Source organism: Solanum lycopersicum, chromosome 6 (assembly GCF_036512215.1).
Source record: "Solanum lycopersicum chromosome 6, SLM_r2.1".
Classification (NCBI taxonomy): domain Eukaryota; kingdom Viridiplantae; phylum Streptophyta; class Magnoliopsida; order Solanales; family Solanaceae; genus Solanum; species Solanum lycopersicum.
This window is the reverse complement of record NC_090805.1, coordinates 42,171,987-42,275,851: the sequence shown is the minus strand read 5'-3', so window position 1 is coordinate 42,275,851 and position 103,865 is coordinate 42,171,987. Positions and strand designations below refer to the sequence as shown.

Below are 103,865 nucleotides of genomic sequence, written 5' to 3'. Positions count from 1 at the left end.
TCGGGCTTCCCACTATCCATGTGAGGTGTTCACTTTATTTTTTCTTCGTACAATAATATAATTCAAAATATTATAATTTTTAAAAAACAAAAAATTCAAATAAACTTATCTTATATTCTAAATTTGTTGCGAGTTTAACTAAAATATGAGATCCAAATAAATTAAAGAATGCACCACTCATAGAATCACTGAAAGAGAGCCATATTAGGTGGATATCCCCAGCCATCAAAATCATCTATAAAAAGCCTAGTAACACCATAATATAAGATTAATTAAATTAATTTCATCTACTAATTTTTAATTTGTCTAATAAATTACCTCTCTCTTTGTAAACTTGTAACAGTCGCATTCTGGTGGTGTCCACCCCGCCTAACAATATATTCAGACGTTTAGCATCACCTCAATTACGGTTGTTACAAATTAAATAAAAAAAATTACGAAAAGAAAAAAGAAAAAAAAATTTAAGTTACTAATTAAGAGTTTTTGTTTTTTTTAATTCAAATCATTTGTGTTTTTTCATTAATTGATTGATAATGGGTTTTCTTCACAAGCTATGGGACGATACACTTGCCGGCCCGGCACCGGAATCGGGGTTAGGAAAACTCCGCAAGTATAATTCGTTCGCCGGACGTTCTACCTGCAGTGCTCCGCCGTCTCCCACCAAGCTCGGCCTTCACCATCACGGCGGCGGCGCTAGTGACGATCTGATGCCGGTCTCCCGGAGCATTACGATACTCCGTAGCAACTCAACCTGTGGCCGTTCTGGCAATTCTACGCCGGATTCTGGATCTGCTCCATCTTCTCCGGCGTTTTCTAGCGCTCCAAATTCACCATTTGCACGTTAGTCCTCTTTCGACAATTAATTCTACTTTTTTTTTCTTTAAGAAATATCATAAACATGTCTTTAAAATCTCAAATTATAGATGTGCATAAGTTGAATACAATATAAGCTAAAATTAAATTCTTGAAACTTTCATGTTGGTAAGTAAAGAGTTTATCTTCTGAGTCGAGTTCGTCACAATAGCTTGCCTACTGCGGATTATCTCTTCTGTGTGACTTGTGAGCAATTACATAAAAGTATAGATTTTACGTGTATACAAAAATAGTAATTTGTGAATTTTCTTTGTTATTAAATAAAAAATAAAACTAAATTAACGTATATATGTTCTTAAATTTGTTCCTTGACCCTAATTTCTTTGAATATTCTCTGACATAAAATTTATTCAATTTATACTTAAAATCTGTAATTCGAGATAATTTATTAACGATAAAGGATAAGAATGACTATATTATAATTGAGGTTAACATTTAAATATTTTGTATACTAATTATAGAAGCAAATATAATTTTTTTTTTAATAAAATAAATTTAAAACATAAGATGTTTGATGTCTGATATATATTTTTTTTATTGGATTTTCATATAGCAAGCACGCCACGGAGGAAATACAAGAAGCAATTAAAGGGAAAAGCGAATATTGAACCTTGTTCTGCCAACTATGATTGGTGAATTTTATTAATCGTTGACTCGCACGGATCAATAATTTATTTATCAACTCGGTCATTTTGTTTCATTCAAAGTCAATTAAATCGGCGCATTTTTTCATATAACTTAGTAATTGACTTTTTGTATTTGCAGGATTGTGCTGAGTGCTTGGGATCGTTGACGAGAGAAACAGAAAAACAAACTATTATTTTTGTGTGAAGAAATGACTGCTGCAATGTTGTGCATATATAAATATATTATATAAATATAATTAAGAGTAATATGTACATATTAATTAGTGTATATAACCAAATAATAAAAATAAGAAGGTTCCAGAGTAGTGTAGGAATCTTCACATCAAATAGATGATGATAATTATGTTAATATCAGGGAGAGAGAAACTACAAGTAGGAGATTTTAAAGTAATTTTTTTTTACTATAAGCTGCTTCCTCCATCTGTTTGGAGTGATGCTTTTTTAATTTTTTTTGTTTGTTTTTATAATATGGTCGTGAGTTTGATGTACTCCAACTTAATAATGTTCTTTCAAAAAATACTTGAATGAAGCTCTAGTTTAGTTAATATATTGTTGTAGTTATCTCTTCTTTTTTTCCCTTTTGTTGTGTATATAAAATGGGGTATGGCTCTTATAAATGATTGATTTAACTCTTGATAAACTGATATGAGTTGTGGTGGAATGATTGAGATTCTCTTTGATCTAATTAAAGTTGTCAATTTTAAACCCTTGAGAATGAAATGCGTAGATTCAAATTGAGACGTTGAGATATTAAACATCGAATAGGAAGCTAAACAGATGGAGGAAGCAGCTTATAAGAATGAAACGCGCGCACACACAAAAAAAAATGTTACGAATTTGAAACTTTGATTACTTTATTTTCATTGATTAATTGATTAACCAAAGGAGATGTTTGTACTTTATTTTGACTTATATATTTCTATATGTGTAATGTGTTAGTACGTAAATTGACACCTTTTTGAATTATCGAAATCATAATACTCTATTATACAAGTACATATTAATTGAACTTGAACAAACTATGGTTACCAATTTACCGTTCCATAGAATACCAAAACCGAAGCTCAAAATGCCAAACAATACTAATCAAATTGTTATGGTAATGGAATAATATTTTAAAAATCGAACACCAAAATTATGTTATTCAAAATTTAAATACCGTACCATATCATACCATGTTCATTCATCTAAATTTGTCATTTTCGAAAAGAGATTATATGGATATAGATATATAATTTAGATACGATAAAAGGTAATCAAATGGGGATGTAGCTCAAATGGTAGAGCGCTCGCTTTGCATGCGAGAGGCACGGGGTTCGATCCCCCGCATCTCCACTTTTCAGTGCTACTTCTTTTTCAGATTTAACCCAAATTTGTTTCTGTTTACATTTTATGTATCTAATATGTCATTACATGTTAGAATTTACCTAATTTTCTTTTACATTATCAAAATATATACATGTATATCTTAAATTCGAGAAATATACGACTCAGTTTCTTTGTGTCTATAAGTTTGAAATTCAAGTATTGGAAATTATCCACAATCACTTGTGTATTTTATAAGTTTGAAATTCAAGTTTTGAGAATTATCCACAATCACTTGTGTATTTTTGTAACGACATTATATTTGATCAGGTATAAGACATGAGTTTGACTAAAAGAAATCAATAAATTAAATAAATTCACTATTTATATATAAAAAAAAAATGAGATTTCAATAACATGTCAATCAAGAGAGAAGGTTTTTGAGAAAAATAATGATAATTCAGTAATTATATTTTTCATTAGAAAACAAAAATGATTTTTATAGACAATATTTGGATGACCATCCACGAAATTAACTTCACTTTTAACCTGTACTGAGGATTGATTTAGCTTGTAACATATACTTTCTTTACAATTATATATCTATAAGTGAGATGACAATTTTTTTTAAAAATTCTACTCAACTTACGTAAGCAATCAATATTTAAAGATAAGTGCTAAGTAAATCTTTTCACTAAACTTACATTTTAGATAATCATACCTAGGTATTTCCAAAAAATGTGTTTAATATGTATCTTTTCTAGTACATGTACCATGGTTTAATTCTACATATTTGTTATCTTTCCTAATTCATGAACAAACTAAATAAGACATATGAGTAATCAATTTCCTATACATATATCAAATACAATTCATGTATCACAACATATATTTTTATTCTAACATAGGGTTATTTCTTAACGTTGTAAAATTTGATGAAGTATGATCACATAAATTTTCTTCTGACTTGAGGTGGTTATGAATAATATAGTATGCAAGGATATTTTATCTTTATGTATTTGCATTTCTTTTAATTTAATAAGCTTCTCTAATACTTCTATAAAGCATAAGCTTAGTGGCAAAAGTTATGACATATAATATAAGTTAAAAAAAGTTTTAAAAAAGTCTTGCTCTTAGTGGCCATAAACCATGCCCAACTCTCTCGTCTCATGAATACATCACTTTACGCTAAGTATCAGAACACAAGCAATATATAAAGACGCTAAATTATTATTTAAAATTGAATCACGATATATTAGAATGTTAAACGATATATTCGAAATCAGAACATTTTGGAATGTATCTGAATTCTACTAAATTTAAGAGAATTTTGTGATTTGAAAAAGGATAAGGATAAAATTTAATTGAGAAAAGGTAGTAGTATCCTCCAAAACTATGATCGAAATCACAGAGACACACCTTAACTAAACTAAGACCCTATTACCCCTTGACCCCATTTTTGTGTAATTTTGTTCATTTTTTTTATTTACGTTACATCCAAATATCTCTCACACGCCTCAATTGTGTGGAGAAGTCACAGAGTGTGTCACATAAGATAAAAGGTGTACAAAATAAGAAAAAAATAAGTTCAGAAGAATAATATAAAAATCTTAGTTTAATTAAAATGCTTTTCTAGAATTTCGACCATAGTCTATAGTCTAGAGGTACATTAACGCCGTGAAATTTCTGAAAAATCCGTTTGTTATTATATTTAGATGGGACATGTACATCAAAGAGGTCCAAGCCCATTTATCTTGTATCAACGAACCAACTGGATCGACCCGGCCCCATTCTACCTTACCGAGAATCTCTCTCAACACAACAAAAGCAACACCCCCTCTTACGTAGACTAATCACAACCCTCCACGTGTCATCATCCCAATACCCTCTCCCTTCCCCTCCCCCCACCACCTTCCCCATTGCTACGTACCTGAGAATTGAACGTTTAACTTGATCACCACACAAAAGTCACCATTGTTGACAATTACAAGGTGAACGAGGAGGAGTAGATTCCTCCTCATTCATCCATCAAACCATCGTCACAACACTATTCGTTTCATAAAAGGGAAGAATTATGTCGTATCCATTATCGTCTCATATGTCAAATGATGGAGTTGATTCGTTAATATTACCGTCTGCGGAGCAATTTCAAAGGGTGCGGCAATCAAAAGGAAACCTGGAGCTGAATAATGAGTTGAAAATAAAAGCAAATGAACTTGAAAAGCTTTTCGCTGAGCATCAATTGCGTACTCCTCCTGCAGCTGGAAATTATCAATCTAATTATTTTACCAGCAGCAAAATTAGTAGGCACGGTCACATGCAAAGCTGTCCATCTGACAATGCCGGCGGCGACTTTCTCGATGATCAAGTATTTGATAATGATAGTATGAATATAGATAAAAACTCTTATGATCATGAGTTGATTGGTTTTGCGGGTTCTCCGGGGAAATTCTATGATATGTATATGAAGAAAAGGGATGCGAAACTTAGAGATGAATGGAATACTAAAGGAGCGGAGAAGGAAGCGAAGCTGAGGGCTATGGAGGATTGTCTTGAGAGGAGTACAGCTCAAATGAAGAGTATTGAGAGACGCAGATCGTTTAGCTCCAGCTCAAGTTTTAGCAGAGAACAGGTATAGTTCTATTTCTATAATTTTCTACACGATAAGGTTTACGTATACTATATCCTCTTCAGACCTCATTTATGGATTACACTAGGTTTGTTGTTTTTGTTGTTGGTGTATACATATGCAGCTATTAGCTGAGGGTATATCGAAAACAACCTCTTTACCTCTTAAAGATAGGGGTTACCAATACAACTCAAAACCCTATTGGTAGAATATTACACTATTGTTGTTGTGTTGTGTAGATGCAACCATTGCCGGTTCTGTCGAAAGCAACCTCTTTACTAAGTTTTGTGTACACTCTATCCTTTTACAGACCTCATCTGTGGGATTACATTGGATATGTAGTTGTTTGTTATATAGATGCAGTAATTAGTTGAGGGTCCATCGGAAATAACCTCTTTACTAAGGACTGCGTATACTGTACACTCTACCCTTTTCAGACCCCATTTGTGTGATTACACTGGGTATGTTGTTTTTTGTTGTATAGATGCAGCAATTAGCTGAAGGTCTATCGAAAATAACCTCTTCAATAAGGTCTGCATATACTATACTCTCTACCCTTTCCAGACCCCATTTATGTGATTACACCGGGTGGGTATGTTGTTGTTTGTTGTATAGATGCAGCAATTAGTAAGGGTCTATCGAAAATAACCTCGTTACTAAGGTTTGCGTATACTCTACCCTTAGCTTCCTAGATCCCTCCCCTTACTTTATTTGTGGGATTGCACTGGCTATGTTGTTGTATAGATGCAGCAATTTCACACACAGTATGTAGGCAGTTACTAATATTGAGGAAAAGTTAATTCTCTTTGACAGCAACAATTTCAGCAAAGTGATGATAGAGAAGATATGTCTGAATTCATGAATCAGAAGAGGAATGATGTACTCAGGTCTTCTAGTGAAACATCTTTGGAAGAAGTTTCTAAGCATACTACTACTCCGAGGAAGAAACAAAATTTACCTATCAAACCTTCATCCAAACCTCGGAACATAGTAGCATCCGTTCCAAGGTCTCCTATGAAGGTTTCCAGTAGTCCTTCCAGTCGGCGAAAATCTCAAGCTGAAAGTCCACTTGCACGATCCGTTCCAAACTTGTCTTACATGAGAAAGGAGAATGCTGAGCCTTATTCTCCAGCTGGTAAAACCACTCCCCGTGCACCTTATCCGCGTAGCAAATTACTGCACTCACAGTCCTTAAGAAAAAGCTCTGCTATGAATTCCGAGGGTGTTATCTTGGCAACTCTCAAATTTGATAAAGACAAAACGGAACAAAGTCCTAAGTGTGTAATGTCAGCACCTCGTAAATCTGTGAAGGACAAGATGAGACAGAGTCTAAATGATAAATTTTCCAACATTTTGGATACAAAGACTTCACTAAAGAAGGAAAAAGATGCTGATTTCAGCTCAAGAGGCGGTTTGACAGAGGCAAAGGGTTCTAACATTGCATCTACGTTTACACACAACGATGATGAGGATGTTGATGACATGGAATTGGATTCTGAGGACTCAACAGGTAGAGATGTGGACGAGTTTGAGAGCATGATATCTGCAGTTGAGGAAAATTTTGATATTGGAGCACCAAGCCCGAGTCATGAGACGGAGAAGAATTATTCTGGACCAGAAAATAGACGTTTACTGAGATCACTTTCTCAAGTTTGCTATGCTTCAGAAGCCGGATATTCGCCTTCTTCTGTGCCTTCCAACTTCTTAAATAGTCCTGTCTCACAGACTCATGAGGTGTCTGATGTTGATGCTTTTGACTCTCCTATGGGAAGTCCTACATCCTGGGATTCACATTTTCTGAGTTCAACACAGGCGGATGGTGCTACTAGAACGAGGAAGAAATGGGGAACGACCAATCAGAATCCAATCAATATCATAAAATCTTCTCAAAGTCTTTCACGCAAGGATAAGGCCAGAGGATTTAAGCGATTACTAAAGTTTGGGAGGAAAAACCCTGACGCAGATAGTCTGGTTAAAGACTGGATTGCTGCAACTACCTCTAAAGAAGATAATTGCGCAATAAATGGACATGATGGTCGCCATCGCTCTAATGATAGCTTCTACGAGGATGTGCTTTTAAATGAACGAGGTAAGATATGATGTTTTCTTTTGATTGATATTCAGTGGCTCCCCAAAAACTGATTAAACTTCATTTGTTAATTGTTTCAAATCGGATTTATCTGAATAATAACAAACAACAGTTGCAATAGTTTGTTGGTATACTTGAAGCATGTTTGGGAAGATTAAGTTAATGTTCTTTTTCTATTTTATTTTGCTTATGAGTACACCTTTTCATGTGATCTTATTATTCAGTAATTCTTTACAACTTTTGGTCTGAAGCTCATTGATTTTAATTAGCTGACTCAATGTACTTTATTTCTGGCAGTTCAATCCTTGCACAGGTCTATTGCGTCCCCTCCAGCTAACTTCAAACCGAGGGAGAATCATTTATCAGGAAGCTCAATAAAGGGTGAATATTTTGAATAAATCGGTGTTTTTCAACTTATTCCTCTATGTTTTCTGTTTTCCTATTATTCCGCCATTAGAAGAAACAATAGAGTAAGAGCCTCCATCGGCGTTGTTGACACTTAGCTTCATAACCTTTTAAAAAAAACCCAATTGTGCACAGCTCCCTCATTTATTTATGCAACTATCTGTATACTTCCTGTGTCAAAGTGTACTTCCCTATCTATTATTTCGTCCGTTTCAATTTGTTTGACTTACTTTCTTTTTAGTCCGTTTCGAAAAAGAAGCATCTTTCCTATTTTGACAACTCCTTAATTTTGACTTCTCACATGACACGTTTAAGATGACAAGATTAAAGGACATTTAGTAATATTTATCTTTAGTTTAAGACCACCAAGATTAGACGTTTCTTTACTTTCTTAAACTCCATGTTAAGACAAAACCAACCAAACAAATTGAAATGAAGGGAGAAGCATAAGAAGTACAGTTGCTTCATCATCATATTATGTCTTTCTTAATAGCCAATTCCTTAAAGATGTATTGCATTGATCAACAATGAAACAGTATATCATCAGATATTTAACAAATCTTGAACTTTTCAATATTTTGTATTGCACAAATCAATTTGAAGCCTGTATAAGTTTTTATGCTTCAGTAAATTCAATTATTTACATGTTAACTTCAATCTATTTACTCTTTCACAGCTCCAAGATCATTCTTTTCTTTGTCGTCATTCAGAAGCAAGGGAAAGGACTTGAAGCCAAGATAAGTCCCTCGAAGGACAAAGGTTCCAGCGATATATAAAACACATTGAATTGTCTTGATGACACACATTTTCAAATCATAATATTTTTTTTTTCCAGCCAGAGCTTGAGGTATGTGTGTGCTATGTACAGCCTATAATCATCAAAATACACTTTATTTTAGTACATATATAGTACGTATCATTGGGCTCGTTAGGCCTTGCTTATGCTTTATTTCTTATTGTTTCGGTATATAAGATTGTTTATTGCCTTGAGAGAACAGTTCCCTCTGGCTTAATGTTAATGTAATATTGTTCTTCAACTTCAATGTAATACATGTATAGTACGTATCAAAGCTTGATTCTTTGTATATAATCACAAGTTGGGTTTATGTTCAGGATTGAGCCACCTTTTTCACGAGTAATCGTAGATCTAATATTTCATGTTACATGAAAAGAATGGTGGCTAAAGACTATATTGAATTAACGAGGACTTACCTGAACTCAACGTAACATGAGATTTGAATGCAGGAATTGGCGGGAGAATTAAGCTGGAGAGCTAGAGCACATGCAAAATTCTTGAAAGGTCAAAGTTTCAAGTAATTCAGCATGTGCCCTGCTTCTCCAGCTTAAATAATCGTCCACCTAACTATGACGAATCATCTGAATAGCACGAAACAAGGGCAGCTGACTCCAACTAAGTAGGGATCAACGCGTATACTATTTGCTTTAGAGAAGCATATTATCCTGGAAATGACACATCTCTATGAAAGTACTTATATATTTATAGGATTATACTTCACGAAAACAAATACTTTGTAATAGTACTTTTATGATTAGATGGTAGTTGATTTTGTGCTGATTTTGCTTGGGAAATATACTAGGCCAATGTAGCATATTTTAATCAAATATGCAGAAAAGGCCAAAGGAGAAATGAATATTTTGCTATGGTGATTGTTGAAGTTGGCAGCCAAAAAAGAAATCCATATATAATGAGATTTCTCGACCAAATGTAACCTAATTAAGAGTAGAAAGGCAAGGCAGGCCACCCACCCTATGGGTCTTAAAAGAGTTGTAGTAGTCCTCTTCGACTTTAGTTATTGTTCACTTGTGATTTATATTAAATTTGATTAACCATCTATACTATTTTCTCTACGTTCTTGATAGTTTGTCTTTGTTTCGATAAAGATTTTTAGAAGAACGATTAGATCCAAAAGTGTTGAAGGGAAAAGATACTAGAAGAAAGACTTGGGATAAACTCATGTGAGTTTAGAAATTCTAAGCAAGATATTATGAACATATTAGATGAATATGTGCCCTTCTTAAGATAATTCTAATTTTATGATCAAGTTCTTGACAAGTAATTTATAATTATTCAATTTGATTAAAAATTATGTTGAGGTACTAATGCATTGTGTAATCCCTTCAAAATAAATAAATAATCGAATTGAAGTCGTAAATCAAGTCCAGTAAAAAGTGTGTTTTTGCGCATTATTTAACATCATTTAGGTTTCGAACTCTAACCATTCTGTCAACTGTTGTCACATCTATCATCTCCATTATTATAATTATATCCATTGCTATCATCACTGACGCCCCACCGCCACTATCAATTACTATTACTATTGTGATCGATCCCTACTACTAATCACCTCCACAATCACAACCAACAACATCACTTACATATCATTAATCACCACATATTCATTTGACTAACACAACCGTCAATATTTTTTTAATCAAGTAATATTTATTTTATTAAATCTATATATTTTTAATATTCAATTACTTTTTATTTGAATGGAATATATTTAAGGAAAAATAAGTTACCCGATTTTGTTTGATTGGACATAATAATTACTTGGTCAGCACGTAACTGGTGTAATTGATAGGAGATAATTATTCACAGACAGAGGCTGTGAATTACTGATAATTACATGGTGTAATTACCAACTAATTACTTTTAATTTATTCTTTTTTTAAAAAAAATTCTATTTTGATTTTTTTTTTGTTTTTAATTTTTTTCACTTCTATTATTTCAAGTTCTATTTTTATTTTTTATTATTGTAAAAATTTCTACAAATTCATTTTTTTATTTTATATTATTATATTTATTTTCTTCTCGTTCTCAGCCTTAATTCACATTATTCAATGCGATTCTTTCGTATTATATATTTCTTTATTATGCTTATTTTCTCATTAACATAATTGTATTAGTATTCTAATTTTTAAATTAAAATAGAATTTATTGTTAAGTAAGGTTATAGACTTATGTTTGTTTTTTTAAAAAATAAAAAATAAAAATAAATCATGTTTATGTATGCTATGTTGAAATTTGCTATAAGAGTATTATGTTAATTTTTTTGTTTTGAATTTAGAACTTATGTTATATTTTTAGTTTAATTTGTTTTAGTAATATTGAATTGACATTGCAGTCATTTTTTAATTAAACCTGATAGAATATTTCTTTTGTCGAATATTTAATATTTTATGACATTATTTATATATTAATCTTTTTATCAAACATGCATTTCATGATATTCGTAAAAACTTCATATTTTTAGTTTTAATAATCAATTCAATTGAAATATATTAATTTAAAAAAAATATAAATCAATAATTTTTTATAATATTAATTAAGAACATATGTTTATCAAGTAATAAATTTTCTAAAACGAATTTATCTTTAAAGAGTTAAATATTTAATTTAATATTATTTATAAAGTTTCTTAATTTTATAATATAATTTTAAATTTAATATAATTTTATGATTGTAATTGTACATCCATACAAAATATGCGTAATTACTAACATAATTACTAAATTATGTAATTATTAGACTAGTAATTACACCACTTCTAATTACTAGGTGGCTTTCCGGACCATCCTTAAATCATAATATTAATAATATTTAGACAACTCACTTGTTACTGAAAACATATAAAGCCAAAGTATTACTACGCAATTCCAATTCATTACAAGTTTCATTTTACTGAAACTGAGCGGAGTTCACGAGAAAGGCTATACAAAATCAAAATTCGAAGATCCAAAGTACAGTAGTTCACCAAACAAAGGGTAACTTGATAATTCTTTCAATTTATTTATGTAAAATGTGTTTGTTTGCCTATTTTATTCTCATAAAATTTCTGCTGTCACTTCAATTTTGTGGTGATTATTCCCAGGAAGCTTTTTTATAACACTCGGATTTGATTTTTTTTCACTTAGATTGCATAAATGTGTTGGTTGTAGATATGACTAGTATGCATAAATCCTGTGTTTAGTACTAGAATGAATTTCACCTTTAGCGTGCGTGCACCTTAGTTAATTTCACGGGATACCTGTCACCTCCACCAAGGAATCAACAATTATTTTTGTTTGGAGTTTGAATCTGGGACGATTCATGGTTCTTAGCACACTTCATTGATCATTAGGTCACGACCTTTGGATGTTAGAATGAAATTCACCTTAATAGAGCTGAATGGTATATTCAATAAATTAATAGTTCGGGACATGGGCGGAGCTGCAAAAAATTATGTTGTATATTTAAGGTTTTTTTATGTCGATTTTGAACCTCCTAAATGTAAGATTAGAGGTTGGCTTAGTGGTTGAGGGGTTCAGAACTCACCTTGAGGTTCCAAGTGCAAATCTTAGGCACTAATTTTGTTCCCGAAGAGAAATCCTGGATCTGCCACTAGTGGGGGATAGTTGATCGATTGGACAGCTCTTAGAGAAAAGTTTAACGGGGAAGGCATTGTGGGAAGAATCTATATTATGAAAACCTCTAATAGCTTCAACATTGCATGGATTGTTTATTGAAATTGGCTAGTTCAAACTTGTTAATATTGCATTGCAAGGGTCAAAGATATCCTTACCATTTTGAAAATTGCTCAAAAATGTCCTCGTTCTACCTATTGAGTTAATTTTCCTTTTGATATCATTTTTAGGCTTAAAATTCTCCCCCCATTAACGACACAATTATATGACTTCAAGCTCCCGCCCACGCCACTAGGTATCAATAGAACTTGTAAACACAGGCAAGATCATTTGATCCCAATTTGTGAAATACTTCATTTGATCATTTCCTAGCGTTCTTGGGAGTAGTACAAGAATCATACAATGGAATACTCACTTCACCCCGATTTGTTATGTCACTTTTTTCTTTAGATGATGGTATGCGTATTAATTGAAAAACGGGAATGATTTTATTGCTTAGCAGTTAGCTGTATTTATTTAAAATGAGTTTTGTGTAGAGCACAAATTCTGAATACTACACTTGGATTATTTTCTGAAACTTCATGCTTAAAGTGGACATTGGATTTCAGGACAATTATCACTTCTACGAACACGGAAGAAGCGAGAAATGGCAGAAGAAGTGAGCAACAAACAGGTCATTCTGAAACACTTTGTCACCAGTGACCTTAAGGAATCAGACATGGAATTCAAAAATACCACCATCAAATTGAATGTTCCAGAAGGTTGTAATGCTATGGTTTTGAGGAATCTTTTCTTGTCATGTGACCCTTACATGCGGTTACGCATGAAGAAATTTGAGGGTAGCTATATTGAGTCCTTCACTCCTGGCTCTCCTATCACAGGATATGGAGTGGCTAAAGTTTTGGAGTCTGGTGATTCGAACTTCCAGAAAGGTGACTTAGTTTTGGGAAGGACTGGATGGGAGGAGTATAGTATTGTAACAGCTACTCCGACTCTGTTTAAAATTCATGACAAGGATGTGCCTCTTTCCTACTATACAGGAATCCTCGGTATGCCTGGTCTCACAGCTTATGCTGGTTTTTACGAGGTTTGCTCCCCTAAGAAGGGAGAAACCGTCTTTGTTTCAGCTGCTTCTGGAGCAGTTGGTCAGCTTGTTGGGCAATTTGCAAAGATGTTGGGTTGCTATGTTGTCGGTAGTGCTGGAAGTAAAGAAAAGGTTGATCGGTTGAAGAGCACGTTTGGTTTTGATGAAGCTTTTAACTACAAAGAGGAGCAGGATTTAGACGCGGCTCTGAAGAAGTACCTCCCTGATGGAATCGACATCTACTTTGAGAACGTTGGAGGGAAGATGCTTGATGCAGTTCTTCTGAATATGAAAATCCATGGTCGTATTGCTGTGTGTGGGATGATCTCACAATACAACCTTGAGCAGACTGAAGGAGTGCACAACTTGTTCTGTCTCATCTCGAAACGAATCCGCATGGAAGGATTTCTTGTTCATGATTACTATCATCTTTACCCTAAGTATTTGGACATGATCATTCCGCAAATCAAGGCTGGTAAGGTTGTGTATGTGGAAGACATAGCTGAAGGCCTCGAAAGTGCTCCCAGTGCTCTTGTTGGTCTCTTCTCTGGTCGCAATATTGGAAAGCAAGTTGTGATGGTTTCGCGTGAATGATTGTTTAGATGGTGGTTAATGTGCCAGTTCTTGTAAATGAAACTCTGATGCAGATTTAGTAGAGTTATTTGTGTTTGTGGGTGGGGTATTTCGGGAACAACTTCTCTCTAACTTCATGAGGTAGTGGTAACTGGTAACGTCTTTCTGATCTCACTTGTGGGATTTCAATGGCTATGTTGTTGTATTTGTGTTTGCAATTAGGGAACTTTTAGATTTCATGATTTTGCTTAATGCATATATATGTTGTCTGCTTCGAGCAAAAATAGAATAGTCTGCCCCCTCTTTCATATAGAGACTAAATTTCAATCTTCCAAGTTCCAAGAACCTCAATTTTTAACTTCAAAAACTGTTTTTTTTCTTCAACTTCAAATTGATTATTAGTTCAAATGGAGCCTAAACATTCCACACGAGTCATTAATAAACGAACAGCAATATATCAGTAAAATTCATAAGTGAAATCTGGCGAGGATAGAAACAGAAAAATTATTTTTGAATAAACAATAAAATATATTTGTTTTTTTTACTTTTTGTTGGTACAAATATATCTTTTTTCTTGACATTGTGAAATATGTTGAGTGAAGTTACGTTAATATCTTACCTCGTCTTTGTTTACCGAGATTTTACACAAAAGTTTTGTAAAATTGATGATAATATCACTATCCAAAATTAAAATATCAATGAGAGGGTATTTTAAACCAAATCATAAACACCCTAAGTAGGATTATCAAAATTTAAAAATATAAGTGAGATAAGCATAATAATTTCAAAAATAAAATTTTTAAATAATTCATATCGCATGTATAATTTAAGATATTAACAAATTTTTATTATTTTATTCATCATCTATACTAAATTAAATATTTCATATAAAAAATATACGTACTTTTGAAGACGGGTATTTACCCAATTCCCTGAATCCGATCCCAATTCCCATTCATTACAACCTTCCTTTCGCTGTAACCGATCGGAGTTCACGAGAGGTTGATACAAAATCGGAAACCGGCGATCGGGAGTTCAACAGATCAACCAACAAAGGCTGCACCGACGTGAATGATAGGTGCGTAATTTGATAGACCGACATAACTCTCTCAATTTGTTTATGTAAAATATGCTTGTTTTCCTTTTGTGTTCTCATGCAATTCCCTCTGTATGTTTAGGTTACTTTTATTTTGTGATGAATATCCGCGACATTTGATAGAAAATTAATTTTAATCGGCTTTTAGCTCAGATTTGATATGTTCGGTTAGATTGCATAACGGTGTTAGCTATGGATGACTAGTAGGAAAAATTCTGTGTTTCCACATTCCACTACTGGAATGAAAATAATAATCCTAAATTTGCCCAAATGAGCAAATTATTTAGTATCAGAATGAAATGCACCTGAATAGAGCTGAATTGTGTATTCGACAAATTCACAGTCGGTTCCAGCTGATGTGGAATTGAAGTATAGTTGATGATTAAGCATCTCTTTAGAGTAAGAAGTTCTAGGGGAAGGCGTTGCGGGAAAAATCTTTTCTATAAAGATCTGTGCTTCAACATTGGATGGACCCATGAGACCCTCTATATTATCTGTTGAAATTGATTACTTGAGCAATGCCTAGTTGTTGATGTTATCGTTATAATCCGTAAGGTAGCATACTTTTGCATTGATCAGGGCATAATACATAAGTTGATATCATTTGTGGGCCTGTGTTATATATAGAGCAGGAATGAGATGAATACCACTAGAATATGGTTGGACTGTAGAGGCTGACGACTAAACCTAAAGATATGTAGTGCTAAATTGATTGAAAAGCATTTGCTTCTTTTTGCATTCTTCACGTTTGAATGGCTCTAATTGATGCACTATTTTGTCTTCGTTGCCTTCCCAGGATCAAGTTTTCTATTCATCATCTGAAGCTCTATAACTTGAGCACTTGGGTACATCTATCTTGGAGTTGGTACTTTTCATGGCGATTCTTTGTTGCCTTGAAGAACTTGTACATTGAATAGTGATTAAGGAAGTCACATGCTTTACAATTTTTGAGTGACGCACTTGGTGCAAACGTAAATTTTCTGAAACATATGCTTAAAGTCTAAATCAGATCTCAGGCTGATTATCAAACAAGATTAAAATAGGAGAAACTTCCGAATGCGAGTTAAAAAACTTTAGTGTAGAGGACAAACTTTCTGAGAAACAACTTAATTAATAAAGATACTCTCTGTCTCTCTCACCTTCTCACTCATATACACCCTTAAGTAGGCATTGAGCTGAGAACTCTTTGAGTATACATGTAAACTAGGAACTTTATGTCCAATAAGTCATTGATCCAAGGTTTTGGAATTAGCAGCCTAAAAGCATGGAAAATTGGTAGTTTCTATGTATTCAAACTATATGTTTGTTAACTTCTACCTTTTTTTGGTTGCTTGTAGTTGTTTGCTTGTTTAAGGAAGATGGTGAAGTTGACTATGATTGCTCGTGTGACGGATGGCCTTCCATTAGCTGAGGGGCTGGATGATAGCCGTGATGTTCCAGATGCAGATTACTACAAACAGCAAGTGAAGTCCTTATTCAAGAATCTTTCTATGGGCCATAATGAGGCATCAAGGATGTCCATTGAAAGTGGACCTTACATTTTCCAGTATCCTCTTATTGTTTCCATATTGTTTTTATTTTTACATTCACAGTACTATTTACATCTCTTCGGATGCTAAATGGAATTTTTTCTAAATAATTAGTAATAACTTCTTTGTTCAACAAGATGACTGCAAGGTAAGTAAGTTCATGCACTTACTGGTCTTTTCCTAGTAGCCTCACTGAGTTACCTATTCTCTAACTATGATTCCTCAATTTTTCCTCTCAAGGAAAGAAAAAGCTTTCTTTACAAACTTGGTGAATCTTTCTTCTTTTAGTTTTGGGGGCGGGGGCGGAGTTGTTAGGAACTTCTTGAACATTCAGTTGGCCCTCTTTCTGCTCTTCTGCCAACTTGTAATGAGTCATCATCGCAATTATATGTTGAAACAGTCTACAGAGTTTTTCAATTTGAAGATTCCATTTAGGATGCCTATCAAAAGAAGCAAATCTGTGTTGTAGTTTTATTTTTGTAATTTAAAGAAAACTCTATGATGGACTCTGTTGTTCTTATAGTTGTGAGTTTCGGGGAACTAGGATCAGGTACTAAACAATTAATGAGGTTTCCTCCAGCTTAATTCTTTTGATAAGTTAAATTCCTATATTGGATGTATAGATGGTGATAAATATGGAAGATGCAGTAGAAAATAAAACCAACAAAAGGAACAAAAAAGAAGTTTGTCGGTATCGCTTATGCAGATCTATTTCTTTTGTCTGCTTAGTTGCTTCTCCACTTGATATGCATTTAATATGTTTTATAAGCACTTGTTACTAATTCTTTTCTGGATTTATGGATAGCACCAAAAGACAAGGGATGCATAGTCTAGTGGAAAGGGCCTCCAACTTTAATCATGAGCTTGGAGGTTCGGGTCACCAAGGGAGCACTGTGGGAACCACTGTTTATCTCCTGGGATGGAGGATCAGGAGTCATAATACCCAAAAGAAAATAACCAAGAGAATAATAAATATCACTAAGCTTTTATTAAAATTCAGGACCACCGGAATGTGAAATCTTTGGGATGATGTGGGTTGTGACTTTCCAAGTTTTCTTTATTGCTGCTGCTATTTCATTTGCTTACTTTCTAAATCACCACTAGCTCTACTTTGTGTCCTCCCAACCCAATTGTAAATGTGCCTTATGGGAAACCGGAAATGTGAATGTACTGTTCTCTTAACCCAAGTTCTCAGCTATATAATTGAAGGGCGCGTTTGCTATCTGACAATGTGTGATCGCTCTTATCCAAAGAAACTTGCCTTTCAGTACCTAGAAGACCTTAAGAATGAGTTTGAGCATGTCAATGGGAGTCAAATTGAAACTGCTGCTAGACCTTATGCCTTTATCAAATTTGGTAAGCATTTTCCATCACACTGTCCTTTTCTGATTTTCCAATTTCCTTTTGTTAAAAACTAATTTTCTGTTCTTCCAATATATTATTTTCCCTATTTTAAAAGATACATTCATACAGAAGACGAAGAAACTGTACCAGGATACCAGAACTCAACGCAATGTTGCAAAGTTGAATGATGAACTTTATGAAGTTCATCAGATAATGACTCGAAATGTACAAGAAGTTCTTGGTGTTGGTGAAAAATTGGACCGTAAGTTTCTCATTCCAACATTTTTCTGAGCTCTTTATCAGTAAATCTTTTGCAAATTCATTTAAAATGATTGGTATGTTTCATGTCAGCCTGTTGAATTAAAGTTAGGATTGCTTAGGTCAGAATTGAGCCCCTTATACCTGGAGAAACTTAGTATCATCTAGTGCATGTAAGTTATCAAGATGATCTGTCTACTAGAAGCTGGTGGCAACTATGCACTTGTATGCCTCTTTTTGTTGTATGATTCGAAGGTGTAACATGTGGTAGTTGTGAGATGAGATTTTCTCTTGAAAGTCTTTATACAAAGAACAAGTTGATTTTGGATCAAATGCTGAGACAAGCTATGCTGCAGCATTCACCTGTGCACAGATAAAATTAAGCTGAGTCAGTTGTGATATGAATTTCCAACCACTGGTGACTCATAGCTTTGATATAGATCGGCAGTTATACTCTAATTATATGGTTACCCTTCTGTTTTCACCCTTCTTGTGCATTGATTTAGTATCATGTAATTTTTTTCACGGTTAGTGACCTGATTGTTTAAACATCTAATTCTGCAGAGGTCAGTCAGATGTCCAGCCGCTTGACATCAGAATCCCGCATATATGCTGATAAGGCAAGAGATTTGAATCGTCAGGTTAGTGTCATTTGTTTTTCAAGATGATGCACTTAAATTCTTGTGTGGTATTGTTGCTTCTACCTTCTGAGTGTCGGGAATGTGAAGTGGTGCCATACACAGATCTGAAGGAACATGAAATTTGCTGTTCATTCTCTTAAGTTCTCTTGCGCTTGCATGTTCTTTTTTTGGGCGGTGGGGGCATCGATATTGTTTAGAAAATTATATAAGCTGCTCAAACAATGTTCATTGGCATTTTTAGAACCCTACCATGTGTGAAGATTATAGAGCTTGACTGGTTCTACTGAGTGAGTGATGACAGTGTGAGAATGTTTTCTATTCTTGAAGAGATACTTGAATGAACACCCAAGGGTGTAGTTTAGTGGTCAATGAGGTAGGTTGAGAACGGTGAGGTCTCAGGTTCAAATCCTTGGTGGACTATTTGTGCTGAAGGCTATGATAAATCAACATGTGAATGCAAGACTCATGCCTTATTCTAAGCTTGGGTGTCTTAGACCCAGACACTGAGAAAGACGAGTAACCATGATATATCAGATGGCTGAGCTTTCTGTCACTCTTTTTCGCGTTATGTACATGCATTTAGTCTGATGTTTGAACTTAAAATCTGTTTGGTGACTGATCCATTTCTTCATGACTCAAGGCTCTGATACGGAAGTGGGCTCCTGTTGCTATTGTCATTGGAGTTGTTAGTCTTCTCTTCTGGGCTAAAAGCAAGATTTGGTGATGCTGCCATCAAATGTACAGCTTAGAAATGATGTTACTCTAGCATCGGTCAGTGGGCAACTGACAAGACCACAGTGGCCTTAGTTTTCTGAGGATGGGGAGATTGAAGAAATGTCAGTTTGATAATGTAGAACAGGGGATGTGAACCATGACGACCGAATGTTGCTAATACTTGAGAAATGATATTTAATATGAATCCCAGCATGTACTTTTCTTGATAATCAACCACAAAACTTGCCTTCCGATAGGTATTTGTAATTCTGAAATGCTGTTTTAGCTACTTTAGTATATGTTTGTAAATTACAGTGGTAGCCTCATTCGTTGTCTACTATTTTGATTCATTCCGTAGAAGTGCATGAACATAAATTCTGAATATGTTACCAAATTAGACCTGTCATTCCAAACTTGGGCAAAACCTATTTGAAATTTGTAGCTCTGGCTTTTGTTACATCAAACTAGGATTTTTTTTTTGGAAAATTTTTCAAAATGTCAATATTTTAGCATTTAAGAGGACTCATTAGCAACAACTTCAATATTTAGTAAAAATGTCATTTTAGTTTGTTATGTATGTTTTTATTATTTATTTTTATTTAAAGAATATAATTATTTAATAACAAAAAGGAGAAAATTAAGGGGGGAAATATTTCAAAAAAAGACAAGCATCCTTAAGTTTTCTGAACTTAGGCCCGTTTGGATGGGCTTAATAAAAGCAACTTTAAAAAAGTACTTTTGAAAGTGCTGAAACTTATTTTTAAAATAAACAGTTATGCGTTTGGATAAAAGTATTGAAGTTAAAAAAAAAAGTTGTTGATGTGTTTGGCAAATAAGTGCTGATAAACAGCCTTTTAAATCAAATGTCTGAAATAGCCTTAAAAATTGTTAACATAATAAAAGTTAATTAATTTATATTTTACAGCCATAAATAATTATATTTTGCTATCATTCACATATTTCTTTCTCATCACAAGTTATTTATAAGAGGAATATAAACTTATTATAGATTTTAAAGATATATAATTTGAATAGATCAAAGAACGATTTAAGATTTTATTTTAGTTTCATCCTTAGGTAATAATAATTGTCTATCGTTCACATATTTCTTTATTATCACAAATTATTTATAACAGAAATATAAATTTTTATTTAAGTTATATGTGCAACTTATTTTACATTTTAATAATATATAATTTGAATAGATCGCTTGAAAGATTTAAGATTTATTTTATTTTCATTCATTAGTAATAGTAATTGTCTATCATCCACACGTGAAAAGGGAAAAATAGAAGAAAGAGATGTTAGAGTTATGTGGGTAATTTGGAGATTGTATAAAAATATTAAGGGTAAAAAGGTAAAAATGTGGTCAGCTGAAAACATCTTATAAGCTGGAAAAAAAATACCCCTACCCCAGCTTTTAACTTTTGGCTTAAAATAAGTTTTTTTTTAAACTTAAAATAAGTTATTTTGAGGATTGCCAAACAGCTAAATAAGTCAAAAATAAGTTTTTAAGTCAGTTTGACCAGCTTTTAAGCTGAGCCAAACATGCTCTTATCTTAAAGTAGTCAAATTTACAATATTTATAAATAATTGGGGTCATTTAGAGCGAATTAGAAAAAACAATAGATGTATTATCTTTGTGGATTATTATTTACTAGTATCTTATTTGGTATTCTTTTTCAATCCATATATAACTAATGCGAGCATATTATAGGCTGTTTGGTAATGCAAAGATTTTAAATGCATGCATTATCATAATTAAAGATACAATTATTTCTTAAAATTTATTACACGTCCATTTCATCATATTTGGTGGAAGGTATTTTTGTAAATAAATATTTTTCTTAAAATTATGTAATGCATGTTATTTTTAATACGTCAAATCAAATACGATATAGTCTAAGCATAACTAATACTCCCTCCGTTAACAATAATTATTCGTTATACTAAAAATAATTTATCCAACAATACTTGTCCAATTTAGAAAATCAAGGAATAATTTACCTTTTATATGTATTTTACCATTAGTATTTAATTTATCTTCTAACATATTAAATTTAATAAAGTCAAAATATAATATATTTTTTCTATTATTTATTATTTCTCAAGGGAGTATATTCAACGGTATACTGTTTTAATATAGGTCCTAAAATTGGGTATCTGTGCACTTTGAGCCTCAAGTCTCTGATTCAGCCATTCAGGACTTTATTATTGCCAATAAACAGTCCAATAAAGAGTACAAATTTTGAGAACACAATTCACTCAACAACGGTAATATTTCAATTTAAAACCCTATTTGAAATCAACAATCAACAGAGAGCTCTTCAATCATCATCCTCCAGAAATCAAAATAATGGATTCAGCAGAGCAGCCGTACGATGTATCGGAAAGTGATAGCGACTACGATTCCGATGATTCGCAAGATGATCCAACTTTTGATCTTCTTGAGGAGACACAATCCTCACTTTCAAAACTCTCAATCAAAAAACAGAAATCTATGGATATTATGTCTGTCAGGTACAATCTTTGATTCGATTCGATTCTCCAAAAAGAGACATACTAGTTTTTTCAATTTCGCCCAAAGAAATGGAAGTGAGATGTTGATTTTTCGCGTTGTTGTGAAATGTAGGCGGAATGTTTCTAAGGCTTTGGAAGATTGCGTTGAGGAAGAGAAGGATCTGGAGGAGGTAGTGATAGTTCCAGAGCTTGATGAGAAGGATAAAAAAAGCTATGAAACTGTTCAGAAGATAATCAAAGGTTTCAATAACATTGTTTTTTTTTTTTTTAATTTACATGTTGATATGGTAGTTTTCAATCTTGGTGATTGTTATTGGTTCTTTTTTTCTGACATCCGAAACTCACTAGTCCAACTAATTCAGATTTGCATGGCGTATGAGTCAATTAAGGAGGAAGAGCTCCCCATTTGCGGAGTGTGATTTTCACTAAGGGGGTTCGAAATATAAAACATCTAACACACGAAAAGACCAAAGGAGTTCAACCTATATTATATATTCGTGAAAGATAATTTTATATAGACGGAGTAAATTTTTGTCCTTGGCCCTTACTAATTCCACCCCTGGAACTCCCTATGTAAACTTCCAATCTTTAGAATAAGAGAAAAATTTTCAGTATTTTTCTTGCTGTATGACATACAAGGCTTTGTAGTGATTGTTACTGCCTATATTTATCTTCTCATTTTCCGAAAGGTTACAATGATTGAATCCTTATTTTTGTCTCTGCTTCTACTTGGTGGCAGCTGGTCAGATTGAGAAATTGAAAGTGGAGCAATGCAAGGTTTACCTAAGGAAACATGGGCTGAGATTGACGGGTACCAAAGATACACTTATTCAGCGCATCAAAGAGCACACAGAGTAATTTCCCAGTTTCAGTTTATTCAGCTTTTAATTTTGTAATGATCAGAACTTCTGAACTTAATGCAAATTCTATTGTATTTCAGCATCCTCAATGGTCGTGGAGAGGAAAAGTATCCCCCATCTAGTTTTGTATTGAACTGCAAAGGTATAGTTTTTTTCCCTATGTATAGAGTATTTAAGTGGATATAGTTTTATTGTAGCAAACATTTATGATCGTTAGCCCCTTAAGAATAACCAAGTCAAGTTTATCTAACTGCTGAAAAGTGTCATAGCTTTCACCTTGCGTCTGTGTTTCTGGTGGAACCTAGCATTATAATTTCAGCAATGAATTAGAACTTTCTGGACATGTCATTTTCATCTTCACTTTTTGTATTATGCAGGGGATGCGTGCACTGGGGATGTTGTTATGTTTGAACAAAATGTATATGAAATGTAAGCTTGTAACTTTAACAAGTGGTAGTAGCTTGTAACTTTAACAAGTGGTAGTAAGCATCTTTAGGTCTTCTTTTATGCACTTCTAAAGGCTGTGAATAACTAGTGGCAGATGTGCCATGTATTATTCACTTCAGTTCCCTATTGGACATATTGGGGAAGCAGCAGTATGCGTGCGTTTACTTAGCAGGTGTATGATTGTGGTTCATCAGGTTCAGCATTGCATCCAGGAGTGCTACTGGCCCTCCCTGTGGGACAAGAATAGTAGCAGGGCGGATTGTGAAAGAGAGCTATGGTGCTAAAAAGCAGCAACATACCTTTACGGTGAGCTTTTAAAAGCAATCAATTTAGATTGAACTCTTGGGAACAAGAAGAGGAATGAGAAGTTATTTTCAACTTAATTTTTTTGTAGATAACAGCAATTATTTGACTTAACCTTTTCTGTTTCCGTTTCTTCTTTTTATTTGGCTTCGATGTGCGTACACTTCTTGCATTGTTTCATATTATTTTGTTTCATATAAGATTCTTTTTACTGTTGGTCAGGTTGAGGTATTGTGGAGTAAAGGGGAAAAACCGCTGCCTCCACTGCATCCTCTCCTCATTAAGGGTAGAAACCTCTATAGATTAAAAACATTGCGACAGGTCTGCTGAATAGTAATAAGAATTTTCTAGTACTTGTACTTATTATTCCTGCAACATATGCTAATTAATCATATATTACATTTGAAGAAATGGGACGATGAAGCAGAACGGCAGAAAATTTTATCAGAAAAGCATGCCAGAGGTTCTGTTGCTCGGTCTAGCAGGGAAACACGTGTCCAAGAGAAGGAAATGCGAAAGATGCGAAGGGAAAATAGGTTTACCATTATAATTTTGGTCATTATAGGAAGCAGATTGATAGAATGAACTTATGAAATAAACCAACTTCACTTGATTATGAACATTTGAATCAATGTTTGTCTAAATATCTCAGGGTAAGCACAGATTACAAGGAGAAGAAAACAGTAGCTGAGGGTAAAGGGAAACAACTGCATTCTCGCTCGATGAACTCCTTAAACGAGAATGATCAGCGTCAGGTAGAAGTGGTGTACAACAGCCAAAAAGATGAACAAAAGCAATTCAGAAATTATACAAATGTCGTAATACAGGAAAATGTCTACCCTAGAGAAAATAGGCCAGAAGAAAGGCCTAATCAGAGGCAGCCTTTGACTAATGTGAACCTGAATGATCCTAGTTCTAACAGAGAGAAGCATAACTCACATATGCATAGGCATATGCCAATGTGGAGGGGCTCTAGCTATGGAGGTAACACATACTATTATGACATTCCAACATGGAGGGGCTATAGCGATGGAAGTTACAACAACTGCAATACTAGTAGAAGTCCATTAGAAGGACATAGTCATATGTATACAGGAGGTCATGGTCATTCACAAAATATGAACAATAAATCTCCACAAAGAACTGGTAATTGGCAAGCAAGGAATGGAAAGCGTCCAATTCAAGGACAGCGCGAGGAACAAAAGAAGCTTTGCCACTTTTATGCTCAAGGAAGATGCTACTATGGGCTAAGTTGCAAGTACTTGCATGATTCTGTAGGTATTTAAACATTCAGGTGAATGAGAGATCTTCATAGATCAACTATTTTGGTCCCTTTTTTTTTTTTTGGGTGACAAATCTTTTGTCTAAGGGATACTGTCATTGTTCTCAAAATGCTGGAAGAACAGACTGATTTTTTATTTTGTTGAACTGAACTCTATTTCCTAATGATGAATAGTCTGAATTCTAATTTGTCACAACATAATAGATAGATTTTAAAAATTATCTTAACTTTTTCTGTCTGGTCTCAACTAATTTCGAAACAAAGGTAAATTGAAATCAACCAACAAATCGAAGTTATTGTGGTTCTAAGGTCTTAGTAGTTAGTACCAACTTGGGAGAAATTCTGATTTATAGGCTTTCGGTGGAATAATTGATGGAATTTTAGGTGCAAAACAAGTGAGTTTATACGTAATGTTTCCTAATTCATTAGTAAGTTTGGTTGGGTATGTCAGATTAATGGGCTATTTTATTAGCAGAGGAAAAATTAAAAAAAAAAAGTTGCCTAATTTTTAAAAGTTGGGTTGTAAATGCAAAAATATATCTAAAAATGGTGTAATTATATGTAATGATTTCTCAACTAATTATGGAGGTCCTCGTTAAGTTTTTTCAGAATATTCTTTTGGGTGCTCTTAGTACACACAAAAAATGAAGAAAATCGCGTAATTTCTAAAAGTTGGCTCGTCAATGCGAAAATATGCCTTAAAAAATTGAGCGACTATATGTAATGTTTTCCCAATTCATTACGAAGTCCACATAAAAAAAATTAGAATTTCTTTTGAATGCTTCAAGGCACCAGATCCATGAGCTAATACACACAAAAAAATTAAAAAAGTTGCATAATTATTAAAAGTTGGCTCATAAATGCAAAAATGTGCATTAAAATGGTGTGACTAAAAGTAATGCTTCCTCAACTAATTATGGAAGTCTCATAAAGTTTTCCATAGATCCAAAGGCTAATATACACGAAAAAACCAAGAAAGTGACGGTATTCCTAAAGTTAGCTCGCAAATGCGAAAATATGTATTAAAATGGTGTGACTATACGTAATCTTTTTCCAATTAACTATGGAGGTCCTCATAATGTTTTTTCAGAAGAAAAAAAATTGGGTGTTCCAAGACGCCAAATTCATTGATTAATACACACAAAAAACTAAGAAAGCCTCATAATTATTAAAAATTGGCTCTGAAATATGCGAAAATATGCTTTAAAAATGTTATGACTATACGTAATGTTTCCCTAACTCATTATGGAAGTACTCTTAAAGTGTTTTAGCCAAAAAAAAAAAAAAATTGGCTTCTTCAAATTGTCATATTCATGTGTTCATAAAAATGAAAAACAAAAAAAATCGCTTAATTTCAAAAATTGGCTCGTAAACGTGAAAATATGCCTTAAAATGGTGCAATTATACATAATGTTTCACTAACTCACTGCGGAAGTCGTCATAAAGTTTTTTCAGAAATTTTTTGGATGCTCCAAGTCTTCATATTCATGGGCTAATACATGCGAAAAAACTAAAAAAGTCTCGTGACTCCTAAAAGTTAGCTCGTAAACGTGAAAATATGTCATAAAAACTGGTGAGACTATGCGTAATGATTCCCCAACTCATTACAGAGGTCCTCGTAAAGTTTTTTCAAGACATATTTTTGGGTACTCAAAGGCGTCAAATTTATGGGCTAATACACACGAGAAAATCAAGAAAATCGCGTAATTTCTAAAAATTGGTTCGTAAATGCGATAATATGCTTTGAAATTAGTGCAACAATATGTAATGTTTTCAATTCATTGCGGAGGTCCTCATAAAGTTTTTTTATAAAATATTTTTGGGTTCTCCAAAACGTCAGATTCATGGGCTATTACACATGAAAAACCAAGAAAGTCGTATGATTTCTAAAGGTTGCTCGTAAATGCGAAACTATGTCTGAAAAATGGTATGACTATATGCAATTCTTCCCCAACTCATTACGGAGGTCATCATAAAGTTTTTTCAGGATTTTTTTGGGGTGATCTTAGACGCTAGATTCATAGGCTAATACACTCCTAAAACAAAGAAAGTCACATAATTCCTAAAAGTTGGCTCTTAAATGCAAAAATATGTTTTAAAATGGTGCGACTACACGTACTAGTCCCCAACTCATACAAAAAATAGTATAGTTTTTGTGATCCAAGTCGTCATATACATGTGCCAATACAAAAGAAAATCAAGAAAGTCCCGTAATTTCTAAAATGTGGTTCGTGAATGCAAAACTATGCTTGAAAATAGTGTGACTATACGTAATGCTTCCTAAACTTATTATATAGGTTCTTATAAACTTTTGGGTGCTCCAAGACGCTAAATTCATGGGCTAATACCCACTTAAATCAAGAAAGTTGCATAATTCCTTACAGTTTGCTCGCCAATGCGAAAATATGCCTTAAATGGTGTGACTATACGTACTATTTCTCTAACTCATTACGGAGGTCCTCATAATGTTCTTTTTTTTTAAAAAAAAAAAGATGGATGCTCCAAGGAGCCAGATGTATGGGTTAAATCACCCGAAAAAATAAGAAAGTTGCATAATTTTTAAAAGTTGACTCGTAAATACAAAAATATATCTTAAAATAGTGCGACTATACGTAATGTTTCCCAACTCAATACAGAGATCCTCATAAAAAAATTTCAGAAAAAAAATATTGGGTGTTCCAAGGCAACAGATTCATGGGCTAATACACACGAAAAAATAAGAAAGTTGCGTAATTCCTAAAATTTGGCTCGTAAATGCAAAAATTATGTCATATAAATGGCACGACTATACATAATGCTTCCTAAACTCATTACAGAGGTGCTAATCAAGTTTTTTTAGTATAAATTTTTGAGTGCTCCAAGGCGCCAGATCCATGGGCTAATACACACAAAAATCAAGAATGTAGCGTAATTCTTAATTTTTAGCTCGTAAATGCAAGAATATGCCTTCAAAAAAGGGTTCTACTATACGTAATTATTGTCCAACTCATTACGAAGGTCCTCATAAATTTTTTTAAAGAAAATATGCCTAAAGTGACTGCCTTTTGGGCAGAGCCGCCCCTTACAATTCTAAATTCATCTCTGCCTGCAGGGGCATCGTTGAGCTGTTGGAAGGGATCAATTCCAGCCTTCATCCGCTACTCAGCCACGAGCTCGTTGCATGATGCCTGCCTAGTATGATTTACATTTCCTACATGATTCGCAATCTATCACAGTGAGCATATTACCACAAAGTACGCCCTCGGGCTCCAAATAAAGAATGGCACGATTCGAATTTCGACATAATGCCCTGCACAAGCACTACCGATCCGAGTACTCAGTTACACCATACTTTGCAGTTGACATATTCGATACAACCAGAGACATAAGAGTTTCTTTAATCTGGAAGTATGTCAAAACGATTAGACTCTGGTCCAACTATAATCCTTTTACCAGGAAAATAAGAAACTGTATACACATAAACATTGTAATCATTTACACGTTTATCAACCAACAGATTACAACTATGACATTGCCTTCATACAAGACTGGAGTTATATCCTTATAGATCACTGGTTATGATATGAACTACAATCTGCTACCAAGGATCATATTGAACAACAGTATGATTAATCACGACAGATTCAGACAATTTCAATTATCCGTCTCATATAGAATAACCCAAAACATATGAATAAACCTAGAATAATAGTGGCTCTACCAGAAATCACAGATCAATATTAGAGCATGTGTATAATTTGCACGTCTCAAAGCCCTCTCTGGTTTCCTTTTTGGGATTCCATCAAACCAGACAATCCATGTTCCACAACCTACAAAGACATCCGTTCAACCAGCACTGGCCAGAGGCACCATTTTGTTTCATCTTCACAGTAACCTGACCAGATGTATTCATAGACATGGCAGGGATGATATAGCAATTGCCCCTACAGTTTCAAAGGAGCTGAAGCTTACATCTCAATTAGGCATTATTAATGGAATTACTCTTGTTCACACCTTGTAGTTCCATTGGAGAATTGGTTATACTACCTACTGACCCCAAGGTTTGTGAACTCAACTGAGGGCTTGCTGGGCATGCTTCTGGATTACCAGTACTCATAGGATGGATAGCCCCTGAACTCAGCTGTGGGCTGAGTGGAGTTCGTTGGCTCATCTGCTGTGGGCTGGCCTGTTGATGTTGCTGTTGTTGTTGCTGTGGCTGCTGGGAATTTTGGTTCATTTGTTGTGGGATTGCCAGATTTGAAGGTGAGCCCACTGGAGGAGGTGAAACTACAGCCTGTAAAGGCGAAGCTGTCTCTTGCTGCTGTTGCTGCAATTGCTGCTGCTGCTGCATTTGTTGCTGTTGCATTTGTTGCTGCTGTAACTGTATCTGTTGTTGTTGCTGCTGCTGCTGCTGCTGTTGTTGTTGCTGTTGTTGCTGCTGATTCATGTAAAGATTCATACCAGCCATTAGCTTTGGCGGACCCATTGGACCCATTCCTGGTCGCTGCATTGGATTGATATTACCTCGGTTGAGGGAACCCAAGATTGAAAGACCGGTAGAGCCTGGATGCATTTGTCTATTTCCTGTAATACCACCTAAGCTTGACTGTTGGCTCCCCAAAATATTTGTTCGGTTCTGTGCTGCCATTCTCAGTTTGGTTTGCATGAAAACAGCTTGTTGTGGAGTGAGTGCACCACTACGAAGTTGCTGGCTGATTGCGTTACTAATATTAGAAGCCTGGCTTATATTTATTGTGTTTTGAGATATATTGCCCATGCCAGCGATGGCTCCCATTGGAGCTGAAATTCCAGGTCCACCAACTCCTCTTACACCTCCCATGCCCATAACATTACTAAGGCCACCAAGCGCCGCGATGTTATTGCTAATGTTCCCCATACCTACATTATTAAGGCTCATCATCATTTTTCTCTGCATCTGTGGATGCTGCGACTGGGATTGTTGCGACTGCAACTGTTGTGGTTGTTGTTGTTGCTGCTGCTGCTGCTGCTGCTGTAATAGCTGAAGTTGCACTGCCGATGGTTTATTAGCCATTTGATTACCCAACTGCATTGAATTCTGGCCAACTGTATTTAGGTGAGCAAGTGGATTTGAAGCAAGCATTAGTTGGGATCTTTGTAACTGTGGATGTTGCTGTTGTATCAGAGGATGTTGATTCTGCTGCTGCTGTTGTTGCTGCTGCTGCTGCAGAGGGGACAAAGGATCAGATTGTTGAGCTCTAGAAGGCATTGAAACCCCAGTCAGGAGTCCTTGAGAGATCTGTAATGCTTGAGCATTCCCGGAAGGCAGTACTCTCTGGCCTTGCATGTTCTGGGGTGAATTTATTGATGAATTAATACCGTTAGAGGGCCTTGCAAGCTCATTAGACAACTGACCAGAGACCCCTTCGGAGTATTGCTGCAGATCAGCTACTGACCCATTTGGTGGCATTCCTGGCATGTTAGTTTGACTACTTGAAGCACGATTCATGCTAATTGGTCTAGGTTGGACATGATCTTCCACAAGGAATCCTTCACGTGCCATCTGCAAACACATTGGTGCACGGAAAAATAAGGACAAGTTGCTAAAGCAATATTGGTCCTTTGTGCTTTAGATTTTACGCAATCAACTTACCAGTGAACAAAACTGTGCAGCAAGCAAGTCTGCAAAGTGCTGTCACAAGAAAAATTCAGACATAAGAAACAGAAATCCGTAAGATCATTGTAAGTTTCTTTCACTGACATCCCAATTTAGAATGGTTGACACAAATGAAAATAAAATGCCTCTTATAACAGCTACCACGAGGTCTCCTCCGATATTCCATGTTTCAGATACAGCTTATCATATAACAAATTAATGTCGCTTAAGTAACTCGAAAATTTTATCTAGTTATTTCTGTTACTCACTTTACTAAGACTTAGATTTGAGAGATTTGATTAAATGTTTGAAATCTAGAATTTATCTGAGGCAAGCATCACCAAAGACATTAATAGATTAATATCAAAGGCGATTATCATCGCATATTTGATCGACTGATCCTAAGACTTGTTACGTAAATGTCAGGATAACTCACCTTATGAGAAGGTTATACACCATAGATAAACTCAAAATTGAACAGGATTTTCTACTCGATGTAACTGCTATAGAAAGATAGCTTGAACAACAATAAGATCTATCTCAATATGACTTCTTTTAATTTAATTAAGCTAAAAGGATTACCATATCCAACTGACTGTATATTTCACTTTCTTTTTGGTGTAAATTTAAATATGCCAATGATGCTGAAACAATGATAGATTTTATTAGTTCCTGCAAAACTAAACGAGTATAGATTCTATAAGTTCCTGCACAACTAAACAGGACTGCACTCTTGCTTTTTGGATGTAAATGCTAGTTTACCATCTCAGTGCTGGTTTGATGAAAATATTCAACTGCTAGCCTTAAATAGGTTCAAGCCATTTTAATGAGTTCGAATGAGTATTGTACACATTTGCACCATTAAGATTGGCACATGCTAGCAGAAATGGATTTCAAAGCTCCACCATATCGAAACCTAGATCCAGGAGTTATGGAATGCTTATCATTCTTCCACTTTACTTTTAAGGGTGTTCCCATATAGCTTTTAAATTAAAAATTCAGCTCAGAATATCTGGCTTCAGAATCTCATCCTACTTGATTAAGATGAGTGGACACCAAAAGAAGGAAGTTGGTCGAGTCTGGTTCATACAAACAAAAATTATGCACAACACTCACAGTATTCGGCAGCGTTGGGAGGTGCTCCTCAACATTTGTGTATTCGACCTCTTCTATTTCTCCAATAAGCATTGATACAGTACCGTCATTTGGCTTTTCTGACAAGACCATTCTAGTCCGCGCCTTAGGAACACATGAATAACCATTTCCTAGTAGATAACATCAAGCAGTCAAAGGATCGGTTAGAAAATAACATATGATACAGACTGAGAGTGCCTTAATAATGGACAGACCTTGAAGAACTCGCTCTGTCTGCAGAAAATCCAAGACTCTTCTTTTGCAAACATTTGTACTGCCACCTACTAATGATTTTGACAATGACATTTTGCAGGATTCATCTTTGACATTCTCATTGTTTGAATCATTAGTAGAAAGATGAACATGCAGCTGCTGAGTAGGAAAGACATTTGGCTTCCTGCTAGAAAATTCCTCAACCTTGCTCTTTTTGGGATAAAGTTGAAACCTGAAACTCAGATGGTTGACGTGAGCTTTTGAGGATTTTTATATAAGAGTATTGTCAGGCTTTAAGAACAGTGCTTGAGAAAAAATCCCCAGTTAAAATAGCAAGATGATATAAATTACATCTGAAGTAAAGATCACATGATATCACTTGAACAAGCATGGGGGAGTAAAAGAACCATTATTTATATATAGTGGATGACGGATGAAATGTGAAATTGTAACTCATCACTCCAACCAGAACCCTATTATGCACAATAGTAGATGATTTACAAGAATGGGCTTGGAGGTGGGTGGTCGTGAACTCTTAACCTTGTTTGCCTCATGGTCAAGACTTCATGTTTAACAAGTTTTGACTTTTAACCATGAAGGTTTGCCCATGGGGCAAGTGGGGGTCAAAAGTTCAGGACCGCCCATTTCCAAGGTCATTTGGGTGTAATTTCCTGCACAATAATGGACCGTTTTCTTATTCATACCCATTAAGTAATAAGATATCAACTCAGACGTCAGCATTGGATGCATTTTGAGATACATTTCAGACATGATTTCTGGGCTACAGGAGAAAAGAGCAGATACTGGGTTTAGCTAAAATTTAAGGGTGCAAGATAAAAGAAATGAAGAAACCAAACCCACGACTTAAGCTGTAAAAATGAAATAGCTTAAGAGTGTGATCAATTTTATCACCAAAAAGAGAAAAATATGATCATTACTATAGGAATGACAGAGAAGACAAAACAGAGACCAGGAACAAAGATACACTTATCCCTCCATTTTTTGATGAAGAAGATACACTTATCCCCCTATTTTTTGATGAAGAAGATACACTTATCCTTCCATTCCATGTCAACATTGTCTAGTCCCTATTTTTCATAGAACTAGAAAAGGACTCTCTCTCTCTCTCTTTTTGAGCTCTTGTCATCTTTGTGCATTTATATAATGGGATTTTGCATAATTTGCAACAAACCTGGCAACGAGCTTAAGCATTCACTTAATTTGGTCTCAATTATCTTCCTCAAAACATTGGTTGTCCCACATAAGACAGCTTCTATTGTTATAGTCTGGCCCATTGTTACAGTCTGGCACTTCTAGACCACAGATACTGAACCCGTAAGCTCCTTTATAACGACGCAATACAACCACAAAAGACTATTTTAAATGAACCAGTTATCAAAAGGTAACATATGCATGTGGGGTACATCCTTTGACCAAGATGACATAATTTAAGTGCTCTATTTGACAGAATAAACTTGTGCTCATTCAAAATAATAGCTTATTTGAAGATGGTCAAAATAATGTGCAATAAACATACCTAGTTGTCAGCATTTCAATTTTGGAGAACCTTTCAAGTATGATTTGGTCAGCTGAGTGTGTAGATCCTACGGGAGGACTGCTTGCATTTATTGGAAGACTCATGGTACTGACACTGGCAGGAGAACCAACTCCGCTCATCATGGGGGTCTTAGGAACAGAATTGGATCTCCGCCTTGCAGCAATTTGAGCCTGGTGTTGCCGCTGCATGGAATCATTGGCGCTAGAAGTCATAGAAGTTGTTCCACCAGCTGGAGCAACAGATGTGGATCCTTGCTTCTCCTTCATTGATTGTATAAGTCCACTAGTCACAGCTGCACCGTATTGAGCTCCTACAGAACCATTAGAAAACTCTCCAGACTTAGAGGATAAAGGAGATTGAGGCAAGCCTCCTGCAGATACACGAGGACTTTGCACTATTTTCCTGTTCTGGAATGGGTCTTCTTTCCGAAGATTGTTTTCAAGAGGCTGACCAAGGCCATTCCAGGGTGTCTGAGGAAAACCAGACCGCGTAAACTGCTGCGTCATTCTCTGCTTTAGTCGGGCCTGCTGGGATTCCATAAGGTTCATATCCGATTCCACCATCTGCATCTCATTTTTAGTCCTTCCTGGCTCTAATTTGTCCAATCTCTCTATCTCAGCAGGCTCTTCCTTTAAGTTATACTTTATTCCTTGCTGTCCTGTGAATGGCATTGTTCCAGCTTCCTGGTTCAGACCCCCTTCAAAAATTTGTTGAGGATACTTTTGCATGTTTGTATTAGCATATGGAATTCCCCTGGGAACTGAATGTTGCTGTAATAAGGAATTTTTCCAGTGCAAATCTGGAGCATGAGAGCCATCTATTTGTCCTCCTATAAGTTGCTGTTGATTGGAATCAGCACTCATATGTGTAAACCTTGCCCTCTTGTTTAAATTGGACAGGGAAGATGCTTGGCCATCATGATTCTCTCTCTTACCATGTAAAGAAGCAGCACCAGAGCTCATCGCATCCGCATATGAAAGCATCATTTCTGGCGCAGCAGGAGAAGCTACTGATGCATTTAAAACTCCTGACCTATGGTCCTGCATGATTCTTGGACTCACAACCCCCATTGGATACTTTGGTTGCTGAGATACCGAAGGCGATGCTGGAATAGAGGTCTCAGACCCAAAACTGTTACTTCTTAGTGCCAACATATTGGTTGGTCCATTATTTTGTCGGTTCAGATTCTCATGAGCAGGCTGCGGCAGAAGCTGTCCAGTATCTCCTGACCTTGAACTTTCTGGCACTCTATCTATGCAAATATTTTTTCCATGGATCTTATCATTAGACATGACAATCACATCTGGAAGCTGCCTCAGTCTTTTCCTCCTTAGATTGCCTATACCCAATGTCAACTGTAAACAAAATATAGAACAGTTTAAATACATGAGCTCCTTCTACCACATGAAGATGAATAAAGCACACTACCTTTGAGGAAGCTTTGTTGTTGCAGAGGCTTTCTAACTTTGGGGCGGGGTCTAAGCAGAGTTGTGGTTGTAGGGCTCTTAATATCCGGGATTCGACTTCCTACAGTATAAAAGAATAATTCATTAAAATACAAAACCATTTGAATGCCACTAAGAGGGGTTGATCTTACTAACCATCATATCACCGTATGTCCAAGCACTATCTGAAATCAATGGAATGTCCTTCACCACATTTTCAAGAGACATTTTTAGACATACTCTGTTAATAATGGGACAACCAGTGGTTGAAGGCGCATTTTGTCCAACTTCAGGGAAGCACTTCCGATAATCTCGCACCTGCAATAGTAATTTTAAGTAATAAAACACTATCATAATTCTATGTTTATGTAATAGGGGAAGGAATGGTGACAGTAATTTCAGAAAGAGAACAAAGAAATGTAGAAGGTAGAAAATTTCGCAAGAAGAAGAATAAAGTCAATGACAGCTGAGTGACAGACATCCTGTTAAAAGTCCATTTGTTGTTTTGATCTCTTCCATTAAGTAGAGGCGCAAAATTGGATGTTCCGAACTCATAATCTTATTCCCTCTCTCCTGTCTACATGACACTACAAGTATTGGGGAATTTAACATTTTTTTTCCTTTTACAGTGATCCATTCTAACGAACCTAAATTATTATTTTTATTTTTATTTTTATAGGTTAACGTACCTCAATATTTTAATTATAAAACACGGATTTATGATATATTTTACTTGCATGTTTACCAAATCTGTAACTTTACTACATGAACATAATGCCCAGTATGACCCCATAAATGGGATATGATGAGGGTGGGGTGTACGCAGACCTTGTTGTTTCCGATAACACCACTGGCTTGACAAAAGCGTATCCAAAACAGATTAGAAAAATACAAGAGTAAAAAGCTAAATTGAAAGACAATTGGAAGATCGATTTTCTAATCCAAAGTCCAAAGCGAATATTAGATGCTTTAACTATTGCACTCCAACTCCGCATTTTGTGACAGAGGGAGCTCGTGTTTCTCAAGAAGAAGCGGGGTCTATTAGCATCTCTTAGCACACGACAAACAAACAACAATTCTCTATTCATAAGATGGTGAATACAAATTGAAGAAAGTACAACCCATGATATTATAAATCTTAAGGAGTTATAATTGCTCTTCTGGACAAGAAACCTTACCTCGCAGACTAGAGTTCCGTCAACATATTTGCAAGGTATATCCTCCAAAATATCGCCTGGCAGATGTCCAGACTCAATTGCCTCCAGTTGCATAAATATACAAAGAAATTTATTTTGAGAAAGGTAACAGGACAAATATACAAAGAAAAGATAAGATAGTAGAACAATATAATCAAACAAACTTTGCATAAGCTGGTTATCATCTACATAACCATTAACTTAAATTCCTTCAGGAATACTGAAGCCAAGTCCATCCTGGAAAAGGAAACAGTAAAGAGTGGAATGGCTTCGGCATCGGAAACTGTAAGCATTCCCACAATCAAGTGGGGCTTTCACTCCTCCAGTCCAATTAATATTAACAGGACTTGTTATTATAAAAGCTAATTACTATCAAATGAAAAAAACCACACCGTAAGAGTATATAGACAGATAAATCCTTCTTTTAATTTTTTCTTTTGTTTTAAAAAAAGACAGATAAATCCTTATAAAAAGCACGGACAGATGAGTTCAACTTAAAACTGAGCATCATGTTTCTGTTTCTCAATCACACTAGACGTTCACGAAAATATACTACTATTTGCTAGCAGCTCAAGACCTATGACTAAGAACAACCTGAAAAATAAATGTATTTTACAAGCTGTTAATGTTAGGAAGACAAGAGGATATGGCGAGCCAGGCACTAAATACAAGGAATTAACAGAAGGCAAGGAGAAGAGCGAGGTGATGAGTACATTTGGGTACCACCACTGCACCTCAGAGCAGCTTTTTTCACTTGGTAGGTGCAATGCAGGTTGTGACCTTGATGGCGGATAATCTAAGGAAGACTAAGCAAATTATCGTGCGTTGAAATTGCTTGTAATGACAATGGTGAGGGCACAACCTACTGGGACACAGTAGCCTTACATCACAGATGTTAACCTCGGGCTTTTCTCTAGGTGCTACCAAGGACTGAGATGTCGAGCTGAAGGTAACCAATGTATGCAGTTTGGACATATTTGGATTGAATAGGAAATTGCATTGTGACTTGTGAGTGTAAATTAGGAAATATCGAAGTGTCATTCATATATTTGTTGTAACGAGAGAATTCTTTTGGAATAGATAGTTGTAAAAACTTGATGGATAATGTGGCTGATTCCCATTGGTACAGATATTTTACACTGCCTTCTTTTGCTATAAATTTGTTACAAAAAGAGTTCAGGAACAAAGCAACAGGTGATCCACACACCCAGAGATAGAGAGAGATAAGGAAAAGATGAAAAATAAAGCTCAGTACACTTACTGAAAAGAGAGTTTCAGATGCTCTATCATATGGATGCAATAATTTCGGAACATTTTCAGAGGCTTGATGCCCATATTCATTCTGCATCTGAAGAGGAAAACATAAAATTATCACCCCAAAACCTGCAACTATTATATAGTGCATATGAGATGATTAACAACAAACCTCAGAGGGCTTCCCAATAGAATATCCATCCAGGAAAAGGCACAATGTGAAGGAAACTTCATTATCTGCTCAATTAGCAAAATAAGAATACTGAAAAATGCACAACTCTTGACATTTAAGAAAAGGGTAAAATAAGTGGGAGAGAGAACGAGTCATTTGTCCTCCTCATATAAATGGAAGTCCTTTACAATATCTTCACTTACCAGGTACTGTGGTAACATCCTTGCTTCCATGAACAACCGCACCCTATGGGAGACAGGAGGATGTTATAAGTGAAGTTAAAATTTTGAGTAATTCTTCAAAAGAAACACAATTTATAAGGCATACTTTTTCATGATATGCTAGTAAGATTAATAGCACATGAGTCAAGTAACTATGCATGATGGATTAACTATTTGAGGCAGTGAACATTAGCTGACAACTTGGATCGCTCACGTCACCACATTTTAGATGTCCAACTTGATCTTGCTAAAAGTTTGGCTTCATTTATGTCCTTTCTTTATTGAATTTTATGAGCTAGAAGTTCTATTTACCTTTACTGCACGTTCATTCATACTGTTCAGGATTCTTTCAGTCTCGCGTACAAATCAAATGTGTGTAGGCAGGGAAGTTTCCAGCAAATTCAACCTCATTTACAAAAGATGAAGTTTAGGATATTCTAAGTGTACTCTTTGAGATCATCTGATTGCTTATAAGAATCCAGACACAAAATTGTGCATTATTAATACAACATTGGTTTCGGCTGCACCATTGATGCAATTCTGTAGTATCAATTCAGTGTGGAGTTCCAAGATAAAAATTAAAACGTGTAAAAATCAATACTTGCATAACTTCTCTGATAGTCTGTATTATTTCCATCACATATTAGCAATATCAGAACATAACTAATCATGACTTTGGTATTACAATATGTGCATTACAATTTTTGTATTAGTGTTCATTGTATAACAATCAACATACTATTATTATTATTTGACAATCCTGGTGTCAGGACATGCTTGTGCGCAGTCCGACATGTTCCACGAATTATCAATCCACTTCATTGACCACTAATCAACACCCTTGATTCACCTTATAATTATCCACTTATTGCAATCCAAAGAACCAATTATCCCTTCAATATTTTACTCCTCAAAGTTAGTCAGCCAGAAAAACTTCACATAATTATAAATTCATTCATGGTTTTACAAGGAAATAAATAGTTTAGGGTTAGATCATAAGGAAAAGGATAGAAATCGAAAATGGCCGCTCAAGTGCAACTCAGAAACTTGTCCTTTTGCACTTAGGGCGTGCTAGAGCAACAGTAAAAGCAGCAAACATTGGGAGTGAAATGTGCAAAGAAGTCGAATCAAATTAAACTCATCTTACAAAAGCGAAAATTTACGAATTTAGCATAATGACCACCAAAAAAATGAAGAAATTGAAAATCAAATCTAATTACAGAACATGTGAACAATCAAATTACCGTGAGCCTTCCAGTCGATGCGGAATTGGATTTATTTTGTGGAAGAACTGAATTCCTTTCTTTGTTAGCTCGAAGAGCGACGTCGTCATGTTCTTCGATGTCGGGATGTACTGGTTTGGGCCGAAACCTTGCACCGGTTTTGGAAACCTTAAACGAAACCCCCATTGCCGGAAAATTCTACAGCAGCGTTGATCCGGTGCCGGAGACTTAGTGAAGTAGTATCTGTGTATGGGGCATAATTAAGCAGAGCACAGAGAGGAGAAATTTTGACTCTGGACGTTTATGTTTTGTTTCAGTAAATAAATACATAAAAAGTGGAAGCCCAACTGGACCCGTTCGTGATCCAATTCTCTATCGACATGGTATTGACCCGAAAACCTGCTTATGTTCCACGAAATATAAATAGTAAAAACTACACAAGTCTCTTAAAATTATAATTACTTTATCTTTATTCTTTTTTAAATTATAAAAATATATATGATAGATACATCAGAAAATCTACGGATATATAGCTCAAGAATTGCAAATACTTAATGGAAGAAATGTATCCGAATGGGCAAAGGAAACGAATTTTATCCGAGAGGAAATAGGGAGGTATCCAAAAGGAAAATTTTGTGTTTTTTTAAATAATAGAAAATTTTAGAAATTATGATAAAATAAGATTATATTTATATAATTTTTCCATATAAATTAACTAAAGATAAAAATAAATATCATACCATTGAAAAGCAAATCATGCAATTAAAAGGTAGAATTTGAGAAAAATTTTCATGGTAAGTTATTTACGCTAAATTACTAAATATAATAATTTTATCTAAGGGAACGAAAATGAGCTATTAATTATATTGTAATTAGTAATAAATGTTTTACCTAATTATCTAATATAGCACCCAAAAAAAAGAAACAGTAAATAGAAAAATAGAGATTTGCAGTGGGAACCTGATCGGAACTAAAAAAAGAAAGGGATACTGGGAATTCTCATCGACCGATTTGTTTTTCGTATTGCCTAATATAAATCAGTTTTTAATCTTTTTACACTCTAATAACCAAATATAATATTTCTTGTTGATTTTCAGTTGAATAGATATATGTTCCTCCATTTTATTTTATTTTTGCTCTCTTATTATTATACATGGCCTTAATACATAAAATTCCACACAAACTACAAGCAGAAGCAAATTCAAATACGGTACTGCAGAAACCTTGATGGTTAAGAAGCAAACAAGCAAATGCAAATTCAAATACGTCGTTACTAAAACAAACTCAATCGTTGAGAAGCAAACTTGTATGGATGCAGTAGCAACCTCTCAAGTTTATACTGTACCCGAACACGTTGCCTGCTAGAGAAGAAGAAAATGTTATAGATCTGTCACAACATCAAAGCATGTATGAACAACAATAATGGAGCAAACCTCGTAGTATTCCCTCATTCCTACTAATAAACTGGGACACAAAGCATACATTATACGTATTGATACACGTGGCACTCACATCTAACTAGGCATGATGCCTAAATATTAAGAACAAAAAAAAAAGAGAACATGAAAAGAAAAAAACAAGCGTTATTAAAGGTAAACTAGGTAGAAAGGCAACGACAACCCCAGAGCCACATCACTGATAATACATGAGCTGTTGTGCAGCAACATTCTGGAAACCGCCATCATATATAGCTTGGCTTGCTCCAGAGGCCATCCCCATCGATCCTTGCTTCAAAGGATATTGACCCATGAGGCCCGGGACACCACCCATCTTGCTCATAGCTAGCTGTCTCTCATAAGCCAAAAGGTCAGTGGCCGAAATACCTAATGGTGTGGGAGCTGGTGGAGGAAGTGGGTTCGAGGTTGTTCCAGGTGGAGTTGGCTTGTTGCCCCACGAACACTGTAAGTACACAAATTAGAGCAGTTAGCTATCAAACACAACTAGAGGTAAAAAGACTATCAAGCACAAAAATGAACCTTAATCTGCCTTCCACCGAGAACTGAGTGGGTATTTCCCATTTGAATCGCTAAAGCTGCCTCAGCATGAGTATTGTATCTTACAAAACCAAATCCTTTATCACGCTGAATTCGAATTTCCTCTATCACTCCTGCACCAAGGGCATGAAAGTAGCGATGGAGATCAATCTGTGTTACCTGAAATAATAAAGGCTTGTAAGGGAAAAGTCCTTGCCAAAGGCCAAGAAGGAGACTAAAAGAGAATATGCCAAGGTAGCATGGTTATTTTCAACCTAAAAAAGTTACAACGTTGACATCTTAATGGAGGAAAGATGGAAACTAAACAATGGTAAGAGATATCCTCACCTCAGGAGCAATATTGCCCACATAAACAGTGGTGTACTGTGGGTTATTTTCAGGAGCATCACTATTCGCTGCCTCTTTACCATCTTCTACAATACCAAAAAGGCAAATAAACAGGGAATTTAGTTTATGATATTGACCATGTACAAAGGAGGCAAGAACAACATTGATTGAGTACACAACGAACTGAAGTACATGTACTGAATCCAGCTAGTTTTGATACACAGTGCTTAAAGTTGTCTTGCATAAACTTCTTTACCAATTAAAGCACTGGCCAAGGATTCATTAAAGAATTACATACCTGATGAACCATTTGTTAATTCCACAACACTTTTGGCATCAGAACTCTGTTTGTCATCATTCGAGTTAGCACCTTTGGTAGCCCAGTTGCAACGTATCTGCCTACTACCAAGCCATTTGCCTTCAAAAACAAAGGAGAAATAAAATGTGCACATTCAGCCATTCAGATTAGAAGCAATTTAATATTTGAACTTAAGGTTTAATGATTAAATCAAATCTTATAGCTTCCTACTGTATAAGAACGGTCTACAACATACACATTGAACAAAGTGAAATGTGTACAAAAACTGCTCAAATGCTCTCTACCTGTTAAATCATTGATGGCACTTTGAGCATCCTGCAAAAAGAAAAAAAGAATTTATTACAATATCAAAGAGGGGATGAAAAAAGAAAACGTGAAGCTACATACCAAAAAATTACCTGTTGGTTACGGAAAGAAACAAAACCAAAACCTCTAGAACGCCCAGTCTTTTGATCCCACATTACCCTTGCATCACTGTCATTAAAAAGGGATAATTAGCCATTGTATTTAAGCATCACCAACCCTATCACTTTTCCCTCGTGGATGCATTTTAAACATTCTGAAGTAAATGCATTGAAGGCATGATACAATCATTAGGTGATATTCAACTGACATTTCTTAGGGTGGATTCAAAATAGGAGGATGACACTTACGAGCAACCAGGGTAAACAGAGAAGCAAGCAAATAGCATTGCATCAGTAACTTCAGGGCTCAGATCACCAACAAATATATTAAAGTGACCTGCAAAGAGCAGAAAAACACTCTTCACACAGATTCACAAACTAGCACCAAGAAAAAATAAAGGGCGAAGTGCAAAGTTAATTGAGGATTAAACATTGATAGATAGACACTGAAACTTACTTGAAGTGTCCTCCCTCTGTCCACTGGCAAATGCCCAATTAACTTTAATAGGCTGCCCAAACCTGTAAACGGAGAAAGAGTCACAGTTAAACCAAGGCCAAGTTTGAAATAGAGAGCTCTTAAATTTACTTACAGATGCCTTCCATTAAGAGTGACTATAGCAAGTGCAGCTGATCTACGATCATAGTAGTGGATGAAACCATAAGATGACTGCATGACAGAAAGACTTGTAAATGACAGCGTCAAAGAGAGAATACAATACTTAAAGAGAAGAAAGGAGGAAGTCCTAGTCGCCGAGAATTCATACAAATTAAGCAAGGAGAGAAGAAAATTAACCTTTTCCTTCCTTATCAGCTTACATCCTTCCACCAGACCAGTACTAGAGAAAACTTCCTGAAGAAGAGGTTCAGTCACTTGCGGGTGAATATTCCCAACAAACCTGCATTTTCTCAGAAATAAAGAAACTAAAAGATTTAAAAAAAGAAAACAAAGGAAAAAAAAATACATGAAGCTATAAGAACCTTCTCCAATAATCAAATCATAACAAATTAAAGCTAAGTTAAATGCATAAAATTCAAAAATGTCAACACAAACAAGCAGGAAGAGAAAGAAAATAGACTGGCCCCAAAAGGACACTCACACACTGCGGCAGGTGGTTGGATCAAACCCAGGAGGCAGATTCCCACTAGGTATTGGCTCAATCTGCATCGAACCAAATGTATATGAGTGTCTAAGGTGATAAGAATACACATAAGTGGTAAGGTGATAAGAACAAACAAAAGTAAAAAATCCAAGCATACTCACAGATTATATATGCAGAACAGGAAGAATTTCATGAATCACAAAGAAAAAGATAAAGCTCCCTCCCCACCCAACACACAAAAGCTAGAAAATAACAAGGATGTAGAAGTGAAAAGAACAGACCATAGAAGAAGCACTGTCAGAGCTTAAATACAGTTTTATAGATGATAGCAGCAACATGGTATCCCACTACAGTTCGAATAAGTATCTAGAAATCTTTTTCCTACTTCTTTCTTTCCCTCTCCCTCCTATTTTTTGTTGCTTCATTTTGCAACGGGGATAAGATATACAGCAGATAAAGTTCCACTTCAAAGGACCAATTTACAACAAACTCATGACAAAATTGAAGATAATTGATTCCCACAAGGAGGAACCCATTGAATAATCAGGTTTTCTCTCAAAAGAGCTGTTTACTTAGTACCATACACATCACTAGCAAGCCAAAAGAGAGAAAGTAAACCTAAGCAATATATAAGGTCTGCAGCTATTTTGATACCGAGGGAATAACCATCATTCAAATCTCTAAATGAAACATTGTTACTCTATCACTTTGAGACATTATGGACAATGGGTAGACTCCAACAATATGGGACTCCATAAAAACTTCAAATCCAACACCTCGATAAGGTACCACTTCATGAATAGACCACGTCTCCAAGATTTGAAGTTCCTAATGGTTTTAATAAATGGTCTTTTTCTGTGCCACAACCATGAATATACAAACTATATAGAGTTTCCACAGCTCTCCCAGTTTCAAGTATAATTCTTTTTCACTTCCTCACACCGCCCTCATCACCCCCTAAGAATAGGTCTAGTTCTCCCTCAGTCACTTATCTTATCTCAGTAGGTTTTAAGATTGAGCTGAGACGGTCCTTTTTCTTTGAGTCAAAGCCAAATCTTTCTTCGCATTTCATCTAGGCTTGCCGTGTTTGAGACTTTCTAAATTGACCCAGTCATAGATCACTTGGTCAAGCATAATCAGCAAGATTACAAAAGAACAAGCCTTTAACTATCTGGCTCCCTTGAAGGAGAGTCTCCTCTTCAAAGAACGAGTCTCTTAAAATTAAGAATATTGCATTTCGGACCATATATCACATGAAACTCATCAAATCTAGTTATAGTGAAAACTAAAGATGGATTTGTAGATTGTTATTTGGTTACATTTAGTCTTTTCCACATAACTTGGCTCGTACTCCATGTCACTTCAACCAACAATCAAAATATTATTTTATCAATCTTTAATACTTAAGAACATAACCAAAGTCTACCTTCAACAGCGATCCTCCACCTTGTATGATTACTATATATCTCCTATTTTTATACTCAATGAAACATAGAAAAATGATTCAGAAAATAATCTTTCAGAAAGTAATCTCTCAATGTGAAGTATCATCGTGAGAACATTTTCATTCATTCTATACACACTGTAAAGAGAAATTTAAGTAGGTCACAGAAATTGAGGTGCTGCAGTGAAGGACGCACAAATAGATGCTTCCAAAAAGCCAAGTTCGAACTTATAGCATAACATGTTCCACACTTGGAAAGAATATAAGCAATTAAGCATCCAACCAAAATCTTAGAGATACAGATAAGAGTAACCAGAACCAACATAAATGCCTTAAGGAACTCTTAAAAATCAATAAAGACCAGATTTATACTCTGCCAGCCCCCTTATTTATTATTATCATTAAATTTTTCTCTTGAGATAATCAAAGTGGGTCAATAAGCTTAAGCCCGTATCAGAAAGAGTATGATTCACATCATGAGAAGCCTCATATCCAACCAAGAAATGAACTAAATAAACACAACACTTATCAGCCAAACCCACCAATACACATCCAAACACAACATTTCTACCAAACAGCACAGCAAGTCCAAGAGGTAAAAAAAAAAAAAAGATCAACTTCGAGTCGAAACAATTCTGAGAAAAACACACTCTCTCTGTTCCAATTTTGTTTGCCCTATTAAAACTCAGCACAGAGTTAAAAAAAACAAAAAAAAAAGATAAACTTTTAAATCATATATTCAGAAATGTCAAAAGTTCCAAAATATCATGTCAGGTGTAAAATTGGAATTAAAATGTTGCCAAACAAATGCATTCATCTCGAAACCGACTAGTAGTACAAACAAATTAACACTAGAAAAGCAGTATCTTCATGCCCAATATTTCCAGATAAATCAAACACAATATAAACCAAAACCTAAAAATCGCGAATATCCACCGCGATTCCCAAATAAATATAAATCACTCAACAAAATACACTCATACCACCACAAAATTGAATAAACTACCCAAAAAAAAAAAAGCAGGAGACGAACCTGAGGAGGAGCTAAGAGGCCAGGATGATAGAGAGACTGTTGTTGAAGAAGCGCTTGTTGCATCAAAGCTTGCTGTTGTTGCTGCTTCAGCCTCTGATTCTGCATTTTCTTCAAAGATCGATTCAATCGATTGATAAACGAAGAAGGAGATACTCACCAGCCCTTCGAACGCGGTGGTAGGGTTCTCTAAGCAAATAGAAAAAGAAGGTCCTCGAACAAAGGGAAAAACCAAAAAAAAAATAAAGAAAAAAAGAAGAGGATTTTACCGGGTGATGATGGTGACATTTATAGAAGAAGGTAAACGGGTTAGAACCGACCCGTTTAGAACCAATATATAAAATGAAATGAATGTATATAATCAAAAGAGAGGGACTTATTCAAAGATTAATCAAAATCTTATATTAAAATTATATGCTTATAATTGAATAGACTATCAAAATGCAATTTCTATCATATTTTATCAACCAACTTCTACTTTTTTTTCATTTTGTTGGAATAATTTTTATTTTTTTTGTATAATTAATTTTTAAAAAAATTATTGAAATAATTAGTATAAGAGAATTTACGAATAGATGACTCAATACTCAAAGTAGTTAATCAAGACGTCGATATGTGCATAGTTATTGATCATTTTATTTATATGGGACTACGCCTTAATTCAATCAATCAATATATTTTCATAAAAAATTAAAGAAATTTTTAAAAAAGTATCAATTCGCCTATAAAAAATTAAATTATAAAATTATCTTTTCGTAATGCCTTTAATAGTTAAGAAAGACTACATTTTAGTTTACTAAAACTAATGTAATATTTAAGGACAGCTCCAGAGTCATACTATTGAAGTTGTTGCTTTCGACCCCAAAAATATCAAATACCTAATTTATGTTATTCTTACGTATAAATGATAACATATAATTACTATAAATATCTATAATTTAAAAAGTTTATTGAATTTTTTTTAAATGAATGATCAAATAATGATAAGTTGTTAATACGTTATTCTTATTTATTTTTGAGTTATTTTTTCTCCGCATATTTCAGCTTTTTCTATTTAAAATAATTTTATTTTACAATTTTAACGCAATGTGTCAGAATAAGTAAAAAGAATTAACTATAAGTAAGTATTTATATAAACTTATAATTCATATGTTTTTCATGATTTCATATTGGGAAAAAATTTAAGAATGAGCTACAAATAAATATATATATATATATATATATTTCATCAGAAGTTTCTTTATAAGAAATTTAATTTTAAGTCATCAATTATTTTAAGCCACTCTTATTACATTTTATGATTTTTTGTCAAATGTTTTAGAAGTATATATGTATTTTGATAGTGGAATCTGGAGGAATATAATGAATACCATTAAAATATTGATTTTTATGTTTATCAGTTGTTATTCGATCTATAATAATTATATTTTTTTAGTTGGGTTTAGTATTTGTGAATTTTTTTTTTTTATTTTTAATCTAGTGTATCTATTGAAACTCTTATTAAATTCGCATAACATGCGGTAGAGTGTTCTTAACAATATTTTTCTATGTTATAGCTTGAATCTAAGACCTCTGTTCAATTGATAGTAAAGCAGTTCTACCATTGCATCACAACTCATATTAATCGCCAACATTATTCTTACAAATTATAATTTCTTACATCTATTGAAAATACTATCTTCTTTTTGTCTTATTCAAATTTCATTTTAAGATTAAAGTATTGAATGTTATTATAAAGTTGTATTCATCCTTTATTTATAATATATATATATATATATATATATATATTTTTATATTTACGAGGTAATGATAAAATTTGCGTATATTTTAATTATAAGATTTTACTAGATATGTTATTGTTATTAATTCTCCCTTGCATCTCTTTTTTTATTTCTCATTTTCTTTAGTCATTTAGTAAAAATATTACTAGAAATTCAGGATTTGTAAACATCTTGTTGCACTACGAATTAACATGTATGCACAAGTCCTACATAATTTTTAATCAAAAATGTATTTAGCAAAAATAGATGTGTTGTAAATCTTTTATCTAGCTCATAAAATTATATTGTTTCTCCTAAATTACGTACATCAAAATATCATTTTCGTTACCCTAAATAGTGTTATATTAGGCATACTTAATATTATTAGTAACATAATAATAAGGACTAGAATTCAACGTCAGATAATCTTTTTATATGTGATAGTAATACTTTGTATGATACGCGTTAAAAATAATTTGATGTATTTTGATATACATAAATCAATACTTGTTTATTTAGATTACTAAATTATCGAGTATTAAAGGAATTTATTATCGTATATCTTTTCTAAAATAGGTATATGTATCAAAAATTGGCTTACACAATCTATATGTTAAACACTATGTATTTTTTAAAATCATTTGTATGCATATCTAAAATTGGCATCGATTCTTCACAAAATATTTATCCAAAAAATAAGTTTGTTTAGTCTTTAAAATTTACAATATGTATATTCGAATGTGTATCTCTTACTATATATATAACGTGGTATTTTAAAATATATTTTAGAATGTATACATGACACTCTTCTCTTCATTAAATAATTTTATAAAAAATTAAAAAAAAAAAACGCTCAATATTCATTTGAACATGTTGAAAAGGCTGATGTAATCTAAACATCGTGATGAGTTACAATCATTATCTTATAACAATATATCAAATACTAAATATTTGCATGTAATAAATAACAATTTTAAATCCTAAAATATATTGTTAGCTCATTTTTTAAAATTTAAATTAGCCCGCAAAAAAAATTATATAGAAATAACATTTAAACTAGTTTATAAAATATGTACATAATGTATATTATTACCTTCTTTATTTTGTCATACATTTTTAATACTGTGTATTGTCTTGACAAATTAAAGTAAAGAAAGAAATTGAATTATCATTAAATATCACCAAAAACAAAAAAAAAATAAAAATTTGATGACATACCTATTAAAGTAAATTGAAATTTATTTTTCATAAACTAGTCGAACTTGCTTGAATCGATAGACTTATCGGACTTCTGTGTCTATTCAATTGATTTTGTTGCAGACTCTTCCCCACGCCTATTTCTTCCCCCGACCCTGTAGTGGAGCTTGCCCCCCGCCCTAGGCCTATTGAGATCTTTTCCTGTGCGAGTAAATTCATATTGAGGAAAAAATAAAATATTTTAAATTCAAAATAGGATCTGTCATGAGGATAAAATAACAAATGTATGTCAAGATTTTTTATTTATTTTATAAGATGCATCTTTTTTTTAGATGCTAAATCCATTTTCATATAAAATAAGCAAAAACATAATGAAAGTAAACTGACATATTAAGAAAGTTATTAAAATCACCTCGCAATTTGAAAAACTATTATAAACTTATCATCAGTTATTTATTTTATATTAAAAGAAAAAACTTTTTCAAATAAAAGAATTATAATTTTTAATTTCTTGATGGGTCGTATCTTTTTTGATAAGACACAATAAATTATTATTCATAGTATCATTTATTGAACATAAATCGAGGAGTTCATTGAGCACAATGTTTTATCTTTTTATCGTGATTTTTCTTTTTCTTTTTCTAATTACTATTATTATTATTATTGAATATTTTTTCTTCTTGATTTTTTTTATTTGTGTTTTCATTATATTAGAAATTTTTAATTGAAATCTAATTTTCTATTTATAAATTTATTCAGTAAAAATATTTAGTTTAAATTCATGAACTTTTAAAATATTTATATTATATAACATGGAATAAATGTGCAATGCAGGTATTTGAAAACTAATCTGCATAAAATGTTAAATAAAATTTGGAATTAAAAAAAATAACAAATGTATGTTAAAATTTTTATTTCTTTTTGAAATATGCTTTTTTTTTTTGAGTTACAAAGGGAAAAAATAACTCCTTGATATTAAGAGGGAAAAATTTAATTCAAACAAATATGAAGATTTTTTTTAGGCAAATAATAGTCAGGCCTACTCAGTTTTTTAAGTCTACTTCAAATGAAAAGTTATCTCAAGGTCAATAATAATAATAGCTAAATTTGTTTTTATTTTGTTTTTTTAATCTTTTTCTGTTATCCTAATTTGGATAGCCTCCATCAGCCACATTTTTAAAAAAATTATGAATTTATAAAATTCAAATATCTAAATCTTCAAAAATTACTTTTGATGAATTGAAATATAATTTATTCCTGTTTTATGTTATTCACCAATTAAAAAAAAATGTTTTCTTCTTATAGAAAAAAATTAAGCGTAAAATATATATACATATATAAGTTGATTAAATAATTAAAATTAACTTAAACTGTTGTCAATTCAGGAACATATGATAAAATTCAAATGACGCAAATATTAACTTAAAATTATCGATTCTCTTTTGAATTTTCCGATTCCCCTTTTGGCATATCTCCTTACTTATATATATTTCATTAAAATAAATTATTTTTTTCGAATGGAAGGATTGTAACTTTTTAAGGATAGTGACTTTTTAAAGTAAAGTGACTTTTATAATAAGGTACAATAAGCAATTGTTTTAACTACTTTTATTGTATATAAATTGAGAGGTTCAACAGGCTCAAATTTTTATTCTTTTATCTTGATTAATTATTATTATTACTATTTTTGCTGCTTCTTTTTTTCTTGCTCTCTATTAGACTTTTTAAATTTAATTTTATATTTATATTATTATTTAGACTAAAATATTTAGTTCAATTCTTAAACTTGTAAAGTGTTTATACTATATTTAACGTGCGATACACGTGCAATGCACGTGTTTTAAAGCTAATCTACCTACAATGTTAAATTGAATTTGAAATATTAATATGATATACCTAAAAGTAATAATGACGGTATAAGTTAAATAATATGTGAATTATAATGTAATATCATGTAATTATTATATAATACGAGTAATTTGTGAAGTATCAGAATGTAATGATTACATACCATAAGTAACTTGTAAATAGTTACGTCTCAGAGAAATTATTACATGCCATGAATAATTTATGCATTTTGATAAATCATGATGTAATCATTATATGTTCCGAGCAATTTATCTGATACAAATTTCTCAAACAACCATAAAAAATACATGTAACTGCATCAATGCACTTTAAACGTCAGTGAAGAAAAATCATACACAAAATTATCACTAGAATTTGTTTATTTCACATGTATAAATTTTATTATAAGTTTTCAAATTATATTGTTACTATTTAGTTTATGTAGTTAAATAAATTAATCAATTTATATTGTAATTGATCTATCAAAACTCAGAAAAGCTCACCTAAAAAGCCATTTTTTTTGTATTATTAAGGAAAAATAATTAAACCTGCCTATGTGGAGTAGAAGAAGCAAGATAATACCATGATGCCCAGTGTTATCATCAAATACATTTCAAGATTGAAAATTATTTTTTAATTTTTGCTTTATTTTTTTCATATATTCTGAAAATTTATCTATTTATTTATAAAAATTAGAGCAGAGAAAAAAATTTAATGACCATTAAATATCACCAAAACAAAAAATAGTAGTTGACAACTATTAGATTGAAATTTGTTACTTTTTCAAATTAAGAAAAGAATAATTAAAATATTTTAAATTCTAAGAAAGGAGCAATCAAAAGGATAAAATAACAAATGCAAGTTAAGATTTTTGTTTATTTTTTGAATATGCTCTTATTTTTCGAGTAACAAAAGAAAATAAAATTCGTAAATTTTAATTCAAAAAAATGTGAAGATATATCTTTTTTTAAAAATTATTGGGTCTACTCATTTTTTTCTCCTTCCAATGAAAAGTTATCTTAAGGTAAAAAATAATTACTGTTAGATTTATTTTTATTTTTTATTTTGCTTTTTTTTTATTCTCTTTTCGTTATTCTAATTTGTATCGCAATCATCGATTTAAATTTTTTTTATTATTGATAGATTTATAAAGTTCAAAGATCCACATCTTTAATAGTTAGTTGAATGGATTGATTATTTTTTCCTCTAACTTTACGCTAAGTTACTCAACCAATCAAAAGAAAACTTTTCCCCTTATTCTACAAAATAATTTATCGTAGAACACTTATGTAAGTTAACTAAATAATAAAAATTAACATAAAACATTGTTGCTTCAGGAATGTTTGATAAAATTCAAACCATATATATAGTAACTTTAAAGTATTGATCCCCTTTTTAATGATCATATATATATATATATATTTAAAATAAACTTTTTTTTCGCATTAAGTGATTGATATATTTTTGAATGATTGTGACTTTTTTAATTGTCACATGATCGAGAGATGCAAGTTTAATGTGAGAAAATTATTCGTACTATGTGAAAGGATTATATTAAAGAGTAGTACATTATAATTTATGTTCAATTTTTTTTATTATATTAAAGTTAGATCAAATAATTACTTAAGTGGAGAACAAATACCTTTATAATAATTTATTATACGATTTTATAAATTTTTATTTATTTGATAAGATTGAATAAACAATTGATACTATTTTAATAATTTTACAATTTGTGGAATTTTCGTGTTTATGAAAAGATATATAATATCAAAATTTCATATCACATATCTAAATAAAATTTTAATTTCATCTTATAATAACATATCATGATATCATGTCGAATGAAAAATGGAATCCTAATTTGTCTTTTGGACGGCTCAGTAGTGTACCTTTAAATTCTTAGAAATTTATGTCAGGTTACAAAACATATACGTGTGATATTTTTTAAAATAAATTAATCGTAACTCTTTTAATTATTGTTTCTTAAAACCAAAAAAACAAAAAAAAAATGAGAAGACATGATATTATATCTAGAAACTTCCATTTAAACTAGTGACGAGGACGTGAATATAATATTTTTCAACGAATAAATCGAAGTTATTATAAGCTGGAGTTTTATTCTTCAAAACATGCATTTCTTAAAATCATTTTGTTGGTAAATTTTCATAAATTTACTATAATTATTAATCATTCCACTATGTAGTTAAAACACATATTGTGTTAAACTTTATTTCATATTTGCTAATAAATAATTTAAATATATAATATATCTTTTACATAAAACAATCAAAAAGATATCTTTCAATTAATTGTGAAAATTAAATGTGTTAAGTCACATTAACAATGTTCTCAAAACCATTTTTGATCGTGTTTGAGGAGGATCTCGAGGTCGGGTGTATCAAAATGTTTTGGTGCTCAAATAAAAGATATACAATCTTGAATTGGAACAGCTAGTTTGAGATAGAAAAAAGTTATTGATATTATCGATGACGAGTTATTAATTTAAAAATTTCAATAGCGGTTTTGATCATTTTATTATATTGGGTTATCAGCTTTTTACGGTTTGAAGTTTTTTCATTAATAAGTTAACCGATAATGCGATAATAAATAAATTACATTTATGTTATTTGGTATATAAAGTTATTGGCTAAGTGTTTTAGTTTCATACTTCATTTCTAACTGAGTCACAACGTCAAACTTTTATCGATATTTGCTTTTGAGCAAGATGCAATCTACCAATTAATGTCATTTAGTTTGTCAACTTATTTTTAAAACAATTCAATAACCAATAAATTTTAAAATCAAAACAACCGATATACAACCGCCCCTACGAAACTCACTGGCTCAATACTATGTAAGGCTAGCTGGAACGACACAATTAGAGGGACAAAAGATTAATCTAAACAGTGTTTAATTAATGATGGGACACGTCTTTGAGATGATGAATTAATTAAGTATTTACTAATACTTGTTAATTAAAGCTAATTATATAGCTAGCACTCGTGCAATCCCAGATTTGCCTCTTTAAATATTTATTTGGTGTCAGTTAATTGTTGCCCGCCGGCTTCGAGGGTAGAAGCGATTTATCCGTTTCAATTTATGTGATACTATTTGATATAAAATGATAATATTGACACTTTTACTGTTTACGTTTAAAATATATATATGAATCGAAAATGTATGTAGTTATGTCTTATATTTGCATTATAATTGTAAGGACAAAATAAGTTATTCGAATTCTATGAATTGAAATGTCATTTCAAATATAGAGAACCATTATAAATGATTTGATTTTCTGGAAATAATTTGTTATGTCCATTTATAAATTAAATAGAAGAAAATAATGTTTTAAACTTTTTATTCGTTTATAGAAAGAGAGAATATGATAAAAGGTTAATTTTTTTTTTTATTATTTTTAACTTAATTTCCATTGCATTTATTTTTTTGGAATTTGGAAAGTAATTACCACCTAATCAACCATATCGTGCAGCAGCTAGCACGTGAATACTGTCGACTAATTATCATTAACTTCAAGTTGACTTCATTAAATTCTTAATTACTTATCTTCTTTATACTGGTAACCAAAAAAATTAGAAATTTGTTATAGTATCGTTTATAAAAAATTATGCGTATAATATAGTAGCTATGATATGGAAAAGCTTGGATAATTTCATGGTTATATTAGAATTTTGAGGTTTCTCATAGTCAAAAAAAATATTTTCGATGAAAAAATATCTTATGTCATTCTTTGTTAATGAAAAAAAATAAAAACAATGAAGAATGTTTTGAAACATTAGGATGCATTTAGTATGGAAGAAATATTTTTCGAAATTAATCTTTTTACTTTTTTGTGTTTGATTACTTATTCAAGCGATTAGGCGATAAACATTTATTCAGATCAAATATTTATATTTAATTTATAACACTATTATATGTATTTTCATATTTATCTCTATCGCTTAATCATAAATAGTAATGGTACGTTATTACTTTATCAAATAGCCACTCAATTGTTACAAGTCAAACCATTTTGTCGTAGCACTTTATATGAGTTTCTTTGAATTGGCGAATTCGAAAAGATAAAAACATGATCCATTTTATTTTTAATCATCAATTTAAAACTTAAGAAGATCAATTAACCCATGCCAAATACAAAAGAAATATTATTTTTCAAACTCACAAAATTAGGTAAAGTGACATTTACTCGAAAATTTCTTATTTAATTCGTCTTATTTATGCTGTATATTTTAAATTTTAAAATTGAAATAAATATTTTTTTAATTATAATTATTATGATTAATAATATTTTATATAATTTTCAAATATATAAAATTTTAATTTAAAAAAATATTTTTTTTTTATGTATTTACGATTAAAAATAAAGTATTTGACTATGAGCAACATGAGAAATTAGGACATGAGTAACATTTCCTATGTTGTCCTGTAAAAAGAGTGTGCACATATATAGGACAAAAGTTCCACCACCTCCGGGGCTCCACATTTTTTTTTATACGCATAAGTATTAAAGATATTTTTGAATTTAAAATAAATTATTAATTTTATTTTCATAATATTGTTAGTTTAAAAATATCTATTTAATCGATGAATTAAATTTAGATATTATTTTTGATATATCACATGATATTACAAATAATCTCAAACTCTTGTAGGAATATGAAAGTTTTATTAGTTAGAGAGAAGTTTTGAAAACACTTTTAAACTTGACGAAAATTTGATGTGTATTTTACTCATGTTATATTATTGATGTATATTCATGTTTAATTAGCCAAAACAAAAGGGTGTTTACAAGGCTGTTAATAGTTTAGAGATGAAACTGATAATTCTGCTGAATTTTATTACTGTTTTCAATACTTGACTCTTTATTTTACTTTATCTCTCTTTATTTTAGATAAATTATCGAAAAACACCCTAACAGTCTTAAAACATCATACTTGACCAACTCAACTAATCAAATAGTTTCAAACTTCTGCAACCACATGAAATTCTTAATAAAAAATTAAGAAAAGAATATAAAACACTTCATGTTATCCAATTAAAAATGTATTTAAATTCAATTAATTAAATAAAATAATATTTTTTAAAATTTTTGATTAAATCAGAATGAAATTAATAATTAACGGTACTTTCTGTTTGTTGATTTTACTTTGTCCTCTAAAATTAAAGATAAAAGCCAGTTGAATCGGCCATCGGAATATTCAAATAATTCCTCCGCCGGTGGAATCATTATTTTTACTTTTTTTTTTCAAAAGTCCATTTTCAAACAGTAGAGAAAAATATATAATTTTTAAATTTCAGACACTATTATTAAGTATCTCTTCAAATACAAATTTAACACTTTAATTTTTCGAAGAAAAACAATAAATAATAAAAACTCTCAATTCACCTTCGTCTCCATTTTTAAATTTCTCATTATCATTCATTTCGATTCTCTAAGCTCAAAAATTGTTTTCGAGATTCCGAAATTTCAAAGGTTGAAATGGAGCCACCGGGAAACGACGTCGTTGCGTTTGAGTCAGCTGAGAAGATAATACTCCGGTGGGACTCCACGGCGTCGGAAGATGCTAGAGAGAAGATGATCTTCGCCGGAGATCGATATGAGATCGATCGGTACTTGCAAGCTGTTGATGAAATCCAACGGTCGATGGAGTTTGCTACACTTTCCGATGATCAGAACAAAGCTAATAGTGCGATCCAGATCGCTATGGCTAGGCTTGAAGATGAGTTTCGGAATATACTCATAGCTCATACGAATCCTGTGGAAGCTGAATCTCTTACTGACAGTAGTCCTTTGCCTGAAGAAGACTACGAGGATGACTCGCCGTTGACCAAGGACTTGGAGCATCAAGAGAGTAACGGCAGCTGTAGCTATCGACCTACAAATAGCATTCGTGAAATCGATCTAATGCCTTCGGATGCAATTTACGATCTCCGATGCATCGCCGAGCGAATGATTTTGGCCGGATATCTTCGGGAGTGTATTCAGGTGTATGGCAGTGTACGGAAGTCTGCAGTGGACTCGAGTTTCCGCAAACTTGGGATAGAGAAGCTGAGCATCGGAGATATCCAGAGATTAGAATGGGAAATTCTAGAAACGAAGATCCGGCGGTGGATACGAGCTGCAAAAGTATGCGTTCGGATACTTTTCGCTAGTGAGAAGAAACTCTGTGAGCAAATCTTCGAAGGTTTAGGTACTGCGATGGACGATGCTTGTTTCATGGAGACTATCAAAGGTCCAGCTATTCAGCTATTCAATTTTGCTGAAGCCATTAGCATTAGTCGGAGATCACCGGAGAAGTTGTTTAAGATATTGGATCTTCATGATGCTTTATCGGATTTGCTAGTGGACATTGAGATTGTTTTCGATTCAAAATCTTCGGAATCAATTAGGGTTCAAACTGTAGAGATACTATCTAGGTTAGCGGAGGCTGCAAGAGGGATATTATCTGAATTTGAAAATGCAGTGCTTCGAGAACCTTCCAAGGTTCCTGTACCTGGAGGGACAATTCATCCCTTGACTAGGTACGTTATGAACTACATAAGTTTAATTTCAGACTACAAACAGACCATGTCTGAATTGATTGTCTCAAAGCCATCAACGGGGTCAAGGTATTCGAGTGATCCAAACACTCCTGATATGGATTTTGCGGAGCTAGAATCACAGACCCCGTTGGCGCTGCATTTGATCTGGATTGCTGTGATTTTGCAGTTCAATTTGGAAGGTAAGTCTAAGTGCTATAGAGATACTTCATTGGCACATATATTTATGATGAACAATGTACATTATATTGTTCAGAAGATTAAAGGGTCACCTGAGCTAAGGGAGATGGTAGGGGATGATTGTTTAAGGAAATTAACAGGGAAATTTAGGCAAGCAGCTACAAACTACCAGAGATCAACCTGGGTGACTGTTTTGCATTGTTTGCGAGATGAGGGTTTACATGTTAAAGGCAGTTTTTCATCTGGGGTGTCTAAGAGTGCGTTGAGAGAGCGGTTTAAGACCTTCAATGCTATGTTTGAAGAGGTACATAGGACTCAGTCCACCTGGTTGATACCGGATACCCAGCTCCGGGAGGAGCTGCGTATTTCTGTATCTGAGAAGTTGATCCCAGCTTATAGATCATTTCTCGGAAGGTTCAGGAGTCATATTGAGAGTGGGAGGCATCCGGAAAACTATATCAAGTATTCCGGTGAGGACATTGAGACTGCTGTCTTGGATTTCTTCGAGGGGTACCAAGTTTCTCAACACATAAGAAGAAGATCTCAGTGAAAGGATATAAGTTCCACTAATTAGAACCTTAGGATATTCTTTGAATTTTTTCCTGGAGTCATTTAGTAGGAGCTGAGGTTCTGGAGTTAAGGTATTGTCGTGCAAAGCAGAAAATTTTGGTAAGATCAGCTGTATCTATGATAGTCTCCGCCTCTGCCTAAATGCTCCTGCCCTGTAAGCGCGGTGTTGTTGTATTTCTTCCATATGTTAGATTTTATTATTTCATTATGTCCATATCTGAATTGGTGCATTTGGTTTTTACTCAGAAATTTTTGAGCCATCAAGATCACGAGTACAGAGTTTCGTTTATCCTCGCAGGTTACCCTCTAAGCCCATGCATCTCTTATCAGGTGCTTAATATAATATGAACATTGAAGGCAACATTTCTAAGGTCAATATCCCTAACAACTGAAACTCGATTTTCAAAATTCCACTAACAATATCATGATTTATGGTATTCCCTTGCTTCTTCTGAGCCGAGGGTAAGGTTAGTGTACATCCTCAGACCCCACTTGTGGGATCACATTAGGTATATCGTTGCTGTTGCATAGTGTTTGCGTTGATTCTTACTGCTTACAAGTTAAGGTTTTTACAGTGAAATGAAAACAGCTGTTGATGGTTTTCCAATCTAAAACCATACAGAACTATTGAGCTTTTTGCTTACCCTTTTACTGGTGGAGGGACATAGGGTAAGTAGTGCTTATACTTTAGAAAAACAATAAAAGAAGGATAAGTAGTGCTTATTAGCTGTTGTTGGAGATCAACAGAACATTACCAATTACTTGAATTGTTTACTACACTCAAACATGAATGCTTTACCTTATCTCATAAAAAGAAGAATACTCGAAACTCTTATAATTTGCTACTGTTAGAACACAATATATATGTGTTACTTTACTCTCTGTAGTGCTTCAGATTGTTAGTTTACCCTTGTAAGTATATCATTTGCAGTTTCAATCGTTCCACATATCTATATTTTACACCGTCTCTCTGTAACGTGCCCTATACACAGTAGTTCTAGCTGGTCTTTCCTAACAATTTTTTTTCCCGAATTGTGCTTCTGTACATTTGAAAGGTCAGATAAGGGGTTCATCACTGTTCAATTTTGAATGGTCTAGGTTTGTCTTCAGCCGCCTATGTATTCTGGGGAACAAGTCAGAATGAGTAACATAGAATTTTCCCCTAGCTTGTTGTAGGTTTGGTGAATAAACAAACAAACACTTCATGAGATAGTATAAAGTATAGAGAACTTGGTTTGTTGACCCCAATATGGAAAATACTTTGCTAATTGATTATGAATGTTACTTTGCCACATTATAAATAAGGAACAATTGGGGTTAGGCTGTACCATGAGTTCCAAATCTGAAACTCTCAACCACTTCATTGACTTCGGTGCTGGAACGTGAATAATCTGTCATGGTTATAATCCCAGGATTAAATATCCTCTTAGTTGTGAAAGTCATATTTTGTGAAATTAATCAAAATCCCACGAGTTATTAAAGGAAAACAAGAGGGAATTAAGAGCCTTCTATGCAAGTCAAATGAGTAAGAAAGTATTGACTAGTCAATTATGTACTACTAGACTTTCTTCTGGTCAATCAATTTTGCTTGTTTCCCTTCAATGCTTTGAATGAGTTAAAGGCTCAAAATTAAGAAATTGGACTGACTTTGAAATCTTAGAAGTGAATTGCAAAATGACCACGTCTTTAAATGTTGTATTTATTTGCTAGCCAAAATCACTGACCAGCAGTGACCTCGACGACTGTGAGATATGGAAGGGTTGAAACTCTAGATCCCACCCCACCCCCCTTGAAAAAAAGCATTTAATCATGATAAATAAAATATAGTATAAGTGCAACTAAATATTTTGGCAAAATTTAAACCAAAATAACAATAATTCTTTTATGCTTTTGGCTGAATTCTTTTTCTTCTAATCAAAATTAACTATTGTTTCTAGGATTGTGAACGTATATAAACGTCAATTCTCCATGCACTATAAACCAATTATAAATCTTCATGACCCATATTCTTCCAAAAAACACATTCATTAATAGATTAAGATTATTCTCCAAATTTGGATGGTCAAGGGCTGATTTTTCAGGTTCATGTTGCAATAGGGTGCGTTTGGTTTGAAAAGAAAATGTTTTTAAGTTAATTTTTTTGTCTGTTAGTACATAAAATATAATATTATCCTAAAAGTATTTGTGAACAATCTAGAATAAATACCATTGGGTTGGGGTGTGTGTGTGGCTAAAGAAGTGGGGTGGTGCAACTTGGAGGGTAAAGATGAGACAATCAAATATTGAATGCCACTTGTGAGACTTAATTTTTTCCTACTACCACTCCGAAGTCATAATTCTCATTTTAAAGAAAACTTGTTTTCCTAGAAAAAAACAAATTCAATAAATGTGATATACAACAACTATAACAACATACCAAATGTAATCATATGGAAGGGTCTGAGGAGGATAGTACGTAGCCTTGCCCCGACTTCCGAAGGTGCGCATTAACAATCAACACACAAAATATAAACAAAGTAAACTGTCTTTTTAATGGGATAAAATTCAGAATCCTGATTTCAGTCTATACAAATAACCATAGAAGTTACATTCTCCCATACAAAAATAAGGCAACAGTGGGAGAACCTTAGATCACTTTTACCAACGTTTTTAGTCTAACGTTCTCCATACCATCAACAGGTCAAGTACCCATACTACCAGAAAGATGGACCAACCATACTCGAAACATTTAACAGAGGAAACATAAGAAGATAATAGCAACTCTATTCCCGATCCAGAAGCAATCATGTACTGTAGATGTTACAATGAACACCAACAGATACAGGGTACAGCCAGTGAGGAAAGAGAACCCAAGTCTTAGTTACTTTTCGCCACCACCAAGCAACTGCGATAATATTTGCAGAAGGCATGGCATGATTCCAAGCTGAACCTGATATGATCAAGAAACTTCAATCCATATCAAGAAATTCCATCCTCTTTCTCATTGTACCTTTAAGATCTGTAGCCTCCCTTTCTGCTTTTTGGGCCTGATATCCACAATTAGACAGAATCAAACAGAAGTTAAAACACAGACGATATCTCATAATTCACTTAAAATCAGATATAAAATAGAACTTACATTATTATGCAACACGAATGTATGATTTCAAATAATATATTAGTGTTGCATAATGTATCTTAATGTTGATCATTCAGATCTCAATCATCAAGTAAGTTGTTTCATTAAACATGAACTTAATTACATATTTCTACATTAGACAGCTAAAGAGCAAAGGGTTCATACCCTTCTTATCTCAGCTTCTGGGACACGAGTCATGTGTGGTGGAAGTTCCTCCTTATCTACATCCTTATCAATCAGAACAAAATATATGAGCAAAAAAGAGCAGGTATACTAAGTATAAAACAAAGCTCATTTAAAAGAAAATGTTGAGGAGAGAGAGAGAGAAAGTGCAATGCATACCAACTCGCCAATTAACACGACATTTTCCCCTCGTATAATATAAAGACCTAATGGAATATCACAGTAGATTTCACCAACAATAACACGCTCACACGCACCTTCCAGAACAGCATTAGCTACAAATGGAAGATAGCATTTCCTTTAGCGGGTTATTTATTGTTGTGAAGCTGAAGTCATGACAAGAGAACCCTACCAAATTGGTCAAAAGAACGAAGCGTACCCAAAAGCTTCCGCCCATCTCGCAGCAACACTAGAAGTTTCTCTGTGAAGGATATATCAAGTCAAAATAAGAAAAAGAAAGATAGGGACTAGGGAGCTAAAAACAGGACAAGTTATGGCTTTATGCTATAAGACTATGACAAGTTACTAAGTTAAAACAAAAAAAAGACTGGCAATTTGTACTTAGTTTGCCAAATGCATACAGCAGTAATATAAATTCCCCTACTCTTAAGCTTTTCGAAGCAGCTTTCTCCACAACACATAATGCCCCTTCTTCTGATGTAGATTTGAATGAGTTACTTCTATATAGTATTGTGTCTGGAGCACTGTTCTATTCACAGGGTATGCGAGTTTCTTGAAGCGGTGTTCAACATTTTACTAGGAAAAATGAAAAATATCAAAGGGGGGAAGAAAGATGAAGAAAAAATTTCACCAAGCTAGATCACTGTAACATAGACTTGAGACGTCAATGCTCCATATAGGAAGTCTGGAGGCCACATATATCATCCTCTTATTAAGGATATCCATTATTATCACTTCTCTACCCTTATCAAATGCTAGTCACCCTCGAAATTAACAGGATCATTATTATTCCAGCATCAAGAACAGACAAATTCTAGGGTTGAACAGAAAAGAGTGAAATAATTTTAAAGCTAAATTTTTATATCAAAACACCACCTCACCCTCTCCAATAAAACAGTCGTAAGTTCTAACACTGAAACACTAGACAAAATATATTCTATATTCAAGAGGGGACTCCAAGGTATCTCATCTCCGATTTGATTTTCTTAAGCTAAAGAAAAAACTTCACTATCTCAACATCTTCCAAGATATATTCTACATTCAAGAGGAGGAATCTCATCTCTTCTTTGATTTCTTAAGCAGAGGAAACTATCTACTTTCAACATCTTCCTGGTATTCTATCCTTCCATTAAAGAAGGTACTTAGATCAAAATTCTAACATTAACTTATGAGCTAAGAAAATAGAAAGAGATGACAAATGTGTTACTTGAATTCAAGTAGATCAATCTACTCTAGTAAGGCTATTTCTTTCTCTAGACAATAAATAAATAGTTACTCCAACCAGTAATACTCATTATTAAAAATTAAGCCTTTATGAGCTCATGTAATTTTCAGCACATAATCTCAGCGGAATTCTAATTCAGAAATTCTACTAGCACCAACAACTAACAGAACCTCTACACATGTATCAGAACCGCAATCAAAGATTGAAGGTCCAGTGGCACAATTAAGTAAAACATACACATTCTGAACATTACTCAAAGATCCAATTTTTATTAACAAAAATGACTTAAAAGCATATTATTAGCATCAAACTTCAATCCTCTACAACAATTCTGCTCTACTTGAACCAGTACCACTCGAACTAGTATCAGGCAAAACTTTTTTTTTACCAAAAACACAATGTAGCATGAGAAGAGAAAGGAACTCACTATCAAGATAGCTAGCAAGAGAAGTAGAGAGATAAATATCTTCTGGACTTGCCCAAGACATTGATCTGTATATAAATTAGCTTTTCCGGTGAACCAAAATTAACCAAAAAAATTCCCGATTTCAATTCAAATTGCATTGGCAGCTCAAAATTACCTTCTTCTACACTAACAGTAACCTCACTACTTCACTGATAAACAAAAAAATAAACCCTAATTCTCAGATCTGCAAATCCTTAGCCCTAATTTCGGCCTATCCCCAAAATATGGAGCGGAGCTACGATAATGATCTAATTTTACAAAATAATCGGAAAATATATTGGGGTTATATATATAATCTAGTTCTTAATAAAGTTTGATAGATGGTAAGAAATATAAGGCTCTATTATTGTTTTTTTTTTTTTAAAATAAAAAAAATGAAATTTTTGTGACTTTTATATCAAATTAGGTGAGTCTTGTGTGACAAATGATTTTTGATTCTGAATAAATATATTATATTGATAATTATTGTGGTGTAATTGATAAACGTTTGAGATTAAAAAGATAATATCATACATAGTTATTCTTAAAATGTTTATGTGATATTGAAATATTTTGTAATTATAGAATAAGAAATTTATAAAAATAAATTACCTTTGATTGTTATAAAGTCTTTTTTAGGTGCAATTTTAATACTTACAATTTATAATTACTTTTTAAATTTTTTATCACGTATATCAAATTTATTGATCGATTAAAATAAAGAAAAATATAAATACAAAATAATTAATTAAGAATAATCGTGTGCAAAATCTTTTAAAATAAGGTAATTGGAGTAAAATTAGTGTAATATACACCGAGATCTTCCATAATGAAAGAACCTTAAGGTGATTGAGCTAAAATCACTCTCTATGTATTAAATACATGAGTTTTGTTGGAAATTGTATATGAATTACGCATTGATCAATTTGATATGATATGTATCTATATTTTTACCAATGCACAAATACAAATTACATTCCTACAAAAATTAGACATCTTTCGTACTATTAATTCATTGAAAACAATGTTATAACCAAATAAAAAAAATTATTCTTTTTAACTAAACATCTCATTGAAAAAAATTAAAATTCCTCAAGAAGTACAAAATGCAAGATTCTTCCGTATTACACAACATGTGTTGCATCAATTGAGTGTATATTATTAATACAACCATGGAAAAATAAGAAGTATCCTGCCCAAAAAAAAAACAAAAACAAAAAGTATTTTTTGAACATCCCATTTATTTACCCATAGAGCTCTATCAAATTTCCAGAACAATAACTGCAAAAAAAAAAAAAGAGATTAATTAAGCTAAGACAATAATTATTTAAATTTAAAACTTAGTATATAAATTAAACTAAATTAAATAATACTCACAATCCGAATCGGTTTTGACCCATTTAGATCCGTCACAAGTTTTGTCTCGCTTTTTCTCTTCTACTTCTTCCTTTGGTACACATCGATCCTCTAAATATCTCTTTGTTGATATTCTCGACGCACTTTGAGGGATTATTTTCTTTGATAATATTGTTCTTAAAAGCTGCGTGGTAAATTTTCACGTTAGATCAAATATGATATTATTCAACTCACGATAACATATAAAATTATATATATAATTTAAATTTATTTACCTTTTCCATTCTCGATTCGGGAAGTGTGTCTCGCAAGTTAGGAGTAGGTGCGAAACCACTTGAGCAAACAAACATTTTCTTGAGAAGAAATGTAACGGATTTCATCCCATTTACTGTTTTTTTTTTATTATTGGTTTTGCAAACATGGTCCTTGCATCTTCCAATAATTGCTCTAATAGTCCTATCAATTTCTTCCTCATCAAGATTTTCATAAATTTCCGAATTAGTACTGCTAAATCTGCTTGAAGTTCTTCGATCGACTTCCAAACTTGAAGGGCAATTTAGGAATCTGTCTAATGGGAGATTACCATCTTGTCGACCTTCGGCTGCTGCTGTTAATTTAGCAGCAGCCGCGGGTTTTTTAGATAGTAATTTTGTTAATTCTTTTTGTAATTTTCCAACTTCTTCGGGTGTGAATTCTGCTAAATCTGGAGAGGAACTTTGCTTAACGTCCTCTGAGATTTCATTATCATTATCATTATCGTTTTGAATTTTTGGTTTTAGAGAACTGCTGCTGGCACCAAAAGTTCCAATGGCTAATAAAGAATCAGGCCAACCGTTGAATTCTTCATTTCGAGGTTCTTTACTTGGCTGATCTGTAATGTATATAAATAGAGTTAGAAATAAATTTTTGACTCGAGCAAATTCATTATTTAAAGTTTATGAATTGACATGTCACTATTGATTATTTGAGTTTATAGATTTTTTAATATTGAGTTAAAACTTATGGATACGACTAAGCTTGTAGGTTTAATTGTGTATATGCTCCTACTTATAATTACTGAATTTTTATATTTTTAAAATTATGAATTTTGACTATTATATATGTATTTATTGATATTTTAGTATTATGTACATGTGCATGCGTTAAAAATATTAGTTTCAGTTGAAGAAGAAACCTTGATATATGTTGCATGGAGACACTCCAGCATGTTCTCAGGTTTCGAAATTTATTGTCTCGTAGTGCTAGTGTTTTGAATATAGTATATATACGATATAATTTTCTGACGGAAAATGTTAAATTAAATATTTTGACAAAGAGTGTAGCTACACCCCTGATATTTACTTTCAACAAGACATGTATATAAATATCATTCCAGTAACTCGACAGTGTAACACAACAATTTATAACGAGTATACCAATAACCTAAGATCGCATGCATGTACTATAGGAAAAAAATGATTTTTAACGATAATTAATTAATGACAGTAGCTTAATTGTTACTAAATATATGTTTTACTAGCTTTCTTCGTAAATGCTGTTAAAGTCTATATCAACATTAGATCTAATAACGATAAAATATTTGTGTATTCTATGTTAATATACATATTTATCAACGCTAAAAACTATTTCTTATCATAGTCGTAGCATGCATGTCAACTTTAGATCCATAGGAAGAACAACAACTAAAAAGAGAAGTGAAAAGAAAACTTACTTTTGGTTTGAACTTTGTTCACTTGTCCACCATTGAACTTATTTTGCACCCAGCTAAACAACTACATGAAACCCCAAAACAACAACCAAATTATAAACAAAAACCTCCAAAATAAACACATAACATTACCATAAAGAAAGCTTAATTATACCAACCTTCATATTTGAAGAAATTAAACCTCTTTGTAGACAAATACAAATTGTGTAATAAAAAGAGAGTGTATTGCAGATCAATGAGAAGTGAAGTTTTGCTAGTAATACATACAGTAATAAATAAAGATGGACATGAGAATGTTAATTAACTATATAGTAGTATGGTTCAAGTTCCTAAATTTTGCCTACCAGCCAAGTTGATAGTAGAAAAAATGTCTATGTTCATCAATTTAAAGGTGTAAAAAAGTATGTACACAGTACCAACTAGGCTAATATGTATAATTTTATGGACAAAAATGGAACAACGCATTTCAGTACAAAGATAGATACATGGGAGAGTGTGTTTAACCAAAATATATTTTTTTAAAAAGTCTAGAAATACATCAATCCATGACATATATTCAACATTAATCCTAATATTGTGGCATCCTTTTAGGCATAATTTTTTTTTTTTATAAAAAAAAATAGATATTAATAATCTCAAAGAAACCACTAGCTATAACCAAAGGTTAATATTAGTTTTTTAGTTAATTTAAATCACATAAATAAAGTCAAAATTTCTAGGACGTATGTCTAGAATTTTCTTTTCTTGATTGTGTTGAGAGGGTCAAACTTTAAGCACGCTTAAGATTGAGTAATTAAGCAATAGACAAGATCTTATCTAGCTAATCAAAATTGTTAATATGTGTCGACGGAATGGAATGTTCTAATATATATAAATATATGGTTGCATCGTACCTCATGGACTAACTTTTGAGTTTTAATTAAGTACTCCATCTATATTTATCTTACATAAGATTTCGGGTAAAATTTACGCTCACAAGGTGTTTATATTTATTCAATAATAATCATGTTGCACCTGATTTGTAGGACACACATTCACCGAGATTTAGAGCATTATTGACGTAGCCATATATAGTGCAGAATGACCAATTAAATTCTAATTTTTGTCAAAAAATTATACTATATAAAAAAAATGTTCAAATATATAAATCAAAAATTATTTTTTTTTGTATAACTAGCTAGAATTAGTGAGGTTTTTAAAGTGAATATTACATGTATAAAAGTTACTTTTAAGTTAAGTCAAAATTGACTATTGAACATGTTTCACGTATATCTGCGATAAGTAAATAGTTTTAGGAATAAATTCGTCGAAATTAGATTTGACAAAACAAAAGATTTATATAAATTATTATATAGTTACCCACGTTAAAAATTTGGGATGCTAGTATCCATTAATCTCATATATGTTTATATAAAAAAATTGAAAAAATAGTGTAAAATTAAATAGTGAGCACCAGTCAACAAATAAATATTTGGAATAGTGACTTTTTGTGGGTGCCCAAAGTCGTATTTGATTCCATTATGGGTATTTTCTAAATTAAATTTGCTAATTCTTCCTTAAAAATATTTTTACAAAAAGATAAATTCTATTGTACAAATAATATTTATTGTAGTTTTTTTATTTAAAAAAAATTCCTATTGTGTTTAAGTATGTTTTTTTTTAATAACAAGTCATAAGATTATTTACTTATATTTTGTGATTAATAGCTAAAAAAATATCTACAATTTAAAAATTCTAAATCCGTCTTTATACGTTCTATGTATGATCGTATATGTTATATTGTGAAATTACAAGTTTTACGAGCTTTTGTATAACTTTGATGAAAATATATTTTAACACCATAATCAAAAGAAATAAAAATATATGTTTCTTTTCTTCCTTTTGTTATTTTTAAATTTTGTTTTAAACATAAACGTAAATTTACAAACAAAAAGAAGGTAAAAAGTAAATAAAAAATAAAAAGAACACCAGGTGTCGGAACATCAAAAGGCCATCAAATGATTTTAGACCAACACGTGCACCAAAGAGGTCGGGTTGACTTGGAAGTCAAAATCACCACAATTAATTCATAATTATATTAAGAGTGTGATTAATTAATTTAATTAACGATTAGGACCCATACTAATTAATACTTAATTATTCCAAGATCTTTCCTCTTTACATGGTACGAGGCTTAATTAACGCTATAATAAGAATGAATGATTGGATTTCACTGTTAAACTCTCTTTTTATTAATGTAAACAGTTGGTTTTGTCTTTTAAGTATAACACTGTTAGCTGTACATGTCATATTAAGGAGCGGTTAATACAGCTTCAATTTTTAATTAAGAATTGCTTATTGACAAATATAAGCATGTGATGTGATCATATGCCCCATATACTCTCCTTCTCAAACTAAGTTTTACGCGATATATACATTAACATGATTCATGAATTATTATTTTTTTGACTTTCTTAAACTAAATTTCACGCGGTATATATATACATACTATTTACGAGTTAATTTTTTAAGATTTATTGTGTATCATCCACATGATTGAGCATTTATAGCCATTAATGTCAGGAATTTACTTCTTTCTTATGTTCAAGTGTCTCTAAACTCATAACTAGGGAGCAAAATTCGTATGTTAGATTGATTATTGAATGGATGTACCTGATTAATTTATAGTCTCTATAAATTATTCCACCCTCCTCGTATAATTACTACATATTTTAATTATGATAATTTTGTCATTGATAGTTATGATAATGTAAGAATAGAACAAGGATGCATAAATCAAATTTGTAACTAATGTATCGATCACTTTATGATACTGTATATTTTACTTCAAGGCTCAGGTATATTCTTGATAACATTTTCTGGTAACATAACTATGTTCAAAAATTCTAATGCAACATTAGATTAAGTTTATATGTTCAATTCGTTGGAACTTGGACGTAGAATGTAGAATGTAGAAAGTAGAAGTAGAAGATTAGTTTAGCATTACCAGACTCAATTACCAAAGATTTTTAACAAATAGACTTTGAAAAATAATTTAACTAATTGCAGAAACTTATGGAATAGACAAATAAGGGAAAATAAAGATTAATCGTCACTGATCCCGTCATGAACTTGCTTAGAAGATTTGTTTAATTTTAAAATCCCAATAACCTTGAGATTAACAAGGTGAAAAAAGAAGACTGTAGAGAAATTATCTTCACATGCACCAATAAGGTTAAAAAGCATATAAAGTCTATATGGGTGAATTTCTAGATTTCTAGTGATTTGCAAATCTAACCTTATTTCTTGCGATGTGTATATGTGACTTTCCAATTATGGAAAGTTTTTCACACCTAGCTCAAATTAAACAAATCACCACCATCATGTGGAACTCTCTAATCCATAAAAGTGATTTCACTATCTATCTCGGATTTCATTGGTTAATCTAATATTAAAAAAATATTTTTATTTCATTTTTGAATTTCATGGTCAGTCAAATATCTTCGTATAAATTTGGACGGAGGAAGTAATACCGATGGATAAACAATTGAGTTATATAAAAGGTAATCGACACTTTTTGAGGTTAATCAAGTTGAATAGAAGTGGAGAAGTTACAAATATGTAGCTTTCGTTCAACTAGTTTCCTAGCTATATTAGTAATTTGTAACGTAAACTCGAGTGGTTCATGCCCATAATTATCTCAACGGACATTTTGAATTAACATGCTTGTTAATTCTTGTTTGGGCCTAAGGAGCAGATCTCAGCCCACTTATAGCTAATTGCAGCCCAATCATGCACAAGGCCCAATATTAGCAACTCTTCATAGCCCAAACCCACACAAGACAAGTCGTCTCGTAGGTATAAAGGTGACTTGATGATATAAAATTTTTTACATAGACGATGAATATAGCAAAGTTATAAAATCAAAATTTCTACAAGCTAACTTTGCATATTGTTTGACTTAAAACCGTCATTAAGGCCTTGTTGAAAGAAATTGTAGATAATAAGGGTGATTAGTGATTACTGATTAGTGTAAGTCACTTAATTAGTTCTCATTCTATTGCTTTCTCCACCTTTTGCCTCAAAGAAATGTTGTATTTAATTGTACTCCTAAGCAAATTGGAGAAGAGATTATCAAGCGTCCAATCATCTCTAAGCAACTCACTTTGCTTTTTTATTATAGAAATATAATATTATCGAATAGTGATACACACGATTCTGATCTTTTTTTTTATTGATGTCGGATCATTGTTTTAGTTTTAATTATATATATTTAAATTTGTGTATTGCAAATTTATTTTTTAGAGTAACACTCTTCAATCAATTCATCTGATTAACGGTGAACACAATTTCAATAATCTCATCGCAACTCAAATTAAATAATGTTCATGTGATCATGACTTATGGGTTACATACTCATCCTTAGCAATTATTGCTATGCAATTCAATTAATTATTGCGATGACTTATAACATATTGTCCACCAGTTCATAAATTATAATAATTTACATTTCAATCTATAAGTCAGGCATATTTCTTAATTTGCTTGTTCTTGGGGACTTGTACAGAGCTTATTTAATTTGATTAAGTAAAAAATGTTCTACTACAATTACTAGAGTAATAACTCCAATCATAAGAGGTTTTAAGTTTTTTTATATCTTGTATATGGACGTAAAATTTTTTAATTGATAAACTTGTACTACTATGACACAAATATTTTTTTTTAGTGATAATGAGTTATAAATGTTCAATGAAAATTGTTTTTTCAATAATAAATGAATAAATTATTGAATGCAACTTGCTTGAATAAAGGTATATATATATTTCGTATCTTCTATCTTCTTTTTTTAAATACTCTATATTTTAATCCATGATTTTGGATGTTAAGTCTTCATAATAAAATATCCTAGATGCAATACTGCAGATAAGATAATGATCTTCTATGATTTTATAAAATAATGTATTACCTTGTACTAAAGTTAGGTCAACGTAACTTTATGATTTTTTTCCACTTGCATAATTACTACTAGAAACAAGTATATGCTAATTAGCGGTGAAATCTAGAGAAATAAATTTAAAAAATATTCTATTTTTTAAAATTATTTGTTGTATTTTTCTTTTACATACTTTTTAAGAAAATATTATACATTTATGACATATGACTTCTATTCAAGTGGTAACTTGGGGAAATGGAGATAAAAAGTAACGGAGAGGAGCCTCATTATTTTGTTTAGTATATCAGTATGTTGTTTATTGTGTTTCGATTATCACATTATTTTGTTGTTATTTTTCTTCCTTTGATAGACTTCACATTGTCTCTTTGTTACCTATTATATTTTCTTCACCCTCTTGCTCCTATTTGTACTTGGATTTGCTGTATTTGTGCCAAGGAACTTTCGAAAATTAAACAATCTTTCAATCTCTAAAAGATAATAATAAGATTTGCATACATTTTACCCTTTCAAGATTCCACTCGAAAGATTAATATGTTGTTATTGTTGTAAATCAAAAACATATTTTACTTTTGTTTTCGATGACTTGATGGTAAATATATTTACAAAACCAAGAAGCTTGATTTAGGTGACCTAACTACCTCTTTATTTTTCTTTATTTATTGGATGATATGATAGGTACTTCTTTAAAAGCAAGAACATGCATTGACCTGAAAATTTGATAATACATGTTGGGCAATGATTAATTAGTTAATGGAAATTATTGGATAGAATGTGAATTTTTTAAGTGACAAGTCCTTATTTATCAATGTTCCAAAATTTCCTCTACATGTTGCTACTTAATTATGTATCATAATTCAAAAGGTTTATGACAAATAAGTATCTTTTTTCACAAGCATAAGCCATGAGAATAACGTGCTAATGTGTAGATATTTAACACACAGCACCATGTGAACTGAGGACCCTCGATGCCTCCACCATGAAAACTACTTCATCACTTTTCATTTTTAATGGTTGGTATTTTACGTTTAAGTTCAATTAATTCAAATTCGCGAAGAAAATTACCATTTGAATTAAAGGTTCTTCATTCTCACTGTTCAATAAGAATATTGGAACTGTTATTTTATACTCAGCAATGCACGAAAGATGAGATTTGTTTTCTATTTATTATTAGTATTATTATTATTATTATAATTATTATTATTATTATTATTATTATAATAATAATTATTATTATAATTATTATTATTATAATTATTATCCTTTTCAATATCATGATAGTTTCCATCTATTGAAAAAAAAAGGAATCAGTTTCTTTCTTCACTAAGTCCATGTACTATTGGCATATAATCAAATTAAAGGAAAGTATCAAGATATGAAGGTGACCTCTAATCTTTGTTTCTTTAAAGCTAAAACCTAACAACAAATAATAAAATGGGTAAGTGGCCAACTTTGGCTAGCTAGCGTAGACTTCACTCTTTGAATCCAATAATTAAGTGGCCACCTTCAATATTGGACACGAAGAACATATAAAAAACCTATTTATCCATTAATAAAATGATTCAAAGCGTAAATCACTAACTCCAAAAATTAATTCATTAGGAAAAGTATGAATTAACTCCATATACACACCACACATTTCTTTTTCATTGATTTGATATTAGACTCTTCAACACAATGAAGTTAATTAAATAATAATCACTATTATCGTGAACTTTTATGATTTAGAAGAAAAAACTCTAAGGTGATAACTTGATGTTTCTATTAATAGAAAAAAAAAATGACAAAAATCTATCTTAAAATTCTTTCATTATCATTATCCCCTATTAATTTTATAAATTTTTAAAATTTCTTATTTTCACGCATCACATTAATGTATCTCCCTTATCAAATTAATGTATCTCGCATTATGTATAAGATGTATATCAGATTAGTGTATCATGTATAAAATGTAATGTATCTTACTTGACGATTAATGTATCTCGCGTATCAAATTAATATATCAACACTTATATTATTATTTTAGTTTGAAAAATTTCTATAATTATAAACTTATAAGGGATAAATAATAATTTTTTTCTTAAAAGCGTGTCATTTCTGTCCTTTGCCTATTAATAAGTTATAAAATTAATTTTTTTTTAGCATAATATATTATTATTAAGGACAAGTTGGAAAATGATGGGCAGGCTATATTTCTACATTTCAATTACTTTCCTACAAAGTCAGCCGCAAAGGGTTCGTTTCCAGCGACCAGTTGGCACAATTGGCGACTGCCTTTATAAAAAGCAACTTTTTATTTTCTTGATGTTATAGTATTTATATTTTTTTTCGTTTAGAAAAAACCAAATACTTATTGTATAATGCAATTATAATAAATCAATATTAATTTAATGTAAATATAAAATAGGAAGTAAGTATTTAGACACCATTTGACAAAGAGGTTATGAATCGAATACAATAAATTAATTTTTGTAATTTTTAATTTTAAAAAATTTATATCTTATAACTTTTGTAAAAATAATTTCTGTTTTCACGAAAGATATTTGAATAATTGACTTTCTTTCTTTGATTTAAATGGTAATTGATAATAGAGTCTAGTCTATTACTTTTGTATACGCTAACTTGACATTGAAGCATTTGCTAATTGCTATGCAATTAAGGTTATAATCCTAAATTAGCATAAACTTGAATTCAAATTAACTTTGGGAAATTCCATTCATGTAGAAAAGAAAGCAATGTTATGTGTACAAATAGAGAATTGTGGGTGGATTGTGAAGTGTAAATGAACTCCCTAATTAGATCTAATTAAATGGTACACTACAAATTAGGACCTAATTTTCACATGTGGTGCTCCATTATTACTAGTACTAGTCATATTCTTTTCCTTATGTAATGAGGAGCAATATATTGGACATAGATGTCGGTGATCCATCATTCACACGTGCTTCTTTGTCATTAGCTATCTCCTATAATTTATTTAAATAAACAAGGGATGGAAAATTTTATAATAATTATAATTTCATAAATGCACTTTGGTTCCTTTATCACTCTTAATTTTCATGATTACGTTTCTGGAGTTGTTAAATGGGTGAGTTGAATTTTAAATTATCTAAATAAGTTGATTTAAAACTAGGCTAGTTATTGATTCACTATTTGGAATGGAAGCTAATTGAATTTAATTCTTTCTAATATGTACTATAAAAATTGTGATATGATAATTGAACTGTAGAAGGACAAATATGTTCTCAAAGAAGGATGGTAAAAACAAATATATCAAAAAAGTATAATGAAGAATAAATATGACCCTTTTCTAAAAGTATAAAAACAAATATGATTCTTTTCCGTTCTTATAACAAATTTGAATACATGCTAGACTCTTTTTCCTTGTATAATAACTTTATAAAAAAATATCAATTTAATTTTTATAAAAAGAATACTCTTTTAAAAATATTATGATAGATTAATTTGGACCGCATATGATCGATTGAGTAATTTTTGGAACAAAGTTTAATTATTTCTATTTTCATATGCACGTTTTTAGAATAACGTGACTTTTTTTCAATCGGTTCATCTCTCCGAAACAACGCGCATTGCTTCAATGACTATATATACTCGATAAATTCTAAGATATTCCTTACAAATTTTCTTATCTTCTACTCTTCTTCTTTTTAAATTTTTTTTTAAAAAAGTAAATCCCAAGTGAATTATTGTAGTCAAATAAATTTATTTTTTCATCAGAGTTTGTGATACAATTAAACTGGTGGGTAAATTCTTCTATTTTAAAAAGATATATTTTATTATTTTGAGTACATTGAGCGAATAATTTTCTAAAAAGAAAACACTCATTTTTTTTAATCAAAGTCCATTTTGGTTTGGTTACCATTTTATTGTTCTATTGAATTGCATAACAATTTTATCATCATTTCTCTTGTTTGACAGACTAATTTTGAAGGTACCAGTGAGTTTACAACAACCAAAAAAAAAATGTTAGTGGAGGAATCAATATACAATAATTGAATAAAAAATGTACTTAATTAGGTAAAATATTAGATTCTTTTAACTAAAAAAAATACGGTACTAGAATCTCAACTTTTTTCCCCCTATAATATATGGAAAAATATTGAAAGAACAGCTGGCAATGTACTATACTACAGCCGGCAATTTTTAATTTGACAGCAATAGATGACGTGGATTCCCTAAAACCCCAATCAATCATTGAGCTTTCTCTTTTTGGCTCAAACCCTACCTCCTGCCTAGGGCGGACCTAGAGATTGTCGAGGGTTCATTCAAAAAAAAATTATGCTATATATTTAAAATATTTTAAAAAGTTTTTATGTTTATAGATTAGTTTTCGACTTCCTAAACGTAAGATTAAAAATTGGTTGAAAGGCTCAGCACTTACATCAGGGTTTAAGTACAAATTTTTTAAGATATTTATTTATTTTTTCGAAATGAAAATTCTGGCCCCGCCTTTGAACTCCCGCCTTGTCACTACTTCCATATATGCTTCAAAATCTCTCTCAAAAGCCTCAAAAACAAACTTTTTTTGTGTGGAGCACACAAATTAAATAAAACTATCATTTTTGTCTCTATCTATCTCGTTTGATATCAATCTATGTATTAAATTCATTGATAAACTCTGTTTTTCTTGTTTCTATTGAGATTTGAGATAGAGGAAGTGTTGAAATTTTCGTAATTTTTTTCTTTATGGATACGTATATTGTTCATGAGGTAAAAAGCGAGTGGGAGAAGGATTCGTTATAAGTTGAGTAAACATCAAATCTGATAAGAAGAAGAAAAAGCAATAATTATAATTTTTGCGAACTTCGCTGCATAAATTTACATCTTCATTTCCGTATTTGCTTGGTAAGTGTATTGATTTTGGATGTTAGGTTAATTATGAACTGTTTTGAGTTCGGATTTTGTATGTTTATGTTGAATTAATTTTTTGATTTCACGTTGAAATTCGTTTTCAGATTGACGAATAACGATGTCGATAATCAGTGAAACAGTTATGATGAAAGCGGCAGAAGCACAAACAGTTAAAGCAAAACTTACAGCGCCGATGGAGGTTGATTTCGCCAAATGCGAGTGCTGCGGATTGACGGAGGAATGTACTCTGTCGTATATAGAAACAATCCGGCAGCGGTACCAAGGGAATTGGATTTGTGGATTGTGTGCGGAGGCTATCAAGGACGAGGTGATTCGATGTGAGAGGTTGATTACTGCGGAAGAGGCATTGAATCGTCATCTCAATTTCTGTAAGAACTTCAGTTCGTCTCGTCCGCCATTGAATCCGACTGTTCATTTAATCGATGCGATGAGGCAGATTTTGAGGCGGAGTTTTGAATCTCCGAAATTGATTCGGTCGATGTCTAGTAGTCCGGTGGAGAGTAGCGGAGAGATGAAGCACACGGTGATTGTTCGATCGGAAAGTTGTATTCCTGCAATTTCTCTAGTGGATTCGAGTTCGTTTCATGCTATGGGATTCGATGGAAGTTGTGAATGAAACAGAACAGAGCAAATTGGGAGTTTTTGTTTTATGGAATGGAATAGTACTTGCTCTAAAAGGATTTAAACTGTTGGTCATGCTTTTTCAATGGTTATATTTACTACTTTTTCCAACAGGTTTTTGCAGTTTTGATTAGTTTTCCTTATGTATCATGTAAATATTTATTTATGCGAAACCATCTTTTAGCTAAGCTATAATCTTGAAATTTGGGTGGTTCTAATGTATAAACGAGTTGTGCCGATGCAACAATGAAGAGGCGTGACTCGTGAGAGATCGACATGACAAAACGTTCTTGATAAGACCTTGATAGAAAGGTTTGAAGGTCGAGGATTATGATAAATTGTTAAGCAGGTAGGCCCATGTTGTAACACCTTTTTGTAGGAGAGACGGAGCTTGTCCTCTCTTCTTCTTTTCTCTTTATTAATGTTTAGTACTTGCATAGTATCTTGTAGTTCGTGTTCTATTGTTAGCTATTGCTTTGGGTTAAGATTTACATATAGTTTGTTCTCTCCTAACACGAGATATATTGTTGTAAAAATCTTGGTTCTATTACAACATGTTTGTGCTGTTCCTACTAGTTTGGTTTTCATTGGACCAAACTTCAATTGTAATTCAACCAACTCAATCATGTCTCAAAGAGTAGTTATCAATTCTTCGAAATCACTTGAATTAGTACTTCACATTAGCTCAATCTCATCGTATTGTTGCTTGGTAAGAATGACCATGATCGATGAGCTCCTGATCGAAAAGCACAAATATTCCCTCAAAATCATACAAATCAGTTATAGAAATCTGAATTCTTTCTCCCCTCAAAACTGTTCTCTGCATTTGTTATTATTACAATAACATTATATAGTTGAGTCCTGTTAGTTGCCCTGCATTTTGAGTTCGTTGAAAGTTCTGTAAATTGAATGTGGGCGGCACTGCCTCATTAAAGATGTTTAAACTTATATTGATGACATCTTAAGCCACTAGGCTATAACAACCTATTATGTCAAGAGTGTTCAAAATATATAATTGAATAACTTCATTTACCATTTTACTTATATATGCAATTTTTTTTCAAACGATCGGTGTCCAATTAAATACCTGGAGTACATTTACCTACGTCACTGCTAGGATGACAATGGGGCAGGGTAGAAGTGGTTTCTAAAGATTATTTATATTTAAACTTAATTTTTTTAACTTTTTAGAATATTATTCAGGAAAATCCTATTATTCATTAAGAGAATTTCTTTAAAGTTACTCAAATATATAAGATAGTAAATGAAAATAATTCATTAAAAACTATTTATCTTTTCTTACATGCCTTTCAATTGACGTTTAAAAAAAATTAAGTTATTATCTATTAAATTAATTTAAATTAAATCCAAAAAGAAATTTTATTTTTAGTGTCAAATTTAATTAAGAAAAGACAAATAATTAAAAATATATGCGGGGTGGATTCATAAGGGTGGATTTAGACAAGACAGAGTGAGATAGGTTAAAATTTTTGCAGGTTAAAGCTCAATTCGACCAGTCTCATTGCCATCTCTAGAAAGATGTAACTCATCGAAATCACTTGAATTAGTTGAAAATTTTCTATTCAAAGTGGATATGTCCAGTTGAAAATTTGTGTATATGAGAACGTATTGTATATAGCTCAATCAATTTCAACATATATACATACATACACAATTTAAAAAACACCATTCTTATGAATATTTATTGTCAAAATCTTTTGAGAAAATTGAATAAACTATTTATTCCATCCATATTTTTTATCATCAACCCCTAATAGACTCCACTTGCAGTCAAGGGGGTTGAGTAACTGCCCCACCTAGGGGTACTAATTAGATGGGTCCGAATAAATTTGGACGGATTAAAATGGATTAAGACTTAATCCACTCAAATTCGTTGGATTGAAAGGGATTAGGTAATGGATCAAAATTCTATCCGTTCAATTTTTACTATGTTTTAATAGCTTTATTTGTCATTTTATAAGTTTTTACTAACTATAAAATTTATATTTTTTAATTATAACTATACTATAAATAAAATTAAAAATAAGTAATTCTTTATGACAGTATTTCTCAAAAATCAATTTGGTTGCATATTAATTCAATTTTTAATGAGTTAAAATGGATTGAGTTGAGATGAATTAAGCTAACAAATGAGTGAGTCTTTAACCAACCCAAAACTAAATGAGTTGGATTGGATTGAGCGAATTAAATTTGATTTTGCCGCTTCTAACCGCGTATCCACCTATCTGTCATTCCTATGTGTAAGATTATTTATCCTTGTTTTTACGATAGTACCCCCATTACACAAAAAAAAATTATGAATTACATAAGATTTTTTTGGAAATTAAAATTGAAATTTGCGGAAGAATTATTTTTCTACAAATTTTCATATTAATATTAAAAAAATTTATATAATTCACAATTTTCTTACGGCGGACCCTAATTATCATTCCTTTTAGTTATTGCAAAAGAAAAGCATGAACGAAATGGTGGTTGGGATAAAGTTTTAATAACTGTAAATTTTTTAACATCTAAGTTTGAAATACGAATATTTATCACGTGAATGTAAATGAATGGGTAGGTGAAATCAAATATGCGACTTTGCATGTGGATGAAATTAGGAATATATTCATTATAAATTTCCAACACCATAAAATGACAAACATTATGGTGTTAATTGGAAAGTTACTAGTTTGTCTTAATAAAACTTACGAAATGGAATAATAATTTTACGGCATAATACATATATTAGATTTTAAATTTGAGTTTAAATTTTGATTTTGATCTCAAATTTTTATAGTAGGTACTTAAACTATCCTATCTTTCAATAAATAAACACGCGATTTTTGGAGCCAAAGTGCGTGAAATGCAAACGCTTCCACGTGTATTTGTGAGTCAATCAGTGGCTGTCAACTAACTAAACATTTTACATGTCTTTTTTTTCTAAAAAAAAATAATCTTACATGTCATTTCAAACCAAAAAAAAAATTAATTTTAATTAATATAAAAGAAATTCATTAAAGCTAGAATTGTCATTTCAGCATTTTTTTACTTTTGTGGGCCTCGAAAATTATCCCTCACTCGCGCAGAATGCGTGCATTTCACACATTTTGTCAGGTAGGAATCGCGTGTTTATTTATTGAAAGACGGGATAGTTAAAGTGCCTATTTGTGTACTATGAAATTTTGAGATGAAAGTTAAAATTTGAAGCCAAATTTAGGGTCCAATATATGTATTATGCCTAATTTTACCATTTCATCTTTTAAATATAATAAATATAGTATTTTAAAAAATATAATAAAAATAAAAGTATGAATTCATTGAGTTTATAAAGTAAAGTTTTATTAGACATCTCACAATAGTATAATGGATAAAAATTAATGAACGGAGGAAATAATGATTCTATTAAAGTGTCCCTTCAAAGACATCTGAAAAAAATAAAACTATGAAACTACGAAGAAGATTACACTATGAAGACAAAAAAAAATAGAGAAGATATTTTAATTTTCACTAAGACACATTTACAACATTAAATTCGAATTTAAAATTTATGAATCATTTAGTCATTTTCTGGTTATCACACTCAACAATCAACACTATACATCGGTGCATGGACAAAGTCATGGATTGCGTGTATTATTTGTAAATAGAGAAGCTTCTTGCAACAAACAAATGAGTTGTAGATAAAAGAGATATATATATTTTTTAAACATAATTTAAACGATATAATTTGAATTTTAAGCGGCCAATAGAAATTTATTATTTTTTATATATATTTAAATATTTTGATTATTAATTTTGTGATTTATTGTAAATCTTTTATTTTATATAGTTCTAACCTTAAAAGATTGTGAGTGCATTCAATATAAAGAAAAATCAATTTGGAACATTTATTTTTATTGGGGAGTTCATTTTGTTTCATTTATTTTATTACTTTTAAAAATCCCCATAATTTCTTATTTTATTAGTGTATTTGAGTTGCATATTAATGTATCTCTAGTTAGTATTTAATGTATTTGAGCTAGTTTTTAATGTATTTGAGCTACATATTAATGTATTTGAGTCAGTATTTAATGTATTTGAACTACATATTATGTATCTGAACTAGTTGTTAATGTATATGAACTATACAGTAATGTATTCGAACTTTAATTATTGTATCCGACTTTTTAAATTTGTAAGAAACCAATATAATTAGAAACTTATTAGGGACATATTGTAATTTCATATTAAAACTATGAGATTTATATGGTTTACACTTGAAAAAATATCTTTCAAAGAAATTTTCAATGAAAGAATATACTTCAAAAATATAAAAGGTTTAACTTTGGCCAAAATACATACACATATTCCTAAACTTGTTGGATTTTTCTCCTCAGATGCTTCAATTATGCTATTTTCCTGTTGAATCATTGAACCACTCATAATGTGTTACTTTGAAACACCGCTGGGTGATATGGAACCAGATTTTGTGAGGGGTATTGATAGAGGATACATGTGTTGTTCCAGAACTTATTAATCCAACTAAAAATAAAAATGTTTGAGAATGATTGTGTTTTACTTTGAGGCAACTTGAACACATTAGAAAACAAATGAGACTAGCACACATTTTGTCTTATTTTCTTCATCAAAATCATTACAATACGAACACAATTGAAGACATTTTCAATACAATAGCCGATCAAATTAGTCAACAGTATTTAAAAAAAACAAATTAGTGGTGGTTTAATGATTCAATAGAAAAATAACGTAGTTAAGATACCCAAAACTTTATTTATGAGTTCTACCTTTAACTTTTTAAATTCGAACTATGTCATATAAATTAGCTATCGAGAAATTATGAATAAGCACCTAGCCCATATTTTGTTCTTAGGGGCATTTGTTAATCCATTATAAAAATATCTAGGTGGGTATGCTAAATTAATGGAAAGTAAATCAATCAGCACCTTCAACGTGGCCCAATAAGGCCCAACCAATTGGCTACTTCCGCTTCTCTTTATATCTCATATACCGGCGGCATTTCGCCGATAACTTTTTTCCTCCGGTAAACGGTCAACGATGGCGGAAATCTCCGTTCTTTCTATTTTATTCATCCTCTCTTTCTGCCTTGCTCCGGTGACCATTTCCGTCCAATCGGATGACCATGAAACTTTCATCATTCACGTAGCCAAATCCCACAAGCCTCATGTTTTTTCCACCCATCACCATTGGTATTCCTCCATCGTCCGATCTGTTTCTCCGTCCTCTCACCACCCTTCTAAAATCCTCTATACCTATGAACGAGCCGCCGTGGGTTTCTCCGCCCGTCTGACCGCTGGGCAGGCTGATCAGCTCCGCCGTGTTCCTGGGGTAATCTCTGTCATTCCTGACCAAGTACGGTATCCCCACACCACCCATACACCTACCTTCTTAAAACTTGCCGACTCATTCGGCCTCTGGCCTGACTCTGACTACGCCGATGATGTTATTGTTGGTGTTCTGGATACGGGTATTTGGCCGGAAAGACCGAGTTTTTCCGATGAGGGATTATCTCCTGTTCCTGCAGGTTGGAAAGGGAAGTGTGTGACTGGACCGGGTTTTCCCAGAAGTTCATGTAATCGGAAAATTATTGGTGCTCGGATGTTTTACAAAGGGTATGAAGCTTCACAGGGTCCAATGGACGAATCAAAAGAAGCGAAATCACCGAGAGATACTGAAGGTCATGGAACACATACTGCTTCAACTGCAGCTGGTTCTTTGGTAGCAAATGCTAGTTTTTACCAATATGCTAAAGGTGAAGCTAGAGGAATGGCGATTAAAGCTAGAATAGCTGCTTACAAGATTTGTTGGAAAACCGGTTGTTTTGATTCCGATATACTGGCTGCCATGGATCAAGCTGTTGATGATGGTGTCCATGTGATTTCACTTTCCGTCGGAGCTAACGGATATGCTCCACATTACCTCCATGACTCCATTGCAATCGGAGCTTTTGGTGCCTCCGAACATGGGGTCCTCGTCTCATGCTCAGCTGGAAATTCCGGTCCTGGCCCTTACACAGCTGTGAACATTGCCCCGTGGATCCTCACCGTTGGTGCGTCAACCATAGACCGAGAGTTTCCAGCTGATGTTATTCTAGGAGATGATAGAGTATTTGGTGGCGTTTCCTTATACGCCGGCAATCCGTTAAACGATTCCAAATTACCCGTGGTTTATTCCGGTGATTGTGGTAGCAAATACTGTTATCCAGGAAAGCTGGACCATAAAAAAGTCGCCGGTAAAATTGTCCTCTGCGACAGGGGAGGCAACGCTAGAGTTGAAAAAGGAAGTGCAGTGAAGCTAGCTGGTGGGGTAGGAATGATACTCGCTAACTTAGCTGATTCCGGTGAAGAACTCGTTGCAGATTCACATCTTCTCCCGGCGACAATGGTAGGTCAAAAAGCCGGAGACGAAATAAGAGAATACGTCATCTCTGATCCATCACCAACGGCTACAATCGTATTCAAAGGAACCGTGATCGGAAATTCACCAGCGGCGCCGCGTGTGGCGGCGTTCTCAAGCCGTGGACCGAATCATTTAACGCCGGAGATTCTTAAACCGGATGTTACTGCACCCGGAGTTAACATTTTAGCCGGTTGGACCGGAGCTAACGGTCCAACCGATTTAGAAATTGACCCGAGAAGAGTGGAATTTAATATTATTTCAGGGACTTCCATGTCGTGTCCTCACGTTAGTGGATTAGCTGCTTTACTTAGAAGGGCCCACTCAAAGTGGACCCCAGCAGCCATCAAATCAGCACTCATGACAACAGCTTATAATTTGGACAATTCAGGTAAGATATTTACTGATCTTGCCACTGGTGAAGAATCCACACCTTTTGTTCATGGATCCGGGCATGTGGATCCGAACCGAGCATTGAATCCGGGTTTGGTGTACGATATTGAAACCAGTGACTACGTGAACTTCCTATGCACTATTGGCTATGATGGCGACGATATCGCGGTGTTCGTGAGGGATTCTTCTCGGGTGAATTGTAGTGAACGGAGTTTGGCTACTCCGGGAGACCTGAATTACCCGTCATTTGCAGTTGATTTTACCAGTGATAGTAACGGTGTGGTGAAATACAAGCGTGTGGTGAAGAACGTAGGGGGGAATCCAAATGCTGTTTATGAAGTGAAGGTGAACGCACCTTTAGGTGTGGAAGTGAGTGTGTCACCGGCGAAGCTTGTTTTCAGTGAGGAAAATAATAGTTTGTCCTATGAGATTAGCTTTACGAGTAAAAGAAGTGAAGATAATATTATGGTGAAGGGGACTCCATCTGCGTTTGGATCGATTGAATGGAGTGATGGGATTCACAGTGTGAGAAGTCCAATCGCAGTGCGTTGGCGATACCAATCTGCTGTGTCCATGTGAGTAGTTGGATCGTTGTGACTGAGGGAAGACAAATAAATTGGACTGATGGCAAACTGGAAGAGGAAAATACCATTGAAGTTTCATTTGGTTTCACTTTCTTTAAACTTTATTTTTTTTTCTTGTTTTTCAGATTGATGTATATATGAATGAAGCATGTCGAATTGTTCCAGAGTTCCAAGCCTAGATCTTGACTTCATTAAGTACATTAACAAATTATGTAGTCTTAAAACCAGTGATTAAACAGTCTCTATATATAACTTGACACGATGTAAAGCTGGGTAAAATAGCAATTGGCCTTTTTGTTTTATATGAAAGGATTGAATGACATAATCGAATGGAATCCAAATTTGGTTAACATAAAGATGACTTCAACCTTCTCTCAACAGGCCAGGATCAATAGCCTTTCAACCTGAGGAAATTTTTGGCACTCATCCTTTGCCTGGGGAATAAATTTTAGCAGTTAAACAACAGATCAATCTTGGCACCAGACGGTACAGCTTTTCTATATATACGAAGATAACTTTATACTAGTATTAGAATTTGTCACCAACATAGGGTTAACAAACAACATAATCAACTAGCAACACAGTTTGACATTTGAAGTAAAACAGTAACATAGAAGTTCAAAATAACATCATATCTGCAATTTAAATGCCAACACTCTAATAAATCACATCCCAATAGAAAGCAGTCTCAGATTTTTACTGCCATAATACAAAACAAAAAAAAAACTAAAATAAGAGTTTCAAGGTTCCAGTGCATCAGCATGATCTTTTCCACTGCAATGAATGTATTGGATCCTCTAGTGACCATACTTCTGAAACTCCCACTCACTGTTATCTGCACAGAAAAGAATAATTCCAAAATTACAAAATACTCACAGCCCCTCTACAAACTAAAACACAGTTGATGAATGATAAGTACCTAATGGGCACACTTGACGGGTCTTGAGCCACCGACTGATGCAGTGAAAGTGGAAGGCATGATTACATACACCTGAGGAAATCCCAATCAATAATTCTGAAGCATACCAATATAATTAAGAAAAAATATGCGGACCAGTATAAATAACAGAAAGTAGGTAATAAAATAACTCCAAAATGCACATAGAGCTAACTAGGGTACATAAATGAGAGAAACAGATGAAAACCAGCAGTAAACTAGATTAATTTCCTTACTTATTAAGATAAAATAAGAGATTGACATGCTAGTATTACTACACAAGAGGGCTCACATACCAAACTATCCAGAGCAAAGTTTATCAAATCAATAAGCATAGTTTGACGAGCACATGTAATAATAAACATGCAACTGAAACCAGGCGAAAGATCTCTAGTACAAAAAAAATTATTTTCATGGAACAAAATCCTCACTTGGATTTCAGTTGCAGACTTAAATGCTAAAACATGAAATAGGCTGCAACCATTGACGTTTTTACGTCAAAGATCTACATAGCCCTAGACCGCTTCATAGTTCTTAATGTGTCACAAGCTGTTTGATGTATCATAAGATCTGATGGTTTCACCGCCTAAAGCTTCTTATACAGAATTAGAATTAAATACCTACTAGTTGACAGGACTATTCGATGGTTCATCCATAACATTCTCAAAAAAAAAAAATATCAAGTGATCCTACTACAGCCTATTAGAAGTAATGAAGCACTCATAGATAATGCAGATGCATATAAAGCTGAAAAGACTACCACCCATATTTATCCCGCACATTAGGCAGACATGATGTTCCACTGCTGGCAAGTGAACTAGCAAAAATTAATGACTTGTTCTTCATTATATTTTTACATGCATTATTTAAGAAAAAGTGCAAGTCTAGATAAGCAAATTATGAATGCATGCTCTGAATATGCAAAATAACCCAACTGTGCTTACTTCATCCCATAAAGTACATCCAGTGCTAGTTTCATCCATTCTGTTTTATGATCATTGCAACTCTATGCATCTAAATTTAGGTAGTCTTTTCGCTGCACATGACCCCCTCCAATCTCCATAGTAAGTTCAAGGTAAAAATGTTAATGTGGGAACGAAGGTAACTGACTTATAAACCCCAAAGGAAAAATGTAGAAAAGAGAAGAGCCAGACGCTAAAGGAAAAGAGGCATGTTACAGCAAAAGCTAATCGGAAGCCACCTGAATTAGGACAAAACCCACCCTCAATTCCTAGCACAGTCAACACAGCCCTCAATACACAATTCTTTTTCTCCTCCGTCATTGGCCAAAAAAACTCTACACCTACATACACCTCCCGAAGCAACAACAAAAAAAAAAAGCTTTCCACTCTTCTGGATACCTTTATTAATTATTTCAGCATGATTAAATTTAGAGGTTTGATTTTTAGCACATTGGTGCTTTCATTCATGCTGTAAAAGAAAGAAGAAGGAACAGAGAAGAGGAAGAAAATTCTGTGTATGGAGTGAGGTGCAAAATTCTCATGGAATGAAAGCAACGAGTGAGGGAAGAGGTGCAGTCTTTTGGTGGAAAGTCTAGAAGTAATATATAGGAGTATGCACAGACCTTTCCTCCTTGGCTTTCTTTAACTCTTATAATGACCAGACAGTTCTTCAGACTACATCTAACTCTCCTAAAGCCAATCTCACACACCTTCTAACTAGTACATCCTCGCACCTCCTCTTCACATGCTCGACCATCTCAAAACAACTTCTCACATCAAACAAATATGTCATATTATAGGACAAAAAGTCACATGCTCACACGAAATGACTTTGATCACAGATTGAAATTTGGAAGACAACAAAAGGCTCTGGGGACCTATGGATACATTACTTATGATTGAAAAAATATGCTTAATACAATGACCAGTAAATTTCATTACACGACATACAATATATGTGTCTTGACACAAGCACAAACCAAACATCAAGACAGAAATTCATAAAAATACTACAAGCATCTTTTACCATGACATACGTTCATCCTTGCCTTTGATTACCAATATGGAATAAAAATATATTGTTTACAAGGCACAAGGTGATGTATACACAAAAAAGTACTGGTATGGAATCAGAACATCAAAACTCAGCATATATAAACTCACAAATAATCAATTCAATGAACACAAAGTGTAAAACAACATAACAGCTTCTAACTGAGATGATTTCGGCTCGTTAAATCCAAGTATCAAGTTTCCAAATAATAGAGATACATAAACACTTCCGAAAAATAGCTTACCCCAGGCAACAGTGCACTCCTCGCTAGTAGCACTAGCTTGATTAGCTTGACATTCAATGCCTGAGAGAAAATTTCACACAAACGAAACAAATAAATACATGATTAAGGTCAAATTTGTTTCACCTAACCATAATTTTCAAAGATACTCACAGAGATCCATGATATGGTTCCTGCAAATAGCACAGTTGTCTACAACAATATCTGCATCAACAATTTCACAAATCACGTTAGCTAAACACTAATTTACAGCATCAATCGATAAGAAACAATACAAAAATCGTACCCCAAGCCCATAAAGAGACAGCGTTCCACTTTTTGATCTCAAAACGCTTGGGTTTCTTCGAAGAAGAAGAACAGCATGGAGGTGCGGTAACGGTGGATCCTTCATCGGCGGCAGCCATCTCGACGTCTGTAGACATAGCTGAGAAATCAATCAACAGAATACGAATCCAAAATTCTAGGGTTACCGATCGAACTTCTAATAAGAGGAAAGAAAAGTCGGTGAATGGAGCTATAGTGTCAACATGTTTGCGGGTAAATTTGTGTGAAAACCATGACCAAAAGGGTAAACTACTACTTTCAAGAAATTATTACGCCTCAATTTAATATTTTTTGATAATTATAATTCTTCCCACTTTTTTTTTTCTTTTTTTTTTTTTTAGGAAATAGTCCAAATTTGTTCAGAAATGCTTTTGCTTTTTTCTAATTTTTATTAAAATCTGATTAATTCGAGCTTATTTTCACTCTCGGATTCCTACATGCTCAAACAATTATTACTAGTAAAACAATTTTTTCTGTGTGTTTTACTGCACAACCATAGCATAGTAAACAAAATTTAGAAAAAAATATAATTATGATTTTTTTGGTTGTAGTATGAGTCAAATTTAAATTAAAAATAATAAAATTCTATTTTTAAGATAATTTAGGATTTGAAATTAATTCTTTTAGTTAAGTTATTGTTTAATATCATAAACAAACACAAACTTTAAATCAAAGTTCTAGCTTGAATGGCCTAACGGGCCAAACGAAGATGGCTAATTAGTCCTAGGAATTATTTTGTAACTATCGAATGAAGTGGTAATTTTAACTAAGAATTCGGACAAAATAAAAAAGTTCGTTTTAAGAACAATACCCCTAAAAGAATAAAAAAATTAGCCTTCGGCAAAAAGTATTTCAAAGTTTTAGTACTTGTGCTAAAAATTAACTCAAGAAACACTTTTTAACTCAAGAAATACCTCTTCTTAATGCGTGAGTAGATATCTAGAAGTAAGTCAAATACTCAAATTTACAGTCAAACTTTTCCAATACTTGAGTAGATACGTATCGAATAGAAAACTGAATGATTTTTTGTGTTATGAGAAGATTTTATTTATAGAGATTTTTATTCAGTCCAAAGTTGAAACTAAAACCACTTTCTCCTTTTTCCTTTCGAAATAAGATTTCAAATTCTGGTTAAATATGAATTGTAGAAACCAGATAATTAATTACTAGGCTTCCTATTATTTTAAAAATTAATTTAAACTATTCTTATCATAATAAATTATAAATTATTATATGATAGATTCATAATTGCAGTCTTCCATTATATATTAAAATTCTCCATTAAACACCTACATAATTCTTCATGTTAAGACAAATACTAATCAATAAATTAAATAACTCATGAATAAATTAAATTTTGGAAGAATTTAATTTATTTTAGAATAATATTTATAAGTTGACCGGTCGAGTTTGCTCATGAAAACTTTTAAGTTTTTCATAAAAAAAAAATTGTATCACCAATCTCTATATTAGGACATGAATTCAATTAATTAACTAATTATTTCATCAATTTATATAATTATAATCCAATTTATCGATATATTGATCCATCTCAAAATCTCATTTTTTAATAAATCAAAATGATAATCAATCTTATATATTAGCTTAAATTCTATACACCAAATTACCTAATTACCTACTGTACAAGTTGTAGAAATAGGTACGTGTATAACAAAATGACTTATTTAATGTAACTCTTTATTGAATTAAATAAATAAATTGTTCAATAAAAAATACTATAACAAAACACATAATTAATAACACATTCTAACACTAATTAATTTCGATTAAATTTCTACGTCTTATTTTGAAGATTTTGAACACCCAACAGTTATGAATCATATGTGTGAGAGACTGAAATTATTGATTTATTTCTGATCATGTGGAGACCTGTTTGTTTATTTTTTTATTTTTTAGCTAAGTACACAAAAATTATCTTTATTGAGGATACTGTCTGTATTTTTTTAAGTTACATGCATTATTATTGATCATTAATATAAAAAGGATTACATTATCAATATAATTAAAATTGATTATATAATATTGTTATTGGTTTTTGTTGCTGGTTACCAATAGGATCAGAGTACTATTATCAAAAATAGAAGTATGATTTATTATTTATGAATTTTTATAATAATAACTAGGTCTATATATTTGTATATATTGTATATTCTTTTTTATTAGTTTTCTTTATGTATCTACTATTTCAAAAGTATATTTAAAAGAAAAAAAATATATTGTATAGTATTGTTAATTACTATTTTCGTTCATTTTTACTCGTCTGTTATTCTAAATATATTTTTACTTTATTTGTCATTTTTTAGTGTATCAAAAGAAAAAATATATATAGTATAGTATTGTTAATTATTCTCTCCATTTATTTGTTCTTGTCCATTATTCTAAAAGTATATTTTAACTTTTATTTTAGTGTATCAAAAGAAAATCATATATGTACATACTTTTGTATTTTGCTCCCATTACTCAACATTAATTACTTATTCTCCAAACTGAATCATTTCTCATAATCTAAAATCATATTCCAGTTTAGCTTGTTACGTAATGATACAATACATAAGTGCGTTATTAAACTTGACTTTTAGTTAACAATTATGTCCTTCAACTTTGAACGTACACATTCAACATACGTGACATTTTACTTGATTTTTATTCTTTACATGGTTTATGTGTATTATGTTACATGAGATGTGTATGTCTACTTGTCAATTTTATACAAACTTAAATATCAACTTTATGCAAACTTAAAATCATAGCACATAAATAGCCATTGAAATCAAATTAAATATCATATTTATATATTGTGCCTTAAATAATTATCAAAGTGTTTGTCCATGAAATTTCTACATTTTTTTATTTAGCATATTCTTTTATTATATTATATTTATTCATATTATAGCACATTTATTTTGACTAATATTTTAAAAGATGTATATATTTTTTTAATTATTTTAATAAAAAAAATTCTATCAATTGATGAAATCTATTTTAAATTATTAAATTATAATCAAATTCACGTCCCAAGAACGATGGTACTGCAAATTTGTCCCTGATATCTGTTAGAAGATCAATATATATACAATTATAATCAATTATAATCCTTATTTTAATTTATATTAGGTGTAATAAAATAAAACTAATGAAAATGCAGAAGATGTGAACCTTAATTTAAGCAGAAAGCACATGCTCATTATTTGCACCTCATCGATCCTCAAATTAACTCTCTTCTCTCCGATTCATTCCTCAAATCTCAAAATTCATGGCTTCAAATCCTGATAATATCGTCGAAAAAGCGCATCCAACCACCGTATCCCGAAGGGGACCACTACCTCGCCGGAAATTTTCGTTCCGGAAGAAGAAGTTGCCGACGGTCCGGCTAGGAGGCGGGAAGAATAACAACAATCGCCGGCGATTCTCCGTCGCGAAGCTTTTCCGGCGAGTGAAATTGCGGTGGCTGAAGTCGCAGTACACGTGTTTGCTGAAAAAAATGAGAGAATATTATCAATCTGCTGTGAAGGATATAATGGAAAATGGCGGAGCATTGGATTCGTTTCAGCAGCGTTTACTATTGGAGACTTCTTTTGCTGTTCCGGTGATGGGCCTTTCCTTCAATACTTTTCCAAATCATTATGGCACTTGAAGTTTTTTTTTTTGATGTTTTTTTTACTTGGAAAAACTTATTATTATTGAAAATAATTGGAAAATAAATCCTCAACAATGCATCATTTTTTAAAATATTGAATAGATTCATTACATATTTCTCGGATCATTTTTATTTGTTCAGTATTTCTAAAATAAAGCTTTTCACTTTTAGCATATCAAAAAATAAATTATTATCTATTAAGTATTTATTTATTTTGTTATATCTATAGTCAACTAAGTACATGACATTTAATTATTGCAATGCATGTTTATACGATGCATGAATGTTTGTGCTGGTAGATGCTTGATTTTTGTGGTTGGTGACTTCGTATTTTGAAAAATTCGAATCAAAAATCTCAAATTATGAATGAAAAAAATATTTATCATTCAACAGAATCGGATTGATATGTTCGGAAAAATTTATCCTAAGCAATATCTAAAACTCCACGAAAGGTCAAAGTGGCTCCTGGTGTAAGCGAGCTAATTATGGGTAACAAGTTCTTTTTTTTAACTCGTTGTTTGATATCTATATTAGAGTTTGATTGTATTAAAATTCACGTTTTCAAACTTTCGATTTATGATTATAAGAAATTTGAATTATTCACCGATCATTCATATTGATGGGTAAATAAACTACGAGAAAGTGTTATATAATCATAATGAGTATTTGAAAATATAAATACACCATTAAGGTGGACAACGCACATGAAGGTGAACATACATGATAACATGTACAATATTTATTTTTATATATACGAAATTCGTCTCTAAAAATTTGCATTGTAGCAGTTTATAGAGTATTTATTTTAACGTTATATAATAAGAAGAATAGTTGTGTGACACTATACATGAATTTTATGCTTCAAAAGTATACAATGTACCTATTTATTGAACAATAACATATTTACTGTAATTTCATAAGTGAAATTTGAGAAGGGTGATGTCGTATTCACAATCTTACTTTTATTTATGAAGTTAGAGAGATTTATTTCTAATAATCCTTAGCTCAAACAAAGTATATAAGAAAATAAAAAAATGTAAAGTAAATATAGTAGTGAAGAAGTCATCCTGAAAACAACAAGTAGCAACAACAAATAATACGATAATAAAAAAACAAGTAATACTAAAATAGAAAAATAAGGCAACAAAGAGAGTAACCCGAACAATACTGATAACTAATATGGAACTAGACAAATTGTACCCTAATCTCTGACCTTCATATTTTTTCATCTAGGGTACTATCCTCGATAAGTTGCAGGTATGTGATTATGTCGTTTCTAATAACATTTCCCAAATATATAATCGGCTACCTCTTCTTTTACGCTATCTATAATTAACTTTTCACATTTTCTTATTAAGACATTCTACATCTTTTTTTTATATGTTCGAACCATCTCACGTTCGTGAAATATGCTCCACTTGCGCCTTAAAAGGGGCGGGGAGAGTATCATGGGATTTTGAACTTACAATCAACGTACGTGATGAGAAAGTTAAAATTCGAAGTGTAACTTGTTTTTGAATCAAGTACAGCTTAGAGCTTAGAAATATCACATGGCCTTGTCACTTCCATTTTTTGGTTTTGAAGAAAATCAAATAAATGAATTAAAAAGGTCATTTTAAAAATAAATAAATTAATTAAATTATAATTTTCTCTTCAACTCATCTCGAACCAAAAGGAACAAAAAATATTAATTATTTATTATCTAAAATCATTTCCAAAACTAAAGACAATCCATCAAAATATTCATATTAATCATCAAGTATTTTTAAGAAAACATAACTTTGACAAGTTCTCAAATCGATCAGTGTGAGCCTTTAGAAAGCCTATAGGAGTAAGATTATTTAATTAACTTAAAATAAATGCTTACAGTTTTTATTTTTATTTACAATAAACACTATAAAAGTGTCTACAAATTATTGAATTAAAAACCTCCAAAATAAGCCCATTCAAAAGAACTCTTATTTTGGACATTATAGAACATGTTAATTGTCACTACTGATTTTATTGTTTTTGTTTTCTATAATATAAGAAGGAATCATAAATCAGGACCAATTAATATAATATAAAGAGCCATGTCATTATGTTAATATGTATCTGGTTTTGTCCTTATGAAGATCATGAGATCACAGAACTTGTCCCTAATCAGACCATATTATATATATAATTTATAATTATTGATAAGATTAACATAAAAACTCGTTGAATAAGCTCTTTCATTTTAAAACGCAAGTTATTACAAAACTGACATAAGAGACACTTGTATTTAAAATAAAAAATAAAAAATGGAAAGGTCAGACTTAATATACCTCCTTAGCCTATGCATTTTGCGATTGGTTAATTAAACGGAAAAGGGCCTAAAATATCCTAGAAGTATTTGAAATGGTACGAAACTATACTTCATTTATCTATTGACTCCAAACTACCTTTCTCATCCACCTTTGTGTTCAAAATTGAATACTTATTTAACGATTTTAAATTTAAAATATTTTTTTTGATACATGACACTCAACTATTTGTTGTAATTTAACTTATTAATATAATTTATAAATCAATCTACTACCCACCCATTACTAATTAAACCACACCCAATTAATAAATCCGCCCCATTACTAATGCAACAATTGAAAAGCTTACTGTCAATGAATGTTTCTAAAAATTTGAGGAGAAAATGTTTGTAGAAGTAGATTATCATACATTCACGTACACAATCAAAACATATTACAATTAAATTTCTAATTAAAAATTACCGATAAACTTAAAAATTTGACTATGTTCATCTTAATTAATCATTCGTCTCAATTATGTGATGTTACTTAATATATATATTTTTTAAAAGGAATATATTAAAGTTTAAGTATTTCAAACAAATGATAAATATTTATAAAATTATATTGAAAAAAGTGAATGAATTAATTCAGGATTTACTACTTCTTTACTTTTAATCATAAAATTTAAATTCAAGTTTGAAAGAGAATCTCATTAAAATTGTCTTCCTAAATAAGCGGCTCAACCTAAATTTAATTGGAGTTTCAATTCGGACTCGAATAATTTTGAATCATTTACAGGAGTCTGTAATTTCGTCATGTTTCAGTATTGTTTAGGGCGATTTTGATATTAGAATTGGTTTATTAATTGAGTGGGATTTAATTAGTAATGGGTGGGTAGTGGGTGGTTTATAAATGATATTAATAAATTAAATTATATCCAATAATTGAGCGCCAAATATTTTAAAAGAATATTGAAATAGTTTAAAGTTGAAATCGTTAAATAAGAGGTCAATTTTGAACCTAAAGGTGGATAACAAGGGTATTTTAGAACCAATATATGAGTGAAAAGAGCATTTTGAAGGCTATAGAAAGATAGAGATTAATTTTGTACCATTTTCAATATTTCAAGGGTATTTTAGGTCCTTTTTCATTAATTAAATTGTCTGTATTAAGGCACATGTAAAAGTATATTCATCTCGATAAGACCTCTTATTAAAATTTGGCTTTAAATCACTAATTTTTGTTGAACCACTAGTGTTATTAATATCTCACCAACCCTCGCACTGTTAGACTTTGACAATTATTAGGACCACATGGAAGAATAAAACAAAGAGAAGAGAAGAATGATTCTTTTTCGTTTTCATATATAACTTTTTCTTGTTCAAACAACTTTTTACAACTGATAAAAGTCATAAGAATCTTCTATGTACATTGCTTTCAACAACAAAAACGAAAACACTAAAAGGATTTTTTTTTCTCCCAAAACTGAGACTAAAATGTAAACTGATTTAACAAAAAAAAAAAAATACAATTGGAGTACTTAATTATACTATCTAATTCACATATGTTTTACATTTTAAATCTCTTTTCCCTTTCTTCTATTCGTTGCGATTGATCAATAAGAATTTAGTTTGTTTGTTCTTTCATGCTTTACAGTTTTGTGATACAAATGAGTATCTGAGTAAACAGAAGCATCAGTCTTTAGCCTGTGTTTATACCTGTGTCCGACTCTCCGTTGCTTAGCATTACCATCCTCTCTGTTTTCCCCTGCATTATCTACTTCGTTTTCCCTTACACCCGCCTTGTTTTCATCGTTCACTTTAGTCTTCAATTCACCAATTTCTGTTCCCTTGTCAGGTTTTGAGGAGGGAACGACGTAAACAAATGGGCCCATTGGTATATCCTTCATGTCCAAGACTGGTTCCAAGATCTTCACTATGTTGCTCATAGTAGGCCTAGACCTGGGGTGGTGGCTTAAGCATTGATAAGCCAATGCAGCTACCTTCTTGGCTCCTTGTGTCGAGTACTGACCTTCAAGCCGTGGGTCCATTATTCTGTCAAGCTTGTGTGGATCCCTTAGCATTGGTCTTGCCCAATCCACCAAGATTCGCTCTTTGAGGGGGCGTTTCTTGTCCATGGCTCGTCGTCCTGTTATAAGTTCTAACAAAACTACTCCGAAGCTGTACACATCGCTCTTGCTTGTCAAATGACCTGTTTAAAGAAAATGAAAGTATAAGTATTCGTAATAAGTGGGACTACTAAGAAGTAACGCGATAAATGAGACACATAACATCTTAAAGTACACTGATAATCTAAAAAATTACCAGTCATGATGTACTCCGGAGCAGCATAACCATGAGTGCCCATCACACGAGTTGAGACATGTGTGTCATCGCCTTCCGGTCCATCCTTTGCTAGCCCAAAATCAGATAGTTTGGCTCTGTAATCCTGATAATTCATAGCATTATGAGTTTCTAGCTGAAAAAGGTGTTGAACTTTTCAATGTCAAAACAATACTTCGTAGATAACTTACCGAGTCTAAGAGGATGTTAGAAGCCTTAAAATCGCGGTAGATTACTGGTTTTTCTTCTCCGTGAAGGAAAGCCAGTCCCTTTGCAGCACCAACCATAATTTTTATTCTGGTCAACCATGGCAAACAACTCGAATATCCTGTTTTGATACATCACATGAAAAATCAGAAACCGAGAACGGGGACAAAAGTTTTTGTTCATTTTACAATCGATCATACAAGAAAATCAATGCTTACTCGAAAATAGTTGATCCTCGAGGTTTCCCCTTGCCATATACTCGTAAACGAGAAGTCTCTGCTCCTCCTCCCAACAATATCCAATCAACTTCACTAGATGATGATGCCTCAATTGCCCCAAAAAAACCACTTCAGTCTGAAAATTCAACAATTCTAAAACTATTACTACTAATCAGAAACAGTAGTTACAACCAAAAAAAATCAATTTTCAGGCCAAAACAAATTGCTCACCAGCCATTCTTGATGGCCCTGATTTCCATCCAAATCAAGCAATTTAACAGCAACAGGTTGAGCATCCAAACCAGGCTTAATCTTGTCATCAATAAACCCCTTGTGAACGGGTCCAAATCCACCTTTACCGAGAAAATTAGCTGAGGAGAAATCACTAGTGATGAGTTTAAGTTCCTCATATGTGAATACATGAAGATTTGAACCAATGACAGCGTTCGATGAAAGGTCATCCAATGATATAAGTACTGATCTAGAATCAGTACTTATATCAGAAAAAGCTAATCTATGATGATCAGAATTCATCTGTTTACTGTTCTCCATCACCTTCGCCTCCGAACGAACATTATTGCCCTTAAAACAGTTTGGCAGAACAGATTTCCAGTCAATTCCGCAAGTAGCCATAGCTGTTATACTAAATCCGATGAAATTTGATCAGTTTGGTGTCAATTTTTATTGCTTACAAGGTGTTGAACAAAATGTGTCAATGAAACCAAACAGGGAAATGAGTTTGTGATGGTCTATATTATTTTTCATGCATAATATAAAAGGCTTATATATAATGTAAATTTGAAAAAGGCAAGTGGGATGAATAAGTCCTCCTATTTTATTTGACTTTGATATAGAGCGTGTTATGGTAGTATATTATTATATTATATGAAAATTTTGGTCACATTTTCTTTGAGAAAGCTTCTATGATATTTCATTATTTTGGATTTTGAGACAGAAACACTGGATGCATGGAAACTTCTAAAATGACTGGGGTAGAGGGGTATCCAAGAAAGGGTAGAAAGGACAATTGAAGGGGGAAATAAATTAATTGTTTTTTTTTTTGTAGTTATCATATTTGAACCATCATAAATGGTACGCAAACCTCTTCGTCATACTTTTGGGATTTTGATAATCCTTGTCATTCAAAAACTAGAACATATATGTCGTTAACTCTATCTGAAGACTAAATAGGGTCACATGGCACAATCTCATCCGTCGATTCAATATTTAAAAAATATTGAATCAGTGGATAAAATTATGAGACGTGTATATTTTGTTAGTATAAAGGGTGTATATACTCTAGTTTTAGGATAGCAGGGGCAACAATGTCCAAAAATATGACGGAGGATATATGCATACCATTTACGATAGTTCGATAGTTATTCGTCGTTTTTTCCTTTTTTCTTTAAAGATAAATTTTAGATTCGAACTTTAGATATGATTATTTTTTATTGAAAGAATCACTTTCAAATAAATCATACAATATGCAATCTGAATTCAATTACAATTTTACTAGGGACTCCGAACACAGAGCGGAAAATTAGAAATTATAAGGAAAATGTATTGTGGGAAACTAAAGAAACAAAAGGCTTATCATTGGTTGCAAATCTGAAATGCATCAATCATTCTTGAATATTTAAGGTAAAAAATAGTACACATTATACACAAGTAGTAGTGGATTTTGAACTAGTGTTTTTTTTTTGTATTTATTTTATTTTTTATAGTTTAAACTAGTGGCATTAGATGGATGGTTGAGTCATGAGTGGATTGAATTTGAATGGGTTATAATGAATTGATTCATTAAAAAAATTGGCCAATAATTCACTTAAATTATTTGAGTTGAGAAAATCAAATGAAAATGAGTCAAATAACCATAGTTCAATCCATCTAATTCCTAATAGTTGTTTGGATAAATATTTTTCATTTTATTTAAATTTTTAATATTCAAAATTAAATTAAATTATGTTTGATTTTGTTTTTCTATAATTTCTTTTTTGAATGTTAGATGTTTGAATGAGCTTAATTACAACTCCAAAAGCAAAAAAGAGTTTTCATGATAAAAACTATTTTCTAAATAAAATGAAAAACTATTCTCTTACAACAATTTGTTTATACCAAACAAAACTACTCAAACAACTTTTTCCCCTCTCTGTGTATGATGACTATACATAATGTATATATAAAAAAAAGTTGCTTTTGAAATATTTTAACAAATTTTCTCATATATTAATTTGATAATGGGAAGAAATATTTCTAAACAAATAAATTTAATACATAGTGTTTGCAACAAATTTTAAACGTATAAAAAATAAATAAACTATACAAATAAAATATGAAGAAACATGATTTTCTTCATCGAGATTATGAGTACAAATCTGTTCCTCCCTTGATTTTACTCTCCCCTTTGTAGCGTATTTCTCGAACTAGGATGATTTAGATTTGACCTCTCTATATGAATAACCAATCAATTTGCGGAGTATTCAAGATCTTGATCTCTTTATGAAATTTTCGAGATGCCTTTTAAGAGAATTTAGTACTCTTTATATAGGCATAAATTAGGATTTAGGGTTGAATAACCTCTTATAATCCTTGAACACAATTTATAGAATTCCAACTCGAATTAAACGCATTTTGTAGAATCCGCAAAGCATAGCAAAAGCTATTATTCATACAAAATTTAATATATGAATAATTTAGCTTTTAAATTAGCTACCAAAGACAAACCAATATTTGTTTACCTGTTAATAGTATCTTTTAATTTATACATATGATCATATTAAGACTTCAAAATATTCTTAGTTAAAACTAAAATTTTGTTTTTAACTTTAAATAAACAAAACTATTATTCTAGTAAACTAAAATTTACTAGTAACCAATTTGCTTATGTTTACATATTTGTCATGATATTATTATTTTAATTGGTCAAATAATTTATTATTATGTATAGTATAGAAAGTAGAAACGAATGGTTCTATAATTTGTTATTAGAATTGTTGACTGGCCTTTGTTGTGTAATTCATTATTATAGGATGGGACTTTTTATATTTCAAATAAGCAATAAATGTATGCAACGAAATTATGCACTAATTAATTGCATAGTTAGAATATTTATAAATTTCCACTCTCAGTCCATATGCAATGAAATGGTAAAGTTTATCCAAAATAATTTATTATGTTTTAGATTTTCTTTTTTTCCTTCATGGATAATATGACCATCAAACTATGATCATACTTCCAAATATAAGATAAAATTATTAAGAGGGAAAATGAAACAAGCTCAAACGAAATCAAAGTTGTTGTATTATTAATAAATGTGGTGCAGGTGGATGAGATTGCTTCTTTCTAATTTAAAGGTTTGGGTTCAAATCTTGATCGCCGTGGAAAAATTCTTTGTAGGGAATGTTTGTTCCTAAATGAGGCTCTATGTTTGCGCGAACAAGTTCTAAGTGTTTCTCTCCAAATCGGGCGTTATGCTGCGCAAATTTGAAATAGTCAGGTTCTAATACAGATATCGAATATCGGGTGAAAAATCAAAAAATAGTAGGAAGCGTTTCTTTCTAAATGGGGCCCTACGCTGCATGAATTTGGGATAGTTAAATTTAAATATGAATATCAAACACCGAGTGAAAGAATCGAAAAAAAAAACAAGAAAGAAAGAAAGAAACGGAAGTTGCTACCAATGATTCATATAGTTAATCCTAATAATTAGGTTTTTGAATTACAATCTAATTGGTATTGTTTTAAAAAATAAATTACAACCATTAATCTTTAACTAAGCATATTTTCATTTTCCCACTTAATCATAATTAATAGGTGAACCTAAATAATAAATGGACCTATACATAATCCTTAAAAAAGTATTGTAATAATTTTCTTATGCGAACACTCTGATTAATTTGCATGAAATGAAATTTAACAATGTTAATATTTCTTGATTGCTCTTGCCAAGAAGTTTAATTAAACAAACTATGAACTTACTAAATTTACATATCAGATAAAATTACGTTGATACATGAGTTATTAGATAATAACTATGTATAAACAAACAACTCTTATGCATATTTGGTTAAACAATATCTTAATTATAAAGTAGGAGCTATAATTAGTAGTGCTATATATGAAAAGATCAATTTCAGAGAGTATCTTCCAATGGATTGGATTAAAATTTAATCTTATCCGCAAAAAGATTATTAATATGCTAATTAAATGAGTCTCATACAATGAGAATTTTGCAATTTTTCATTTAAGAAAATTCACTTTGCGTTGGTTTTATTTTGTTGGAAATATGAACGTAATTTGATGACTATATATTGATTACGAAAATTAAAAAATTGATTCCTCGACTTTTCAAGATAAGGATAAATCATATATATTCACTATCCTCTCGAGACTCTCAGTCGCACTAAAAATATTGAATTCAGATAGACTCGAGCGAGGAATAATAAGTAAAAAAAGTAATTACAAACCTTCATTCATCATTTTTCTGAAAAAATGCAATCTTCACAAAAGAGAAACGAAGAAAAACAAAATGAACCATTTGCATTGTTTTTTTCTCCACAAATTTAATGAATAATTAAATCTAATGTGTTCTACATTGAATTCGTATTGTTACTCTATTTTCTATTTTTATTGATTCTAAAATAGTCTTAGATAAAACAAAATCATTTATAAAGGGACCAAATTAAACCATATATCTAAGCTAATTAAAATTTTACAAGAGTTAAAATTAAAATTTATTGAAAAATTGAAGATAAAAACACAATTATTATTGATTTGAAATATATTACTATGCTGTGGTAGGTAGACTTGCCATGTCTCCTTTGTCATACTCTTAAAACATTAAATCGGCGTCAACGCGTTAATACTTCTCGATGTTATATTATGTTTTCTTCCCTCTATTATTAGATGGCGTTTTAGACGTTTCAGGTTCGAGTTTTGAAAGTTAAAAATCGAATCTAGTAAAAATAAGTCGTTTTGTTGTTGTTTAGATTTATACGAGTGTTAATAATACAAATTTACAATGTTTAGTTGTGCAAGATTTTGTGTTCATGTACTAGTTATAAATACACTCATAATTTATACATTTGCAGGATTTTAAGCTGGTATTTAAACACCGTACTGATTTATATCTATAAGTGTGATCTAGCGGTCAATGAAGTGATTAAGAATTCGAGGTCTAAGGTTCAAAATTCAGTAGAGACGAAAATACATTACCTGGTTTTTTCATCTGTCCTAGCCTTGATGAATAGAGTTTGCCTACACTAGGTGATTCTTCTCATCAGTCCTAGTCTTGGCTGACAAAGTTATCTACACTTGGTGATTCTTCTTATCTGTCTTAAATTGGGTGGACAACGTTATTCGATACATGTTGCTAGTGGAAGGTGGCAATACTGGCAGACCTAGGATTTTCATTCAGGAAGGTCTAAAAATAAAAATATAAACATGTAACTAAACCAACAATTTTTTTTCAAAGAATGTGACCCTTGATTTCTTTTGGATTAAAAAAAAAAAAACTAAAAAAGTAAAAAGTAAATTTAAACCTTTGACGTCATGCACAGTTTCAAAGAAACTTACCACTAGGCTATTTCATTATTCTTGTTATTGAGGGGGTTCAAAATATATATATATATATATATATATATATATATAGACATAAATATAAAAACTATACGTTATATATTTGTATTTTTTTAACCCGAATCCCGTGCCTTACTTGTGGGTCCGCCCTTGGTTGACAGTATCCCATGAAATTAGTCAAGTTGCGAAAGCTTATCCAAACACTACAATCATCAAAAGAAAGAAAATATTTTACTTAGATGTGTTGAATTTTATACCTAGCAGGTAAAAATGCTACCAAATATGGTGTATTTGTTTTGTTGATTTTACTGCATGAACAATTCACTTTCAAACCACCAACAACCAAACAACCCCTAAGGGTTGCTACCACTAAAATGATATTTTTTGACATGAAACTAAATTATTCGAATTTCAAAACTGTTATCGGACACTGAATGAGAAAAAAAATACCTTCGTTTTCTTTTGCGCACAATTTTCCTCAATTAATATAAAATCTTAATCGTGTCTTAGACATCAGAGAATGTTGAAATCTATGGGCTGAAATTCTTTTTAACTTATAATTAATTAATTTGGTAGGTAAGACATAAAGTTAGGTTTAAATTTCGACTTAAATGCTATAGTTTTATGGAATTTATGAGTTTGCGTCTAAAATCGTTAGCTGCATTTTACACCAAACATTTATTAAAGAGTCTTTTATAGTCTATATATAATTAATTAATTTCTTCTTAGAAAAAAAAAGAAGCAAATACTATAATATAATAGACAATTTTTTAACTGTTTCCTTCAAGGGAAAACAATGTAACTTATTATGTTTTGACTAATATAAACAAATTTGTCCTTTGGATGCACTTTTTTCAACGTAACATAATACATATACTGTAGCACAGACGTGTATATTAATAGGATAATTTGTCTCCATGCAGAAAAATTAAACATAAGAGACATTAATGTGTAACTATATAATTAATTAATTAGTAGGGAGGCTTATATGATTTAATTTTTAAAAAAAATAAACGTGGGGAATGTTATAGAATAAATGAAGACTTGCGATAGATGAAAAAGAATGGAGTTGGCTAAACTTTTAGACTGTTGAATAGAAAATCGTGGTCTGATCGAATACGGACTCAGAATTTAAAGTTTATTATTCATGGAATTGTAGTCTTTTTAAGTTATTAGGTTTCATATTATAGTAATTTATGCACATTATGGATAATATTTTTTAAGAAAAAATTATAAAATTTGAACTGAAAGATATTTGTAAATAATACCAATCAACCTGAAACCTCGGGCCAAGAATCGGAGGGGCATGTTGATCGAGATTCTATTAGTTTTAAGCAAAGGTCTTAGGTTTGAGTCATATAAATGAAATAATACTTATGACTATTTATATTTTGACCATTTTAAAGAAGTTTCACAAAAAACAATTTAGTGGCCATAACTTGCAATTGTCTTTATTACAAATCTTGATGGATCATAAAATATTGACAATTAATCCTTATAAATTATCAAAAATTGACCACAAATCCAACGAATGATAATATAGCTATGTTATGGCCATATTGATGCTCAAAAAGTATTTTTTTAAACAAATAATTCGCACAAATATACTAACTAAGCAATTTTTGGATCAAAATTAATTTAGCATCGATAATTTAAAATTTTTTGAATTCGCTACTATTCACGAGCGCCATAATTTACCGTGTAATGGAAGCATGCACCACAACTGAACAGAACGTGTTAAATTTTCCTCGTCAAATTGCAAAATCATTGAAAAAATATTCCACAAAAAAGGAGAAAAAAACAAACAAAAAAAATCAGAAAAAAAGAATACAAAGGCCAGTTGTTGAGCTGAGGAAGAAAAAAAAAACAAGTCTAAATTGGAACGTCATGAATTGTGACGTATAAGTTTATTTTTAAATAATGTAATATAATTGTTCATTTTCAAGCTGGTAAATCCCTATCAAAATTAGTTTAAAAAAGTTATACACTAAAGTCTTTAAATAATATAATATAATTGTCCATTTTCAAGCTGGTAAATCCCTTTCAAAATTAGTTTAAAAAGTTATACACTAAAGTCTTTCTAGTTCTAGAATGGCCAATAATGCCACGTCATGAAGATTTGCTCACAAGTATTTTCTTATATTTCGACTAATTTTGTAGAATATTTATTGTCTTCTGTCAACAACAAATATCAGGTAATTTTATTCATCAAAACTAAAATATCAAATAATTCA

At 32.0% G+C, this 103,865-nt stretch overlaps 15 protein-coding genes and 1 non-coding gene across 24 annotated transcripts; 10 read left to right on the top strand and 6 right to left on the bottom strand.

Moving 5' to 3' along the window:
- Positions 1-431: 431 nt before the first annotated feature.
- Positions 432-2,044, top strand: LOC101253198 (uncharacterized protein). The gene is given in 3 exon segments (NM_001348380.1): positions 432-840; positions 1,427-1,505; positions 1,639-2,044. Coding segments are annotated over 3 exon segments (414 nt in total). The 5' UTR covers positions 432-533; the 3' UTR covers positions 1,667-2,044.
- A 738-nt stretch (positions 2,045-2,782) lies between these two features.
- TRNAA-UGC (transfer RNA alanine (anticodon UGC)) lies at positions 2,783-2,855 on the top strand. The gene has a single exon. It is a non-coding gene; the product is annotated as a tRNA-Ala (tRNA).
- A 1,897-nt stretch (positions 2,856-4,752) lies between these two features.
- LOC101265344 (uncharacterized) lies at positions 4,753-9,524 on the top strand. 2 transcript variants are annotated; one of them, XR_002027860.3, is made up of 5 exons: positions 4,753-5,457; positions 6,268-7,543; positions 7,841-7,924; positions 8,625-8,795; positions 9,194-9,524. XR_002027860.3 is itself a non-coding variant. In XM_004241825.5 (4 exons), the coding sequence occupies exons 1-4, from the start codon at positions 4,900-4,902 to the stop codon at positions 8,687-8,689; spliced, it is 1,983 nt and encodes a 660-aa protein (XP_004241873.1). In that variant the 5' UTR covers positions 4,753-4,899; the 3' UTR covers positions 8,690-9,018. The 2 variants fall into 2 exon arrangements, 1 of the variants encoding a protein (XP_004241873.1); XM_004241825.5 differs by lacking the exon at positions 9,194-9,524 and having other exon boundaries at positions 8,625-9,018.
- A 2,055-nt stretch (positions 9,525-11,579) lies between these two features.
- Positions 11,580-14,354, top strand: LOC101246540 (2-alkenal reductase (NADP(+)-dependent)). The gene is made up of 2 exons (XM_004241848.5): positions 11,580-11,737; positions 12,985-14,354. Exon 2 carries the CDS (start codon positions 13,023-13,025, stop codon positions 14,052-14,054), a length of 1,032 nt encoding a protein of 343 aa, XP_004241896.1. The 5' UTR covers positions 11,580-11,737; positions 12,985-13,022; the 3' UTR covers positions 14,055-14,354.
- Positions 14,355-14,712: 358 nt separating this feature from the next.
- Positions 14,713-20,009, top strand: LOC101249373 (25.3 kDa vesicle transport protein SEC22-1). Of its 3 annotated transcripts, none has more exons than XM_010324516.4 (7): positions 14,896-15,111; positions 15,926-15,994; positions 16,467-16,675; positions 17,854-18,014; positions 18,118-18,264; positions 18,825-18,901; positions 19,542-20,009. In XM_010324516.4, exons 3-7 carry the CDS (start codon positions 16,488-16,490, stop codon positions 19,623-19,625), a joined length of 657 nt encoding a protein of 218 aa, XP_010322818.1. In that variant the 5' UTR covers positions 14,896-15,111; positions 15,926-15,994; positions 16,467-16,487; the 3' UTR covers positions 19,626-20,009. The 3 variants fall into 3 exon arrangements, with proteins under 3 accessions (XP_004241907.1, XP_010322818.1, XP_025887347.1); XM_026031562.2 differs by having other exon boundaries at positions 14,919-15,111; positions 15,926-16,100; XM_004241859.5 differs by lacking the exon at positions 15,926-15,994 and having other exon boundaries at positions 14,713-15,111.
- Positions 20,010-21,778: 1,769 nt separating this feature from the next.
- Positions 21,779-25,248, top strand: LOC101267902 (zinc finger CCCH domain-containing protein 62-like). 2 transcript variants are annotated; one of them, XM_004241834.5, is made up of 9 exons: positions 21,779-22,135; positions 22,248-22,375; positions 22,875-22,989; positions 23,076-23,137; positions 23,373-23,424; positions 23,637-23,748; positions 23,968-24,066; positions 24,154-24,281; positions 24,398-25,248. In XM_004241834.5, the coding sequence occupies exons 1-9, from the start codon at positions 21,972-21,974 to the stop codon at positions 25,029-25,031; spliced, it is 1,494 nt and encodes a 497-aa protein (XP_004241882.1). In that variant the 5' UTR covers positions 21,779-21,971; the 3' UTR covers positions 25,032-25,248. The 2 variants fall into 2 exon arrangements, with proteins under 2 accessions (XP_004241882.1, XP_019070069.1); XM_019214524.3 differs by lacking the exon at positions 23,968-24,066.
- A 3,205-nt stretch (positions 25,249-28,453) lies between these two features.
- Positions 28,454-39,674, bottom strand: LOC101257868 (protein PHYTOCHROME-DEPENDENT LATE-FLOWERING). The gene is made up of 12 exons (XM_004241800.5): positions 39,079-39,674; positions 37,817-37,859; positions 37,614-37,678; positions 37,449-37,535; positions 36,170-36,250; positions 35,148-35,309; positions 34,975-35,073; positions 33,526-34,901; positions 31,991-32,220; positions 31,758-31,906; positions 30,639-30,677; positions 28,454-30,548 (listed from the first exon to the last, which is right to left on the bottom strand). Exons 1-12 carry the CDS (start codon positions 39,241-39,243, stop codon positions 28,986-28,988), a joined length of 4,059 nt encoding a protein of 1,352 aa, XP_004241848.1. The 5' UTR covers positions 39,244-39,674; the 3' UTR covers positions 28,454-28,985.
- An 806-nt stretch (positions 39,675-40,480) lies between these two features.
- On the bottom strand, positions 40,481-46,001 carry LOC101265651 (oligouridylate-binding protein 1B). 2 transcript variants are annotated; one of them, XM_004241826.4, is made up of 12 exons: positions 45,679-46,001; positions 43,199-43,260; positions 42,895-42,997; positions 42,692-42,768; positions 42,559-42,620; positions 42,351-42,438; positions 42,096-42,171; positions 41,982-42,012; positions 41,677-41,796; positions 41,379-41,464; positions 41,034-41,210; positions 40,481-40,956 (listed from the first exon to the last, which is right to left on the bottom strand). In XM_004241826.4, the coding sequence occupies exons 1-12, from the start codon at positions 45,781-45,783 to the stop codon at positions 40,690-40,692; spliced, it is 1,254 nt and encodes a 417-aa protein (XP_004241874.1). In that variant the 5' UTR covers positions 45,784-46,001; the 3' UTR covers positions 40,481-40,689. The 2 variants fall into 2 exon arrangements, with proteins under 2 accessions (XP_004241874.1, XP_010322821.1); XM_010324519.3 differs by having other exon boundaries at positions 41,379-41,461; positions 45,679-45,952.
- A 9,809-nt stretch (positions 46,002-55,810) lies between these two features.
- LOC101265934 (exocyst complex component EXO70A1) lies at positions 55,811-65,306 on the top strand. Its single transcript, XM_010324520.4, has 3 exons — positions 55,811-57,945; positions 58,038-58,089; positions 65,078-65,306. The coding sequence occupies exon 1, from the start codon at positions 55,981-55,983 to the stop codon at positions 57,769-57,771; it is 1,791 nt and encodes a 596-aa protein (XP_010322822.1). The 5' UTR covers positions 55,811-55,980; the 3' UTR covers positions 57,772-57,945; positions 58,038-58,089; positions 65,078-65,306.
- On the bottom strand, positions 60,300-64,018 carry LOC101252597 (sm-like protein LSM1B). 4 transcript variants are annotated; one of them, XM_026031561.2, is made up of 6 exons: positions 63,079-63,266; positions 62,925-62,989; positions 61,445-61,513; positions 61,252-61,367; positions 61,075-61,137; positions 60,300-60,817 (listed from the first exon to the last, which is right to left on the bottom strand). In XM_026031561.2, the coding sequence occupies exons 2-6, from the start codon at positions 62,983-62,985 to the stop codon at positions 60,740-60,742; spliced, it is 387 nt and encodes a 128-aa protein (XP_025887346.1). In that variant the 5' UTR covers positions 62,986-62,989; positions 63,079-63,266; the 3' UTR covers positions 60,300-60,739. The 4 variants fall into 4 exon arrangements, with proteins under 4 accessions (XP_025887346.1, XP_069154898.1, XP_004241918.1 ...); XM_069298797.1 differs by having other exon boundaries at positions 61,472-61,513; positions 63,079-63,223; XM_004241870.5 differs by having other exon boundaries at positions 62,925-64,018.
- Positions 63,950-66,300, bottom strand: LOC104648073 (protein DEEPER ROOTING 1-like). The gene is made up of 5 exons (XM_069298798.1): positions 66,165-66,300; positions 66,010-66,070; positions 64,574-65,169; positions 64,320-64,482; positions 63,950-64,223 (listed from the first exon to the last, which is right to left on the bottom strand). Exons 1-5 carry the CDS (start codon positions 66,168-66,170, stop codon positions 64,204-64,206), a joined length of 846 nt encoding a protein of 281 aa, XP_069154899.1. The 5' UTR covers positions 66,171-66,300; the 3' UTR covers positions 63,950-64,203.
- Positions 66,301-75,592: 9,292 nt separating this feature from the next.
- On the top strand, positions 75,593-76,892 carry LOC101255007 (uncharacterized). Its single transcript, XM_004241878.5, has 2 exons — positions 75,593-75,802; positions 75,913-76,892. The coding sequence occupies exon 2, from the start codon at positions 75,927-75,929 to the stop codon at positions 76,443-76,445; it is 519 nt and encodes a 172-aa protein (XP_004241926.1). The 5' UTR covers positions 75,593-75,802; positions 75,913-75,926; the 3' UTR covers positions 76,446-76,892.
- Positions 76,893-80,994: 4,102 nt separating this feature from the next.
- Positions 80,995-84,017, top strand: LOC101264734 (subtilisin-like protease SBT1.4). Its single transcript, XM_010324523.3, has one exon. The coding sequence runs from the start codon at positions 81,509-81,511 to the stop codon at positions 83,837-83,839; it is 2,331 nt and encodes a 776-aa protein (XP_010322825.1). The 5' UTR covers positions 80,995-81,508; the 3' UTR covers positions 83,840-84,017.
- Positions 84,018-84,396: 379 nt separating this feature from the next.
- On the bottom strand, positions 84,397-87,729 carry LOC101259644 (uncharacterized). The gene is made up of 5 exons (XM_004241890.5): positions 87,325-87,729; positions 87,192-87,242; positions 87,042-87,101; positions 84,764-84,835; positions 84,397-84,679 (listed from the first exon to the last, which is right to left on the bottom strand). The coding sequence occupies exons 1-5, from the start codon at positions 87,458-87,460 to the stop codon at positions 84,642-84,644; spliced, it is 357 nt and encodes a 118-aa protein (XP_004241938.1). The 5' UTR covers positions 87,461-87,729; the 3' UTR covers positions 84,397-84,641.
- Positions 87,683-91,146, top strand: LOC104648074 (uncharacterized). Its single transcript, XM_069298795.1, has one exon. The coding sequence runs from the start codon at positions 90,637-90,639 to the stop codon at positions 91,015-91,017; it is 381 nt and encodes a 126-aa protein (XP_069154896.1). The 5' UTR covers positions 87,683-90,636; the 3' UTR covers positions 91,018-91,146.
- A 3,488-nt stretch (positions 91,147-94,634) lies between these two features.
- Positions 94,635-96,809, bottom strand: LOC543684 (auxin-regulated dual specificity cytosolic kinase). The gene is made up of 5 exons (NM_001247632.2): positions 96,286-96,809; positions 96,055-96,190; positions 95,821-95,957; positions 95,612-95,735; positions 94,635-95,498 (listed from the first exon to the last, which is right to left on the bottom strand). Exons 1-5 carry the CDS (start codon positions 96,685-96,687, stop codon positions 94,903-94,905), a joined length of 1,395 nt encoding a protein of 464 aa, NP_001234561.1. The 5' UTR covers positions 96,688-96,809; the 3' UTR covers positions 94,635-94,902.
- Between the last annotated feature and the right edge of the window lie 7,056 nt (positions 96,810-103,865).

Excerpts from the sequence above, each read along its gene's own strand:
- LOC101265344 (XM_004241825.5), top strand. The coding sequence starts at position 4,900 with ATGTCGTATCCATTATCGTCTCATATGTCAAATGATGGAGTTGATTCG. Across the intron at positions 7,544-7,840 it reads TGTGCTTTTAAATGAACGAG|TTCAATCCTTGCACAGGTCT; the intron begins GTAAGATATGAT and ends TATTTCTGGCAG. Across the intron at positions 7,925-8,624 it reads ATCAGGAAGCTCAATAAAGG|CTCCAAGATCATTCTTTTCT; the intron begins GTGAATATTTTG and ends ACTCTTTCACAG.
- LOC101246540 (XM_004241848.5), top strand. The coding sequence starts at position 13,023 with ATGGCAGAAGAAGTGAGCAACAAACAGGTCATTCTGAAACACTTTGTC.
- LOC101249373 (XM_004241859.5), top strand. The coding sequence starts at position 16,488 with ATGGTGAAGTTGACTATGATTGCTCGTGTGACGGATGGCCTTCCATTA. Across the intron at positions 18,265-18,824 it reads TGTTGGTGAAAAATTGGACC|AGGTCAGTCAGATGTCCAGC; the intron begins GTAAGTTTCTCA and ends CTAATTCTGCAG. Across the intron at positions 18,902-19,541 it reads CAAGAGATTTGAATCGTCAG|GCTCTGATACGGAAGTGGGC; the intron begins GTTAGTGTCATT and ends TCATGACTCAAG.
- LOC101267902 (XM_004241834.5), top strand. The coding sequence starts at position 21,972 with ATGGATTCAGCAGAGCAGCCGTACGATGTATCGGAAAGTGATAGCGAC. Across the intron at positions 23,425-23,636 it reads GAACAAAATGTATATGAAAT|GTTCAGCATTGCATCCAGGA; the intron begins GTAAGCTTGTAA and ends GTGGTTCATCAG. Across the intron at positions 24,067-24,153 it reads GATTAAAAACATTGCGACAG|AAATGGGACGATGAAGCAGA; the intron begins GTCTGCTGAATA and ends TTACATTTGAAG.
- LOC101257868 (XM_004241800.5), bottom strand. The coding sequence starts at position 39,243 with ATGGGGGTTTCGTTTAAGGTTTCCAAAACCGGTGCAAGGTTTCGGCCC. Across the intron at positions 37,536-37,613 it reads CTATTGGGAAGCCCTCTGAG|ATGCAGAATGAATATGGGCA; the intron begins GTTTGTTGTTAA and ends TTTCCTCTTCAG. Across the intron at positions 36,251-37,448 it reads CATCTGAAACTCTCTTTTCA|GCAATTGAGTCTGGACATCT; the intron begins GTAAGTGTACTG and ends ATGCAACTGGAG.
- LOC101265651 (XM_004241826.4), bottom strand. The coding sequence starts at position 45,783 with ATGCAGAATCAGAGGCTGAAGCAGCAACAACAGCAAGCTTTGATGCAA. Across the intron at positions 42,998-43,198 it reads CCAACCACCTGCCGCAGTGT|GTTTGTTGGGAATATTCACC; the intron begins GTGAGTGTCCTT and ends GAGAAAATGCAG. Across the intron at positions 42,439-42,558 it reads ACAGAGGGAGGACACTTCAA|GTCACTTTAATATATTTGTT; the intron begins GTAAGTTTCAGT and ends TGCTCTTTGCAG.
- LOC101265934 (XM_010324520.4), top strand. The coding sequence starts at position 55,981 with ATGGAGCCACCGGGAAACGACGTCGTTGCGTTTGAGTCAGCTGAGAAG.
- LOC101252597 (XM_004241870.5), bottom strand. The coding sequence starts at position 62,985 with ATGTCTTGGGCAAGTCCAGAAGATATTTATCTCTCTACTTCTCTTGCT. Across the intron at positions 61,138-61,251 it reads TCGTGTTAATTGGCGAGTTG|GATGTAGATAAGGAGGAACT; the intron begins GTATGCATTGCA and ends CTGATTGATAAG. Across the intron at positions 60,818-61,074 it reads CAGAAGCTGAGATAAGAAGG|GCCCAAAAAGCAGAAAGGGA; the intron begins GTATGAACCCTT and ends TGTGGATATCAG.
- LOC104648073 (XM_069298798.1), bottom strand. Across the intron at positions 65,170-66,009 it reads GAACAAAGTTCAAACCAAAA|ATCAGCCAAGTAAAGAACCT; the intron begins GTAAGTTTTCTT and ends TATACATTACAG. Across the intron at positions 64,483-64,573 it reads CCGAATCGAGAATGGAAAAG|CTTTTAAGAACAATATTATC; the intron begins GTAAATAAATTT and ends TTTACCACGCAG.
- LOC101255007 (XM_004241878.5), top strand. The coding sequence starts at position 75,927 with ATGTCGATAATCAGTGAAACAGTTATGATGAAAGCGGCAGAAGCACAA.
- LOC101264734 (XM_010324523.3), top strand. The coding sequence starts at position 81,509 with ATGGCGGAAATCTCCGTTCTTTCTATTTTATTCATCCTCTCTTTCTGC.
- LOC101259644 (XM_004241890.5), bottom strand. The coding sequence starts at position 87,460 with ATGTCTACAGACGTCGAGATGGCTGCCGCCGATGAAGGATCCACCGTT. Across the intron at positions 87,243-87,324 it reads TGTCTCTTTATGGGCTTGGG|ATATTGTTGTAGACAACTGT; the intron begins GTACGATTTTTG and ends TTGTTGATGCAG. Across the intron at positions 84,836-87,041 it reads GGAGTGCACTGTTGCCTGGG|GTGTATGTAATCATGCCTTC; the intron begins GTAAGCTATTTT and ends GGATTTCCTCAG.
- LOC104648074 (XM_069298795.1), top strand. The coding sequence starts at position 90,637 with ATGGCTTCAAATCCTGATAATATCGTCGAAAAAGCGCATCCAACCACC.
- LOC543684 (NM_001247632.2), bottom strand. The coding sequence starts at position 96,687 with ATGGCTACTTGCGGAATTGACTGGAAATCTGTTCTGCCAAACTGTTTT. Across the intron at positions 96,191-96,285 it reads AGGGCCATCAAGAATGGCTG|ACTGAAGTGGTTTTTTTGGG; the intron begins GTGAGCAATTTG and ends TTGAATTTTCAG. Across the intron at positions 95,499-95,611 it reads TCCGGAGTACATCATGACTG|GTCATTTGACAAGCAAGAGC; the intron begins GTAATTTTTTAG and ends TTCTTTAAACAG.